The sequence below is a fragment of the Scomber japonicus genome, chromosome 18 (genome assembly GCF_027409825.1).
Source record: "Scomber japonicus isolate fScoJap1 chromosome 18, fScoJap1.pri, whole genome shotgun sequence".
In the NCBI taxonomy this organism is placed as follows: Eukaryota; Metazoa; Chordata; class Actinopteri; order Scombriformes; family Scombridae; genus Scomber; species Scomber japonicus.
The window spans coordinates 6,556,048-6,700,226 of record NC_070595.1 but is presented as its reverse complement, the minus strand read 5'-3'; the positions used below and the strand labels follow the sequence as shown (position 1 = coordinate 6,700,226).

At 39.9% G+C, this 144,179-nt stretch overlaps 6 protein-coding genes and 1 long non-coding RNA gene across 11 annotated transcripts; 3 read left to right on the top strand and 4 right to left on the bottom strand.

Moving 5' to 3' along the window:
* Nucleotides 1–13,424: 13,424 nt before the first annotated feature.
* LOC128379117 (uncharacterized) lies at nt 13,425–16,057 on the bottom strand. Its single transcript, XM_053338737.1, has 5 exons — nt 15,959–16,057; nt 15,800–15,871; nt 15,683–15,713; nt 15,309–15,553; nt 13,425–14,329 (listed from the first exon to the last, which is right to left on the bottom strand). Exons 1-5 carry the CDS (start codon nt 15,971–15,973, stop codon nt 14,027–14,029), a joined length of 666 nt encoding a protein of 221 aa, XP_053194712.1. The 5' UTR covers nt 15,974–16,057; the 3' UTR covers nt 13,425–14,026.
* Nucleotides 16,058–16,968: 911 nt separating this feature from the next.
* On the top strand, nt 16,969–20,040 carry LOC128379447 (uncharacterized). Its single transcript, XR_008323399.1, has 3 exons — nt 16,969–17,032; nt 18,290–18,372; nt 20,001–20,040. It is a non-coding gene; the product is annotated as an uncharacterized LOC128379447 (long non-coding RNA).
* A 3,051-nt stretch (nt 20,041–23,091) lies between these two features.
* On the bottom strand, nt 23,092–27,041 carry si:ch211-237i5.4 (insulin-like growth factor-binding protein complex acid labile subunit). Its single transcript, XM_053338255.1, has 6 exons — nt 27,008–27,041; nt 25,487–25,719; nt 25,046–25,191; nt 24,509–24,677; nt 24,267–24,429; nt 23,092–23,399 (listed from the first exon to the last, which is right to left on the bottom strand). Exons 1-6 carry the CDS (start codon nt 27,039–27,041, stop codon nt 23,092–23,094), a joined length of 1,053 nt encoding a protein of 350 aa, XP_053194230.1.
* Nucleotides 27,042–28,422: 1,381 nt separating this feature from the next.
* On the top strand, nt 28,423–33,416 carry pex12 (peroxisomal biogenesis factor 12). Of its 2 annotated transcripts, none has more exons than XM_053339064.1 (4): nt 28,423–28,644; nt 30,166–30,290; nt 30,435–30,970; nt 31,075–33,416. In XM_053339064.1, the coding sequence occupies exons 2-4, from the start codon at nt 30,168–30,170 to the stop codon at nt 31,499–31,501; spliced, it is 1,086 nt and encodes a 361-aa protein (XP_053195039.1). In that variant the 5' UTR covers nt 28,423–28,644; nt 30,166–30,167; the 3' UTR covers nt 31,502–33,416. The 2 variants fall into 2 exon arrangements, with proteins under 2 accessions (XP_053195039.1, XP_053195038.1); XM_053339063.1 differs by having other exon boundaries at nt 30,163–30,290.
* Nucleotides 33,417–38,208: 4,792 nt separating this feature from the next.
* Nucleotides 38,209–83,506, bottom strand: hdac5 (histone deacetylase 5). Of its 4 annotated transcripts, none has more exons than XM_053339059.1 (30): nt 83,328–83,506; nt 72,178–72,357; nt 66,126–66,308; nt 57,311–57,397; nt 55,565–55,827; nt 55,290–55,434; nt 55,078–55,183; nt 53,791–53,924; nt 52,057–52,188; nt 51,738–51,847; nt 51,046–51,162; nt 50,698–50,809; nt 50,464–50,577; nt 50,131–50,324; nt 49,926–50,044; nt 49,616–49,808; nt 45,514–45,625; nt 43,539–43,672; nt 43,020–43,140; nt 42,753–42,802; nt 42,553–42,660; nt 42,408–42,463; nt 42,224–42,311; nt 40,908–41,027; nt 40,631–40,728; nt 40,415–40,533; nt 40,104–40,237; nt 39,086–39,167; nt 38,824–38,992; nt 38,209–38,729 (listed from the first exon to the last, which is right to left on the bottom strand). In XM_053339059.1, exons 2-30 carry the CDS (start codon nt 72,197–72,199, stop codon nt 38,690–38,692), a joined length of 3,462 nt encoding a protein of 1,153 aa, XP_053195034.1. In that variant the 5' UTR covers nt 72,200–72,357; nt 83,328–83,506; the 3' UTR covers nt 38,209–38,689. The 4 variants fall into 4 exon arrangements, with proteins under 4 accessions (XP_053195034.1, XP_053195036.1, XP_053195035.1 ...); XM_053339061.1 differs by having other exon boundaries at nt 55,577–55,827; XM_053339060.1 differs by having other exon boundaries at nt 83,344–83,506.
* Nucleotides 83,507–96,932: 13,426 nt separating this feature from the next.
* On the top strand, nt 96,933–103,571 carry LOC128379446 (transmembrane ascorbate-dependent reductase CYB561). The gene is made up of 5 exons (XM_053339065.1): nt 96,933–97,137; nt 101,892–101,990; nt 102,144–102,247; nt 102,396–102,553; nt 103,379–103,571. Exons 1-5 carry the CDS (start codon nt 96,933–96,935, stop codon nt 103,569–103,571), a joined length of 759 nt encoding a protein of 252 aa, XP_053195040.1.
* Nucleotides 103,572–109,525: 5,954 nt separating this feature from the next.
* On the bottom strand, nt 109,526–143,966 carry tanc2a (tetratricopeptide repeat, ankyrin repeat and coiled-coil containing 2a). Its single transcript, XM_053339058.1, has 28 exons — nt 143,904–143,966; nt 143,503–143,607; nt 132,151–132,290; nt 131,444–131,612; nt 131,035–131,355; nt 127,824–127,949; nt 127,466–127,732; nt 124,102–124,247; nt 122,385–122,616; nt 122,125–122,297; nt 121,812–121,892; nt 121,524–121,724; nt 120,068–120,202; nt 119,724–119,920; nt 119,526–119,634; nt 119,106–119,228; nt 118,832–118,969; nt 117,892–117,990; nt 117,477–117,668; nt 117,294–117,387; nt 115,655–115,788; nt 115,430–115,553; nt 113,439–113,614; nt 112,603–112,735; nt 112,287–112,378; nt 112,054–112,188; nt 111,765–111,865; nt 109,526–111,440 (listed from the first exon to the last, which is right to left on the bottom strand). The coding sequence occupies exons 1-28, from the start codon at nt 143,962–143,964 to the stop codon at nt 109,526–109,528; spliced, it is 5,919 nt and encodes a 1,972-aa protein (XP_053195033.1). The 5' UTR covers nt 143,965–143,966.
* Nucleotides 143,967–144,179: the final 213 nt, after the last annotated feature.

Below are 144,179 nucleotides of genomic sequence, written 5' to 3'. Positions count from 1 at the left end.
GTGCTGCCAGTGCACAGTGATGTGGTTGAATGCCCCACCCTCACAAAAACACCCTCAGTGTTTCTTCTTCAGTTGTTACAATCAGGGATGTGCGTCTTTTAAAAAGCAGAGGGAAAGTTTCTCCTACAGCAGCACAGAAGTGGATGGATGATGTCTCCAGTTGGGATTTTTCTTCTTTTCTTGCTTCCATGTAATGTTTCTTTAAAATGAATCAATGAAAAACTGTATCTACATGTTCCAGTCTGCATGTATCAACCCTATTTTCAATCTCTTTTTCCACAGATCAAGCCGAAAGCGTGACGTTTCATCAGTCTGGGCCCAGGATAGCTAATGTAAAGGACAAGGTAGAAATTAAATGCAGTCAGGATGATGACAGTATGTATGTGATGCTCTGGTACCAGCAGATAGAGAACGGACAATTGACCTTAATGGGATACAACTACGATACCAACCCAGCCGACTATGAGAAGGACTTCAAGGATCAAATTAAGATTGAACGACAAATCAGACTGAACGGATCTCTGATCATTAAAAGCGTGGATCATTCAGACTCAGCAGTGTATTTCTGTGCTGCCAGTACACAGTGATGTGGTCTAATGTCACCGACTTACCAAAACCCTGTTCCGTGTTCCTGCTGTTTTCAAGTTGAACACCCTGAGGAGCAGACTGGTGATACAGCTAAAATATCTAATATTAACAACACAGAATAACTTGAGTACTTCTTTTTAAGCTTAATTGTTTTCTCAAAAAACAACAGTTCAATGTAATTATGCACAGATTCAAGACTTTTCCTGCCTCTCCCTGCATTGTATATTATTTGTCATTATCTGTCATTTTTTGGTGTGAATTTGAACTTTTTTTAAACTAAACTAAACTAAACTTGAAAAGTGACTAATAGTAGTGGAATGACTGTAGCAAAGTGCTCTTAAAATAGATTATAATATGTTACACCTGTCTCAGCTAGGTTTTATGAATGAATGAATAAAAGCTAAAAGTAAAGTATAAGATTGAGTAAACCAGGACTGAGGGCATTTTCTAATCTATGGTTATTTGCTCTGATCTTAATCAGCGGATGAGTAATTTAACTTTTGTTTTCCCCGTGGCTCGGTTTCTTTTCACACAGAATAAAATACCGGTGAATGAAAGTGCATCACTAAAAACCAAGTGAGACGATCACTCCTATCAGATGTGTCTCAAGAAAAAAATCCACTGACCAAATGCAATGTCATACTCCAGCTATAGCAGATAGCAACTGCTGATTTCATTCGTCTTCATTGCAGTATGCTACCAGCAACAACACTGCACTCTTATTTCTTTTTCTTTTCTTTTAGTTAAACACCAAATGTGTTATACAATTACTTCAACATACAGGTGCTGCTTGCAGTGGCCACTAGGAGACTGTAGTTATCCAAGGACACTGTGAGGGACTGTGGGTGGAGTGTTCAGAGACAACTATTCCCCAGTAAAGGTGCCACAAAGAGAATCAGGTCTTATTTTACATCTAACAACTGTACAGTGAACATGAAGGTCTTCTCACTGGTACTTCTCCAATTTGCTTGTAAGAACATTTCCTTTTTTCATTTGTTTTGCTTTTAGTTTTTTATATAAATTGAGTTATTTCCCATTTCTCTTCTTTATTCTCCAGGTTTCTCCTACGGTGTGAATATAGATCAGTCTCCATTTGCTCTCAGCCAAAAAGACACATCTGTGACGCTGCAGTGTAAACAAGACAATGCACAATATATGTACATGTATTGGTACAGAAACACACGAGGTAGGGAAATGGAGATGGTAACATATTCTCTTGGTCAAAATATATCGAACACTGAAGCTCCTTTCAAGAAATCGAAGTACACCATGTTACGACCTGAGGTGCTTCACTCCACTCTGCAGATACACCAAGTTGAGGCTGGAGATTCAGCTGTGTATTACTGTGCATCGCGCACAATGGTTCAAACACACTCTGTGGCTTAACAACAACCCCAACAGCAAGATAGGACAGGTGTAAATGTCTGTCAGAGAATACGGAGGTGTTTTAGAGCTACATCACTAATGTTACATGCAGGAAATGTTCTCTCTGTCACTAGCTCTTTTCTAACATGAAACCATTAAAACTTCAACTGTTTTTTGGGGTAAACAATGCTCTTTTCACACATTGTACAAAGAAACACCATGACATGTGCAACAACTTAATAAGATAATAAGGCTTATAATCCTGAATCGGCTAGTTTGTGTGTGCAAAGGCTTTCCTGTACATCTTATTTATCTTTACCATAGCCAGAGCATTTTTCATACCATCAGCCATCAGACTGTACAACACCACAGCTCCCAGTACCTCCCACTCCCATTAATAAGACTGAGGTTGTCCTCAATATTTAATCCCAGGAACATTGAACTTTACTTAGTGATCCCAGGAACATTGCACATTTGTATATAGTATCAAGTATATGTTTATTGTATGTAGTATTATCTATTTTATTTCATTTTCATCACTTTCACAATTATCTGGCTAATGTTGTGTCAGTTTTTTAATTGCTCCCTAGGGGGATCAATAAAGATACCTTACTTTATTTTACCTTAAAAGTGAAGTCTCCACCCTAAAGAGAAAGTATCACCAAAGCCTATGTTCAACGCAATAATAATAAACAAATATGTTATATATAATGAGTTTAAGACTACATAATAATCATCAGATTCATTTTGTGGAAAAATGAGAGTACAATTATAGGTCCCGAAATCTGTCAAGTCAAAAATCCCAAAAGTGCTAAAAGAGGAATATATAAATACACACATTACATTCATAAGAAGAGCATTCTGAATCCACTGGATTGTGTTTGAAACACTTAAAGCGGTATCTGGCAGAAGCATTCAAATTGCTTACCCAACAGTGGCTTTACTCGGTCTATTACCAAAAGGCGTCGAAGGTAGAGGTATCTCCTACAAATACTACTCGCAACAGCAATTAAATGCATTACAGTTAGGTGGTTAAAGCCCGACCCTCCAACATACAATACGTGGACTGAGGAAATAAAGGACATATATCAGATGGAAAAAATAATATACCCCATGAGACTCCAAAAAGACATATTCATTAAAAGGTGGAGCCCCGCCGTGGCTAGTATAAGGAGGAACCCTTGCGTACATTTTGAATTCAATCTATATTATTAGTATGCTATTTTTGATTTTATTTTATTTCACTTTATTTTATTTTATTTAATCTTTTCTGTTGTTACAGTCTTTGGTCCCTTTGTTGTGCCCTAATTGTCATCATGTCCTTATTAGTACTACTTTGTATTGAAAACTAATTTGAGAAAACAGCAGATAATATAATGAATGTGATTCTGTATGTATGATTATGTATCATACTAAAATAAAAATTTAATTAAAAAAACAGCATTGTTGAAGTTTAACTTGTGTTTTGATTTTTCATTAACTGAATTACACTGTATTTTCATTATTAACTGTTTTAACTATATGTCCCACCTCTATGTAATGACTAATGATTTAAAATGTATTATAGTATTTCCATCTTTTACTTTATTTACTATATTTTACTTATTTATTTCTTGACTCATTATGCCTATGGTGTAGATGTTCTTTATTTATTATATATTTACATATGTTTCTACTACAATCACCTGAGTAGTGTTTTTCCATTCTCTTTAATGTATCTACATGGCTGGAATAACAATAAAAATCCTTGAATCTTTGAAAAATGTGTCACAACTTGGGGCAAAAAGGTAGTAAGGACATCAAGCAATAGATCAGACACACAAACTGTATACATGAAGAGTGACAACAAATACTAATAAGTAAATAACTCCAATAAGCATGCAGAGCCTTCCACAAATGATGCCATAAATGAAAGCCATTCACCCCATGTTAATATGTGTAATTTGGATTACATGAAATTAGTTTTTGGCTGCTGAAAGATCATGATTATGACTATATTATGGTTCAAGCTCTTTCTATTTATACTAATTTAAAAGAATTTGATAAGCAACATGTTCAACATCCACAAAGTCATAAAGTACGCCATTATTCCTATTTCACTGATATTTCTGTGGAACCACAAAGCTGATCAGTTACTGTAGATAAGTACACAGGTGCTGTAACAGAGTACAGAATAGTTGCCTGTCCCACACAGTCTATCTGCTCTTCATTTTATCTACTATTTCAATTTAGCTTTTAGGCTCTTTTATTTTTCTTATACTCTTGCATTATTTTTATTGCACAAGTTGATAAAACAATGGAAGGACATAAGTTAAATAGTTGATCATAGACTGACATCTACAGGATACATTTGGCACTACATATGTTTAAAAACTCAACGTTAAAGTGAAAAGACAATAATGAAATAATGAACAATTGTAGCAACCTTTCATTCACACTTGATATGTGATAAGTCAAGTATGGGAGTGTGATATGACGATATTAGGTTGTGAGTGTTTGAAATGTCTTTACAATCTGACATAGAGGTGGTATTGAGCTACAGTGCACAATGTACAGTATCAGTTCAGCACAGCAGAGGAAACTATCTACATGGTTCAAACTATTTGGTTTTAACGCTAAATGCTACAAAGACAGTGAGCAGCGGTGCTTGTGTCAGACCCCACTGTTAGCCCGCCACATATCGTCGCACTACCAGCTAGCTGACAGATTTGCTGGTTGGTAGCGTGTTTGTGAGATATACAGCAGTTATAATGTTCTGTTAGGAAGTTTGCCTGCTGCAGTGTTCAACTGTTAGTTTGGTTTCACACTGTAATATTCATTTTAAACAATGCCAAATAGACTGTCACTACTTTTTAATTTACACCCGCTCTAATTTATACATGGAATATTTTGTGTTTTAATGTAATTTTAGGTGAGTCTTACATGGTTGTATTCTTATTATTGTGACACAGTGGGTGAGAGCACACCATTTGTCCCCATGGACTACATTTGTACCATAACTTATTAATTTAATTATACTTGTTGTTTGTTGTTTGGACCATAAGTTAGTCAGTAATCATACTTTGCAGATACTTACTATCCCGGGTTTGTTTGTGTTTTGCAGTATACAGTATTTGGTTATAAGTTACATCTCAACAGACTTTTGGTTAAAATAAAACACACACCTATATTAAGGTTAGTTAAAGTTTATTGGTTTAGTTTGAGGACATAAATTTAGTATTATCTGGCCTGTACCACAATTATATTGTCTATCTGTATATAAATACAGATAGACAAAGTTAAAAAAAAAAATCTTGAATACTGTTCAGTAACTTGCAAGATACCAATATGAAGAATTGTGATAAGATCGTGGGTCGTGCCTTATATTTTATATTTAGACATAGATAGATAGATAGCCATTATGTTATTAAGTGTGTTATATACTGTAGCTAAACTAAACTAAGATGGTGAACCTAGTAACTATTACCTGCTAAACATCTTAGGTTGGATTTACTTGCATTACTTGCGAAATATGCGCATCTTAGAATTGCTAGCTAAACATGAGCATGTTTGCATTACGTACTAAATATGAAGATGGTAGCATAACCTGCAGAGCATGTTAACATTGTCATTGTGAACATGTTAGCATACTGATGCTATCATTTATCTCAAAACTGTACTGAAGTACACTCCCACAGAGCGGATGGATGGCTCTTTTTGTGTATAAGTGCAGTATTTATGATTAAGGACTCTAAAAACCCACAAAAATGTGAGAGAAATAGGTACTGGAGCAAACGCACAATATGCAAACCCTAACCCATTATTATGGATACCACTGCTTTTCTTGACAAGGCCTGTCCTGTTCTGCCTCCAATTGGTTTACCCTGATCCTAACCCTAACCAATCATGAGGAGATTGGTTAGGGTTAGGGTCATGCACTCACTCCTCATGCTTAAAGCTAACCAACTCAACCCAGGAAGGCAAAAGGTATCAACTAATCAGAGGCAGATTAGGGCAGGTCTTGGCAAGAATAAGTGGTGGAATCTATAAAAACTGCAGGTAGGGTTCTTGTGAAAATCAGCAGTGATCATCCTCTGGGAAAAAAGATGACCCCACTAAATTTCATTGGGCATCCCCACTTTAAACAATTCAGAATCATAGTCTCATCTTTCAGTGAAGGTTACACAGTGCGTTTCATTGGTTATATATTGGTAGGATGAAGAGGTGTGACCAGGAAAGATGTCACTTCCTCTCTGCTGCTACTATATATAGAAACCTGTGTTTTTTCAGTCTTGCTTCTTTTCTTAGCTCTCACAGAAATAGCAGCACCCAGGTTCCATGAGCTTACCTCAGCCGCCAGGCAAGCCGACGTGCACAGCTGCACTCGCAAACAGACTGAGGAAGATGGAAGTTGAGATATGGATGAGCTGGGTGGGGGAGGGATAGATGTGAGAAGCAAAGAGAAATTAGGTTTTTGTGTGGTGCTTTTTCACTGTGGAGACAGGGGGGCCACGGTGATACATTCTAATAGAGCCGTCGTACAAAAACCTCTTCCATTCATTATGCATAGGGTAGAGAGCTGCAAGTTACCTGAGATACTTTAAAACATTAAAACCATCAATATTCTGAAAATACACAGGCCATATCACTACCCTGACAATGTAGAAACTGTCAGAGGGTAAAATTTGTTTGAATAAAATAGAATTATAACCCATCTGAAGAGGTTGGGTTTGATTCACTTGCGTTAAAAAATACCCAGGTAACTTGGACATTGTGGTGTCCATTGTCTGTGCTCCAAACTCCAGCAATTCCATGGATTACTAGCCCATTTCCAGCTGCCATTTGTGGGCAGTTTTGTTACTTTTTGTTAGGGAAGGCAGTCAGTGTGGCAGTGGAACCGAGGCATACTTTGGAGATGGAACTAAACTCACTGTTCTTGGTAAGTCGGATCTCTCACAACTTCAGTTCATCACGAAAAAGGTTATAAGTGTTTGACAATGAAAGATGTAATCATGGAAAATGTTTGACTTTTGGTCTATACGGATCCTACTCTGGATACTTAACCAAGCTTACCATTTTAGCTAAATATTCCCATTGACTATGGTTTTTTGGATATAAACACTTTCTCCAATCTCTCAAAATACAAAGCTAACTTGCAAAACTTGCATAAGGTCCTGAGATGATTTGGTGTGACAAGACAGAAGAAAATCTTGCTCAGTATGACTCTATGCTGTGACTATGCTAATGAAGCATACTTTGGAAATTGAACAAAGCTGACTGTTTTAAGTAGGTGCAGGTAAAAAAAAAAAAAAGAGTCTGAATTACTGTATCATTATGTTTTGATGGGCGCAAGAATTGGATTTATTCATGTATTTTTCTTAAAAGTCATCCATTCATGGGCCTTTGTAGCTCTAGTTCAGATCAGTGCTTTTTGATATCAAGCTTGTACGCTGTGTTAATAACGAAGCCTACTTCGGTCAGGGCACAAAACTGACTGTTCTTGGTAAGTAAAACATCAGATTTTCTTGAAATAATTTAACCTGGAGGCAAACTACTGTACGTGAAACTCACGTTTTTTTCAGCTGTTGTTGAGAGAGAAAAAAATATGTCTTCTAACTTTACAAACTGGCTGCAGCAGAGAGATTTTGCTTCATGCAATTAAAGAAAAATAAGCCAATCATATGCTTACAGTATTCTAGGCAGAAAGCATCAACAGCACCTTAGGCTGATTTTAGTACTGTTCAGTACCACTGTGTCAGTGGTGGTTTTCAGGCTTACTTCGGTGGAGGAACCAGATTAACAGTTTTAGGTAAGAAATCATCATTAAGTTCATTAAAATATTGTATCAGAGGATTTCAGGTATCAGATTTGATCTGCTGTAAAGGTATTTAAAAGTCTGACTGGCACTTTGGAGATGATTAATGTAGTAACTGCAAGCAAAATTACTTAAAGTATCATAGAAACGGCACAATATCGTATGTTGATTTTTATAAAGGTATCTTTAGCAGAGGGCGATTTCATTCACTGTTAACCTAGGTAGATTTCACTGAAATTTTCAACATGTCATGTCAAGTATGACAAAGTCAAATATTTAAAAAAAACTTCAAAGAGAAGCACTGACAAAGAAGCAGTAAAGAGTTTTTGTCATAGTCAAAGAGCTCTGTGCTCCTTCAATCCGGCTTACTTTGGAGCTGGAACTAAACTCACTGTCATAGGTAAGAAAATCTGCAAATCTAAATCTAATCAAGCACATTTCACAGCTTGTTTATAAGAATTGGCAATATGTTGACTGTGCTTCATATTGGTGATTTAATTTGGCGGCAGTAAATGTAGTAAAAGGTGAACTATATGTTGTGAAAGGGTGTAATGGGACATGTTAGTTTTGTTTCAGTCCTAACCTGTTCTCCAGCAAAGAGTTAGGTAATAAAAGAATTGGCTCTATGCCCAGATAATTGCTCCCGTCATGAGTTCTTAGCAACCCTGTGAACGACTGTGAGCTCTCAATCAGAGGCTTACTTTGGGACTGGAACTAAACTCACAGTTTTAGGTAAGAAAAACCAACATATAGAATTTAAAAGTCAGAAATATTATTGTTGTTATAATATCCCATAGATATAATTAAATTTGTTTGTTTTACATATTCTCTCAATTCAATCTTTTTTTTTTTAAACTGTCTTTGTAAATGTTAAGGTTTAATACAGGATAAATGTGGAGAAATTTCCAGGTATTTGTTTTGTTCTGTAAAGAATAGAAAAAATCTTACAGCTGTCAGTGCTGAAAGGTTTTTACTACAGCTGTGTGTCAATGTGAGCGGCTACAACCCGGCTTACTTTGGTAGTGGTACCAAATTGACAGTCCTAGGTAAGACACACATATATAATCAACTGGAGTACATTTTAAATTATCTGGTAGTTTTAGTCTCGTATGAAGTTTATTTATGAGGTAATAGAAACATATAGTTTTAATATCTTTCCCATGACTTGGAGTTCAGCTGTGTTGATCTGTAAATTTGTGCTTCAATGGCAGTTAAATTGTGTAAATTTGAATGGTGTATTGAAAATCTATCAAAGGAGGCGAAAGTTGAGTAAAATGCACACTAAGCAATTTAACTTAAGAAAAATGCTTTTAAGTCAGTGTCATACTAATATATTGTACTGTAAATATAAGTGACTCGTGGAGGAAAATTAAGAGAAATGTGTTAACAATAATGTTGTGGTTCATCACAAGACTGGTAGTTTTTTGTGTTGCGTTGTGGTTGAGCATTAATCCTGCTTATTTCGGAGAAGGAACCATGCTAACAGTTCTTGGTAAGACTATACAATAATGGATATAACAAAGTTGAAATAGTTCTGAGTTGTCTGAATGTGGCATTTACTAGAGTCACCAGTCATCAGTTCATGTCTAAATTGCGTTAAGATTGATACCACTGTTTAGCTACAGCCAGACTGGAAACAATGGACAACAGTTAGCCTAGTTGGCTCTGTCCACAGTTAACAAAAATGTCTAAAAACCCCACAAATGTATATGTTAAATGAATCTGTTAAATATATATGAAAAACGGCATAGTTTCTGCTGGTTGCCTGGTGGCATATGACAGCTGTAGTTTTTACGGCCACATTTTTATATTATATATACAAAAAATATAACATGGTTACTTTAGAGGTGCTGCTAGCTGTATTTTGTTGTCTTTGGACAGAGCCAGGCTAGCTGTTTCCCTCAGTCTTTATGCTAAGTTCAGCTAACCTACTGCTGTCCACATGATATAACACAAATGGTATCAATCTTCTCTTCTAACTTCTAAGAAACAACTTCCCAAAATGTGGAGCTATTCTAATGATTTCCTTCCTTTGTTCCAACAGATCCAAATATTAATGTCACCGCACCAACAGTGAAAGTGCTGCCACCTTCCAAAAAACAGGAGTGTCTAATCAGGAAAAGTGAACAAAAACTGCGAAAGACTTTGGTGTGTGTGGCGACTGGTTTCTACCCGGACCATGTGAGCGTGTCTTGGAGGATCGATGAGGACATTGTCACATATGGCGTGGCAACCGACAATGCCGTGCAGAACGGGACATATTACAGCATCACCAGCACATTGACGGTCACGATCAGAGAGTGGTTAACACGCGGGAAGCTCTTTAACTGCACTGTCAGCTTCTTTAATGGGAACAATACTGTGTATCGTTCAGATTGGGTCCACAGCGATGGAGATGGTATGTTCATTTTCAGCTGAAAGAACCTTAACATCTCTTAGATGATGTAGAATTCCAATGAAATTAAACCTGTCTCATTTTCTTTCTCTACCAGGACCACTAAGAGGTAAATACATATTTGTGTTAACCTATACAACTCAAAATATCTACAAAGCATAACTGAATCATGCCATTCATTGAAATGTTGCGCTTTTCTGCAGAGAAATATGTGAAGGTTACCCAGGCTGCCAAGCTAACCTATGCCATTTTGATCGTGAAGAGCAGCATCTACGGAGTCTTTGTGGTGTTTCTGTTGTGGTGGCTTCAGGTTCGTCCAACATTATTGCACTATGATCATTCTACACACACTTTTTCCAGTATTTAATAATCGTCATAGACTATAATAATTATTATAGACTGAGATGACGACGTTCACTACAGGTCTGAACTCATACAGTACATATACTCAATATATCATCCAACAAAAGTAGTTATAGTGTTATATTTCATTCATCACTTAAGATGTATTCTTCTCTGTCTGCTACACAGCGGTCACCTGGAAAACAGAACAACTGAGAGCTGGATTGAAAAAACGAGCTGATTCCTCTTAATACATTTAAAAAGATCTATATGTATGTTGCTGTGCATTTGCTTTCAGCACTCAGCTATCCAATCATATCAAGCAACTTGCTATAGTGTTTACAGCACAATATTAATGACTTCAACTCATGTGAATAGTTTGATATCCAGAGATATACTGTACAGATGATGTCTGTTTAAGTGCTTGTGAGCTGCTTTATGCTGATTGTTATTCTCAATAAAAGTCTTTCAGAGGTAAGTCATCGTCATTTCTTTCAAAGTTTCAAAATAAAGCTACCTGCCAGAAGTAAGAAAGATCCATTCTAATCCAACAGAACACAATACTGAACTTCCCATCTGTCAAATGTTGAACACACAGTTGTTTGTTGTATAGGCAGTTAACACCCAAATTTCTGTCATTTTCCATAAACAAATTTCCATTTATGCAGATAAGACATCACCACCCACACATCTCAGCCTACTGCACTACAGACTCAATGGAGATATTTTTAGAAACTAGCTTTCAACTGTTTTATGAGATGTTTCCATTCTCTGTACTATGTGATAATGAGTTTTTCCAATGAGCAAAACTGAAAGGACCTCTCTGATAGCATCTGAGTGCTAGACTAAGTTGAACTAAAGCAGGTGGATTTGAGACAGATCTAGTTTTTCCAGTGAATGTATGGCAGTTATGCATCACGATTAACATTGTGAGTAAAGCTGAATTCCTCTAGGTTGACGGCATTTGGTTGAAAAGTGAGTTTTCACATGTGAGTCAACCACAGCCCATAACAGGAAACGTTCTCATCTCTGTACAGAAGAAGGTCGGGGCTGTTGTTGTGTGTGGAACAAATTGGGGTTTGAAAGGCCTGTGGAGGCGTTGAGAGCGACAGCAGAGGAAAGGATGTGGTCACAGAGCAAGCTGCAGGTTGCTCTCTAAGCTGAGAAACAACGGAGGTGCAGTCTTCCACTTCACCGCAACTTTTTGCAAAGCAACACCTGCGTCTGTGCAAGAAGCGCTGCACACCTCTGCAACAAACAGCTGTTTCTGTGTCAACTGAATCTACAGTATGACCCAGCAGCTGTACATCATGATCTTAGCTGGTGCAGACTCTAACATGAGAAATGTTACAGTTTGTGTTTGAAATGTGTCTGTAAAGTAAAATAAAATCATTATTTCTACATTATCACACAGAATTATCATTGGTCCCTACATATTAAAAGTCTTGGAAGGTGTTTACACCCAATAATAGTCTCACCTATTGAGGCTGAGTTCCTCCTCCAAACAATATGTTTTTTAACTTATTAAATGAACATTGACATCTCATAATGTCTTATTAAGTTAGACTTTCGATCTAATAAATTCAAAATACATTTTAAAAAGTCATAATTATAAGATAAGTTAAATGTTTTAATGACATACTCATGGCCAAAATTAGAGTATTTTGACTTATTAAGGCAGACTTATGAGAAAGTACGTTAACATTTTACCTGTTTAAAACAAAATGATGGCAGTTCCGAATTTTAGTATTTATTTATGGGATGAGTAACAATGTCTAACTTACTGAGTCATAATTGTTATTATATATAAGTATTAAATATCTACAATATTTGACATAGTTTATCAGAATTATAAGTCAGTACATCAAAATTATGATAAATACTTGTCATGAAGAAGTCAGACTTATGGCTTGTTAAATCCATATTAAGTCATATTAAGTGAAAGTGAAAAGTGAAAAATTGTACTTTCTAATGCAAAGGTATGAGAAATGTATTCAAAATGTGCATGTGTACAGACACTACTAGCACTCCTGTTAACTTTGACCAATCTTTGAGTGAAAACAGCTTCAAACTGCAATCTCAGTCAGTAACAGTGTGTAACACTGATATTTGAGTTTAAATACAATACAAATTCTTCCTACTTTTAGAGATATAATGTCATGTTCACTTAAAGTGAGGATGACAGAGAAAAATGAGAAGTGTCTTATATAGGAACTTCTGTATATTTGAGTTTCCATGGTGGAAAACCTGAAACTTAATTTACATGTAACTAAATAACATCATGCATTAGTATGTTTACATCAGCATACAGTCACACATACAGTACAAGTGAAAGATGTGTTGAATCAAACCTGGGATTATTCTTTCACAGCTCTCACATAAGCTATGAATAAATGAAATTGACATTTTTAACTGTACATTTAAGTATCTTTATACTTATAGTTAGACAGTGTATGATAGTTATCTTCAGAGCAAGTATACAGCACATCAATTACATTTTACATCCCAAATGAAGCTTAGTGAAAGTTCAGTCAGTATATGTACATTATAGCCAATTATTTTAAATGTTTTGCGTTTGTTATGTACGCTAGGATCTATTATATGTTGATATGTTTTCCCTTTTAGTTTGTCACTATTTCTCTGTAGTTTTATTTCTCAAACTATTTCTCATTCTGATCTCTGACACATGTTCACTCACAATTTCTTTGCTGTCATTCTGCTGGGCATCAATTGAGACCAGCTATTCTTTTGGATTCATTGACTTGTCTCTCCTGGTTGAACTGTAGATGTATGAGCAGGTTAGGTGTCTCCATCTGCTGGACAGTCAGTGAACATACCACTAACTGTTATTTCTACTAGTAAGGAACTTCATGGTATGCTTCTATAGTCAGCTCTAGTGCACATTACAAAAATATAAGTGAAATTACAAGTCATTCAAAATTGTGAAAAACAAATTACATTTTATTTAACCCAAGATTTCAAAAACATGGGCACACATGAAATTATAAACTCTCTTACCTATTTTAGCTCATTCCTGTGACTACAATTTGGGTTTTCTACAAGGCTTTTTACCTTTTTACTTTAACACATTAGCTATGACAAATTTAAAGACAAGGGGCTTTTGTTGGCAATTCCTCTGCATTCTAGTACCCCAAATGCCCTCAACATTTCCTGAAAGTTGAAAGGTCCATGTAAGGAAATTACTAATTACGTCAAGACCAAACTGTCTTCTTCAAGAATAAAGCATGTTTTCGTCAAATACATCAAACTCCAAAGCAGATGAGCCTTAACATGCTGTTTACAAAGTAGGGTGTAGGTTTTATCACACTTTTGAGTGGGGACATCCAGGACAGGTACACCTTGAGACCTTCTCAATTGGAAAAATAATCTAAAAATTTAGAAAAGCTGTCAGGTCTGTGGTTTTGATGGTTTATAAAACCCTAACTCTTTTAGAGAGGTCACATTAGAATCCTTAAAAATACAGAATGAAATTAAGATTATACATATAGATTATGCTGTAGGTATCTTTCACTTTGCCGTGATTAATCTAGAAGTGGAAACCAGAGCAGCAGGGCAACAGTCATGCTGGACAAAGTAGCACTCGAGCCTGCAGAGCTGGGCGTTGTCTCGTTGGTGGGCAGTGGAAGGGAGGTGCTAGGGATGTACTCCCCTCCCAGATTGGACGCACCATTACTTGCCAACAATAAGCCAGAGAAGGTGATGGTTCTGGAGGTGGAGCTGGCCCAGGCACAACCCCCCATGCCCTGCATTACCCACACCTTGTCACCTTTTTTCAGCTCCTCCATTAAGTAACAGGTGTTGAGGGTAGTGTCACCACGAGATATCTGGGGGAGAGAAGGGTTGCACTGTTTTTAGGTACATTGTCCTGTTGCTCAGTGTAGCAGTCTATACCAAAAAGGGCTGTTTGGTTGAAATGAGTTTTCTGTAATTCAGTCTGGTTTAGCTCGTTTCAGTTTTGTTTGTTTTACGTATAATTAATTCTAATCCGTCTTGTTTTGAGTAATGTTAGATTATTTTAATATAAGGTTCACTTACTAGCTTTTTTCCAAAGCTTTCAAATACTTTCATGAGTAGTAGGAGTTTTCTCAGATGTCAGGGAGATGGCTCATTTCTTATCACAGAGATTTGAGAAGGTCTTCTTTTAGTTTAGCCAAGAGTAGTCCCGTTTAAACTAGTTGAAATTTTGTCCGATTTGGTTTATTTAGGGTTTACTGTAGCCTAGTCTTGTTTAGTCTGTTGTTTAGACCATAGGATCAGTCGTACAGTTTATCTTTGATTAGTCTATTGTTGAGTCTGGTCTGGTCTACTTTGATCTACTTCATTCATGTCTGCTGGAGCTGGTCAATGTTGAACATTGAAGGTATAATCCTTATAATTTTCATGAAATCAAAGCCAGCCATATATGCTATTTACTGTTGGAATTTTTTTCAACAATACCCATTTAATGTATTTACATTCTGCAATAACCATTCCATATAGCAGTTTTCATTGCTGGTTTTAGATCCACAAGAAATGATGCAGCATGTAATCCAGTGTTACTGTTACTGTACAGAAGTGTATGGAGTTACTACTAATGCACAATTACTGCTTCACATTCAATGTGTTCAACTAGCAAAAAAACAGGACGGCTTTGGATGTTATTTGGTAACAGGAAATCCTATTTGCTATTTTCTCAAAGTCAGGACAGAGGAATATGTATGGTTGATAAAACATTGAGATTATTTCATTAGAATTTTAAATTCTGTTAATTTTATTGTTACCAGTTTTAGTTCAGTGTGTCTGGTTAGGTTTACTGTAAAGTACCTGAGCGTGGCACAACATCTTTTCTTGCCCGTTGACTTTGAAGTACCAGTGGTTGTTGTGTTCTCCTCTGCAGAGCTGAGCAGTAAACACAAACTGGTAGATACCACCAACTGGCACAGTGAAAATACCCGTGTCATTTTTGTAGCCAGAGCCCTTGTTCACCAAAACATGGTTGAAGATGATTGGGTTGAACTGGATGTCTCTTAGCTGGCCCTGGTGGGCGACGTAAAAAAGTACACTGACACCTGGGAAACAGAGTCATAGCTCAGTGGAATGTAAAGGTTGCCTCAGCTAATTTCTGTTTCACAATATACAGTTTTCTAACAAGTACCATCGGTATCAGTAGCTTTACACGTTAGCTCCACACTACCTACCCTGTTGTCTGGCTGGTGTCTCACTGGGGATCTGTGGAGCGAGTCAGGAGGGAGATGGTTTTAAGTCAGGAAAAAGAGCTGAGATTAAGGTTGAGGGTCAATGGGCAATTCACTCACCAATTCCTCCGGCCCAGCTACAACCAAACTGGTTACACACAACAGCATCACAATATCGAAAGCTGAACATATCTGCAACAACAAAACTACCACAGATTAATATAAGACACATTAAGTAGCAGATATGACAGATACAAAGGTTGAACAGACGAAAGGTACCTTTGTGGAGCTCATCTTTCTGCTGCAAGCTGAACAACACTGACACACTATACCAGGCTTATGTTGAAGTGTCTCTCTGCCCAGCACAGGCAAAGTCCATCTGCTGCTCTTCTGTCCCAAAATTTGTTTGATTAACTCATGCCAACCATACACACTGTCTAACACACACAGACACAAACACATACACACACCTACTGTACAAACAAAAAATAAAAAGATATCAGGGCTATGATATCTATATGCTGCATATTTTACTTGCATTGCATCAAACCAAATTTGTATTACTATGTATGGTTGCTAATAGCCATTACTGTAGTTACAGTGGATCTGCATTTTGTAACTGCTGTTGTTGTCTTCTTTACTTTATTAACCCGCATGTTGTCTTCCTGTCGACCATGCAACTTTTGTCCCCTTGGGTCAAAATCAACCCTGTTGACTGTTTATAAAACATAAGGTATTAATTAATTATCACCAAAATCAGTGTAAGACCTGTAAGACCACTTCATTCCAACTTATTACCACAGGTTGTACACATATTTGAGGAAATTATGGTCTATAGACTTCATTTATGTGAAACTATATCTCATTTTTAAGTTGATGCCTGTTGTTCTCCCTGGTCAAAATTGACCTGAGGACAAGAGAAGAGTAAAAACAGTGTGACACAATGAAAGCTCTCATCCCAAACAGATAAACAAGTTGATTTTCTTCATCTACATTTCTGACAAAGTAGCTGCTCAAGGTGTGTGTGCAGTGGTCAAGTGTCATTTCAAATGAAAGTCGTTGACCTTTATTATTACAATGCACATGCATTACCACCAGTGACCACAAGTGTCACCAAATAAACAGGCTTTTAAATGTCAGTGCTTCCCATTTAGCTAATGTGGTGGGGTATATTTCCCTCAGTTCAGAGTTTGAATGCAGCCCAGGCTTGGCCCCTCCTCTGAACCTCCCCTAATCAGCGCTAGCTTATTTAAAGCACTTTTCTCCCTTTGTCCTTCCTCTTGCTGCCATGTGCCCTGGACAGAGCTTCCCTATAGGTGACACCTTCCCATGAATCATTTCCTTACTACGGTGGTAAGTGGGGGCCCAGACATCTTATTATTATTGTGTATGCAGGTGGCAAATTCATTTTATTCTTTTGTTGCAGGTTGCCACCTGCTGCTGCTTTGTTGCTTGTCCCATATAGAAAAGCCTTAAAATCTCTGTAATATCCCTGTTGTAATTTGGAGTGGGTACTCTGGTTTTATTTTGTTTAACCCTGTTTTCAGTTTTGTTTCTTTGATTTAGTGGAGCTAGGGGCAGCAATCACCCCTTCACTGCATGCTACGTTTAAGGACACGGGGACACATGTTTCACCGGTTTGTTGTGTATGATTGTTTAGTTTGCTGCACCGGTGAGTATTATGTGGTAGCACTCCTAGGCACACCCCTGTGTAGTCTGTCACCCCACCTGCTAGCCCCAGTCCACTTATGTTTGGTTTTCTTTGAGCTTGTATTATAAGGATTTTAATTATATTCTTAACTGGTTTTGTAATACAACTTTTTATATCTTAACTCACTATTGTGCTTTTTAATCATTTCCTTTTCTTGTATTTCAGCTTATTTTCTTCAGTTTTTGAATAGGTTATCAATAAAACTTTTAAATTTAGAATCACGTCTCTGTCCCTCAGTGAGTGTACCTGCCTGCCTTGTTTAGTGTTGAACTAAAGGTTATTAGTAACTGATTTCCTTATCAACATTTCCTGGAGTTTGGTTCCCAGGTGGCGTAGTTGTGACATTAATCATTTCCAAACTTAGCACTGCCACACTAACATGCATCTTTATTTCTTTTACTTTCTCATATTTCAGCTCCTGGATGGAACATTTTCACTCTCTGTAACTCTTTAACCCTGCATTCAGTCACTCTGAATTAAATCTCTAATCCTTGTTGTTCAAGTCTGTTCTGTTAAAGCTCTCACTTAAAAAAGATAGTTTAAGTGAGAGCTTGAATTCATCTTTATTTATATGATCAGTGCTTCCATTCAGCTTTCAGCTACACAGTCCCTCAATGAATGTTTGGGATTGCTACAGTTTCTGTTTCAATACATTTAAAAAAGAATGTTGAGTAATCTGATATATACATAATATATGTGACAATGGAGACACACAGCAAGGACAAGAGAATGTTATCCTGCTGTAAAGTCTGTCTGGCCTCTTTAATACCAGTCAACACACACACACGCACACACATTCTATAAATGTATTTCTATCCAGCAGTAATCATCTTGACATCTGTCCTTCTCTTTGACCTCAATAGGACTGTCTTTTTTTTCTCTCTCTTTTCATCCATCAGTCCATCAGTAATCCTCTGTGATGTCCAGAGACATATGGTGCTCATAAAGGTCTCTGTCCCCACTGCTGACGGTCCATCAGACAGTAAGAATAAAATTAAAATGTACAAGGACACACCTGACAGTTAGAGGTAGAAAAGTCCCCTCAAGAAGCTCAGAATTAAAAGCCTTTCTTGGTGGAAAAATAAATGCATACATAATCCTGTCAAGAAAAAGAAGTAAAAAAGACAAGTGAGATGGTTTTAGAATGTTTTAATATAAGTATGTAGCTTGAACATAACTATCTAACATAATATTTAGCTTGACATTAAATGAAGCACATAAATAGCCACAAAGCAAATTATGTGTTCACTTCAAACAAACCTTATAGTATGGGACTGTACAAAAATTACTAGAGGGGGAAGGTGTAATCATTTGTTTGTTTTTGACTGAAGGAAATGTAATCTTTTTTTTTCTCAGCCCAGATTTACATGTTCCTCCTTTAAAAAATAAAAAAAAGTGAAAACATCACACAGTAACTGTACAATATAAAGGTATTCAGAGGTGGTACTTTGGTCCGGATGAAACGCTCAGCTCCCGCTGATCTAATGCTTTGTAGCTACTGTACCACACAGTGGTCAAGAGACTTTCCATGGTGGCACGGTAAAGGTTTGTCAGTAGTTGTTGTGGGAGATGGGCATGCTTCAACTTCCTGAGCAAGGTACACAAAAATAGTTTGGGTTGAAAACTGATAGAGCTGCTGTAATGACTGCTATGAAGTTGTGAAGTAATTACTGTAATTAGTCTGGGAAAAACAGCATGGCATCATATAATCTTTATTGCAAAACGTATGGCTATGTCCCAAATTATCTCTATTACCTCATGTGATAATCTCACTGCACTCACCTTGTCCACTCCTAGATTTAGAACTGGGTGTGGCAGTACGGATATAGGTTCCTCTGAATCGGAATGAATTTCAGGAGACTAGAGCTTCCCATACTACTGTCTATTGGACCAATGAAAGAGCTCCTTTTAGACAAGCTACCTTATGGAAAGTTTTTGGAAAAGTTACCCCTTCGTCTCCCTATGGAAATAAAGGTTTCAGTCAGTCAATCAGACTAGTTCCTAATAGGGAATGGATACCTGACATAATCAACAGCAAGTTGGGCAGCCACCTTTGCAGGATATCGTCCCTAGCAACAGTAGCTGTCAACATCTGTCACTGGTCATTTGTAATCTCAACCCATTGTATTATTTGTATTATTGCCTTCATTTTATCAACAGCATACCCTGTTGGTTAAATGGTAATTGGTTGCAATCACTGGAGCAAGTTAATTTAGTTTTACATCCATCAAGATCCACATTCTGAGCCTGCTTAGGGATAAATTTAACACCACCTACTTAACATTTTCAAGTTACATAGATCAATGATGACAGAGTTGCTTCTCTCTTTATCTGTCAGTTTCATAACAGTTCATATGAAAACAAAGCACATTAGTAATGATTAGTAATAGATTTTTAAAAGGTGAAAAAATATAAGTACCAGGCTTGGAATTTCATCATTTTACAAGCAAGGGCATTTGGCATTTGGTGTCACAACATTTTTTTAGGGCACAAACTTCACATGCCTTTGGTTCTTGAGCAAGTTGCAGAAAATCTGGGCAGCTGATTGTTGATTGAAAATGTCAAAATGCTGTTCCGTGCTCTGAGGAACTTTTTTCTCTTATCTTTAAGGTTTCCATCCTCACGGCCAACCAGCTGAACCTCTCGGAAAGCTCCCCAGAGTCTCCTTGAAAAAAGCATCAAGTTGTGGCTTCAACATATTCCTCACCTGAAATGACCTGTAAGGCCAAGGAGTATCAAACTAAAAAAAATAAAATTCAGGGAAATTAAGAAAAATTATACTATAATCTAGGTCAGATCCCTGCAGTTGATAGAATCCCTGAGAACGGAAAAATATCAAGCTTGGTGGTGCTTCTCCAGATGTTGTTGTAGATGTGGGGAATGAATGCAGAGCAGTTAAGGTGCCAACAACAAAGTGGACACCATTAACTAAGACCAGTAGCTACATTACTAAAGGGCCAATTCCACGGCAGGAACTTCGGGGTAATTCTACGGAACTGTGACCGTTGGCACGTGTCTCCAGAGCAGGAACCACCCCTAAAGGACAATCTCCCACAACTTTTACAGGTCACGACTGACAGTTAGAGGTAGAAAAGTCCCCTCAAGAAGCTCAGAATTAAAAGCCTTTCTTGGTGGAAAAATAAATGCAAATGTTTTAATATAAGTATGTAGCTTGAACATAACTATCTAACATAAACTAAAAAAACTAAAAAAATAAAATTCAGGGAAATTAAGAAAAATATACTATAATCTAGGTCAGATCCCTGCAGTTGATGGTAGAATCCCTGAGAACAGAAAAATATTAAGCTTGGTGGTGCTTCTCCAGATGTTGTTGTAGATGTGGGGAATGAATACAGAGCAGTTAAGGTGCCAACAACAAAGTGGACACCATTAACTAAGACCAGTAGCTACATTACTAAAGGGCCAATTCCACGGCAGGAACTTCGGGGTAATTCTACGGAACGGTGACCATTGGCACGTGTCTCCATAGCAGGAACCACCCCTAAAGGACAATCTCCCAGAACTTTTACAGGTCACGACTCACGAGTCCCTGCCTTGGGGAATCTACTCCGTGCAGCCCCGAAAAAAGGTTGACTCTGTGCTGATTGGCTATACTCATTTTTAAAACTCAGCAGAAGAATGTGATGATCGAAACTGTTGCAGAATGATTACGTCACTTCTAGAGTCCGGTGGGTCGTAAGGCTGAGAGGACTGAGTGGGAGGACGTTCCTGTAAAATTCCTGCCTCCTACATTTTACACGGAACTTCCTTAATAGAAACAGGACTAAATACAGAAAATATGCTACATGAGCTACAATATTTGCCCTTTAAAAGGTTTAAAGGGATCCCTTAAAATGCTTGGCAACACATACAATCTGTTACCAAAAACTATATGTGTGTGCACAGAACTTTCAGAGAGTACACTGGCATCATCAGTTCCTTGTGAACAAGTGTCCAGTCTCACAAAACTCGCATAACTGCACTCTGTTCTATAAAAGAACCAACCAGATGTTCAAAAGCACTTTCTATCCTTAGTTCTTTCAGGCATTTTCATGCCTACAATGTAAGAATCTACATAAATGCATTGGTTAAATTAACAGTTTCAATTTATTTATTTGGCCATTCTTCTTCTTTCATTTGTACACCTGGTAATGCTGCAGGGCTTTGCTGACCCATGTATAGCATAAATTTTGGCGCAGTCTCAATGATTTTTCAAATCGTATTTTCATTGAACAGCAGGTGACCCTACATTGCATTTAGGATTTCAGAATTTTAGTTCCTGTTTTTAATAAATAAGTAGCGGGTAGGTATCCCAAACTGGCTCTTGTGGCCTCTTCAAGGTTTACTCGTTCAGGTATTTACCAATCCGTGGAGTTATATAGCTATACTGTACAATGACCTGGATGACATAAGGATGCTCAGGAGCTAATCATGTTTTAACAGATTTAGAGTAGAATAGAATACAACTTTATTGTCAACCACAGTGAAAACTGTGTTTGGCTCACCAAAACATAAAAGCAGCACAATGACATGAAACATATAAAACAGCTAACATATAGAACAGGATACTGAAACTACAGATTTAACTGATCACAAAAGCTTTCTGCCAAATGTTGTCCATCTTCATTAAACAGCCTTAACAGAATGGGATGTATGACCTGACCTTAACAAGTGTTTCTTCCAGCAGTTTCACTGGAAACCCACCCGTCATAAAATCCCGGACTCTGATGGGAAACTAACAGCTAGTTCTGCACTCTGAGCTAACCGGAATGTTACCTTTTTGCGATAATGAACATTTCCTATCCATTACTGCTGCAATTTGATAGAGTGGGTTATATAAAGCTGGATGCCCTGCAACTACTATAAAAGCTTCTCTCTGTTTTGAGCCTTTCTGCTCTCTGTTCCCTTAGTGTTAGTGTCAGTGTTATCAACAGCACACATTTGCATGTCAACCTCATCACAGTTTGAACTGAAAACATAATATTAGCAAATCCACTGATTGCAGTAGTTCAATTGAAAAGTGTGAGAAGCTGTTTTAAATACTGGTGTGATCAGGCTTTGACTGATGTATTGATATATTGGTAATTATACCATTCAGCAACCCCTACTTCACACACAAGTATAATAAAGCTGGTTAGAGCACAGGTTTTTATTTTTACAGTGTGACAATATAGCATTTTGTTTTATTGACATTTTATCAATCAATTTAGCTCCTTGTCATGCACATAAAAGCACAGTAAGTTAGACTAAATAACTCCTTTTAGCTAAATAAGACTCTGACCTGTTAGTTTCTGCAAATTTAATCTGAGCTCATTAATCACATGTGGTAATCAACAACAACCTCTGTAGCTTTTTAATTTTGGTGACTCCTGGTGGTATCAAAACAAACTGAAAGCAAAACAAGAAAAACAAAGAAATTCTACACATGGGGGCTTTAAAGGTTTGAAAAATAGTATGTAAATTGAAAACTTCTTTTGCAAAACTCAAACCACACACCTTCAGGTTTTCCAAACATATAATATATGTCTGTTAATATATATTATGTAAATTTCAAAAAGGAAATTTGAGTAATCGTCCTTGTATGGCAGCCATCTAGTACTGAATGCTACAGGCCTGTTTGTCACTACAGGACACTGGAAGTTCACTTTTCAGTTTCACAGTCTCTCCATACTGTCAGGTCTCACTGGTTTAATACAGGCTCTCAGGATGGGGGGCTCTGAGTTTGCGTATGTGACTCAGTATCCCAGTTCTTTCCTTGGTTCCTCTTCCTGGTCCTTTCCGCCATCACCAGAGCTGCCACCACAGTGACCAGCACGGTGATAGTGATGACGAGCACAGTGGCGGTCTCTGCAATGCAGAGCTGGCTGTCCACCCAGGCCAGCGAAGCCCCGACCAGCTGCGGCGGATCCTGGCACGTCACGTTGCGGTAGTCGTCAATATGGAGATGGCGAACGTGCAAGATCTTGCTAAAAACGCGATGTAGATCACAGTCACAGCTCCACGGGTTTCCTGGAAGGATAAGAATGGATCATGAAAAGGTCAAAAAGAGCTAAACAAAAAGCTAGGGTACGCTCACAAATATGCAGTGTAGTGTAGTGTCCCCTTACTCTGAAATACACTTTTTATTACAGTTAATTCTATCATTGAATGTGGTTTCCTGCACATGGATGTGCACACAACCAGCTTTCTGCCATTTGAACTACTGTACCATTCTACATTCACATTACTCTCAACTCCAGCAATGTGCAACTTTTTAAAATCATTTCAAAGCCATCACAACAACACATTTAAACATGAATATCAATGGTGATGGTAGAGGTGGAAATGCAAGTACAGTTCCTCATGTACAAACCCTAACCATTGACACAGTTTTAAGATGTACTGCATTAACATGTGTTGCATGGTATGATTTAACACAAAATGCACTATATGGATCTGATGTGGGGGAACTAAGATAAATGGGCTGAAAGCAACATATAGATCAGATCCATTTTTACCAGAATCATTTCGTTTTTTACAAAGAAAAACAAATGCCATCAGTTTTTTAAATCAAAAATGAGGTATATTTTCATTTAAATGAAGCCTATTGACCATAATTTCCAAAAATATGTGCAAAACTTGTGCTAATAAGTTGGAACGGAGTTGGCTAAAAAGGTCACAGAATTGGGTGATAATTTACACCTCATGCTTTATAAACAGTCAAACCAGACCGGGTTAATTTTGACCCAGGATGACAAAAGTAGCACAATTGATGGGAAGACAACAGAAGAGTTAAATAAGAGTGGTGTATCTTCAGATCTTGACCAACAACAAAGGTTAAAAGCCCAAAAATTCAAAAGGTGTTAAATATAAGAGTATTAGTGGAATATTAGAGACCTGACAGCTGAATGTGTGTAGCTGTTGTATGCAGGCTGATGAACGTTTTAAACTTGAGGTGATGCAGGTTATTTCCCTCCAGAGCCAGAACTGCCAGACTGTAGAGAGGAGCCAAAGCATCACTGTCTATATGAGATATGTTGTTATTACTCAGCTGGAGCACCTGCACAGACAAACAGACAGGTTTTAGACAGATATCCGGATACACACACAGAGTCATTTTAACAGTATTGTAAAAGCACCTCTAGTCCAGGCAGCATATCCAGGCTACCCTGCTGAACCACGGACAATCTGTTGTTGTGCAGGTAGAGCTGTCTGAGCCTGGAGAGACCCCTGAACACACCAGGGCCCACTGATGCCAGTTGGTTATGACTGAGGTCCAGCTTCTCCATGTTGTCCAGATATTCAAAACTGACAGCAGGAGGGGAAGACAGGGTGAGACGGAGACAGGAAGGCAGACAAGAAGCTCAGTCCACATACTGTGGTTCAACTTTTATAGCACAGTGGTCCTGATACACCCATGGCAAACAGTGTGTGGGAGGAGAGGTATGTTTTACCCAATTTAAATCTGCAATAACTGTTTTTTTCCAGTTAGGTATTATTTCAAAGACACTTGGTATCTAGAGGCCCTGGTCTACTTTGGTTAAACAAGGTTGTTGAAGTGTGATAAACATAAACTGTCTTTGAAATGCAATTCTCCATTCCATTTTCTGAGGAGGAGCTGGAAGAAGCTGATAGCATATATAGAGTGTGATGGTGGAAGACGGATGGACAGCTACCTGTATCCAGATATATGATGTAAGTTGTTGTGCTCCAGACGCAATTCTTTGAGAGCAGACAGACTTGTGGAGAAGTCAACAGGGAGAGATTTTAACTGGTTCCAGCTCAGATCTAGCTTCTCCAGGAAGGACAATGAGAAAAATGCCTGGAGAGAGAGAAAAAATAAGTTGTTTTTTTTAACATTTTCCTTCCTTCATTTCCCCATTTTCTTTAATCTTGAGCCTTCCCTCTTAACCATCAATCTTTTAGCACACATGACCTCCAATGACCTTCTGTTGTTTCATTTCAACTGATGCTTCAACTACTTTCAGAGAATATTGACACTTCAATTGTTTTTTCTTCTTCAACTGAAGGTTTCTATAAATAATGAAAGATCAATCTGTCAATTCTCTCACATTTCAATTTTGCCTTTGAGAGTTCCTCCATCCCTCTGTTCTTACCTGTGGTTGGATTTCTTGTATCTGACTGTTGGTGAGCACCAACACCCGCAGGGACCACAGTCCAGTAAAGGCTCGGGTGCCAATCTCGCTCAGATTGTTTTCTCCCAGCTCCAGAAGCCATATGCCGTGCGGGAGGCCCCTGGGAACATGCTCGAACCCACGGGCACGACAGTCCACCAGGTCGGCATTCTCGTAACAAATGCACTCATGCGGACACGACCGTGAGCACTCGACTGACGGTAAAAGGAATGGGGGGGAATAAAAGGCAAGGAGGACGAGGAGGACGGGGAAAATGACACACATGGTTCCTTGGACAGTCGGAGGAGTCGGGGTGGGTCACTCAGAGGAGCAGTTAAGCTAGTGTTGAGGAAACTGGAAATCAAAAAGAAAGAAGAGTGTAAATTTTAATTTATATAGTTGATCTGGTGGCTCTAATACATAATTAAAGCTGCATATGTTTTTGGCCACTCGGTGGCAGCAGCGCAAACTGAAAACACAGCAATTACATATTTACATGTCAAGCAGAAACAGAGCAACTTTAGCAACTATTTTTGAGCTGAGTCATCAGATGAATGTCCAATATTCATAATCCTTTTAGCTCTGTTTTGGTCTCAACCAACTCCTGAGGTAGACATCTAGCTTTTCATGTTCTAAATGCTCCAGTGTGTTCATCAGATAGTTGCTAACTGTGTCGGTGTACAGTTGTGTATTCCTGCACTAGTTTTCATGCAGAAAATATTATTATATATATTACTCTTTACTTTTAAGAAAACTTTTTTCCTTTTCTCTTCTTTTTCCCTAATTTATTTTACTTTATTTAATTTTAGATTTTTATTATTTTGTGTTTTTGTTCATTTATATATTGTCCTCAGTCTACACTTGAACCTGTATGAAAGCTGTAGGCTATATAAATAAAGTTTAATTGATTCATGTTAATTATTCTGTTATCTTAAGTTTTTTGTAGCACACCATAACAGTATTTCCAGTCTACAGATGCCTGTATCAGAGGTAAAAGTCCACATTTTTACATAACCAACTTTTCTCAGATCTTTCTCATAATTCTTACACTTGTTTTGACACAGGATTATTCCTGCCTTTCTAATCCTAATGTAATAGCATAATCACTGTCATTAAAAGCAGAGCAGAGACAGGATTAAATTCAGCCTAACGACACTGTAGTGTTTCACACACGCACACACACAGTGACAGTGTAAAAGCAATAAAGCATTTATTTCTTATTTACTGGAAAGCAGCTGAAACTTCATAACACAGTGGATGTAAATACATTAATAACTAAAAATACAAAGACATAAGAAAGCATTCTCATATATTTGTCCCTGATAATATATTTTTCAGATTCAACTAAATAGACTGTGAACGTTATTACATGTATTATATGCAATTTTTCTAAGACAAAAACTACAATTAAAATCTGAATCACAGAGAGTAAACTCTAACTGAAACTGGTCTGATTTCATCTCTGATGTCTCATCCTCTTGTTTTTCTAAACTCCTGACTCACTTACTTCGCTGATGAAGAACTCAGTCATTTCCATCCTGGATCAGGAACCTGTAAGTGTCCACTGACTTCATTGGGTAGCAGCTATGTAAAGACAGATTGGGAGTTGACGGACAGAGAGAAGGAGAGAGAGAGAGAGAGAGAGAGAGAGAGAGAGAGAGAGAGACAAACAAAGAGCGATGATGACGATGGTGATGGGAGACTCTCAGTGCGGTCAGCTGTGTCAGTAATCCTCTAATCCCTCTCCAATCACCAAATGTCTCCTTTCATCCTCTAAACTCTGGCAGCTCGTCGGATGTTTTCATCTGCTTTTAGTCCCCCCCCCCCAGCCTCTCATTTCCCGTTAATACTACCAGGGAGACTTGGTGTCCTTCCATCCGTCTGTTTCACTGACTTTAATATTATGTTACCATCTTGTTTAGCTCCTGGTTAATCTCTTGATCCTGTCTCATAGAGGAGCTCCATATCATCATTTTCTTTTAGGTCCAATTTCACTTCAATTCAACTTAACTCAGCTTTAACAACACTATTTACTTCTGTGAGGGCAATAGCATACACAATAGATAAGAAAAGAAAGGAAAACGATTAAAAAGTACAAAACTATTAAATGCTATGTGGTTAAAAACTATCAGTAACAGAGGTTTTATGGTTCCCAACCTTCTTTCCCTCTTTTCTTGATTGAATTCAACTCATTCCTTAATTCTCGTGCTCTCACAATTAATAAAAAAGTGACAGATTGTCAAATCATTAGTTTTGTTGAAGCCTCTAAGGTCATAAAGGTTGCCTATCTTTGAGTTACTGTACTGTTTGTAATTATTATTATAATTATTATCATTGCAATTATTATTATTGTTGTTGTTATTATTATTATCAGTAGCAGGATTAGTAGTAGTGGTACTAGTAGTAGTACATATAAAATACAATAATATAAAATATATCATATCAAAACTACATAAGCTACATACTAGTATGTAGCACCTACTAACCTCTATAGTAATATGATAATAATAATGATAATAATAATAATAATACAAATAGATAGATTTACAACAGAATCATTTACATACACTAGTGCTTCACACTAAAAGGGCCTATAAGGAGCATAAAGCATTGTTTAAAGATAATTTAAAGAGATAATGATGAAAGAAGAAAAATAAAAATAGAAATAAGACAAATAGTAAAAATAGTACATAGTAAAAGTTGCTCTTATAGAATAAAAACAATATATCAAATCAAGTCAAATGAGTTCAGTGATATGATATAATTATATTTATTTTCTATAGACTTCTCAGTATTCAGATGATTTAATTATATTAGTCTACATTCCGTACAGCAGGTGGCGTAGCAACACTTTTGACGTTGGTTTGCGACCCGGCAATAAACACAAAAGAAGAAAACCGGAGTGCGGAAGTGCTGGTTGTTTTGGGGCACAGTGTATACAGCAGTACATGGGGCAGACCTGTCTAATAAACAGTCTCTGTCATAATGAACACTCTCTGCTGTTTTTACATAGTTTACTTTAACATGAAAGGTTTCTCAGACAGCGCGTGATGTTACCTGAGCCTGAAGGGCGGGAACGTTAGTGACGTATTTCTACTAACTTCAGCTAGCTTCAGCTGCTACTACTAGAGGAAAGAAAGGTGAGTAGTTTAAGCATATGACTGCACAAATACCACCTTCATTTACTATCACTATAATGCTTTTAAATTAACATATCTTTACAAACAGTAGTTCACTTTATTCTTGGTTTTATCTGTAATTGAATAAAACAAACGTCTACTTCAGCTTTAATAAATATTAGCTAATATTTATTTATTTGTTTATACAATTCTTGCTTTAAACATGTTTATACATCCCATTTCTTTCTATGTCTTATTATTTATATAATTTTCATATTTTTACATGTGCAATAGACTATGCGTATGTGTGTTAATAGCTCTTGAAGTATTTTATAGTTTTTACTTTTAATATTTATATTCTGACCTTTTTATTGCACCACGGGAAGAGAATCCCGAACCAATTTCGGATATTCTATTGTATATTTTCTTATTTTTCTATACATATTTGTAGTATAATTCCGATTTTACGTCGTATTTTTCTTATTTCTCTATGCTTATATATTTATTTATTTACACAGTGTTATTTTTCTCATTTCTCTTTCATATATCTCGCTTCTAGAGTGTGTAAAATGACTTACTTTCAGTCCCAAAGATCAACAAAATATTTCTGATTTTGAAACAGAGTTTGAACTTTAACCTTTCAGAGTTTGACTGAACTTCAACCTTTACTGAGGCACCATTAAAGCCTTAATTCTACTATACATACTAGAATCAATAGTTTCGTTAAAGGACGGGTTCACAATTTTTCAAGTGTGTGGTAAACCATCAGTCAGGTGTTCATATGAGCAGTGATAGAGGTTTTCCTCTCTGTAATCATTCCTGCTGTTCATGCTGTTAAAAGATATCCTTCAAATGGGTTTTCAATGCTTATATAACGAAAAAATCTTAGTCTTATATACCACATTGATATATATACTGTACTATGTACTACTATACATATCTATATATATATACATAAATACTATTATGAAATTATTTTTACAACATATAATTGTTATTAAACACTATCAAATGTTTTAAAAAGCAAATAGAGTAAGGAAATACATTACTTAACTACAAAGCTACCCAGATTTGTCATACACTTCTATAGAAAACACAAGTTATAATTTTGACTGTAAAACTTTACAATAGTTTGTGTCTCTCATACATTAAAATAACATGATGACCATAGTGCTCAGCATACATATATATATATATATATCATAGAAAGATATCCAAAAGGGCGTTAAGCCAAAATTAATGTTTTTATGAAGGTGGAGAATACTGAAGACTCCTCCCAAAACAAGTTGACCCAAACAAATAAGGTTGCTGGAAATAACGTTTGTTCAATTTGTAGTGTGGAGTTTTTCTATCTTTGATTATTCTAAAGTTACTTTCCATTCTTATTTAATATTTTCATTCATCTGTCAGACTAACCAATGCTTCACCTTGTTACTTAAATATAATACCAATAAATGAGAGAGCTTAAACAGGGGTGACTGTTTGCTTTGTCTCCACTCGTGCTATAAAGTAACTAGTAGTTATGTTGTGATTGTGCAGCAGCCATGGCCGAAGCCGGAGCCCATCTGACCTCCACGACTGTGAACGAGCAGCCGTCGGTGTTTGAGGTTCTGGCTCAGGAGTCTCTGATGGAGGCGGTCAAACCTGCACTGAGACATGCTGTCAAGGTGAGCGCCACACCTTTATTAAATCCCTCCTCTGAACAATAATTGTTGAGTCATACCTTAGAGAGTGTGTTATCTATTTAAAGAAAGGTGCAAAACTGCATTTTACAAATTAACAGCAGTGGCTTTAATCTTTTACCCTCTCAGGTTCTGGCGGAGTCCAACCCGTCCCGCTTTGGCTTCCTGTGGCGCTGTTTCGATGAGCTCTACCTGCTGCTGGACCTCCTCCTCCAGAACCACTTCCTGTCTCACTGCAGCGCGTCCTTCTCCGAGAACTTCTACGGCCTGAAACGAGTGTCGGGAGGTCGAGGACTTCCTCTTCACCTGGGCCTGAACAGGAAGTCACACTGGCGCTCTCTTCTTCTTCTGTGCCTGTTGCCGTACCTTCGGTCCAAGCTAGAGGCCACGCTGGCCCGTCAGAGGGACGAGGAGGACTTCTCCATCCGGCTGGCGCAGAGCAGAAGCCAAAGGCTGTACAGGGCGGCCCTGGCGGCTTACCCGTATGTCAGTTCAGCCTGGCAGGCCTGGGTCTTCTGCCAGCAGTTGCTCTTCGTCTTCGGGGTCTCTAAGACCCACAGTCCTCTGCTGTGGTTGGCCAGGGTCAGACTGGCACGACTTAATGCTCAAGATATAAGAGAGATGGAACTGAAAACCAGCAGAACCAGCAACCTAGCTGGAGGAAGGTACATCTCAGTTTTTAAAAATATGAAACTCTGTTAAATGAGGCTTGATGTCATAGAAAGTCCTTATATCTTCCACCCATAATGCATTGTTCCTCTGTTTGCAGCCTGGCGCAGAGAGCGTGGTGGTTGATGTCCCAAGCAGCGAGGGGAACAGCTGTCTCCCTCTCCACCTCCCTCTCTCTGGGCGTCTTCTTCCTGCAGTTCCTGGAGTGGTGGTACTCTTCTGAAAACCAGAGCGCCGTGAAAACCCTGACCTCCGTGCCCGCGCCGCCGCCCCCCCTCCACCTGCAGCAGGAGCAGAGTTGCCGATCCCCTAATCACAGTGAAGACCAGGCCAAGCCAGGCCGCGACAGCAGCAACTGTCCGCTGTGCCGGAGACTTCGAACGAACGCCACGGTGTTGTCCACCTCCGGCTTCGTCTTCTGTTACCGCTGCATCTACACGTACGTGAAAGCCAACCGCCGCTGCCCCGTAACCGGCTACCCCACCGAACTGCAACACCTCATCAAGATCTACTCACCAGACAGCTAGACTACATGTTCAACAGTCTGAGCACATGTTCAGGTTCAGCTCCGGCATGTTTGGAGGATCTTTTTCTGAAACCAGAGGCCTTGTTTTTAAAAAGTTCTAGGGATGGAAATATCAGTCATGTGGATCATCAGTGAAAACTGTGACCTGTTGGAGGTACTACAGGACCAATCAGAGGACATGAATATCTGTATAGACCTTCAACTTCAACCAGTAGTTGTTGAGATATGAAGGTATTATTCATTTGTTCAATACTTGTGTTTACGACCAAATACCTGCAGAACTAATCAGCCTCAACTGTACTCTTATCACTAATATAATACCTGGTTACTACTTAGCTTGAAGCACCACCGTGCCTAAGTGCGGCTTCATAGAGCTGCTAGCATGGCTGGGGACATGTTCTATTGTATATAATGGACTTTATGACGGTTTTTGATCAACTGTACAGTGATAGAAGAATTCTATTTCAGCTCATATCACATTGAATATTTAAAAAATCTGTGTTGAAGTTTCCTCAGTGGTATTAGTTTTTTTAACACCCCACCATGAAGTTGGCAGGAAATAGTGCAGCACGTAGACTCTCACAAAATTATGATTTTTATAAAGTGTATAAAGTTATTTTGTAGGACTACTATCAGTATGAGTAATGGGAAATGCAACAGGTTGTCAGTGAATTGCTTTATTGAGTTTCCAGACAAGTTTAACAACAGGCCCACTTAAAAAAAACAACAAAGAAACAGATAATCAGGATCAACGTCACAACATTACAGTGAGAGTAATAAAAAAAAAAAAAAAAAAAAAGGGCTTCAATAAAATGTTCACAAACCCCTGAAATAAAACAGAGTGTGAAGAATCATCAAGAGTCACCTTCCCTTTTTAAGCTCCTGGCTGCAGCCGAACCAACACAATTCATCAACAAGAAAATCAGGACAAGAAGAAAAAACGGGGCTGAAACAAGTATCATCATCATCATCATCAATAATAGTCACAGTAATAGATTGCTCGAATAGCGTGTATTGCACATGTGTACACATATATGCACTTTATATACATGTGAGTCAGCAAGAACTAGACACATGTTGTATTGTTGCAACAGGAAAGATTGGAAAAAAGAAAAAAAAGAAAACGACAGCACGGACAGAGAAGAGTCAGGAATGTGCTTGTGATCAGTTCCAACAAAAACGGCGTTTTCGAATTTTTCAGTCACGAGCTGGACGAGAGAAGAAGGGTTAACACGGCGAATGACTCTCCTCGAAAAAAACAGGAGGAGGTAAAAGAGAGAGAGAGGAGGTGACGGTCACATTGATACTGCACCTCCTCTGTCCCACCCAAAAAGTCCAAAAATACCCAGAAAGACCCCTCCCCACCGCATCATAGCAGGACACTACATTTACACCACAGTATCAAACATATCAAGAAATATACAGTATTAAGTCATGTAGCAAAATAGTCTTGAGTGTGTGTGTGTGTGTGAGAGAGAGAGAAAGTGTGCATTCCACCTCACCGGTGTGTGTGTTTGTGTGAGTGGGAGCAACAGTAAAGCTCTGGACTGTGACGGCGAGAGGTTTTCGTCACCCTGACGACACAAACCATCAGATTCTGTCAATACTGTCAATATTGTATTAAGAGTTTTTAGTGTACAGGATATAAAGTCTGCTGGTGCCCCTTCTTTTCAGTAGGCCTCAGGACCAGGACCCGAACCCGGACGACCGTGGTGACTCCTCTGTAACGCAGAACTCCAATCTGTCTCAGGACGAACCGACCAAAAAACAGCCAGTTAAAGCTTCAGTCCACTATCTGTGCTTCTCTATGCCCTCTGGCAGCTGTGCAAAATCAAGCAGCAACCACCACCACCACATAAAGGACGACTTTGTCTTCTACAGCTTGGGTGTTATTTTTGCAGTATTGGCCATCATATATATATACACACACACACACACACACACATCTGCTATGATACCATTGAACTTGCTGAAATCTCCAAGAACGGCAGCAGCGCTACAGGCCTTTTTGACGACCTTTCCTCTTAAGGGTTCAGTGTTTTATTAGTTGAGTGAAGATTTGGAAAATTTGTCAGATGCAGCCCTGCTCCAATTACCATGTGGGAAAAGAGCAGGGGAAGGGGTTTCAACAGCTGTTTTAAACGATCCAACAAGCACTTGGGTTGAAACCTACAAACGCCTCAAGTCCAATAGGGCAAGAAACATGAGTGATCAGACAGTCAGGTTGTAAACAAGCCAATAGTTAAAACAAATTATTTAAATTGTTTTGGTTTAGATAATCCGGGTATGGCTAAGCGTGTTGCCTTCAAGTTCACATTAAGAACAGCACACCATGAGACCCAGAATCCAACCAGTGCTCCTGTAACTTGAATGCTGCCTACAGGTATTCTGTATGTCAGTTAGCTTGTGGCAATTTGACGAAACATAATTTTTATTAAGGAAAAGAGCACCATGTGAGCACACATGATAAAAGGTGTTTGAACCAGGTTTCAACTCAGACAGGGTAGTGAACCCTGTTGATGTTGTACTCAATTGGTGATCTAGGGTTCCAGAGGGGGTCACCAGATAAATCTGTGTGATAACAGTTAGAAAAGACAAAAATGAGGAATTGAAAATAACTTTTCCTGAAATCCTTGCTTTTTATTATGCAATACTGGATAATTTTAGACCTCCAAAGATGATTCAAATGAAACAATCTGAATATCAATCTTTGGTTAAATTACTTTCAACTCAGACATATTCAACCTAGAAAATGTTATAAGACTTAGACTTAGCTTTTTACAAGGGTCAAAAGCAAAAAAGGTTTCAGAGCAAATTATGTGTACACTTAATTTGTCTGGGAAGGTTCTCAAAATGTCAATTACCCCTCATTACACAGGAAAAACAGTGTACACACAGTAAACTGAAGGATGTTTACAATGGACAATGTGGGTATTCAACTCAATCAAATAAGTTGTAGGTTTGATAGTCTGACCACTTATGTTCCTTGACCTTTTTTTTTTTTTTTTTTGCATGATCTTGACATCTCAAGAATTAAATTAGGTGAGTATAGTGTTTTTATTCCCTTTGGGAATGATGGCCAACACTAAAAATACAAGGCCCAAGTTGAAATAAAACCGGAATATAGCTGTAGCTGCAGTTCCTCTAATGACCACTAGATGCTGCCCAAATGACTGAAAACATGACCAAAAACAATCTGAATTATTAAGGCATTTTTTTAAAAATGGGGGGTATTAACTGCACGACTGACAGGTTTCTCAGTTGTGGTAGCTGCCGCTTGCTGGTCCCACCACAACTGTTTGTTTTGTTCCTTCGTGCCTGCAATGAACTCCAGCTGAGCTCAGCCGTCAGCGATACCACACCACCCAACACTACCGTCTGTGATGAATCATTATTGTCTGTGTTAGACATTGTGAATTACTAATCTGTTCTTATCCCACCATTAAACCCTCCAATGTGAGTTGCTGCCACTGTGGACTATGGTTTTAATGGATAAAATGGCCTTGGAGTTTACATTAGTCCAAAAAGACCACATTGAACCACCTGCAAAACAGCTCAATAAATAAATCAATCAAAACTGTTTATCCATTCCACCTGACAGGTAATACAAACAAATAGCACTCAACCACATTTGTAAAAGTAGAGGGGCCTCTACGGACAATGTAAGCGAGTGAACTGAGGAGGTCATGACCACAGCAACGCTGAGGCTGGATGTTGTAGTCTCTCTCTGTTCCGGCCATTGCTGTCCTATCGGTGTATTGCTTTTGAACAGACGAAACCCAGAGGTAGCAGTGTCAGCTACAACCATAGCTACAACACTCGCTACACCACAGAGGGTCCTGGGAATGGGAGTTTAGTGAGGTTGAAGATCATGTTCGGCAAAGTTAGCTCGCTGACGTCACTCAATAGTGTTTCTGAGTTGAGTTTCTATAGATGTGGTCCAGTTCTGTGTCCTCTGTTTCCACTGGGCATCTTCGATGAGAGCAGACATAGCAAAAAGGCAGCTTTCAACCTCCATAAGTGTCCATTTGTGAAAAGTGTGACCGGAAAAATGAAGCACAAATCTGAAAACGTTGTGCTGTGCTTTATGGTGGCCACACTAAAAAATAATGCAAAATACTTTAAAAACAAAGAGCTGGATGTTGGGGCACTCATTGAAAACCATAAAAACAAAGCTACTTTACTGTAGTTCTGTAGTAAGCATGTTTGAGCCATGGTTCCCAGCAGTGAATGGGATATGTATGGAGGTCTGGATGTATTTTCTTTTCTTCTTCTTTTTTTTTTTTTTTAGCATGAACAAATCTTTGAACATTCATTTTAAAGCATTGACAAGTTCCGATAAAAGAGGCTGCTAACAAATGGTCTTTAAAGTTTAACTGCAGTGGTTTGTTGGACAATTGTAACATCATTTATCAGAACAGTCCTTTTTAAAGCCGTGAAGTGCTATTACAGTTTTCGATGGATTGATACTTTGCAATATAGTTGCCAACTCTGGTAGCTTTTTGTTTCAGTTTGTTTTTGGTTGGTGTAACCATGTAACCAACTGCTCAAGAATGTGTAAATGGCACTGGAGCAATAAGACCTCAAGTTCAGTTATTCAATATTCCATCTGACAGAACTATTACTCTGTCCCTGTATCACCATCTCCCAGACATTTCAGTCACTGAGTGGCTCATTAGCCCTGATCCAGGAACAGCAGACTATATAACATAATCACTGAATGGATCTTTAAATAAGTTACAGCAAGATTATGAAAATATGAACTCAAGTGGTAGACAATCTTCTTTGTAACTTTAAATGAAATGTCAAGTGAAAACTAAATGGCTAGAGCAGGAAGAAGCCTAATTTATCCTGACCAAGAAAGGTTTTGTCTATTAAAGTCAAACCATGATGGTTTTTTTCCTACCTTGTAATTCATTAAGGAAATTGCAGACTATCCAGATAATTTGTATTTTCATCATTCTTGCTATAACAAATCAGTGAACTGCACATTGACGAAAACATCAGAGCTACAGCAGATGGTGATTCAGGGCCGTGATATGCAGTACGACCGTCAGCGTAGTGAATATCGTTAACCATAGAGGAGATAGTTAACCTGTTAGACTACAAAAATACATCATAACTGGGCCAACCTGTTTACCCAGTCATGACCTTTGACCTTTATATCCTCTTATGTGTAGTTGCTGCTGTTTGCCTGTGGAGGTCAGCGCTGCATGCCTTATCCTACCAGAGGACCTGGAGCTCGCTATTCACCTCCAATAACAACAACAAGCACCATGACAACAATATCCAGCCGTCCTCAACATCTGTAAACAAACAAACAAACAAACAAGTGGCGGTCTGACATCATCAGACCATGTGCTTACTTCCTGTCAAACAGCCAAACCATTAAAACACCAAATCTCCATATAGAATATATTCATAACTCCAATCTGATTGGATAAAACACTGTTTACATATATATATGTAAACATATAAAATGCTGTATATGTGTGTTTGTGTGTGTGTGTGTGTGTATATATATATATATGCACATATAAATATATACACACACACAAACACAGACGCACACAATAGGGTCCAAATGGCTTGAGACTCTGAGTCTGAGGCTTTTGGACCCCACTGTATATATGTATAGAGAATATTATTTTTCTTTTTTATACAAAAAGAGAAAGTATTTTGTGTTTTATACATATATGTATGTACAGATATAGAAAAGAGACCACACCTAGTCTGCTGTGACATAACCGTGGGCAACAGGACAGGAGACAGTATTTACATCAAACAGGAAATAGTACAATAAAAAAAAAGAAAGAAAAAAAGGAGGGATGTGGTGGTCGTTGTGGTGTTAAAATAAAAAAGTCCCACAGTCGCCTTTAGAGAAGAAGGGACGGGGGGCTCAGGTCACATGACTCAACCCAAATGAGCGACAGAGAGAAGTGATGCAGTTTTCATTGACTACGTATTTGAAAAGAACGAATACTGCGTAAAACCGACCTGTAATCCTGAGACGCTTTCACCAGATTCCATAAAAGTCGGATTGAATATTATTATTCATTTTACAGTTAATATTCAATGGAGATTTTTACTGGAGATTTCTAGTGTGTGACGATGGCTTTTAGAGGCTTTTTCTTCCCCCTCAGAAACAATTAAAAGTCTGTCGGGGGAAACCAGGGAATAGCTGGCATGAACATTGTCAGATTTGAAAGAAAATACAATTCTTTGCCACTTTAATACATTTATGAACATATATATATATATATATATATATATATGTATATATATATTTATATAATATCTCTCATGATTCTCTCTGTCTTTCTCGTGGTTGCTAAATAGTGAGATAAGGACAAATTAAGGCATCCAGATGAAGAGACAAAGAATGAACTGACCGACTAAAACAATAGCTGTATGTGTGTTAGTGTGTGTGTGAGAGTGTGTTTCTTCAGTCCTGATTGGCTGGTTGCTTTGCTGAGGTGCTGCGGTGGTGGTGTTTTGTGGTTTGTGATTGGATGGTTGGTTTTTGCGGACCAAAAAAAAAGGCACCTAGTTCCTCCTCCTCCGCTCATTCGAAATTGTTTATTCCTCCTCCGCTCCGCCACATCTCGTCTCTCTGACCGGACCGACGGGCGAGGAGACAAGTTGTCTGCTCGGTTCTGTTCTCCAAATTCGGGTTCGAGACCGCCACCCCTAACCCTCAGTGGGGGGGAGGGGGGCAGAGGAGTGGAGATAAAATGAAATGACAGAAGGATGACGGGCAGGGGGGTGGACGGAAACAATTCAGTGGTGCTGTGTGCGAGAGAGGAAAAGAGAGGACGGGCTCGAGCCACAGTTATAGTTTCACTTGAGGTGTATCCATGCTGATCCCCCCCCACCACCACCACCACCACCACCTGCTCCTCTGGTTGCCACGGAGATGCTAACAAGTCGTCTGCTCCTCCTCGAGGCCGATGAACCGGTAGAAAAAGAAACGCCGTCATGGGCCCCCCCGCCTTCTCCTGCCTCTAGAATGTTCTCCTCAGCCAATCGGAGTCCTCGCTTCCACCCTGTGTGAACGTGAGTGTGTGTGCGAGCGTGGCGTGTGTGTCCCGACGCACACTCCGCGGAGGAAGAGGAAAAGGAAGAGGAAGAGGAGGTGCCAGAAGGAGGTGAATGTGGAGTTCTTGTGTGCTTCTTGTTTGAGCTCCTCCTACAGTATAGGCTCTTCTTCCATTGGCTCCTCTGTGGACCTGCGGTTAACAAAATAAAGCATGTGTCAGAATAAAATAAATAAAAAAATATTTATATGAAGCTGACAGGAAGTCAGCATTTTGCTCTGCTGACCTGCTGGTTTCCGTGTTGTCAGGGACAGAGCCAGGCTGATCGACGTCAACGCTCAGGGACGCCATGGCGCTGACCGTTTCTGCCTCGTCCTTCTCTGATTGGCCCTGAGCACCCAGGGGGCTGTCCAATAGCGAGTGGCCGCTCGTCTGGAGACACGACCAGTGTTTACCTGCAGGGAGAGAGAGAGAGAGAGTGGGACATGTTGTAGCTTCTCATCGTGTGTGTGTGCTTATGTGTGTGTGTTTCTGTGTGTGTGTCTTACTCTGGATCTCTATGACTCTCTCCAGTGAGGAGCAGGCTTTGGGACAGGGCTTCTCCTGAGGCCACTGAAACATAGAGTCACACTGACAAAGACAGAAAGAGTGTGTCAAATCAGTTGTTTTCGGAAGTTCAAAAACATCCAGCCAATAAAAAAGCTTATCAGTGAAGAACTGAACACCTATATAATTATAACTTATTCTCTGTATTTTGGAGGGAATCTTATATCAGTGTTATGTGTGGAACTGGAGTGAGGACATGGTTAGCCTAGCTTAGTACAAGGACTGAAAGCAAAGGGGGAAAAAAGCTCCTCTGACTCATTCTAGAATATAAGAATAAGCCTACTGACACATCTAAAGGACTAATTCACACAATGAATCTTGTTTATTTAACCTGTCCATTAACACAACATGTAATGGAGGTGGCTCCACATCTGCTGCTTGTGTGGATGAAGTCACTCTTTATCATTCGTTCTGGAGAGCCTTTCTGTCATTATTAGGCTGACGGTTAGTGTTGATTCAGTGGAAATTTACCAAACCAACATCGTACAGTAAGTGGGTGGAAAGGTTTACGGCACATATTCCACTTGGGGATCAGTACAGTACTTTCCTCTTTTATTTTGAATTCAATTTTATATCCAAACACTAAGCACTAAGTCTGGGTTCCTTGAAACCTCTATCCACCAACCCCAGAGTGTCTGGCCCTTTTCTTTTCTTTGAATGTATGTGGGTTGTGGTATTCCGTAATTGTATGGGTTTATATGTCTATATGTGTCTATATGTATATCAAAAAAGGTTCAATAAAAATCTACAATAGCTACAATAAACCCTAACTCTAACCCTAACCCACTCAATTTTACATCTAAACCAGTGAGCTTGAGTAATGTCCTGTCCTACATCCTGTCTTCATCTCCACACTTCACGCACATATATGAAAGTTGGATCTCTCTCTCTCTCTCTCTCTCTCTCTCTCTCTCTCTCTCACTCTCTCTCACTCTCTCTCTCTCACTCTCTCTCTCTCACCGGGTCTCCTAGTAGCGCCGAGACGCAGGCCTCCGATGCGTCACAGATGGCGGTGAGATCGTGACCGCCCTCCAGCGCCATAACCACCCGCCCACCTGCCAGACCCATCAGCAGCTGCGTCAGCTGACCGAAACCTGTAAAACACACACACACACACACACACACACACAAGTCACAAATAAGACACATTATAACTAACCTTTCCCCACATTGCATCAGTGAGACATCAATCAAAATCATGCAGCTCTTCACTGTGAAGAATACTGGTGGTCAGCCGGTCACCGTGGTAACCGGAGCAGAGCGGTACTCACACTTGGCGGAGACGTTGTAACCTCCCAGAGGAGACTGATGACCTTCTACTGCGTCGAAGCCTGCGGACACTAGAACAACGTCTGGACTGAACTGCTGCGCGATGGGCATCACCACGCTCCTACACACATACACACACACGGTAGAGGTTAAGTCTCATAACAATTGCATTTTTACCAGCATTTACACATATAATCATGTAACTGAATAATGTTTACCTAAAGGCAGTGAGGTACTCAACATCACCCATAGGGGGCTCCACTCCTCCAGTCCACGCTATGTTAACATTAAAACCAACACCTGCACCCGATCCCACCTGAGGAAGGAGAGAGAGAGACATCGATATGTGTAGATTTAGGATAAGATAAAGGATTTTAGTTGTACTGCTCCTTTAAAAAGGTACCATGTGCACATAGAGAAAGAAGAGGAAACACAGAAGGAGGAGGCAGTGTGTGTGTGTGTGTGTGTGTGTGTGTGTATAAACATGTACAGTACCTCCTCGGGTGCTCCGCTGCCAGGAAAGAAGTTCCCGTCGTCGTAGCGATGGAGGGAGATGTAGAGGACGTTGGGGTCGCTGTAGAAGGCCTGCTGGGTGCCGTTGCCATGGTGAATGTCCTGCAGTGACAGGTCAGTGGCATCGGAAAGAAGGTCAATGGGTTGTTATGATTTTTTTTTAAACACACACACACACACACACACACACACACACACACACACACACACACACACACACACACACACACAGGGTTGTGTCAGCATTTTAGTGAGATTCGCTCTCCTCGCCTACATAAAAGCCTTGCGTGGGGGGAAATGACAGAGTGATGACGCAGTGATTGCTCAGTCGGCTATTTGTTCTCCTCTCTGTGTGTGTGTGTGTGTGAGTGTGTGTAGATTTCTGTGTTGTGTAATAATAACACACACAAAAAAAGGGAGAAATCTGGTCACAACAAGACTGATGTTGCAAACTAGCTGCCGGCTCGCTCGCCTTTTAATGTCTTCAGTCCAGCTTGAATCCCTCCAGAGGATCAGTCATTACAAACTGAAGCTGTGTCACTAAACGCTGTTCAAACACACACACACACACACACACACACACACACGGCTTTCATTTCAACTCTCGTGCACATCCCAGAGACATAAATGTGTCAGGCTGAACTTTGAAGAGATGATAGAGATGTTAAACTGGGACAAATAGGCTGCTTACTGTCGACTGTGAGCCAACAGGCCCCTTATGGCATGAAGATGGGAATAAAACAGCTGAATCAGGCCTTTAAATGACACTTATTGTAGTATTTTATCATATTTCTAATCTGCAGTTTTACCTGTCTATTTAAATAGATCAGTGTATAAGCTACTGGATCAGCACTTTACTGCCTCTTACTTTAGCTGCCTCTTTTTATGTTGTTTTTTTAAAGGTGTTAAATGTATTTTTTTTTGTGTGAAAAAAGCATTTAGCTCCCCTGTATGCTGAGTGTGTTTTATAGCTCATCTGTCATATGGACAATGAATCAGCCTCAGATGTGAATGTAAGTGTAGGATGAGAAGAATCACCTGCTTTGAAGGTAAGGCAGTTAATCTGGACTGTGAGCTGGTGTTTACTGCAGGTTTAGTTGTGTAACAGTTTGGCAGACTCCTGTATACTGTTATCACTATTTTAAGTGAGATGTTTGGAAGCTGTCACTCACAGTTAAGTTTGATATAAATGAATCTTGGATTATGATGCAACAGTTGATGCCTGAATTCCATAACAGTGTTATGGAAAGATAATAAAAGAATGTTTTTATTGCGTGCGCGCGCGTGTCTTAACTCACCCAATCCACAATGAGGATCTTGCCCACTCCCAGTTTCTGCTGCAGAAGTTTAGCAGTGATGGCGACTGAGTTGAAGAAACAAAACCCCCTGTACACACACATAAAAAGAAGTAAAAGTTGTTAGTCTTCACCAACATGTGACAGAGTGTAATATGTTGAGGTGTGATAATAATCTTGTACTTACATAGCGGTGGATTCCTCAGCATGGTGACCTGGTGGACGCACCACTGCAAAGCCGTTCTGTTACAGAGACGGTGAACGACGGGTCAGACAGATGTTTATTTTCAATGAAGTGTGTGTGTGTGTGTGTGTTTGTGTATTTCTGTTACCTTCAGCTCCCCCGCTGCCACTCTGAAGGCTAGCTCAATCACCGAGCCGACCGCCATGCGCACTGCCGCTGACGAGTGCATCTCGTTCCACACGGTGTCACTGTCCACCTGCAGGGGGCAGCACAGCACAGAGATCAAACCAGGGGCCTTTAATAACTTGAATATTTCTACTGTGTAGAGAGTTAGACAGACAGTCTCACCCCTATTCCTCCACAGGGAAGAACAGCATACATCTTCTGGCTGATTGGACCTGAAACGGCCAATCAGAATGGAGGTTATAGGTATTGTAGTGATGCATACAGTTCAATATAAGCTGACGTATATTTAAAATGAAGTGAAGGCAACAGGTCAAACACATAGGTAAGATAGACAGACAGTAAGAGAGACAGTAAGAAAGATAGAAAGTAAAAGGCAGACAGACAGACAGACAGACAGACAGACAGACAGACAGACAGACAGGTAGGTACCCAGCAGCTTCTTGTGGTCCAGTTTGTGTCTGTTGAGTGGACTGGTTCCATAGAGCAGAGTGTGGAACTCTGAATGGACAGACTGGATCTCATCCAGAGACGCTTTACGCCCACGAATTCTCTGCTCACACACAGACAGAGAGGGAGACTGGGACTGAGCTTTTTTTTTTCACAAGAAAAAAAATCATCATATAATAGATGTTTGGCAGCTGGTGGAGATAAATAAGTATTGTATGAAGAAAGCTTTTCTACATGAGATTTACACTTTGCTGTATATAAGCAGACAGGATGTTGTTTACAGCAAGGCAGAACATACTGCGTGTGTGTTAACCGCCCCACTCCTTTTATTGGCAGGTGAATATGAGTAGTGTGTTGCAGTGCATGCTGGGAAAGTCTACAGTGTGTGCACCAACCATGACAATACAGCATAGTGGGTGTAGCTCTGTGTTGCTGTGAGTACAAAGGTCCTGTTTGTTAACTTTTCAATGTGTGTGTGTGTGTGTGTGTGTGTGTGTTTACCTCACAGCGGCCCAGCAGGCCCGTCTCCTGCAGTCTGGACCAGATGCTCTGCACTCTCCCAGCATGCTCTGGGTGGATGTGAGCATTGCCACACACACACTGATGCTTCAACATCAGACTGTCATACACGAGCCCTGCAGAGAGAGAGAGAGAGAGAGGATGAGTTCACCATATATTCTCAAATACAAACAAATGCTACAATAACAGAAAAAAAGAAAGAAAGAATAATACAGGACTGAAGAAAAACCTCATGATAAATTATCATACGTTCTACAACAGTATAACAAATGGGATTATTTTTTGTAGTAACACATAAACACCACTAGATGTCAGCAGCTACCAGTGAAATATATGAGACATGCAGGCCACAAACTTCACTTTATACTATTTATAGCCAGACTTTCAGTAAGCTCTACAGTATATATGGCCTTGAAGATATACATCTGATTTGAATATGAAGGAGATTTCTGCTTTTGCTTTAACTTATCATTATGAAGTTAAAGTTGATTGCACAGTGTAATGGCTACAGAATAATAACTCCATTAGTGTTTAGATTGGTTTCCTATAAGCTTCACTTTCACTATGCAGTTCTGTTTGCAACCAGGTATGAGCTCAATGCAACATGAAGGCTCAGTTCAAGGCACAAAGGAAGTGTGTCAACCATTGAGCATAATATTTTGGTATGTATCCAAACTGTGTGTGCTATGTTTTAGTTGCACTGAGTATACAACCGGAATCAACTTTCGAGAAAGCTCTCTAGAAATCAATTAGTTAAGCTAGCAGCTCTACAGCCATAGATACCGGATCAGTATGGCTGGATATGGTTTAAAAATTAGGATACCAGTACCAATCCAAGTATCCTTAAAGTGATACTGATACCAATTGAGTACTTCATTTGATACCCATTATACATTTAGTGCTCTGTCTTTTATCTGGTGTAACAGGTGTGTAGTGCAGACACACTCTAGAGCGTTTAGGTGGCATCTTGGCTGCTGAACTGCTTAGTGCGCTAACTCTAATTCAACACAAATTCACCACCACAGACGGGTTGTAGCTGCTGTGGCAGTGGGCCAATCACACATTGCATTAAATTGAAGAACGCTTGCGTTGATTGGCTGTGAGGAAGTCCATACTAATAGTCATACTAGATCTGGGTGGAAAACGGATTGATTGCAGGTATAGAGACGTTTTGATGCTGCTTGTTATCAATTAATTTGGGTTTATAGCCTAAAAGGTATCGAGTACTGATACTCAGCCCTATGGATCAGTATCCAGTCAAGCTGATCTACTCGTTCATATGAAAATGAACAGACAGAAAATATTTCCATTGCAAATTTCTTTCATTCTAAAACATTCTTTTTCTGTCTGTTCATTCATTATAGACTGAATGAATGAACGAACCCATGCTCTTTCTTCTAATGTTCTTGTAACGTTACTCCATCCCGACACCAACCCCTGATGTAGTTACTGTATGTAGTAGTGCATTACTGTAGTAATGCTACATGTTATGAATTTCAAGACAAATTGATTTCTTGGGTGGCTGAATAATGATTATCTCTGACTTGTAGTTTGACACTTTTTTCTGATGGAGGCATCAAATTCCCCCAAAACTGCTTAAAAACACAAAGTTAAATGATGTAAATTATAATAAATGATGAAGCTCGTGTTAATAAAAGTGAATCAATATACAAAATGTTATTTGTACTGACAGCAAGCAGAACAGTAGCTTCATACTTCAACATGAACCTCTGAGCTTATAAAACAAGAAGTACGATCAACCAAATAGTACATGAAGGTATTTCAGTGAGTTCATCACAACCGTCAGCCAACGGAGTCAGCTCCTTGTTGCTAAGCAACTGACATGGTGGCGTACGTTAGACGGACACTGCTGACGTAAAACCTCTCATCCAATCGCAAACGAGATGCACGCACGCAAAAAAAACTAAACTAAACTAAAAAAAAAAGAAAAACTGACCGGTGGTGAAGAGGTGTTTGATGGGATTGACGGTGGCTGCAGGGGAGGACTGCGCTCTTCCCAGAGGTCTGTGGGGCAACGACGACTGTAACACACCCAGCTGCTGCAAGGCCTGATGGGAAGGAGGGGAGGGGAAGAGAGACGGAGGAGTGAAGAAAGAGAGACAAAGTTATGATTCATAGCAAAAAAGGATGAATCAGAGATCAGTTCATTCACTGCAATGATTGTGTGTGTGTGTGTGTGTGTGTGTGTGTGTGTGTGTGTGTGTGTGTGGTGAGTGTATTTATCAACTGAAATTACTATAATTCACAGTGATGTATGATTTTTTTAAATCAACATTGCATCAAAATGTATGAAAACATGCTGTATAAATTATGATTGATTGATTGATTGATAAAAAAAGGTAATACTACACTTTTTATGATGATGTCATGAACCATTACAGTCTGAAGTTTAGTTTTCTTGAAACTTAAACTGTCATGAAATTTCACTGATCACCAGCCTCCACAGTGTGTGTGTGTGTGTGTGTGTGTGTGTGTGTGTGTGTGTGTGTGTGTGTGTCTATATATAGGGAGTGTTGCTGCGCTCCCTGCTGGGAACTGGGTGACTCATCATCTGTGGGTGGACACTAAAACACACACTTGACATATACAAAAATATGGGAATACACACACACACACACACACACACACACACACACACACACACACACACACACACACACACACACACACACACGCAGTGAGTCCAGTGGTTGAGTCATCGGCTGGTGATGTCACTGCAGTGTCAACATATATACATTATATATATATATATATATATATATATATATATATATACGTGTCAGAAAATGACAAAATGTCACAAAAAATGACATATTGTGCAATTTTATATTCCGATCCCACCCTTTCTGTTTCTGTTAAATGTCAAAGCTTTCTTCTGATGACTCATCCTGTACTTGTGCGCCTCTAAAAAAAAAATTAAATGTGATCAGACATTTTAGACTGATCCATTCAACCCTCCGCTGGAATAAAAGGTGCTTCATCCTCCAGCACAAACACCACCCACAATGAACACGGGGTCAGAGGTGGGGTGCGTTTGGGTGTCATGGAGCAGGAGGAACAAGATCATTGAGGGAAAAAAGGCAGTGAAGATGTTTATCAGTCCTGACACGCTGAGACAACCTCAACCCAACCAAGGAATGTCCCATTACAGAAAATGATGTTACACTGTACTGATGTTTAAAGCAGTATTGATCCATTGATTGATTGATTGGTTTGATGGTTGATTTACTTTAGTTTCTGTTCATTTAGTTTAGTGTTTTCATTTTGTTTACTTTTGTTTAGTTACGTTTACTTCAGTTTATGTTGGTTTTGTTTAGTTTTTGATTCATTTACTTTCATTAAGTGTACTTTCATTTAGTGTGGTTTACTTTACTTAAGTTTACGTTCATTTAGTTTACTTTAGTTTGGCTTAGTGTGGTTTTCTTTAGTGTCTTTCACTTTTTTACTTTAGTTTAGTGTCATTTAATGTCATTTGCTTTCTTCAGCATCATTTAGTTTAGTTTAAGTCTTTTGCTGCTCAGTGTTCCACTGTGCTGTTTGGAGCTCAGCACATAGGTGAATAGGTTTGTAAGACTTCAGTGAGACAGAATCAAAACTGTTAAGTTGCAGGCTGTAAAACTAAAACAATGAGCTGAAAGATGCTAAAAGGCTCCATAGAGCTGAATGGAACTGCAGAGTTGGGTGTGAACGACCTCTTTGACATTACAGACACAGTCATTTCATCCACTGATAATATGAAAATAGTCATTAGTGCAGCTTTCAAGTCCAACTTAAGTCAAGTTGAATTTTTTTTTCTGCTACGGCACACATATCTGCTCTGTAAATCACAGAAAAACATCTGTCTTCAGTTCTCTGTCAGTGTAGTGGAAGGAATTCTTTCCACACAGCCAATTAAATCATTTAAATCAAATAAAGTGGTGAAATCACCGATCTGTGATTGGCCGATGGTGATGCTGACTACCAGCCAGACAACAGTCTGAGACACAACATAACAAGAGCAGCAGACTTTTCACAACAATTTCATACAGTATGCTTTCTAGATAACATCTCTTAACAACCATCAGTGTGAAATCACCTGATTAAAATATCAGAGTGACACTGGAGTTAATATGTAGGGGTTTATGTGGAGTTAATCACACAGTTTGTCATTGGCAAAAGAACATTACCTCATCTTTAAAAAGGTTATATGGTAGCACAATTAAAAGTAAGCTTTTACTCACGTTTCAAGTAAAAAGGTTTGAAAATAATTTGTCAGAACTCAAATTAAAGATGCACATTAAGTAAAAGTTTGACTGAATCACATTGTACATCTCATTTATCTTACTTACATACTAGAGATTGATTTTGAGCTAAAAAAACAACAGCTAATGTAACCTAATGAGATAAACTCCTGTCACAGACATAACAGAAAAATATTAGATCATGGATGACAGCACTGTTCAAACTGCATACACACTGCAAACTCTTCAAAGACAATATGACAGCATGTGACCCAGTTATTCAAGGACACTGGGAAAAAAATATGTTTTGTCAAATTTTGGTAAATTCAATTAAACACATGTACTTTTCAGCAAGGACGGATAATAGGAATGTTATGTCATGAGCTCACAAAAGCACAATGTGCAGCTTCTCTGAAAGAGAAAAACCTAAAATAGTCATGAGTGATACACAAACTGCATTGCAGCTCAGGGTTTCTTACGTGTGAAAACAATGGTGGGAGGGTGAAAAACACCTGAGGTCATCTTAGGTTTGGACTGAGGCAACGGGCCGGCCGTTAGCAACGATGAGTCAGATAACTAACGCAACATCTGCAGCAGACCAAACACAATGAGACAGAAAACAGCAGGAGGCTCGTTGATGATGCGTTTGTATGACTCATTCCTCTGTGTGATGATGCTGTGTAGTCTGACACTGACCTGAGAGCTTCCTGTCTGATGTTCCCCTACATCCCTGTCAGATGAGCTCAAAAACATCTCAATCTACACCCCCCCCCCCAATCATGCTGCTAATGCATTCATTTCAATTCATTTATTGTGGATTAGTTAAGTAGCACTACAAAGAGAGTGGATGCTGTTACAATAGGTTTTTTACACAATTGCAGTGTCAAAGTAGATTTGCTTGCAGTTGTGCTGCTACCACTTGGAGTGACAGAAGCTCACCTTTTTAACCATTTACCTACTACTTATTTGAACTATTCCTCCGCTACTTTAACTATATTTTTTAGCTATTTTAACTATTCCTCCATTACTTTTAGCTACTTCAACTATATTCTTTAGCTATTTTAACTATTCCTGTTACTTTTAGCTATTCAACTGTTCATGCATTTATCCAAATAATTAACTATTCCTCTGTTACTTTTAGCTATCTAAACTGTTTGTGTGTTTTTTAGCTAACTATTTAACTATTCCTTTGTTACATTTAGCTATTTCATGTTTTTAGCTAACTCTTTGAAATATTTCTCTTTAACTTTTAGCTATTTCAACTGTTTTCAGCTAACTATTTTATCTATTCCTCTGTTACTTTTAGCTATTTCAACTATTCATGCATTTTTTAGCTAACTCTCTTAACTATTCTTCTGCTACTTTTAGCTAACTTTTTTGGCCACTACTTTAGCTAACTTTTTCAAACATTAAAAACATTACTTTTATTTAACTATTTAAATCATTTATACATTACTTTTAATTAACTACTTCAACTTTTCTGCTAGTTTGCTAACTAGTTTTTCTCACACTTTCAAACGAAACCTTGATTTGATGTTTTACAACTGATTCAGTTGGTGGGAGGCGTGAACTGTGGTGTTCGCCTATTATAGCTAGTAGCTTACTGGTTGTAGCTTACTGGTTATTGTGACAATAGATCTACTAGAGATTTGCATTGAGCTCATTTGTTAGTTTGGGAATCACTGTATTAGAGTAAGAGTGGAGTGTGTAAGGTTGGGAATCACTGTGCTAGAGTATAAGTGGAGTGTGTGGGATTTTTTTTAAAGTGAAAACACCAATTAGTCTCAGTGGAAAGAAGCGTTGCATTCACACACAAACCTGCGTGTAGCTCCCCCTCTCGTCATCATCCTCCCTCAGTTGGATGACATCATCGTCCTCTTCCTCTTCGTCCAGCTCGCTCTCAGTACTCTCCCCTTTCACTTGCATGGCCCCGCGTTCCTCGTCACCCTTCATGTGCACACCGAGTCGTTCAGAGGAGGGCGTGCTGTCGTCAGACCCCTCCTTCTGAAGCCTGATTGGTCAAAAAAACAGCGTCGACTTAAAAAACAACATTCAGATGTTTATAATTACATATATAGAAACAAAGGTCAACTAGTAATTAATTCCGGCTGACTTTGAAATGTCACACCTGTGAATTCCCGCCCCTTCGTCGTCCTCCTGCATGTCATTGGTCTCTGTTAGCTCCTCCTCTGTCTCCTCTGGGTGAGTGGGTGGCGGCCTGGGGAGGTCTGTTCCCTTTGATAGCATCTACACACAGAGTAATTATAGTGCGTGATAAAGTGCACTTGTAAACATGTGTATTTGCATGAGAGTGTGTGTGCGAACATGTGTACCTTGTAGTGTTTCTCCAGGAAGTGCTGGTGTTGCTGCTGAACCACCAGCTGCTGCAGGGCCTGCGGGGACTGGGGCAAAGGTGCACTCTGGGTTCGAGCCAGTGGTCGATGGCGAGGCAGCTTGTTGACGGCCCGCATGCCACCGGACACGCCTCGCTCTGCCGTAACCAGCGGCGACTGGCTGTACATGGGGACTGTGTGGGTGGAGGGTCACAGCAGAAAAAGACGATGACACTAAGCATGGACACAATCCTATATGTTAACATTTACTTTACTAGTGTGTTTAGGTGTGTGTGTGTGTGTGTGTGTGTGTGTGTGTGTGTGTGTGTGTACCAGCTAGCATAGCAGTCTGTTGTCTGGCCTGCTCCAGCAGTAGTACGTGCTGCAATAACGAGGAATGGGCGGAGTGAGAGCTGGGAGGCGGGGTTTCCACATCATGCCCCACACCTGCAAAGATAAGCACATAATTAAAAAAACATTATACATAAATGACATTGTGTCACATGTAAATTTAAATATTTATATACAATACTAATATATTATTATGTTAAGTATTGTAAAGCTTACCTGCAGGTAATGAGGATGTGGAGAGAAACTTCCCTGTTAAAGCCCCACCTCCTCGCAGTGATTGGATGGCTTGTCGCTCGGCCTCTTGCTGGTTGGACAGCTTCTGGGTGGGCTGTAAAGGGGAGACATTACCATAGTTACCACATATAGATAGCCACCACAAAATAACCCAATTTTTGTATAGGCCAAAATGGTAATTGCTGGTCATGTGACATAAAAAAAAAGAAAAAGAAACTAAAAAGAAACTTTCTTTCCAAAACAAAAGCAGTGTCATTGTTGTGTATGGAAGCCAGTGTTGGATAGAGTATGTATGTATGTGTAAGTGAATGTCTGTTGAGTTTGACCTACTGTGATGTGTGTGTTGGCAGGGAGGCCCAGGGAGATATTTGGCAAGGACGGCGAAGTGTAGAGACTCAACGGACTCAATGTCCCATCAGCCCCCAGTGTCTGATGGAGAGATCGGAGCTGCACACACACACACAAACTGGTTAGTTTCAGTGTCTCGCTCTGTGGAATTTTAGCAGTTTTGGTAGGGAGGGTGGTCGGACGGTTATACACAGCAGATTGATCCAGGTTGCTATGGTAACTGTTGTTTTTTAACATCTACTGTTAGCACTAAATAACAACATCTTTCTCACATCGAGTCATTTCACTGGAACCTCTTTCTTTAATTACATTCTTTGGGCTCAGCTGCTTAGACGCAATAACTATCAAACATCCCTTTTAAACACATCTGCTGAAATTATCCAGCTGTTTGGTCTACACTTCTAGTGAGGCAGCATTTACAAGCTTCATTATCCATGTATCCATCAAAAACAGGAAGAAAATGTACATTAAACAGGAATTTAGAGCAGAATAGTGTTTTAAACTCATCTGTAAATCCTTTTGATTTTTTAAACATGCTCTTCAAATAAGCCGAATTGACTTTGCTTGCTTACATTGAACTGTAGGTGGCGAACTCGAGCTGCCTGTCCAGTATGAAGACATGGATGGTTGACTTATTTTAAAAAAAGCCTCTGTGTGTGCGCGCGTGTGTATACCTCTGTCTGTATGTTGGGGACTGATCCCGTGTTGCCGTTGGCAATGGCCGAATTGGAGCTGTTGGGACTGCTGGGACCTGAACCTGGAGCGCTATTACAGAGAGAGGAGACTGGTCGAGAGACACAGACACACAGAATGAGAGGGGGGGGGGTAGAGAGAGAGAGAGAGAGAGAGAGAGAGAGAGAGAGAGAGAGAGAGAGAGAGAGAGAGAGAGAGAGAGGGGAGATAACAATGAGTTTCAACTTTGTACTTCTTTCAGTATGAAAAACACAGTCATTAAGTTTGTGTGTTTGTGTGTGTTTGTGTGTGTGTGTTCACCTGATATCTCTATGGCTCTCTTCTTAAAGGTGCTGATGACGGTGCCATCCTTCCTTCGGAGGAGTGGAGAGCTCCGCCTCTCTGCCACCTTCTGCTTCAACCGTGAACGCACTTTCAGATTGGGCTCAGAGACTAGAGGAAAGACCCAGATTTTTTTTTTTTAAAAAGCCAGAAACTGAATGACCAGTAGCATTAAGATAAGGAGAAAGAGGCTGCTTGCGTGTTTAGTTGCCTATGCCTTTTTTTATGTTTAATCTGTTGTTATTTTTATCTCACTTATCTCACTGTCATGTCATTTGCATTTTCATCTGTTTAGTTTCATTGCAAAGCAATCTGTTAAGTGCAGATTTTTGTTGGGTGGAGTATTTCGTTGGGGTACTTAAAGGATCCTGGTGATTTGCCAGAACAGACACAGGAATACAGGCTGGTCTGCTAATCCTACATTACATTTTGGTTGGTTAGGTTGCTTTGCAGGATGAGCAGTTTGGTAGATTTTCAGGTAGCTTCTGTAAAGGTGAAGAGCAAGAACTCACTGCACTACTGTTTTACTACAAATACTTTAAATATCAATGGTCAAAACCAACATGCCAGGACACACTGGCGGATATTTACTGTTTGCCACAATTACCATCAGAAGGCAACATTTTGGAGGGAATTTTGTAGTAAAAACATAGTAACGTCGAAAGTAACTCAAACTGCTTAAGCCTCATGTTAATTTCAGATAAACTTCAGAACACATAACACAATACGCAAAACAAGCACAAAACAAGCACTTTGGATTTTGTTCCCCATTACAAACAATTACTAGTATGGTAAGCCAGAGTTTCAAACTAGCAGCTGGCTAGAAATGAGAAGCTGCTTTCTTCTACCTCGGTCTGAGATCAAGGACCCACTTTTTCAAATATGACTATGAATTTCATACATAGTCATTAGAACCAGGAGCACCTTTTACACAGCCTGATCAAGCTGGAAATGTAGTGCCATTATTCCACCTCACCGTTTTGTATGAAAGGTCCATTGTTGTTCCTCCAATAAGCTAGCAGTGGAGGTAGTCACATGACCAGATTGACGTCTGTGTGAAAGGGATAGTTGTGACTTTACGATAACGTGTAATGTCTGTGACCCGCCACCGGAGGGCTTAAAAATCTCTGAAGAAGCTGCTAGCAGCTAACGTACAGCAACCGAGATGCTAACGTGACAGTAGAAAAGGGCTCAGAATGTGGTGAGAATGTCCGTGGCTCAACACTTGGTCCACTCGCTATTAATGTTTCAAAAAGGAATGTTGCTTTGACACGTATGTCGTACGTAACACTAGATGTTGAGGCTGTTGGGTCACACCCCTAATTCGGGAACGCCAATTGACAATTGAATTAAATTGACACATGGGGGCGCCATTATGCCAGCTTTGTTTGGTCTGGTGTGAAAAAAGCAAAGCCGGCATAATGAAGAGTCTTCTTTAGGGCAATATTGCAGGATTTCTGTGTAAAAGGGGCTGTTATCTCTATGTTTGGGCTACCTATTCTCTGATGAGTCAGACTGAGTCATCAAAGCGCATACACACACACACACACATACACACACATAAAAACACACCAAACTCCACCTCCGCATAGTCCTTCGTCAAACCTCTTTTACATAGCAAGTGACAAATCTCTCTCTCACACACATACATACACACACACGCACACACACACATTCTCTGCCTCTCTCTCTGTCCGTGTCTGTCTCTCCTACCCGTCTTGCGGAGCGGGAAGTCGTCTTTGCCTTCGTAGTTCCCCAGCAGCGGGGGCAGTTTGTAGGAGGGAGGTGTTCCTGGGGTGTTACTCTGCGGAGGAGAGCTCTGATCTGCTGAGGTGTGCTGGGCTCCCCTGCACACACACACACACACACACACACACACACACACACACACACACACACACAAAACAAGGACAAACCAAGTTTAGCTGGCTGATGAAACAGTTTCACAATATTAAATGATGTACTGTTACAGCAGTTGTGGTTTTTCTGGCAACCTGCTGCTTCGTGTATTTCTGTATTCATTTAGTCATTTCCTACATTTCCTAGAATGCCTTTCCTGTTATTCCCCGTTATTGTGAGTATGGAAACATGTTCTCTGTGCCTCTTCTTCGATTGTTTCCCCCCCGTATTATTACCGAATGTTGGCACCAAATGAATTTAGGAAACAGCTTCTCAAGGACCGACACTGAAACCTGACGTTTTCTTTTTGATGTCTTAAGATGGGTAAAACATTTCCAGTCATGTTTGTCGCTGCTGAAATGAACTGGACATGACGTCATGTCATCTACAGGAATATGTTACATTCATCTATCTGCTAGAGTGATGGCTTTTTGTTACTGTGTGTTATGGCCTTATTTGAACTTGACTTGAGCTTTTTTTTTTTGCTCTGCTTTGCGATGTAGACTGATTTGACATGAGAGGAATCTCTTTAACAACTTAACACGTTCACAGTGTTTCCCCTCACTCCACCCAGAAAGAGAGAAATCAACTGTCATGCTTTTTTTTTTTTTTCATGTGTGAAGCGAGCCATGTTGAAACTAAAACGGGGGGTTTAGTTACTCTTTAAGAAGGTGTAACAGGACAGCACTCAAGTCAGACAGGTCACATTGAGAGAAGTTTTATCTTATTGATTCTTTCTTTTGTCTTTTTAATCTCAGTCTGGGCCCGCCTCCTTCCACCATCACATTTTATGAAGCGTGGTGCATGTTAACCTCACAGTTTAAACTTGGGTAAGAATACTGTTCAAGCTGGACCGATTGTGCCTAAATACACAGCAGGGAATGAGGAGGAATAACACTGGACATGTCCCCATTTATACAGTACAGTTTACTGTGACTGCAATTCACTAAATGAGTGTTACTACAGAAGAGTCAGCTTACATTTACATTTAAAAAGAAACATACACCATTGCAAGGATAATGCAGAGGAATTAAGTTTGAGACTGTTACAATGATGTGACTGATCTGTTGGAGGACAGGTTGTGCTCTCTATAATCCTCACCAGCACTTTGGGGAGAAGGAATGGTTCAGTCCGCAGGTACCCGGCTCTTTCTTACTGAGAAGGAACTCCTGCAGCTTCAGCTTCACCTCTGTACTGGCAATGGCACCTTCAAAATCACAAAGAAGCACACAAACACAGTGGGGAATAGAGTGAAGGCAGCCCTCAGGACACTGTCTTGTAAGTTATAGTACGAGTACAGAAGTAGAACCTACTCTCTTTGCCTTTCTCCTTGTTCCTTAGCAGCAGCAGCTGTTGCTCCAGTCGCTGTTTCTCCTGTTCTTCGTGCCTTTGTTGCTCCAGTTTCCTCTTCTGTTCGAGCTCCTGCTGCCGCTTTGCTGCCAGCAGCTCCTGTTGTTGCTTAAACACACACATGCACACACACCCACGTTTTAAAGAATGACAAATAAACCGGCTGACAAGATGAATCAGGCTCTTAGCCAACAAACTGTAGAGTAGGTAAGAGCCGGTATAGATCTGCTGTGAATACCTGACTCAATACCTTCAGGTGCTCCTGAAGCTGGACTTCATGTTGTCGTGTTAGTACTTCGTGTTTTTTCTGGAACTCTGCGAAAAGAAGCTGTTTCTGGAGTTCCTGCTGCTGTTTCAGGAGCACAAGTTCCTGCTGGAGCTGCTGCTCTCTCAGGGCCGTGTCCACCCCTGACGCACCCCCAGAAAGAGACCCCACCCTGGACTCTGTCCGGAGGTCCACTGGGCCTCCTCCTCCTCCAGGGCCTTCTCCTGGACCCCCACCTAGGAAAGCAGCGAGGATATTTTCTCATCCTGACTAACTCTACTTTGTGTCTTTGTAAGCTCTAGACATTTCTTGAAATCATTTCTTTTCGTTATTCTCTACAATTCATTATCATGTTCTAATTTCTACTTTTCTTTTCTACCAGCAAGAAAAACAGCTTGAGTAAAGCACTCCAAACAATGGTTGGTTACCCACTTAAAAGGCTTCTGGGGTAAACCGACACAGTGGCTGCCTACAATTTGGAAGCTAACCTTACTGGAACCATTGTGAAACCATGTCTAAAGATCAATTCAACCATTCAAAGACAATTGGAAGTTGCTCCAATGACCCAAACAAACAAAGAGAATTTCATGAAGGGCAATTGTTGGATAGGTGGGACACTGAAAGAGATCTTCCTAGGTTGAAGAATTCCATCACCTTAGTGTTCTCAAAGACTCCTGGTGCACCTTCAGTTTTCCATTTACTCAAAACAACTTATAGCACCTTAAGATACTAAAAACCTGAATCAATAACCTTTCTAAACCTGTAGTAGCTGCAGCGTTTTAGCCACCTTCTCAAAAATCAATCCACCGATTAGGTATAACACGCCTACATGTCCCTGATGTCGGTGGAGCTTGTTGAGGGTAAAGAGGACCACGTGTACAAAGTCGAAGATGGACTCAGTAGCTTTCTCATTGTTAGAAACATATCTAGTAAAGCCATCTTCACTATGAATCCTCTTCTCACCTAAACATAACGACTGCACGACAGTAATCTCCCGTTCATGATATTTTTTCAAAGTCGTGAATATGACCAACCCCTACTTTGCCTCTGATTGGATCTGATATTCTTACCCTGAGAGTCTTTGTGAGTAGTTTTAGTGTGTTTCTTACCTGCAAATCTATCAATCATTATGCACTGTACATATTTAAAGACTAAGGCAGCAATCAACAGGAGTGTGAGAAGTCTTTTTCTACTGCAAATAATTTTTCTCCTGTTTTTCAGTTAGGAGTAGAGCTTTGTCTTTTTGTTTCAACATCGTCTTTCTCAGGGAAGTTTAGGGTTGGGATTAGTGGATTCTTTTTGTTTGTTGTATTGGGTATTGCTCAACCCTGAAGCTTTTGAAACTAAACTGCTACATTGTGTACTTGGAATTGCTGTTCGGCTGACCAGTATTGGAATCGGGACGCATGTTGTGTCCAGGTTTCACTTAGACCAGGAACACAATAATACAAAAACATCGCTCTGGTACTGCTAGGGTCCTAACTAGGGTTTAAACTGACAGTGAACTATGACTCAAAACCTGCACTCTAGTAATCTGTGGTGGGGGGTTCAGTTAACCTCTTGATTGGTTTCATGAATTCTTAAACCCATCCAAAGACACTTAGAATCCCCTAAAACCTCTTAAACAGTCCACTGATCCACTTTTAGAAAGCCTTCAACCCACTAAATCTAACTTAGAACCCCCCCCCCTCAAGGACTCTTAGAGGACTCCCTACTCACCACCTTCTCCACCTCCTCCTCTTTGCTCACTTGCTGTTCCTACTGGGCTCTGCATGCCTGATGGGAGGCTGCTCTTCACCTCCACTACTGCAGGAGAAAGAGAGAGAGAGAGAAAGAGAAAGAGTGATTGAACAATGTTGAGAGGGACACAGCAGACTATTACATCATTCACCGCAAACACACACACAGACACACAAACACTGATAGACAGTTCCCATTTCATTCAGATGAGCTATGATAGTGTTGTAAGAAGTGAGGAACACAGCGTCCTGCCGCCTAAAAATAGCCACAAGCCTAGCGTTAGCCTAGCATTGGATAGCACTGACTTAGAATTACCCCAGTGTTACCTTGGCATTAGTGTAGCCTATATTCAGCGTGGCTAGGCTAAAGGACACTGCAGAATATGTTAACGTGTGCCATACATATTAATAGAGACAAATTATGGGAGAAGCCTGCTGTTATTTATAGCAGCGTGGTGGAAATGAAGAGGAAAAAAACAAAAGGAAGCACAAAGACAAGCCAAGGCACCTATGCATTACAAAAAAATTGGGCAATAAGAAATGGGTAAAAGTGTAAACATGGCAATCAGTGGCAAATCACTGCCTTGTACCGATCTGGATTTGTAGCAGCATCTTTGGCTAATTAGTATGACAGATTCACATTGATTTCATGCTTCAGGCAACACAGTGGTGTTAGCTGACATTTCAGACTTGTGAAATGAAAGATATGGGAACTGTCAAGAGGATATGAGCTTCAACCTGTCAAGTGTAGTGAGGTCAGGGGGGTATATTTGCCCGATGGTGACCTAGCAGTGTTGGACAGTAACATGTTGCAGTAATGTGATTAGTTTTTCAGTATTGAGTAGTGTGAAGGATTAGTATGAGAAATTAAGTACATTACAGTTACTAATCCGAGTAACGCTCCTTATTTCAACAGTTTGGGGGTCAAATTGTTTGACATCTTAATGGGGCGGCCAGAGTTTGGGGGCTGGAGGTGTTGGGACGCTGTTAGCCGCCACCAAAAGAAGAAAAAAATGCAACTTCGTGCAACTTTAAAGTTGTCTTATTCACATGTTGTGACTTCTTAGCTGGCTTGCTAACGTTAGCCACTAGTAAGTTTACATTCACGTATTAGCTGGTTTTGAACTGTTCAAGAAACAAACTTCATGTATGACGGCATTCATTCTGACAAACAGAACTAATGAACTATATACAGTGTATATATATATATATATATATTTTTTGTATCTTTTTCATGCTTTGTTTTTGTTTTATTCCTGCAATAAAAACCAATAAATATATCAATCAAGCAAACCAAAAAATTAGCTTATTTAGTTGAGTTGGATGGGACAGGATTCATGCGGTCACCAAGGCTAATGCTAAGCTATCAGTTGATGGTTAATACAGTCAACCACTGATTATTATGTATGTATATTTTGAGAATGAATGTACTTCTTATCAGCAGTGCAGGATTCACAGTACAGATGTCTTCCTTTTGATAAATGACTCAATACACATTTGGTGTGTATGTATGTGTGTGTGTGAGGGCCACTTATGGGGACAAAAAGCAAGTCCCCTTAATGTAAATCATTCATTTGAGCGTGAATATTTAGCTTAAAGTTAAGGTTAGTTAAGGGTTATGTTATGATTAGGCTTAGGCATGTCTAAGGTTAGGATTAGTCTCCAGGAAATGGATCTAAGTGAACGTAATGTCCTGTGTGTGTGTGTGTGTGTGTGTGTCTGTGGTAATTTATGTTTTTTTGGTATTCATGTACAAGCTACAATGCTGAGACCCAACAGCTTCAGATCGGAAGCTTCCTATCAGCTTAACGGCTCCGATCAGCTTACAGTGATCACTGGATTTGCGCACGAGAGTGAGTAAGTGAGTTTGCATGACGTCATTTGGACTATTTTCTTCGGTTGGCTTTTAGTAGTGCAGAGAGCAGGTCAAGAGACAGCAGGTTAACATACTGTCTCTCGCTGTCTCTGTCATAGAGTGATATAGAGAGAGACAGGGAGGTCTCAGCACCTCTTCACCATCAGAGCTTATCGATGTGGCCTTAGCAGGGCAGTGACCCTGACCTGACACATGCCTGTGGTGGCTATGGTCTACTGGCCTTCGCTGACCCCAGCTATCGGATCAGGCTACTTCCTGGAAGGTGCCACACTGCAACGTGTTGGTACGTCATGATTTTTCCTGTCTGGCAGCCTGGGAGGAAATTTAATTAGGACCTACCTACTGTGTGATCTGACCTTTGACCTTGCTCAATATAAAGGAGGTGCTGCTTCTTTGCTGCAAGGTTCCTGCTTTGTTTAGTTTTATCCCAGCTGGGATTGGTAAATTCAACCAACTGCTGCCAAGCTGCTAAAGCTTCTGATTGGTCATCTCCCACTTTTTGGCACACCCTTTCAACCAATCGGCTTTTGTGTCCCACGTGGGTTCTAAGCTAATCAAACAACATACACAGAATGTCTAAGCTAATTAGCCCTGTCCTGGAGGATTGCAACTAGCTAGAGGAGGAAAGTTTCATCATTTCAAATCTTTTCTGTCTTTGACCTCAGACCTTGACGCACAGAAAGAGAAACATGTACTGTATATATAGTTAGAATTAGGGTTGCAAAACTCACTGCTCACTACTTCCTGTAGCCTGGTGCAAGCTCAGATTTTATTCCTGACAAAATCCTGTGGAATGAACATAGCCTCTTCCTCTTGCCCTTTACACACGCACACACACACACACACACACACACACACACACACAGAACCAGTCCAGTTTCAGGTCTGTCACAGTTTAGTTAGCTCAGTCACAGTGGCTACTGCATGAAAAAGTAGGTAAAAAGAAAAAGTCCAAAAAGTGTGAGTTGGTAGATAAATAAGGCTTGTGTGTGTGTGTGTGTGTGTGTGTGTCCGTGCATGTGTGCAGCCGCTCACATCGAAATTACCTAAACAAATATTCTGGCATTTCACTGTGACGCACGTGTCTCCCCTTCCACTACAACACACACACTGTCCCCCGTGTGTGTGTATGTGAGAGACTGGTCTGTGAGTGTGTGTACAACAGTCCGTTTGGCAAGAGAGCAGCATTCCACAGCAGCCAGCGTCTGACGTCAAACCCAAGACATTTATAGTCTGGTAAACACACACACACGCACATGCACGCATGCACACACACACACAAGCACGCACACACATACACACTAATGTACAGTCTGACAAAGAGGCGGGGTTGAGGCCACATTTCAGTCAATCATATCAGTCTCTTACTGACTACAGCTTACTGCAGTTACACATGTTAATTCATACACCGGGAAGGATGCAGTAAAAAAAAAAAAAAAAAGTGTAAAAGACAGACTGTGCATCCAGTTTGTCCAGTCAGTGAATCCTGCTGGAAACCAACACAGACTGGTGATTATACCTCAGTGCTAATATGACTCTGTACGAATCCAGCAAATGCAGCACAGAGGACTTAAAACAACAAAGATTGGCTTTTTCACATAGTTTGAAACCGATTATGCCAAACATTATGAATGAAGCATGTAAATGAACTCCTAATGGTGCTCTTTAAAGCATTCCTCTTTAAGCTGGTACAAAAAAAAACACATTCTTAAAGAGCTGGGATTTTCATTCCCAGTTAACCTGCCAATAATAATTGTCTGGATTAGTTGATTAAAAATGTCCATCTGTTGATTATAAGACAAAGAAAAGTAGCATATACCACAAACATACCAGCTGGAAATGGAACAAAGACTCACTAGACACAATAGCAGCTTTGAGAGGATGTATTCACAGTTCACAACGTTAGCATGCTTATATGCTAACTTTGACAATGCTAACAAGCCCACAATCTTAATTTAGTATGGTACAGTAGCACACTAGCAATTCAGGTTGAAAATAATTTTTAGTTTTTCATAACTTATGTCTGAAGAATTGTATAAATATAAATTCTGACTTGAATTTGGAGCTAAATGAAAAGTCAGTAAGTTGCTAACGTTACTGCAATTCATCCTGAAGGGACATGGATTTCTGCACCATGTTTTGCCAATCCATCAGGTAGCTGTTAAGATATTTTTGATTAAAAGTGAAAAGTGTGACCTGCTGGTGGCAGAGAGTACACCAAATTCATTAAGATTCATCCTCTGAGGAACATGAATGTGGGAACCAGATTTCATAGCAATCCATCCAATAGTTATTCAGATATTTCAGTCTGGAACAAGGTTGAACAAATAATTATTTTTAAAAAAGCAGATTTATTTTTAACTAGTCGTTTCTGATACCTCACAGTGAAGAATATAATCATATATTTTCAACACAAGCCTTTTTTTCCTATTTAACAAAACAAGACAGACTTCTCAAACATACCAGTACTTACTTTTGTCTTAACAGCAGCAGAACAACATCAAAAAATATCTAATCAAAGAATACATAACCAAGATTGAGAATCTGACAAAGCATTTGATGCCAACATTTGTTTGCATGAAAGTTGTCTGCACTGAAAGACATTTCAGTCAGTACCTAGAAACTACTGAGATCAAGAAAATAAACTGGCAACAATCTTAAGCAACTCTTCAAGCAAAAAATCACTAGTTTAAGCATCTAAACTAAATATTTGTTGATTTTCTTTATCATTTGATAAGTAATGAATATCTATGAGTTTGGACTGTTGGCCTGAGAAACAAGTGCTATAAATGTGTCGACTCTGGGTCTGAGAAAAGATTTTTTCAATATCTTCTGATAATCGATAGCTCAAACGTTCCATCCATTCATCACAAAGAAGTACAGTAATAATGAAAATTGTTAGCTGCGCTATTGGCCCAAGCCAGGGAGATGTCCAAAACCATTAGAAAAGGCTATTGAAAAGGCTTTTACCCATGCCTGGTTATGATGCTATATAAAGCAGCTCATATAGGCAGATATAAACATCACTCATCACGGTTGAAATGTTGTCTACAGTCCTAGCTCTTCTTAAAATACTCAAAACCATATCTGAACCAGCTCAACTATAAACTGGCTCGTGAAGATAAGACTTTAACATAATCTTCCACTCACAAGGTAAGATTTTCTTTCCTGGGACCACTGGAATGCACCAGTTCTGTACTATAATCCACCCAACTGGGAATTTCCAAACGTCTGCCTTTGACACAGGAATGCTACGTGAGCCTGTGTTAAAGCAACTGTGATCCAGCCTATATACAGACAATGAAAAGCTTGCTGTCTTACAGTAAGTCTCTTTCCTGTCTCAAAGGAAGTGCTTTATGTGCCCACTTAGTTAAGAATAAGAACAAAAAGAAGAAGTGAGCAGTTAGCATGAAGAGACAACGGGCAAGCAGTCTAACTTCATCAACACAAACTCTGGAAGACATCACTGTCCCACTGAGACATTTATTTGTTTGACAGATGATGCAGAAACATTCTAGCGATGAACTCTTACTGCGTTCCATTTACCTTGGAACTTGGAAGTTAGTGCTGGGAAGTGACATCCCACCCAAGTTTGAAGTGTTCTAGTTCAAGAAGTCAGAAAACCTGTTCTAGCCATGTCCTTCATTGATAGCAATACCAGTGAATGGTAGACACTGAACGTCCACTGTGTGTCCAAAGATAGAAGTTGGACAGTGCTGTGTGTACAACTGATTTAATAAGACAGACGTGCTAATAAACAAGATATTGCTACAACTTTCACACTGCTGATGCACGGGGCATCTTGGAGGTCTGGTTCTTCCAACCATCGGATTTGGAAATCCGACTTCAGGGGTCATTCTAGTTGAGATTTCAGACTGGGAACACTCTGACTTCCGAGTACAAATGGAACGCACTATAAGCAACAAAGACCATAAGACCATAAGACCAAGTAAAACTGATCTTATGGTCGAGCAGATGTTATCTGTTTTTGCGCATGGTAAAAGCGTTATCTGTGTTGAGTGATTACATTCATCATCTACAGTCATCATCCTATGTTGTTGGCTGATGAAAAACGATGCTCCACTATGTGCTGACAAACAGAACTTGCTGCTAATATTTTTAAAAAGACATCATTCCAACAGACACAAAGGGGGAACACAGATGTGTTGTAGTTTGGAGTCCAGTTTGGATGATGACCTTTCACTCTATGTCTCCCTCATTCTCCTTTTCTGTTCCTACTTCACATTGTTGCTGCTGCTGCTGTGGAGAGGTATTTATGGAGACCAATATTCGTCTTCTTCTCTCTCTCTCTCACTCTCTCTCCCTGTCTTGTTCATTCTGCGTTGCTGAAAGAAAATAGGCACTATGATGTCAGCCCTGCAAAACACTCTAAAAAAAGCCAGCGGAGAGAGAGACAGCGAGGGAGAAAGAAAAGACAGAGCAAGGCAGAGAGTGAGGTAAAAATAGTATAATGGCTGTGTGTACTTTAGACAAATTAGAAGCTTAGGGGGAGAGAGAGAGAGAGAGAGAGAGAGAGAGAGAGAGAGAGAGAGAGAGAGAGAGAGAGAAGTCACATGTGTAGTGTTGCCATAGAGACTGATGGGTGGGTCAGAAGTATTATGGGCTGGCAGACTGTAGGTCATCCACAGCGGATGCTGTCTGTTGTGTTGCACCAGGCTTAAAGCCTTTGAAAACATCTGGTTGAATCAATTACACAGTAAGTATTCATATGTTTAAAGCTACATGAATCTATATTTTTATATAAACAATGGGTCTAGTCGCTTTGTGTGGTATGAAAGAAGTTGCTCATAGTGACACACCAACCAAACATTATGAAAACATGTGTAGTTTTCCTGTGCTGTAGAGTGTTTTGGCATCTTTTAGCTCATTGTTTTGTTTTGGGTTTTACTGCCTGTAGTTTTACAGTTGTTTCTCTTGGCTCTCATCAGCCTTATGTACAGCAGCAAAACACTGTATGAGCTGCCTGACTTCCATTAGGCAGGAGGCCAGACACTAAAAACTCATTTATCAGGTCAAAAGCTTGTTGCAGCAATTCAATTAATCATTACTACTTTAAAGAATAGAAATAGCATCATTTTTCTTTACATTGGGTGATGAGGTGTCCTCCATATAGATGTGGGAATTACAAATCACTCACTTGAACTGTTTCATTCAGCGCATTTGAAAGATTTGTAGTCCGGCAATGTGCTTAATTCAGCTTATTTTACGCCGAGTGGTTGCATTAATATGCAAACACGCATCAGCCTCACATAAAATACTAAACGCTGTGACATTGCAGCACTGCTTGTTTTCAAGTTGAGTAGTAGGTTCATTTTATGCTGGATCTTACACATTCTAAATTCTTTCATTTCTAGTCTATTCAGCAAACGGTAGAAACCAGGTCAATGGTCACACAAGTGGAAAAATAAGCCTGGTTCTCTCTAAATGCCTTATTACTCAAAAACTATCCCTTTCCCTCATGACTGTAAGTCTCTGTGGGCCTGTTAAGTCTGAACACACACACACACACACACACACACACACACACACACACACACAGAGAGACCTGGCTTTGCCAGTGAGCCAATACTGTAATTGCAGCCAAACATAAGATTAGAGTGATTGGACGTCTTTCTTGTACCAACTAACAACCTGTTGGCATCAACAAGTGGCATTAATCCACACTCAAAGCCAGCTCTCCTGACTGCCACCTTTGCTTCAGGTCATCCTCTCGTCTCTCCTCATGTTTCCTGTCAGCATCACCAGTGTCAATACCATAAAAAGGCAAAACAAATCAAAATAAAAGTTCTTCCAAACCCTGAAACATTCTCAAAGGTTAGCAGTAGCTCCTAAAATGATTAATAAGCAGTCTACTGCATTTATTCTGAACTTTGCTGAAAATCACAAGACATTTGAATTTGTAAAAACAGTGTTTCTCTTGAAAAAGTGACGAGGAGTGCCTTGTCTTTTCCAGACACTATACTTCATAGATCCACTTTGAGGAATTCCTTTAATATTCCTTTGTGTTCCGCAGTAGTGCTGAAATATTTAGTCTTAACCAATTAATGAGCCAACTGAAAAACAATCAACAACTATGATCACTGCTTCATCATTTATGAATGAACAATGTCAAATTATTGCAGCTTCTTCATCTGTTTCTTTTCATATATAATGGTAAATTGAATTTTTTTAGAATATTGATTTGAGAACAGCGTGTTACAGCATGGGATATTATGATTTATTATTATCTATTATTTATAATCTTAACAATTAACCAATTAACCAATTCAAGTCGGAACTATTTTATTTATGGAGCCCAATTTCACATTAGGAGGAATCGCAATCTAAACAACAGTTCCAACATTCTCTATCCTTTAAATAAACTAGATAAACTAACTTGAATAAGTAAAAATTCTACATACACACAAAAAAAGAACTAAGAGGTAACAAAGGAGACACTTGAGACAGATACAGTAGACAGAAGTAGAATAAGTCAAATTATAATGTGGGGAAGTAGAATGACAATAATAGGTAAATATAGTATGAACATGTACTAATAAAAACGTATTGAGCACAATAATAGGTTAAAGAGTTTGCTTTATTTTGAAAAAATACTTGACAGATCCATTGATAATGAAAATGTTCAGTTGCATGTTTAGTGAATGTGTAGTGTGATGTGTGTGCTGCAAAGTGCTGCAAAACAACCCATTCACCTGCACTTAGCATGATCCACTAACACATGATGACATCATTTAAAAAGCTTCGAAAACCCCTAATTACAAAAAAAAAAAAAAAAAAAGTTCTTAACAGGAGATAAATAACACTTAAATGTGTTATATTTTGATCCAAACCTTTTAGCGTGCTCCCTTCCCCGTCCCCCTCCCCTCCCTACCTCTCCTTGTTCCCAGAGATGACTCACCGGCGGTGGGCATGGCGCTGCCGGAGCTCCTGTTGCCGCTGCTCAGGAGCTCCAGAGGCTGGTGGCTGTCTGTGCTGGCGGAAGAAAAACAGGACTCAGTCTCATAGATGGTCTGCAACATGGCGCACAATCCTGACACGGTGGGATGCAACAGCATGCCAAGACGAGAGGCAGCGCTCGGTTCTGTCACGAAAAAAACACTGGTCGGTCAGTTCCTCTTGGAGAACGCCGGCATGGCTCTTTTTTGATTGGATTCAAGAAAAAGATGGAATCGCTGGTTTACTCATTCAGAGGTGAAATGAATGAAATTGAAAACTTCCAAACTTCTGTGCGAGCTTTAAAGTGACTGAAAAATGAGCTCCATATATTAAAAAAATCCCACTGTGCTTTATGAGTGTAATCCAGCAAAGATAGTCTGGCTTGCAGGTGGCTTCCGCTGCGGTGTGATGACCAGTCACTGACACTTTGAACAAAATCCTCCTTTATTTTTCTTCTGATTCTGTTTCTCACCTGCAGGTTCCAGAAACCCCCCGTTCCTCCCTCCACACCCTCTGCCTGTGCCTGTGCCAGAGGACGATTTCAGGAGTCAGATTTAGGAAACGCTGTCTGTCTTCATCACCTGGAGTCCCGATCCGTTCAGAGGACCCTTGCTGAAAATAGTGACAGCGGCTGGTCTGTTTTTGGGATGTCGCTGCTCGCAGATGGAAGAACGAAGGGGAGAAAAAAAAAAAGTTTGTTTCCTCTGGTGCGCCGAACCCCTCTCTGTGAGTCTTTACCAACCGGATCGAACGAGACTGAAAAGCAAGGGGGGCTGAATTTAATCCCGTCGCTTTGCACGGACGGGAAAACTGTGCGTCTCCATAAGCCTGAGAAGTGATGGAAAGGGATCGGTTCCCTCTCTGCTGCCGACTCTTCGCTGCTTAACAACACAACACAAACACGGAGACGAGGAGAAGCAGAATTCCCCCTGCTCGGTGCATCAAAGGATCCTCATGCTGTTCTCCTCCTGGCCGACGAGAGGGAGAGGAGGAGGAGGAGGAGGAGGAGGAGGAGGAGGAGGAGGAGGAGGAAGACGAGGAGAGGCGAGGACGTAAATAGCTTTGGGAGAGCGCTCCCCGAGGTTCCATGCTTCCAAAATTAGAACGAAGCGCTGAGAGAATGACAGAGAGAGGGAAATGGAAGGAAGGAGGGAGGGAGGGAGGGAGGGAGGGAGGGAGTGAGAGAGAGAGCAGTATGATAATAAAAAAAAAATTAAAAAAAGAGGAAATGTGAGGAGAGGAAGGCTGGAGAAGACAAGTTAGAATCCTCCCAGAGAAAAAAAAAAGAACAGCCAGGGGATCACACGTTGTCCTCTTATCCCTCGCTCTTTAAAAAGAAAAAAAAAAAAAAAAAAAAAAGAGAACGCAAGGGAAACGACAGGCTGCGGCGGAGTGGAGCTCTGTGCAGCGACCAGAACCAGCTGCTGGTCAGACGGCTAATATTCACTGTCTGACAGTCATAGGCGTGTGTGTGTATATGTGTGTGTAACGCTCTTTGAGCTGCTGAATGAATCGGGAGAGAGAGAAAGAGAGAGAGAGGGAGAGAGGAGGGAGGGAGAAAGTAGATCACTGGGTGGAAAGGAAGTTAGACGGATGAACAGAAAAGTCAACCGTTTCAATTTAGCGTGTCTCACCTCCATTCATTCCTCTCTTTCACTCTGTGCTTCTGCTGTTTAAGTGATTTTTCTTTTTTTAAAGGGAAGAAAAAGAGGAGAGAGAGAGAGAAATAAGGAGAAGAGAAAGAGAAGAGAGAAGCATTTACTAACACAGGAGATGGGGGGTTGATGGAGGGACTATAGCTGAAAATAGCCTGCCAGGGAGGAGGAGGAGCCGGGGATAAAAATAGATGGGGAGAGAGAGAAAGAGAGAGAGAGAGCAGTAAGCCTACAGCTCTAGGGTGGGGGTGGAGGAGGTGGAGGAGGGGTGGGGTGGTGTTGGTGTTGGGTGGTGGAGGGGTGGGGGGGGAGTGAGACGCACAGCGCTGTCATGTTTCTGCACCGCACTTCCCAGAGATCACCTGTCAATCAAGCGGGGCGCGGGGGCGGGACTGTGACTCCTTGCTACTCTGATTTGGTGTGGATGCAGTACGGCTGCATGTAGCCACTGTAATAGCTCTTTGCACTTGATCAGCAGTGTTTTTTTTTCCTTTTTTTTTTCCAGAAATACCCACCCCCCCCCTTTCTTTTTCTTTTTTTTTGCAGACATATATAAATAATGACTTAAATGGAAGAGTATCAAAGAATATTAAAGATGAGTACTAACACAAGCATCCACATACATAGCAGGTGCTTAAGTTCAGTACCTGGCTCTATATATTATAATATAGCACATTTATAGATAAAATAACCAAAATCCTGTGAATCCAATATTGCCATTAAGCAGTTACTACTCACTAATTAGCAACACTTGCCTGCTATGGTGCAAAACAAGCAGAGATACAGACACTTAGATACAGCAACATCTAGTCTGGTTGTGTCCAAAGGCAACATAATCTACCCTCCAGCACATCTTAAACTCACTAATTAACTTCATATATTGCTTTTTTAGATTTTATTTGCCAATTAGTAGTCGATTGTGTCATTTGTACACTTCTGAATCCTTCAGTTCCACCCTTATGTTTGTTTTTACACATGTGAAATGTGGCGGAGAATCAGGGAAAAGGAACGCTTTATAACCATAAGCTGCTCTGCTCACTTTGCTGTCAGTGTGGATATTATTAATTGAAACTGCCGGGCTTCTATTTATAGTATTTTTGTTTGTTCCATTCAGCAGTTCGGTCCTAAGTGAAGCTGTGCTCCGAGGAGAAGCTTCCAGTGTTTTAACAGGGTGTAATGGGATGTCTCTGTCTGCTGGCAAACCCGGAGTGCATGGAATATTTAAACACACACACACACACACACACACATACACACACTAAGGATCAGACTTTATATGGTGGCTGCTGATACATTACAAAACACTCCAGAGTTGTGACTCTTCTGTATTTGACAGTTTCCTCTCTCCTTTCTTTACAGGACTGATAATATTTCATTTCATCATCACCTTCATCCCACCTCCTCTTTCGTCACCTTCATCACCCTCATCATCGTCACCTCCTGTGTAAACAGCTCTGTGTCCTCCAGCAGATTTAGGTATGCCTCAGTATGACTCATAGGCAGAGAGACTAAATACAAAGAAAGGAGAGAAAATGCAGAAAAAACACACATTTTTCTAATAGTCCTGTGTCTCCTCACATTGAGTTGAGCTGCTGCTTTGCTTTTTTTCTGTTATCCAGCATTACGATCATTTATTAAAGACGTGTTCCGTTATCTCTCATTGTGCTTTCAAATCACTTTGGCAGCAGGAGAGATGAGGAGAGAGATGCGACTGACCAGGCAACATGTCTGACATCTCAATGGTCTCACATACTGAACACATCTGCTGAAGGTTTGTGTGTGTGTGTGTGTGTGTGTGTGTGCGCGTGTGTGTGTGTGTACTGCAGTAGCTCAGTGGATGACTCATCTCTGCGTTTCTATTTGAGGCGCATCAACCCCTGGAGTCACATTGCTGTCTGTGTGTGTGTGTGTGTGTGTGTGTGTGTGTGTGTGTGTGTGTGTGTGTGTATGTGTGTGCGCGCATTATGTACTATATCTGTATCCATGACAACCAAATTACAGTCAAGTCAGTCAGTCAACCAATTGCTCGGTCCGAGACAGAAACTGTTCAAAAATACCTGAGTAGACCTTTTACAGGCGTCTTGGTGAATGAACTCATCTTGGCCGTGCATTGACTGTCAACACACATAAGAATATAGTACAATGCATTTTATATAGAGTTTATCCATTTTAAATGTATCCTGCAACACTCACACACTGCAGGTCTCAAACCTTGGCAGCTCAATGGAACCCTCTTAAATAATCTGATGATTTTTCCATGAGTTGGCGCTTTTTATTTGAAATTTGAGCATTTGTCCGAACATGGGTTGAAAAGTTCATATTGGAGCTGTAATGAGCTGTCAGAAATGTAGGCTGCAGTAGTAGTTTTGCTCGTGATCCAGCAGAGGGCGCTCTAACACGTCACTAGCTTGACCTGTTGCATACCCTAATGAGCTATCAGTAAATTAAGTTTAATGTGCTAATTTGTTCAAATGGAGGACAATAGTGCGTGGAGATGACTTTGTAAAAGGGAGTTGTCTTTAACAACAACAAATCTGCGGGCTCACCTACTAGCTTATGGAACAGCGCCAAATATACAACCTTGTTTGACCGCATATTATTCAGCACGTTTAACTAGGCATGCACAGATAACCGCAAGTAAAAGAAATAGTAATAAAAGTGATCAAAACCACAAGCATATGCATTAGTTTTTAAATCCCATTTAGCTCCTTAAAACGAGGCTAAAGCTAAATGATAACACAATAAATAAAAATTAAATTAAACGAATTAAATAAAAAATGCTGCATCCAAAATGTTACTATTAAGTATGTTTAATTGTATTTGCTCTATAAAGTGGTGTGGCAAATACACTAGTTTATGCAAACGATACCTCAATCACACTTTATAGAAGCAAAAATTCCATTTGTGCAAAACTACACATATCCGCGGTTACGCAAAACAATGATTATAAATGCTGAAATCTAAACTACAGCTCAAAGCAATACAAATAAACACTAAAAGCAAATGACTGAGTTTGCGAGGATGCACCTTCCACAGAAGAATGGACCAGCAGAGTAAAGGACGTATACGCCATAAGTGAAATTTACATAAACATTTGTTAACAGTGGCACTCACTTTCTACCAATCATTGCAAAGCAAAATTAATAAATGAATGTTTATGTTGTGTATCATTTTCCACATAAACACTCATCAAGCACTTTATTAGGAAAACCTGCACTATCTAATGCAATCCAATACGACATCAGAGAAGTGTTCCTAATATTTTATCCAGGCCATTTACATACATTAGGGTGACATAATATTAGGAACACTTTTTATATTATGCACTGTTGTTGTATTGGATTGCATTAGATGCAGGTTTTCTTAATAACACTCCAATACACCACCAACACCGTCACTACAACCTCAGTAATAAACATTAAGTTGAGTTATTAACTTTCAAATGATGTGAACAAAAACTCAACATGTACAAGCTTCATAAACATAGAATTCATGGCAGAGCTGTTGGATTGGATTAGATTGCACAGGTGTTTCTAATGAAGTGCATAAGAGAAAGAATATACAGTACATTAACAGTACATTACATTTACAATATATACATAACAGGATTCAGCGCTCTTCACATGATGCTGTTTTGTTGCTACAGCAGTAAGTGACTGCTTGTCACTTAAAGGCAGCAGAAAGTAGCAACATATAATCTAATGATATGATTGATTCTGTTATTGACCATGCATCAAGCTGGAAAGTGCTGCTAGACAGCTTCAAATACTTCAGTCCTCCTCACACTGCTAACCTCCCGCTCAGTAAACTGAGCTTCTGGCTCAATAAGGTTTCCTTTATAAATCGACTGAGCTGACAAGTGCAGCAATAAACCACACAACACAGTAATGTAACCCCGAGAAAAAGAGAAAAAAACAGGCTTAAGCTTGCATTGCTCATACGGATTTAACTCATGGAAAAATAGTAGCAACGTACAATCACAAGCTGGTGTCTGACATCTTAGCTACTACTACCACTACTATTGTAAACACCAGCCAACCAGTCTCACACTCATGGCCAGATCTACCATACAAGAAATTACTGAAGTGCCCAGAGGCCCCCTGAGCAGAAAAGGGCCCCTGAATGATATTCAGGCTCCACAGGAATACAACACAAGGCTTGGCCCATTCTCTTGATCACTGTCGGAAACCTAGTAAGGAGTTACAAGGGTTCCACCTGACAGCAGTGCTATCCAATCAGTTGTTTGGGGGACATGAGCTTCAGTGCCCAGAGGCCCCTGGGGTTACTAATGCAGCCTTTTTCACACTGTCTTATTAGTTACACTATTAACCGCAGTAGCTGAGATTCATAAAGACTTACCTGAGCTGTGTGATGAATTCATGAAGGTTGAACCTGGACGTCCCTCTCCAAGCCTTCCTTCTTTATGTGGGTGTGTGTGCGTTAGTGTTAAAGTGGGTCCTCAGAGTCAGCCATGTGTTGGTGGACAGATGATAGACAGGCAGGCAGATGAATCACACTGTCTATTCAATGTTAGCTTTTCTGTAAAGAAAAAGAAAGAAAATTGAGATGTAATTTACCCACAGAGCTCCTAGCTGCTTGATCTTATATACACTATAAAGCCTTTATAAAAATGTACTGACAGTAACAATGAGATCATAATGCCAACTAGCTTTCAGCCTATAGAAGTGATATAATTCAGTGTTGCTTCCAAGGCCACGGAGCATTGAATTCTTTGTGAAATTACAAGTGGTGTTTTTAAAAAGTCCCGCTCATGACAGCTGCTCCTGGTGGAGCTGAGGATAATGTTATAGAGCAGCTCTGTCCTTCTCTTTATTGGATTTGGGGACATTTGCACTCCTGCGACACCAGCCAAACTCATTATCTGAGCTAGCTTTTAGTTTACCAGGCACGTTAGGACAGTTGTCATCCAGAGAACCGTCTCTGTTGTAGCACTTCTGACACTAACTGCACTGCAATACAACAACTATCTGTTTCTTTATTTCTGTGTCTTCTACATGGATCATCAGTTGGTGAGGATGCTGACTATTTGAACTGAGACATGTAGTATCAGGATAAGTCATCCATCAACCGCCAAGTGCATATTTAAGATCTTTTAACAGGGTTCTTGATTCGAAACAAGTCAGCTAGAACCTATTATTGAAGGACTCACGTGGAGTTAACGTTAGCTTAATTACTTAACATGCTACAGTTGATAAAACATCTAGAACATCTGTCGAATCAACAGTGGTGGGCTAGAAATGAGAAGCTGCTTGTGCCATTGTTTGAAAAGGTAATTTTTAATGATTTTTCGTGTCAATTTCAATCCCACATGGAAATATTAGGACGAGGTTTGTAAAGCTGACGGCGGTACTGCTGTGTGTTCACGTTACGAATCCCACAACTTCCTGTGGAGTCGACAAAGGCTTAAAAGTAAAGGTTGCTCATCCATACTAATTGATCATTTACTCCCCCTGCTTAACATTTATTCTATTACACATACCTACTTTCTCAAGGCTGTATCTCTATTGTGTAATTGCTACAGCTGCTAAAGTGTAATGTTATATCACTAATTGCTAATTCAGACAATTTTCTCTGTCTCATAAATTCAACTGTAGCTATTTGTTTAATAATTGCAATAATCTCCACTACAATTATCTGGCAATTTAACCTCATTTTCCTGTATATGTATATTTGTTATATTCTAATCATTCTTAATGTGTTTAATTACCTTGTAGTCTGTCTCTTGTGTCACTGTAACATGTACTGTGTGTATATTTGAGTCTGATGTGATTGTATCTAATGTTTTGTTAGTTTTTGTAACATTTTATTAAATAAATGAGCTGGATTTGTTTGATAACTTAGACATTATAACTGTAACTTATAAGCTTGTCTTCATTTCTGAGTGATCCCTCCCTGTGTTGTATCCTGTACAAACATACAGGAATTACATCACATGAAGGAAACAAGCTGCTCTTTCTGCAGCTCCCTGATCCTCTGGCGCCACCTTATGGTCTTATCTTGACACAGTCTACTGTATGTATGTGTGTGTGTGTGTGTGTGTGTGTGTGTGTGTGTGTGTATGAGAGAGGAAGAAGAGAGGAACAGGATGCGCAGAGAAACGTCACACACGCACAGTCCGACATCCTGAATAATTGTCTGGAGTGAATCTCAGAGGACTGTTGGGTGTGCGGACGTGTGTGTGTGTGTGTGTGTGTGTGTGTGTGTGTGTTTGTGTGTTTGTATGTCAGAGATGAGGCTCAGGCTACTTAGTTGTAATGTGATTTAAAGGAATGTGTTTAGCACCACGTTTACAGGTAACTGGTTAACTTGTATGCTGAACTGGTTGCAAGTACAGTAAACTGGTCTGTGGTTTCTTTGCATAGTAAACTGGTCTACAGTCCAATACAACAGCCTGTAATAAATCCTATAATTACTGCATACTGTGATACAATGACCTCCTCACGCTTCCTGGTCAGACACTTCCTGTGAACATTCTGAACTCAAACTAACAAACATTACAAAAATCAACAGGATCTAATTATTTAAAAAAACTAACAAACAAAAAACAAATTTAATTTACAATTTTACTGTTTTGATTGACTCTTGCAGCTCTCACTGCATGTTTTTTTTAAGTAGGCAGCTGTTTTCATTTTACTTTTGAAAAACTTTTTTCCTTATTTTTTAATTTTCTCTTATTTTACTTTATTTCTTATTTTATGTTTTTATTATAAATCCTAAATCTTTTTTTTAACATTTTTATTATCATTTTATATCATTTTTATTTTATATTTTTATTATAAATCCTAAAAAAAGGTTTATTTTACATTTTTATCACTTATTTTCTCTTATTTATTTTATTTTACATTTTTATTATAAATCCTGAATCTTTTTTACATTTCTATCAGCTTGTCAATCAGCTGTGAAGCACTGTGAACTGCATGAACCTGTATGAAAACTGCTATATTAATAAAGTTTGATTGATTGATGTATGTTAACAGTAACAGTATCATCCAGTTTAAACAGACTGCAGGTGCATTTAGTTCAATAAAAATACACTGCAGGACAGTGCGGTTGGTTGTGAAGGGTTAGGGTTAGCCTAGAACTGTAAATGCAAATGCACACTGTATACTTATCAAGCTAATTCTACACATTTATAACTAGAACTAGCCTGCATCCCACAGGAGCATCTATTTTACTGGCTCTGCTCCAGCTGAACTTATGTTGCCTTTACAGTATTTGGCTCCTCTCCAACTATGCTAAGTCCTGAGACAAGTCACAGGAAGTCAGTGTCACTACAGCAAACCAGCTGGGTGCCGTGGTAACAGTGTCAGGGCACAGATAATGGGATGAAACGCTATGTGTGTGCGTGTGTGTCTCTCTGCATGCAGACAGTACTTAAGTTATACAGCTAGCTAGCAGCCACAGACTAACCTGCTGACCAGCTTCTCGTTAACCTAATGACATCCATACACATGCAAGAGAGAGAGAAAGAAAGCACGAAAGAAAAAGAAAAATGCTATAATCAAAAAATAGAATAGAACAACACTTGAGTCATGTGTCTCTGTGCTTTTCTCTGGAACAAGTTCACAATGTTGCCAAAGCATCAAAAAATATAAATCTCTCTCTCTCCCTCCCTGTGCCGCCTCCTCCTCCTCCACTTCACACCATCATTTCCTAAAATACCTGGCCCCTCCCATTCTGGAGAGGAGCAGGAAGTGCTGCCTGGCAACCAGGGAGCTGGCTGCCGTGGTAACGATTCACCTGAGCACCTCTTCCCTAAACAAACAGCAAGTGTGAGCGAGGGACAGAGAGACAGAGAGAGAGAGAGAGAGAGAGGGAACGGGATGTGGAGTCAAAGTCATAGCCTCTTCCAGTATTTGTCTCCTTTTCTCGCTTGTTTTCCATTACACACACACACACACACACACACACACACACACACACACACACACACACACACACACACACACACACACACACACACAGATAAACAAACACACACAGTCTGTTAACCCTGAGATGAGGGAAACTCTGGGTTTTGTGGTCCCAGAAAGAGAGCTAACCTAAACTTGGGTTCAGTTACCATGGCAACTGACTCTGTGAAGCTTCAACAAAGCCTGAGTTTCTCCCTCTTACAGAGCCAGATGCTGTTTCATTTCCCCGCTCATTCGTATCCAAGTGCCTCTAGAAGCACACTGATTGGCTACAGTTTACTGTTAAATCTAAATCCTGGTTGGATATTAGTTTGTTAGTCATTTCTTTGAACAGCATTTGCTCATACAAGACAGCTATCAGCTCGTCAGAGCAGTTCATTGCACATAATGTGTCATCTCAGTTTAAATGTAAGGAAATCAGTACTAAGCTTTGACGTAAAGGATCAATGACACTAATGGAGCATCATTCATATAATACTGGAGATGATGTGTTAATATTTATGAGTATGCAGGATCACTGGACGCTGTTGAGCCAACATACAAACAGATGTGCAATACATTTTAAATCTACAGTATTTTAATCTCCACACCTTTTCAAGTGCAAATCAGTCAACACACGATTACTGGATCGGACTGAGAGCTTACACTCATCTCTCTGTGTCTTTGATCTATATATTTATAACTCTTCTTTAACTAGATTTTTCATCTTCAGCTGCTGCCTCCTGTGATCTGTCCTCATCAGACTAAAGCTGAACAAATATATGTCAAATAATAAAAATATAGCCTGATTCTACTTTATCATCCATGAAAGAACAGCAAGTCTGCACCGTACACATACTGATGCACTAACATCTCTATGTACACTGGAATAAAATGGAGGCTCTGCCTTTTATTTACCTGTTGCCATGGCGATGATGGCTTCTTTTTTTTTCATTCACCGTGCGTGCTGTTACCTCACAGTGAACACGCGCAAGAGGTTGAACTGACTGATCAGCTGTTGTGGAAGTTCAGGGTTACACCACCTGGCTCTCTCTCTCTCCCTCCCTCCTGTTCTCTTGTCCAGCTGATTCAAGGGGAAAGGAGACAAATGCGCATATTGCAGCAAACACACACACGCAAATGCGTGCACACACACACACACACACTGTCCTAACAGAAGTGACATCAGGATCGCATTTTAAAGATCATGTTTATATGCAGGGCTGCAATGACTAGTCAGTTTATCATCAGAAAATGAATCAACAACTATTATCAATTCATCATTTTTCATAGGAAAAAAAATTGGATTTGGTTCCAGCTTCTCTAATGTGACTATGTGCTGCTTTTACCCGTCTTCATTTTATCACAAATTGAATATAAAAATAAATGTATTAAGAACCTGAAGTTAAATTCAACATCTTTAGGTTTTAGATTGTTACTGGAACAAAACTAGACATGTGACGATGTATTCTAGGGAGGAAAACCGAAGGACTACTACAATACTCACATATGTTTAGTATGTTTTAAGACTTACTGGTCTTTGTAATCATTCCTCCTCTCCATACACTGGCTGTGAAGTCGCCCCATTCCTAGAAATGGGTGACAAAATCCCTCATCTTTTACAAATGAATTCAAGTTCATCCAAAGCTTAATGAGGCTTCAGCACTCTGAGCCAAATGAGGCGGCTATCTCCTTCATGGTAGTGTCGTAGAAGTTTATTGCTATAGGATTATTGTCAACCTATATCTGAGTATCACTAAGCATTCCTCTGCTGCGCTCAGCAGGGAAATGCTATCCAGGAAAATGCTATCTAGTAATGAAAAGACTGGGCTAAAGTCTAGACTAGGCTATTTCACTATTTGTCCCATTATTAAAAGAAGACTTTGACTTTGTCAAGCTATTTCCAAGATAATGAACTCTGACATTTAAAATAGAAGTCGGCCATGGTAAAAAAAATCTGGACACTGGAGAGTCAGTGGCCTAGCCCTTAAAGCTCTTATGTAACTAATGGAGCAACCTTTGATCTGAAGTCTGACCTCTGGGCTTTAGCAAAAACCTCAGTCCATGATAGAGTCGCAAATCCCTCTCCTCAGTCCTTCAGACCAGACTATCAGCAGCTGGAATGATGTGAGGGTCGAGCGCTGCAGGGAGGAGGTATTAAACTGGAAAGGCGCCCCGTTCATTCCTAAGACAGTGGATTACTGGCACGTGTGCTTCAAAATGTTTGTCAAGAGTCCACATTTTTTTGGGGGGGGGCCCGCTGACTCCTTGTAAAGTTATAGGTAGTGTACCAACCGCCAGAATGGTGCAGCTCGCCGCAACCTTTTGTCCTATAGTGGTTGTAACGGCTCAAACTGTGATATAACAAAGAGTCATTTGAGAGACAAAAGCTCTACAACATATAGAAGAACATATCTATCTATCTATCTATCTATCTACCTACCTACCTATCTATCTATATACCTACCTATCAATCTATATACCTACCTACCTATCTATCTACCTACATACCTACCTACCTACCTATCTACCTATCTACCTACCTATCTATCTATCTACATACCTACCTCCCCACCTATCTATCTACCTACCTATTTAATCTAATCACCTGGGTATATAAAGGTTTGGTACAAAAAAATTCAAATCAAATCAAAAAAGTCAAAAGTTAGCAGATTGACTTGCTATGAATCATTGCAACTTTTCAATGAATTTGTAATTGAACATTTGCTGACCTTATATCTACACCTACCTTGTTATCTTCCACAGCAGCAGTGCACATTTTAAAGCTTGCTATCATTCGTTTTTTGACACAGCGTGCTGTATGTTTAGTTCTCTGCTGTCAGATAATTGTTAGAATATAAAATAGATGTGTGTGCCCAGGAATTACAGTAGCCTGGAGTTTATGTGACAATAGAAATACATGATGTACTGTATGTCAACAGTGACTAAGACAAAGCAGGAATATTCAGATTTTATTTCAGTGTGATTTTTTATGTATTGTTATTATTAACTAATCTGTCAATTATTTACTAGAAATATTAATTTTTTCATGTGTGAAATGTTCAAAATGTACAATTCTTTAGAGTCTACAGTACGATGATGCCTTCCATTGGCTTGTTTTGTCCAAACTACAGTCATAAACCCAGCTAATTCTCACATTTAAGAGGCTTGAATAATGACCGAAAAAATGAATTATCAAAATTGTTGCCAGTTAATTTTCTGTCATTGATTAATCAACTTATTGTTGCAGCTCTATTTTTAAGTAAGGAGCTGAAATTAAAGCCAACAGAAAAAAGTTAAACTACGTCCACACTAATACACAGAAATACCTCAAAATGTACTGTGCAGTAAATCTCTGTGTGACTTCACAGAGTAGAGATTTTTTACACTGAATCAATAATCAATCAGTCACAGTTGACACATATTCTACATACTGAACTGTGCTTTTGTTTCTCTTTGATATGTGTGCTGCATCTCCAGAGCAACAAGTCGCGGCGTGTATGATATGTATACCTCTCGTGTGTAGTGCCATTGAGGCGGGCCTGGTGGATGAGTACTGAACAGTAAAGTAACACTGTGGAAATCCCCGACCAGGCTGTCATCTGTTAGCTCCCCGTGTTAGCTAGCCATCCCGAAGCCTTTCTTTACCAGCTTCTACACGGGCGGCCCACAGGAACCCCGGAGGTGTGAGGTGTTGTGTGTCAGACACAGAGGCAGAAAACATCCACCCACTACACTACACTGAGAACCATCAACTGCAAAGTTACTGTCTTATTAAATTCACCCTAATACCCAAAAAATTGGTTCCTCCTATGCTTGTGTTTTAGTTACCAGGCAAGCTATGCTGAAAATGATCAGCTGATTAGTAGATCATCCAAAAAATTAACTGGCAACTTGGTGGTGGTGGACATTTTTCACCATTTTCTACATGATTGGATAATTCAAGTCTTCATTAGTTGCAGCCCTATACTGACCCCTTAAGGATATACATTCCAACAATTAACATTAGGCTAAAGCTCTTTTTACTAATACAGGATGGATTTAGGCTTTGTTTTCATTGGTCAAACTGTGATTGTAGGTGTTTCTAAAGGTGTACTATGCAGCAGGATATGTGGGTTGGTGTATTCAAAGTTGGTCCCTCCTCTCCAGCCCAATGAGCAATCGAGAGAGGGAGGGAGCAGCACTAGTGAGAACAAAGCCTTGAATCAGAGTAATAAAACAGACCTGCTGCTCTTTAAACATCCATGACACACAGACAGAGAGCAGAACGGAGCAGAGGAGAGAAGACGGAGACGGCGATGTAACCTGGTCGCTATGATACCAGTCCAGACCACACATCCTGCGTGCTGTTATTGGCTGGCGGCTACACGCCCACTGCCCAATGGGTGACACCCAGAAACGTCCCAAACACACCAAAATAATAAGAAAATACAAGCAGAGAGCAGGATCTATGTAGATAAACACACCACCACACACTTCTGGTGAGTCATAAGTGATGATTGAGAAGGATTCTTTTTGTATGAATCTATATGTTGTTTTTTAGGAAAATCCTGCATAGTGTGCATTTAAAGCAGCCTCACAGCAGTGGATAACCAAGCTGACCACAAAACGTGACTTCTCCTCCTCAACCAAGCTGTGTACATGCAGTGAAACATAAATTCCATTTTTAAAGTATTGCTATGCTCAGCTTTTCATACGTTTTTTCAGTCTGAAACAGCTATGTGGTTTGGGGCCCGAAACTTTTTCTCACCCAGATTAGCATAGCCTGCTATTGTTTAATAAAACAGTGACATTTTTAGCACTTTTTTTTTTGTTTGTTAGTGGATGAGTTTCAAATATTGCAACGGAGGAATGGTAAAAGACAAAGCCACAGTAAACCAGTCAAACCACAAAACCTCACACAAAATATGAAGAAACGAGGGACATGGATGACTGGTACAATTTCAAAGCAGGATTAGTCAAAGTGATCAAAATCACAGGGACTTGCTAAGTGATACTTGTGTTGTCTGTGGACATTGTGTAAAAATGTCTTACATACATTCATGGTTTTTCCTGCCTATCTAACCCAAAGGCTGGCCTCCTTTGTATCATATGATGCCGCCTTTACTGAAAATTCCAACAGGTGATTATGACAGATCGAAAAAGGTGGAACTAAACTATGAGGACAGTCTACAGCGCACACAGGCTAGAGTTATCTTGGGCTGTGTCTGAAATCACTCCATATTTAATTGCCCAAACTTACCCTCCACCATTTAATTTGAATGTCTGAATGCTGAGTGTGTAAATATCTCCACTATATACAGCCCTCAAATATTTCACTATGGAATGGAAAAAAGTGGTGTCCATGTCATGTACACTTCTTTCTGCTAACAATCCCACAATGCAATGCTCCACATTTTAAAGATGTGCAAACAACTCTACAGCTGATGGTGGTGATACAAAATGATGAAGAAAAGTGTCCGAAATCTTGATTTGCTGCTCACTATTAAGTGAACTATTTAGTGTTTATTACATATGGAGTAGTGAATGAGTGAATAATGGAGTGATACCAGACATTGCCATGGAGTTCTTCCTCTAATGACGAAATAAAGACAAACATTACTGTGAACTTTCTTCTTCTTCTTCGTTAGCGAAGCAGAGCAGCAAACTCCAGCAATAACAAACGAGACCGGCTCTGAGGTAAAGAAAATAATTCTGTGATCACCTCAAAAAACCCTGTGCCCACTCAGTGTGTTAGACAGTGTCTTTACCCGCAGAGAGGCTGCTCTACACTGCTGGAGTCGTGACGTTAATACTAACACAGCGGAGCACCCTGCCTTCCCCCTCAGTTGATTCTCATACAGAAAGGAGACTAAGATACTTTCGGATTAATTCATTCATTAAAGCAGTTAACTTCTACATGAAAAAGACAGTGGGGAATTTCTCTTACCTGCCAGTTCTGCTTCATATTGTACTTCAGTAGAATAAGGGCAGTAGTGTACTGAAGCATGAGACTGAAAATGGTGCCACCTTTTCTATTCATTCAAATCAGTTTTTGATCAAGAATTGGCACTGAAGTATCGTGATAGTATTGAATTGGATGTTAAGCCTAAAAAGATCAATACCGTCATTTGTCACAACCTTCATTTGTCATCTTTTTGTTCCATCTTGGTATAAAAATTAAATCCCAATAGACACTTTTTTTCATCGAATCATTTTTTTTTTTTTCACTTGAGCACACAACACTCTAAAAGGTGGGCAACTTTGTCTCGAAAACCCTGCTTACACATTTGACTTTATTACACTTTTCTCTCAATAACCTGGGCGGTTGTTTGGTTGGTTGGTTAAACGTTACATGGCAACTTCCATTACATGCTTTTTTTTTTCTTTATGTGAATAGATGTTGACAGATGCTGATTGTTGGGTGTTTGCCATTCAAGTGGGAGTAACAGTTGCAAATACGTGTATGTCATCATCCTGTGCACCCTCTTTACAAAAAAAAAATTGGGCTTGTTTGTCTAGAGTGCCAACTGTAACAAAAGACATGCTCGATTTGCAGCAGGGGATTGGGGTTTTTTTTTTACCATCATCTACCTCTTTGGCATCCTCTCTGTCTAGTTTATCCTACATAAAACATAATCACCATAACCGCCACATATTTGTGGTATTTTTGGGAGGGAGGCAATTAAAAACATGACAAAGTCGCTTTTTGGGGCTTTTTTAGTGTGCCTCATTCTAGTTATAACCCAGGTAGGTGGCATACATGTGCCAGACAACATCCCAGTCCAACGCAGCTTGACAGCAAAACTTTCACAACAGAACAGGAATATTTTTAAGCTGGCTGACCACATAGAGAACAATATAGAGGCAATGCCATAAAGGTAAGAGCTTGCCATAATTCATGCTGGGTGTTAAAACCTCCATCATTTGTCCTCACTGACATTGCAATTCCAAGAAGAGTCCTGAAAATGCTGGACAGTTTCAGAATTTGCAACGTACCTTTATGCCAGGACCTTCATCCATAACTGTGTATGTATATTGGAATATGTTACATAATAATGATGTCTTACTTCTATTGTAATACACTGGTTTGATGCCACTTTTGAAGCTTAGAAGGTGGGAGTTGCAGGCGCTGGTGTTTTGCTGCTGGTAGGTCATTTACTTTCATATTAGGTCATTTGGTTGGATGTTCTTTACTGGTAACCACTGGGGAGTAAATGCTGTCTAACCATCAGTACATTGCTGTCTGTTCTCTGTTAGCTTTAAGCTTGTACTACAGAAGGTAGCTGGTTAACTTTTGGCTGCTAAACTAAGTTATTTGTTGTACCTTAGTTAAGTTAGCAGCTAGCTATTAACTTAACTTCTAGTACACAAGTGGCTGTGTGTGAAGTGTTACCTGTTCAGTGGCTAGTTAGCTGTTTTATCTCTCAGCTTTACGTCCTTTAGCTAGCTATACTCACTCTGCAGCCGTTGACTGTCTGTCGGTAGATATACCCTTCTTGCACGGTGACACACACACGCACACACACACACGCACGCATACACATACACATATACACACACACACACACACACACACACACACACACACATACACATACACTCACACTCACTCACGTAAACCTCACGGTACCGTGGATGTCGGCGGCTCCTCCTGGAACGAGTATTAGCCGCAGAGGTCGCTTCCCCCCCCGGCTTTGGTTTCCGCTGAGGCTCGGTGTGCGCCCCGTAGAGCTTCTCTGCGCCTTTACTTCACATGAAAACTGGTGTTTTAACAAGAAGGACGCGTCTCGCCTCCTACCGTTTCACCTCCTCCATATTTACAGTCTCAGTCTCTCTCTCTCTCTCTCTCTCTCTCTCTCTCACTCTCTCCCTCCCTCACCACCAACAACAACATTATTGACGTCCTCCTCCTGCCACGTGACCAGTCTACTGGGGCTAAAAATAGACTCAATAGAAACCAATGGAAGCAGACAGACAAGGCAGAGATAGACAGACAGGAGATACGGTTTAGTTAGTCTTGCGTGTTAAACTTCACCTCACTTTATAATATTTCCTACTTACTATTCGGTTGACTTAGTCCAACTGCTCAATGTCCACCCTGGACATTGGAAGACTTTCAAGAATATTCCCCAGTCATTTACACAAGTAGTCGATTAATCAACTGGTAATACAAGCAGTTTTAATAAAGTTTTTTGTGTGCATAATTTTGGCCCAACATCAAGCTTTTCAGCCCTTAAATGTGACAAATTTCTTCCTGTCTATTACCAATAGGCACATACTCCATTTCTTTACCTCTCATTTATTCCCATTAGGCTTCATTCATTCCCCACAGATAAGCATGAAAAATACAGCTACAAAGAGGGATGTTCAACAACATCCTCATTCCAAACTCCTCAAAGAGATTTATTATCGTCTAGATTAAAAGATATTCCATTTCACACACAATAAAAAAGCCGTTTTCCAAGTTGCAACACTAATTCTTAATCCATATAGACAATTTCTTGGTAAAACACCAGCATTAGAATCAATGCTTTGTTTAATATGAACAATAAATCAAAACTACATAAATGTACAGTATAGGCATACCAGCACAACTGATAATAAAACACATAGGCTAAAGGAGCATTAAAGCACAAGATGTTATATTTTCGCTACCATCTTTGTTTGGATTAGGACCAAGAGACACAACTTGAGTTAAAAAATCCTGCAAAAGGTGGACTATTGTTAACCCAGATGCTTCGAGTCTGTGAGGTTTCTAGAAACACCTTCAGAACAGCTGTAACTATTCAAGAGACCTTCTGGGTTTTTCAGACCTCAATAAATCTTTGAGGTCTGAAGGCAGACAAAGCAAAACTGGACTGAACCGAGTGGAGTATCCAAAGAGTGCTGAGCAGAAAACCAGGGCTAAAATACGAAGTGAACTAATGAGGGGATGGGAACAGGTGATTAGAAAGAGAACAGGAAGGGAGGTGATTGGCTAGGGAATACACTGGGTGCGGGGAAGGACTAACGAGGCAGATACAGGGCAGGTGTAAAGGGAAAACTAGGATGGAAGGAGCACATGAACGCAGCAAACTGAAAACCAAAAAATCCCAGCAAACACAATAAAAACTATTCAGAAGATAATCTCTCATTCTCGCACAAAAGTATTTTCTTATGTACAACTGATGTATTACAGTTTTTCTCAATTGCTTTGGTACATTTCTCAAACCATCCTTAACATTTGTAAAGCAGTGAGTGCATTTCTTGAAACAAACAGCACTGCACAATGGATTACCCGCAAAAGCCAAAAACTTTCTCAGAATGCTTAGTTTATCTCTCCAAAGTCAATACTTATGTCAATAAACATGTCAGAGCCAACAGAATAAATCTTTGTGTCATTGTTCACAAACAAGACAGTCAAAATGCTTGTAATATAAAGCATAATAGTAAGCATACAGTAGCAGTATTACAGTACAGTCCACGCTGTTCGACTACATACCTGTTCTGTCTACGAAACCTTTGAACAATTGAAGACACGCCTGTTCTCCCAACATTGGCCTGTACCCGACCAGTCTGGGCCACCGTGAGGCCACGATTGAAAAACACGGTTTACATATTTCATTGGGGCCGCGTCTGTGTCCTTGGCCTCTTCTACCTCTTCCTCTGTTTTTCCTCCCTGCCCTTCTCCACGCAGCCTTATTCCTCTTCTTCCCAGCTGTTGACCCTGTTCATTTCCTTGTTGTTCTTCCGTTGCCAGAAATTGTAACACTGTGTTGGGTTCTGTTTATGAGCTATTTTAGACAACTAGTTGATCATTACTTAATCTAACACTTCATACATTCCACTTGTCCACAAGTCAAGGACAATTCAGGACAGATTTTCATAGAGTCCATTAGAAATATATAGAAAATATGCTTGACTGATTATGACTGGTTCTTGAGGGTACGATTATTCAACAGAGTACCAGTATAACACATTTTGATCAACATGACATAAGCACAAGTAACTGCATGATGTTGAGGTTGAAGAGGTAGTTTTGAGAATTTCCGTTCCAAAGCAACTGACAAAAACTATAAAACACCAACGAAAAAAAGGCAAAATAGTCTCTTAATCGTTTGTTTGTGGGGATCAGTAACTCAGAGGGCAGGTATTTAAAAGAAAACATGATTGTCATCACAAGACTGGGGTTTCTGAACCGGGAGTCTCTTAAATTCAAAGAGACAGAGAGGGAGAAATGGGGTGAGGAAGCACAGGTGAGGGGAATGAGGTGACGTCTTGGAGAGAAGACTGAGGGCATTTGGTGACCTGGTGGAGAACAGCAGGTTTGGAAAGTAGAAAAAAGGACCATGAGAGAGGGACTGCAGAGCAGATTGTGAAACCAGTAGTGATTTTTTCGAAAAATTGAATTCTTATATCGTTGACTTAAAGTCGTGGTACGAGCCCCTGGGCCCCACACACCCCAGTTGCTACAAAAGCCCCATGTTTAATATGTGACAAATGTTTTTTAGTGTTCTGATAAATTGTAACTGTTTGGGAATATGGAGGCATAATAAGGGCCTTAAGGTGGGGCCTGCTTACTTGATCTTTAGGCACAGTCCTTAAGAAGGTCACCATATCGAAATCCAATTTTAGGACCTTCATTACCATCTTCCCAAATAAATGTGTTTATGTAAATGTACCCTATAGCAAATGTAGAGCCAGGTAATAGCTAAGTACTACCTGTAGACATTACACAGAGAGTGGGAGGAAGGAGGGTTGAGTAATAGGGCCCCAGCGGGTCATTTTTAGCTCGGACCCCCTTTGCAGGTTAATCCAGTCACAGCTTTTAATTGTTGCATAACCAAAAATCGAATATTTGCAACTTTGGAAGAGTTTTTTAACCAAGCGAGCAACTTAAAGACAAAATAAATGATTCATCTGAAAAAAAAGAAAAGAAAATCAACACACTGTCAGCAATGAAAGCAAGGTGCAAATCCCAGGGAGCCTGCATCCAGGTAGAAACCTACACTATGCATTCAAAGGTCACGTCGACTTGACTGCCGGGCTGCCTGTTGAGATCAGAAAATGTTGTGCACATTCACAACGGCAAACAAAGAGGCTAGGAGGGAGAGAAAGAGCCTGTTTGATACTGTATGTACGCTCACAATGGAACGATGACATAACATATTATTCACGACACCAACAGTAAACACACTGCTGACAACCAATGTGTCTAAATATGCTGTAGATATATGACAGAAAACCCATTGGAATATTATATTGGAATATTGGTGTTTCTGGTGTCGCTGTAATGTGATTACCATTGGATTAACCTTTTAGGAGGATTCTATTGACCCATGCCCCACACCCCTACCACTACTGTCTATGCCATATAGGATTTCAAAGTAAGAGAAGGTCCTCCCCAGGGGGGCTCTAAACTGTTTCAGGGGAAGCTCAGTGAACAGAACTCAAAAAATATCATATCAGTTAGGAGATTGTGTAGAATAGCTTAAATTTTGCTTAAAGACATAATTTTGGAGAATTTCCCTGTTTTTCTGAGTGTCAGAAACTACTAAATGCCTTAGACAGACTTTCTCATGTATTTGATATAGTCTAAAGTCATGTCAAACAGCAATATCAAGCAATCTTGCCCAATTGTTGAGTGTCTATGGGATTGATTAACATAATTATGATGTTTTAGGCAACAAGGAATTGAACGAAACTAAGGGGAGTTGTGTGGGCGCCTTTTTCCAAGCTTTGTCTGAGAGAAGACCCATAGTCTAGTATCCCATAGTCCCGTAGTCCTACCTTGTAAACCCTGTTTCTATGCAACTGTGCAATTACATGTACTAAACACAGGAATATGAAACACATTAGCACAAACTGACTGTTTAAGGCTCTCATCATGTTAGTTGAGATCCAGATTTTGTTCTGTTGTAGTATACACTTATATTTAGAAAGAACTGAAGGGTCATATCGGATGCCAGATTTCCATTATTTACAATGGTACCCACTTTTCTAATCTACAGTTTCACTCGGAGGAACATTTGAATCTTTCCCGGCAGTATCGTCATGAGCAACTGTGTCGAAAATAATTCTGGTCACTGAGAAAAAGTCAAAGGGTACAAACTGTGCACCAAACAAGCCTTTGCTAAGAAATAAAAATAGGCTACATCATGGAACAGAGCCTACTGAAACAGTAGTGCGGTGGGACTTCAGCTCCATTTGGGAATGATCCCATGGGGTTTGGCGAAACTGATTTAAAAATATCTTTAATTGTGATGCACGCAGGTAAAATAAAAGAACTGTCAGGCAATGGCAAGATTCGAGGTGGAAAAAAAGCACTTTGAATAGAATTCTTGTTTACAATGTAGGGAGAGGAGAAGAGGAGAGGAGGAATCATAGTTGACGCTATAAATATTTTCACTCCTAGCACAGATACAAAGAGAGGAGGAGGTGGAGGGAGTAGAAAAAGACTAGGATAGGGAAAAAGGAGGGAGGAACGAAAGGAGAAGGCAAGAGAGAGAGAGAGAGAGAGAGAGAGGAAAAAGGTGGGAGAATGCGACAGAAGCAGGGACCTTGGAGAAGAGATGAGGGGGGAGGAAAGGGAGTTAGGGGGTGGAAGGATGGGGGAAAAACAGGAAGATAGAGGAAAGATGCAGGGAAGGAAAGGAGAAGAGAGGAGAAATATTCTGCATGAACAGAGGATAGGAAGAAGAGCGGTGGAGGTGGAATGAAAGGACAGAGAGAGAGAGAGAGAGAGAGCGACAGAAATAGAGAGAATGAGAGAAAGAAAAGGCTATTCTGGTAATGATGTTGTTGCCATGGAGACGCTGTCCTCAGTCAGACTACTCCACAGGTGCCTCGTGGGTATTTTTAAAGGACTTCGCTGATTGGCGGAGGTCTTTGGAACAGAAGGCTATTGATTGGTTGACAGAGGTGAAAGTCAAAGTTCATCTCATTGTATCCCATTACCCTCCAAATGCTTTCTCATCTCTTCCTGCTTCCCATGGCAGTTAAACAGTACAATGTGTTGTGTTTAAAGCAAAACCTCCTGACTCACCTGCTGTTTATCCAGTGAAAACAGACAGAGATGCCTTAAAGGGTAACTGCACTCAAATTCTGCTTTAAAAAATGCAATAGAGGAGTGCAGGGGAACGAGTGTAGAAGACCCGTGGCTACATAGTGGTTGATGTGGGGGGTGCAGGGACACTGACTGACCATTGCTCAGTGTAGCATTAATAGCAATATAGAGCTGGTAGTAAAGCTAAATGAGGAGCCAATGTCAGACTCTCCACTCTCTCAAATCCAAGCAGACTAATACAGTATAAGATAAATGAATGAGAAAATGCAGTTTTTACATTGTTACCAAAATGCTTGAACCCTGAGCCTCACAATAACACACCTTTTAGTCTGCTCTGCTGTTCACTAAAGGCTAACTGGTGCAAGGTGATATAGGGTGGACACATTTAAACCAATTCTGCAGTTCCCCTCATCTCTATGGAGCGCTTTAGTGTCTTTGAGGTCATTTTGTTCCTCTTTTGAGTCAGCCGCTTTAATGCAACTGTAATGTCTCTCACTGTTCTCATCAGTATTGTTTTGCATTCAATGAAAAAGCTCCGAAAGCTCACTGTAACCTACCTGACCTGGCATCAAACAGCAGACTTGTAGAACACGTAGCAGATAAAGAACCAGAGCTAAAACAAGAGTGAATACTGGACTTATATTTACTAGAACATGACTGCCCTCTAAATAGGCAAATGTTATGCATGTAATTGGTCTATACTTATACAGAGCTTTTCTAGTCTTCCGAACACTCAAAGTGCTTTTATACTACAAGTCACATTTACTCATTCAAACACACACACAGCAAGGGCTGCCACATACGTTGCCAACCTGCTCATCAGGAGCAATTTGGGGTTCGGTATCTTGCCCAAAGACACTTAGACATGCGGATTGCAGGAGCCAGGAATCAAACCACCAGACATCCGATTAGTGGACGACCCGCTCTGCCTCCTGAGCCTCAGCCTCCCCATGTTGGCCATATCAACTTTAAAGGTAGGTGATAAACACTGTTGTTTCCGATTATCTTAAATGGCCAAAAATACACATTTTTTGTGCATTTTTCTACAATTAAAAATGAATGCTTTCAAAATGAACTGAAAGATAACACCTTGAAATTACAATACTAATGCTAAAAAATTAAATTGATGTTATTAACCTGCTTTTGTTCATTCATTGATGTTTTTGGTCACTTTTTAGTGTTGTAGAAATACTTAAAAAGCATATTTCCCAAAGGTTCCTGGCTCTGTTTTAACCCTGACTCTCACAACAATGCACCTTTCAACCTTGGCTTCAAACCATGGTGACTGCTGCCAGCTGATACAGGTTTGAACAAATGAAAATGTTCTAAATTACACATCAATTCTGCTCAAATCAGTGTGTTCTTTAATCAGGACCTCACGCTGCACCAGTGGGTGGACATCAAATCTCAGATAATACTAACTGTCACAGGTTCAAACCCACACAGGTACAAATGTGTCCAGTCATACTGAAGCAGGACCAAAGACTACATCGATACTGGAAATTAGGTGGGGGACAAAATGGGCCCACAGGTGCCATTAAAAGTTACAAGACAATAAAAGACAGAGAGAGAGAGAGAGAGACTGAGGAGACAATGAAGACGAATGAACAACATATCAATATGTAGCACGCACACGCGCACACACACACACACACACACACACACACACACACACACACACACACACACACACACACACACACAAACACACACACACACACACTACCAGCAAAAGAAGCAGTGGTGAGTCACCCTCTGTGAGTCACAGGAGAAATCAGAAATGTCAGACAGAAAAGGAGTGCATGCACACGGCAAACACATACACACAGGCATGCACGTACACACACACACACACACACACACACACACACACAAATACACACGCGCATACACACACACACACACACACACACACACACACCTATAACCACCAGTTTCTGACATTAATGAAGATAGCCTAGACAACTGCTCTTTTTCCACCTTCTGAGTTAAAGTGAGTGGAAGGCATACTGGATTGCATTCAATTGCACAGGTGTTCCTAATAAAGTGCCTGTTGTTCCTCTCTAGAATAACATAATAAACAGAAGAATGAGTAAATATACATTGCATGACATTACATATTCAATAAACCTCTAACACAAATCCATTATCTAAACATGCCTCCTCCTATTTAAGATCTATGGTAGCAGCAAATGTACCCTACATGGACTTGAAACAAACCTCTGATTGCAGAAGGAAGCTCCTCCATATAATCTTCTATCAGTGAGACCCTCAAGCTCACCCCCACACTTCCAAGTGTGTCCCAGGACCTTGGTCTGAACATCAGAGATCCTGCTGCTGCATTAAATGCTGCACTTCAGCCTGATCATCGACTGAGTTATTCAGGACTGGAGCGCCCTCAAGAGGAGAGGAAGGGAGGGTGCATGTCATTGCTGACACCTCAACCGTCCTTACACTCATTTCTTGACATACATGAAATGCACTTAGTCATTGTGTGTAATGTGTTTATTGTGGTGCTTGTAGTGTTATAAAGTGTTGCAACTTTTACATCACTAGAAAGGAGGTGAGAAACAACAAAATGACACCGTCACTTTTAGGGGAAATGTTTCAGTTTGTTGTCTGATCATACAAAACCACCACTGTGACACTTTAAAGTATCTTGTGAAAAATGGAGCAGTTGAAGACAAGCTCATTATAATGCTGCTCATATGTTGATACATTAGCAATTATAACACAATAATATGTTCCATGCTACATTATGAGTACTTTTGATATCTTTGACTAGTCCTGTCATGATAACTACTTTGTTGGACGATACATTGTCTCAGAAATAATCGTGATAAACAATATTATTGTCATTTGAAGATCATTTTATACCACTGATAGAATGATAATATGTCCATGTATCATACGATTAGTCCATATATGGACATGATGATGTTGATAATTACGTTATTGTACAATAAGTCAGGCCTACCGTTTTAAACTGCTGATAACACTGTCATTTTTAATGTAGTGTTTTTTACTCAAGAGGCAGAGCGGTCATCCACCAATTGGAAGATTGATGGTTTGATTCTGGGCTTCACCAGTCCACATGTCAATGTGTCCTTGGGCAAGAAACTTAACCCCAAATTGCTCCCGTTGCTGCGCCAATGGTGTATGAATGTGTATGAATGGTTAGTTTCCACCCTGTGTGGTAGCTACTGCCATCAGTGTATGAATGTGGGTGAATGAGACATGCAATCTAAAAGCACTTTGAGTGGTCATGACAACTAGAAAAGCACTATACAGTATAAGTAGTTCATTCCATTTACTATTGACTTAGCAGTAAGTAAGCGAAAGAACCTGTGTAGGAGGTGCATAGGAGAAAAGTGCAATCCAAAAATGAAAGTACACACTGTCTCACTCACTGTCATCAGGCACATCATGGGCAGCATCACAACACTTCCATTTATATAGACAAGAGCTGCCTCAATTATCCCATGGGAGGACTGGAGAGATCAGTGTGACTAATTAATGAGCACCTTGGGTTAATGGAAACGGTGTGTGTCACCTGTCAGACAATAACATGTAAGAATTAGAGACAATATAAGGATTAGAAACGTATCAATGAGGTACATTTTTAACATCCATATAACCCCACAGTTTAAGTATCACAAGATTAAAAAAAAACAGGTAACCACAACAATGTCTACCTCCAAATGACATGAGATGATCAGAGGTTTTAGCAGTAAGTGAAAGCTCTGCATACTTCTTCTGGAAATGTTGACAACTTTGAAAGTAAACTGAAACCCTGCCTGTTTTTATTAGATTTTTTTCTATTAATTTTGATGTTTTACATTTTTTACATTACTTTATTTTACGCTATTTTACAGTTGAGAAGTTTGATCTTATTAATTTTATCCATGTTTATTTCTTTTAATCTGTTTTTAACCTAGTTTTTAGTCTATAGCGTTTATTACATTTTATATATTTTATTTCATTCTATTTTGTCTTTTTGATTTATCTGAAACTAGTTTTGTTACTCTAACTTTTAATAAACATTTTCTTTTATTGCCTCTTATATTATTTATCTTCTCTTATTTATTTGACTTTATTTACATTTTCGAAAAACATTTTTTATCATCCTTATTTTCTCTTGTGTGCATTGGTCTCAGTTTTTTTGTTTTAATTTGTTCTTTGTTTTTGTTCTATTGTCTTTTTTTAATTTATTTTCTTTATGCTGTCACTTACATCTTATTATCAGCTTGTCAATCAACTGTGAAACACTTTGAACTACATGAACTTGTATGATAGCTGCTGTGTCAATAAAGCTTGATAGATTGATTTCACCATTCATAGTTATAACATACAGTGGGACTGCTGGACTGTAATGTGAATGTATAATCAGTACTATCAGTAGTAACAGTAGGAAGAGTAATAGAGGTAGGTGGGGTATCTCAACAGTAGCAGAGATAATCAGACATCACAGTAGTGGTAGCTGTATTAATCCAGCTCCACCTCTAATAAGCGGCTATGATTCACAGCCAGACCCCACCTAACCCTCCTCCTCCTCCTCCTCCATCTCCCAGATCCCCCCCACCACCACCTCCCCTTTACAGCGTTGTCAAGGCAACAAACCCTGACACCGGAGCTGTTAGTCATCAATCCACCCCTCCACCCCTCTCCGTTGGTGTTATGTTGACGTTTTTCATTCAGTCAAATTCAGCACCTCCTTCATTCTTAAATTGCCCCCCCCCCTCCCCCACTCAGTTTTATTATTTATTATTATAATATCTTTGTTTTACTGCAAGGAAAATGAACATGTAGTAACTAATGTGATCATTAAGGTGGCAGTCTGATCATGCATTTGACTATTTCCTCCTTTACAGTCTTGTTGGCACATGGGTTGGGCTTATTTAGGAGGGAATGCAAAACACACACACACACACACACACACACACACACACACACACACACACAAAGGGAAAGAGAGAGAGAGAGGGAGAGAGAGAGAGGGAGAGAGAGAGGGAGAGAGAGAGAGGGAGAGAGAGAGAGAGAGAGAGAGAGAGAGAGAGAGAGAGAGAGAGAGGCGGATCTGTAAATCCAGACTCCAGGACTTCCTCAGCAGAGCAGAGCTGAGCCAACAGCGCAGTAAGTATCAGCTGTTTATTATTCCTTTTTCATTTTTACCCCAAATAACTACTAACTACCTTTTTATTTTGAAATGCCACTATCATCATCATCATCATCATCCCGGTGTAATTGAAATAGCCTATTAATAACAATAGAGTGAGATATATTGTGTAGTCATGTTGGCTCCTGCTGTATTAATGCTGCAGGTAACAGGTGACAGTCGGAGTTAAATCATTAGTGTACAATAGCGTGATCATGTACTCTGTTATAATATAATAATGATACAAAGATGCGATGATAAAACAAGCAGCAGTGTTGTTTGGACTCTTTTGTGACCGTGTCCTCATTTAACTCACATCAGCCCTGTGCGACACTTCCTGCTGTGTGTTCTTAACGTTGTGTTTGTATTGCATGAGTCTCTGCTGATAGAGAGCATGATAAAAAGCTGCATGTCTGCTGTTTTATCTCCATTAAGCACAGTTTTACTGCTGCCTGCTTTCCCTTTAATAATCTGTTTAATCACGGACCCAAGGAGTTTATTGTGACTTTTAAGTGTAGTATAGTTATAGTATAGTTGTCAGTAGTGCGATACATATAATATACATGTATATTTATTTCATTTAATCTGTGCAATAAGAGTATCAACTCTGATATATTATCACCCAATACCAATTTTACTCTTGTAAATAATTTAAATAATGTCACGATTATTTTTATTATATAATTACACTATTATTGTTCTTATTGTTTTTCTATTTAACTGTCCACTTGCTGCTGAAGTAATGCAATATATTTTATCTCATAGCCTACTTTTTTGTAACATTTTCATTTTGTCAGACTTCATTAGTATATTTTCATTTTAAAGGTAGCCTATAGCCTCCATTTAAGTATGTTTTTATTTTAAACATTTTGATTCTATTTTATACTCACATTTCCACACTTTAACCCCACTATGTTTATCTGACAGCAGTCACTTTTCAGGTTAACTTTTTACATTGATTATCTGATCAAATATGATGCATACTTATAGATTTAATCACACACAGTAGCCTATGTATGAACTGTTACAAAAGCCCCACCTTGACCAACTACTGCTTAAACGACAGGTTCACAATTGTTTTAGGTGTGTCTTAAAGCAACAGTCAGGTGTCCATATGAACAGTGGAAGAGGTTTTCTCCACTGTAATCATTCATACTGACTATTAAAAGATCTCCTTCAAATGTGCTTTCAATGGAAGTGATGAAGGACACACAAGTCCACACAGTCATTTAAATGTAGATGTGAAGCTTCTATTCAGCTTCAGCAGTCTGAGTTAGTCATATTAAGTAGATATCTGACACATTTAAAGTCTTTTTAGCACCAAATTCCCTCTTAGTGTTTCCCTGTTGAGCTGTGGTGGAAGCATAGTAACAGTATAGTAAGTGGTTAATATAAACAGGAGGAATGATTGTGGCAAGAAAAACCTATTTCAAAGTTCATATGTGCACCTGACTGTTGTTTTAAGAAACCTGTCCTATTAGTTAGGCTACCTCCTTTTCTATCCGTTTGTCTGTCTGTCTCTTCATCTGTCTGTCTGTCTGTCTGTCTGTCTGCCAGTATATATGTAAGGCCACACAATATACAATTGCCAATTATGTGTTGATACATACATGATACCCTCCCCCTACTTATTTACCATCCAAGATCAATGTTAACAACACCTTGTGTATACTATGTAAATATTTACTTTCTGTTTGATTATTTACCTTACTTCTTCCTTATGTTGTTCGACTCTGTACTTCTGTAAATAAAAAAAAAGTTGTCCCCCAAAAGCCAAAAAAAAAAGAAGAAACCGAAACCCGTCCTTTAAAATGTTCATGCATAATTAACAATAATAATATAATGATGTTACACTGAAATGGGCCACTCTGAAAAACTTTTCATCACATTAAGTACATTTTGTTAATTGTGTACCTTTATTTAAATATCATTTAGAAAGCGGGAGTTTCACTTGTAATGAATAGGTATTGCTGCCTTTTCTGCCTTATCTGATTACTTCTTCCACATTTAAAGGTACAAGTAGGGTAATACTGGTGCTAAAGTGCTGGTGCTTTTTTATTATGTTACAAATGAAACCAAAAATGTACAAAGAGATAGATATTGTTACTGTTGTTGAAAAAGGTACAGGTATATCTGTGTTATTATATCACAAATATTACAAGCACAGTGATGTAAAGGCATAGACATGGACAGTTAAAAAAAGAAACAGCTATTTGTATGAGCTGTATGAAGGGAGGATCAGTGGTACTCCTTGGTGCCGAGGTGTTCATCCAGAACTTGCCCAGATTGCCCGTATGGTAGATCCAGCTGTGCTGTCACCTCCACTGGAGTCAAGTTCCACTGGCAACCTGATGAGCTTGTTCCTCATGTGGGTTTACTGCCTTTACAGCACATTCCAGTCAGTAATCTGATTTTAACACTCATCCATGTAATTGCAGCTGATACCGTGGGACCATGGTAGCTGGATTTATCTTTAAATCTTGGTCATGGTCACTGTTTTTCTTCTTTTTTCTATTGTTTTCTTGGTGTATGAAGGCCCTGACATGGGTTCACTTGGTGACCAGCATGAGCAGCCCGTGCGACATTGACTGTATTGTTGTGGAAGCTGGTGGTGATATAAGCAAACTTGCTTTTTGGCCCCCATTAACCCGGCCTTTGACATAGGGCCTCTCCACAAGATAGGCCCTAAAGACTAGGACCAACCTCAATTAGTATTGTACTCAACAGGTGCAAATTCTCCATCTTGAGTCATTACATTTCATTATTTTAGTTCCACTCCAGAGCTGTACTTGGTTAAACTAATCTGCAATAGTACATGAGGTTAAAAGATTCAAAATGATCTGGTTATAACATCTAGATTTCTACAAAAGAAACAGGATTACTTTGTCGTGTGACAGTCTGTGTTTGTCTTTCTGTAGCTCAGCTTCTTAATTTGATTCACTCTAATTTGGTTCAGTAAATGGTACAGCCTGAAGCATCAGTCGCACTTAGTAATCTTTCTCTTTTTCTTCTGCAGATCATGGAAGATTCTGCTCCACGTGCGCGTCGCTCCATGTTCGCGTGCCTGGTGGGAGCGTCACAGCTACTGGGTCTGGCGTCGGTGGTGTTGACCGGTGTGTGGATGGGTCACTACCGCGGAGGTTTTGCCTGGGATGGCTCAGCACGGGAGTTCAACCTGCATCCTTTGTGCATGGTGTTGGGGTTGGTCTTCCTTCAGGGCGATGGTGAGTTCACACTGATCAGTCATTCTAGGAGCAAACCTCAAACTGGACTGATTCCAGTGATAGGTCTATGTTGATCTAGAAGTCACCAGGTTCATCGAAGAATGCTGCATATGTGTGGTACTTTAATTCCTATTTCATTTCTCATTCCCTGTTTTCCTTGAACATCCTCCACTTCAGAGGACAAAAAGTAGTTAGACTAGTAGTATAAAGGTTCCAGGTTGAAATCATGCGGTCACATAATGAGTGCTTTCATTGCTAACACTATTGAAAAAGTAATAGTAAAACACAGTTAATATATACAGTATGTATTATAAGTAATGGCCATATTTTTCTCGACATTATCCCAAAGTTAATCAGATATTTTATCTACAAAATTACCACCATACATATTTGGTTAAGCCTAACATTTAGTTAGCATGTTAACTCGCAAATACTTGCATCCATAACTCATAAATGAATGTCCTAACATGTTCTAACATGTTCTGCGGTAATTAGTTGTACAGCAGAGAACATTAAATGCACAGGAGATAAACAAAAGCAACAATAATCTAAGATCATCTATATTGTAGATAATAGATTGTATAGTAGCCATCATTTCATCACAGTCCAGGCAGACATTTAAAATGCATGTGTAACTGTATACCAACAGTTGTAATAAAACAATTGTAAATAAATAGTGAATACGCACATCCGCTGTGTATCCATGTATATTACCTTTCATATATCCATCAGTCCATGTATTCCACATGGAATGCATGTTACTACATTAGCATTGATTTTAGCATTAATCTCAATGCATTGCTGTGGCAGAGTGGAACTCCCCTATTCATTTTCAACGAGTTGTGAGTGACAACACAGCAAAAAGCTGACAAAGATAAAGTGATTAAGTGTATCGGGAGGTTTAGTCTTAACCCAATTGAGGATGGAGAAAAACTTTATTACACGTGTCTGGAATCCATCTTTTGCACTCTGTGTCTACTGGTGATTAAACATACAAACAAAAATTGTGTGATGCTTTGCACAAAGTCAGATTAATTGTTGGAGTATATTGTAGGTTGCTTCATGTTTTTTTAATGAGTGAGCTCATGTCTTACTATTAGATTTTCTTTACTGTTTACATTTTTGGCTTGTCAGTTGTGTGTAAAACACATTAAGTTGCACTTATGTGTATGAAAAGTGCTATACAAATACAGTTTGATTCATTGATTGATTGACTGATTGATAAACCTAAGTACATGCAAAGTCATGGGATTATTAAAGTCATTAGAATTGATCTCCTCTAGGGACCTTGCATATCTGCTGCAAATTTCATAGCAATCCATCCAGCAGTTGTCAAGATATTTCACTCAAAACTAAAACTCTCAAACTCATGGTAGCACTAGATAAAATATAAGGGGATCACTAAAGTAAGTAGGGTTTATTCTTTGGAGACCACAAATGTCCATACCAAATTTCATGGCAACCCATACCCAATACTTGTTGAGATATTTAAGTCTGGACCAAAGTGGTGGACTGACCAGCACTGCCGTCCCTAGAGCCACGTCACTAGCATGGCAAGAAATATTACAATACATTGAAAAAATGACTGACTGAACCTGGCTGGTCTCCCATCACGTTCTTCCAGTAGTCATGGTTACGATGCGTCATTTTGGGATTAATAAAATTGAGTGAAACAGGAAGCAGATGAACAGGACAAGGATGATATATTTTCGTCAGTCTATTAGTATATGAGTGTGGTTGTGAGTGTACGCATGTGCATAGCCTCAAGCACTGTGACGCTGACCTGCTGTATTAAACTAACATTAACCAGACACCCCTCAAACCTGGCTCTCTGACCCAGCAAGTCTGATTTATGCTTAGGGAGAAATAGTTTACGTGTGTGTGTGTGTGTGTGTGTGTGTTTGTGTGTTTGTGACATACCCAGTGAAGCTTTGACAGAGTGGCTCAGCAGGGAAGCACCAGTCAGCAAAATGCAGATTCATTCCTTCTGGCTTTTTATAAATTAAATTCACCCTTGATGAAATGAGGCACTTTTTTGTCCATGTAACACTGCTGTTTTATCCCTTCAGGTTCATAATTTTAAACATATTGAAACTTTTAGCTTTAATTGGCATGTTCTGTGAATTAGAAAAATCTCTCTACCATCACAACCTTTGAAGACCGTTTAGACATGTGTGGGATGGGATAGCACAATGGGATCACCTCAATTGAGGCACTTGTCTGATTGTTGAACAGCTTTTGAACACACATTTTCCCAACGTTGGTATTGTTAGTGGGCTTTTACAATGTTTACAACTTTCAAAACTCATAATGTAGGCAAGATTTCTATGTGCCTCCAAACTTTGACCCATGAATGTGTGCCATCAACCCAAGCGGCAACTGTGTCTCAAGACCGAAACCAGCACGAAAATACCCTAAAGTGCAATGTCCATGATGGCCACTAGATGTGCTCTTCAATTGAATCTTTTTCAAAACTGTCAACTTCTCTCTAGAAAGTCATTTTTTTCAACTAGTTATTGTGGTCTAAATTGCTAAATTCTGGCCCTGTGAAACCAGCACGGTGGGCATTTTGGAAATGATTCCCCTGAAAGTAAGATGTGAAGACTTATAGTAGTTTTGATGTTGCACATATAGGCATTGGTTGACAACTGGTTTGTCCAGGACTTGCGCTGAGTCAGACTATTGTTGCAATATTTCACTAAGTTTAATTACTTGATAATGATATATGTCCTGTTAGCACAGTATAGCTTTAGTAACTAACGTTAGCCCAGGTCCGGATGTCACCAAGTTTGTAAAACCACCATATTTTTGAAGACACCCCAATGAATTTGCTGCATCACTTCTTGGTATGACCAGGCCCTATGCAGTGATGGAAAGTAACTGTACTAATCTACAGTTTCGAGGTACTGCTATATACACACTGATGCTTCAGTATTAATATTCTACCAATGCCCGACTGCTGAACAACTTAGCTTGGAAGTTTTAATTTATCTTAATTAAAATCTCCAATGCTGACACTTATGATCGTCAAGATAGAAAACTTTTAAAAGAGGGTAAACTTGCTACTTTTTGGGGTGAGCTGCTGTCTGAATTGTTACTGTCCAGATTTTCTATGACGTATTCATGTTGACTGTTCACGCTGCAGCCAATCTTGGTGACGTCTTTAGTCCCTGAAATGATGACAAAGTGAGATGTCTGTATTTTTCTCCTGTTTAGCGGCACTCCTGCAGCCCTGTGTACTTCTACTAATGAGAGTAATCACATTATTTCAACTGGTACAACAGGACAGCTGTCTGTTACAGAGCCAGATTGCATTAGAGCGATAAAAGCAAAGGTCAGCTGGACATTAGCAAGCCTCAGGGGGACCCTCACACACAGACACAAAAAGACACACACACCTCATAGCTTATTTGTTGCCCTAAGCCATGGCCACACCAATGTGGGTTACATGTGACAACACATCTTTTTTCTCTTTCATTTGTGCCCACCTTTCATCTGCATTTTTGGCCACTTTGAATATATAAATTTAATACCTGGGTGGTGTAGAGTTGATATAAAGAACAGTACTCATATGATTTTGTGACAAATTTGAGGAATCTGGCACACTTGGGTCTTTGTGCTTGCTCTTTAAACACTAACTGGCACCTAGCACTGAAGCTGCTTAGTGGAAATGGTACAATGCTGCTGGCTTAGGTAGCCAAAAGAAAGGATTTGAAATGAACACAAGTAGCAATTGTGTGAAATTCAACCTTTTACTCCAATAAAGGAAAATACATGTATGCTCTCATATTTACACCTTCTACAGTGTATGTGCTGTAATTATCACATTTCCTGTGTCTCTCATATGTTTATCATGTTTCACACATTGTCAGTCAATCAATCAATCATTCAATCAATCAGACTTTATTTGTATAGTGCTTTTCATACATAGTAATGTAACACAGAGTGCTTTACATAGTAAAAAAAAACTAAACCAAAACAAAAATAAATAAATAAATAATGGCTCAATTAAATGCATTATTCAATTAAATGAACAGCATCCGAATGTTTGGAAAAATGATTAGCTTAAATTTGCATACAAAATGATTTATGGAGCTTTAAAGATTTTTGCCAATAGGTGTTCATAGACACTTTGAAATCAACTTTTCCATTGCTTACACAACCTCCTCACAAATAAGCTATGTGATCTAATGCTTTTGAACAATGTTTTAAGAACAAAACTGAGTCTACAGCTGTGCTAGCATCTCAGTATGATGATCACTATGTTCTCCACTTTAGTTTAACATGCTAGCATGCTAACATTGGCCAATTAGCACTAAACACAAAGTATAGCTGAGGCTGATATGAATGTCAGTTTTGCAGGTATTAAACCAAAGTAGTGTCATAAAAGTCATTACAAATCATCCTCATAGAGACATGGACATCTCTACTACGTTCCACTGACATAGCCAACTGGCTAAGCTGCTAACAAGGCTAAAAATCCTGAGATATGGCCAAATGTAATTTTGACTTCCTGTTGTTTAAACCATAGGGGTTTTTTTCCGTCTGGATTTTATATTTTAGGTTGGTCTTCAAAAACAGTTTAAACCCAAGCACACCTATGAGAATACCTGAACACAGAAAATGGAGCGACATAGTAGTCTACATAGTTTTGTTAAATAAACATGTAGAGATAGATATATGATTTTTTTTTTTTTAAATGGACATCTCTCTCACCTCTATCTAACTATAACCCCTCCTCACTCTCTCTCCAGCCATCCTGGTCTACAGAGTATTTCGTAATGAGGCGAAGAGGAATGTGAAGATGCTTCACGGCATCATTCATCTGCTCGCCCTCATCATCAGTATCATAGGTAAGACAGAGACATATCTGTGTGGAAGCTTATACCTGTGTATGTGTGTGTGTGTGTTGTTTTGTGTGTGTGCATGTGAGAGAGCCTGGATTTGTACTGTTGAACTCTTAAAGCTGTGTGTGTGTGTGTGTGTGTGTGTGTGTGTGTATGTAGGTGTTGTAGCTGTGTTTGACTTCCACAGAGCAGCTAAGATTCCAGACATGTACTCTCTACACAGCTGGTGTGGCATCATTACCCTAGTCCTTTTTTGCATACAGGTACACACACACACACACACACACACACACACACACACACACACACACACACACACACACACACACACACACACACACAATATAAATCTCAAATGTGGATTAAAACAGTGACACTTTAATCTTGTTCTTTGTTGGTCTCTCACACCAGTGGGTTATGGGTTTATCATTCTTCCTGTTTCCTGCTGCATCGTCATGGTTACGAGCCTCATACCTCCCCATCCATGTGTTCTGTGGTCTGGCTCTGCTGGTTCTGGCCATAGGAACCAGCCTGCTCGGCATCACAGAGAAACTCCTCTTCAGCATCATGTATGTCTTTATGTCTGTATCTGCCTGTGTCTCTGTTTCCATTATAGAAGCACATATCTTCACATTTACCGCTAATGGTATCTAATAATCAGGATTGTTATCATTTTATTTTGCACAATATTTAGAGATACATATATCATATATCAAGTTTAAATCCTGTAGGCATGAATAGGCAATCAGTTTAGACAAAGCTGAACTATCTGGTGAGGAGTTCGAGCTGAAAGCAGTTGAGCTGTCATTTGAAGAGTTGGAGGCTTTTCTGGAAATCCCAGAAATCTCTGCTTCCTATGCAAGTGCATTACATTTACCCAATGTGTTTGAATGCTGAGTGTGTAAATGTATCCACCATATAGTGCCCTGAAAAAGTCCAAAATTGAATGAAAAAAGTAGTTTCCAAGGCACGTACACTAATTTCTGTTTCAATCCCACAATGCAATGATTGGTGAGTCTCTGAAAATTTCGAGCAATCACCTGGAAACTGCTTTGAGTCAATAAATACTAGTAACTCCCTGTTAAACAGCAAACTGACATTGTTACACTTAGATTTGTACAGATTAATAATATAAGTTATTATGTATGTGAGTTTTAGAGGTTCTGTTATATTTGGGCAGAGAAAGTCAAGCTGTATCCTTATTTACAGTGTGTATGCTAAACTAAGCTAAGCGACTGCTGGCCAAAATGTTAAGCTGTTCCTTAACAATCGATCAGTTTATAGTGATTATTGATTTTGGCCCAGTGTCTACAAATCTATCTCCCTTTCTGTCACCCTATGACTCATTGATGTTCCTCTATCTTCTGAATCTTTAACACCCTCTCTGTGCCCAGGCCAACCTACTCTGCATTCGCCCCAGAAGGAGTTCTGGCCAACGTCTTGGGCATCCTGCTGGTGTGTTTCGGGGTGCTACTGGGGTACTTGATCACCAGGGAGGAATACAGACGCCCACCCAACCCAGAAGAGGAGTCTCTGTCTGTCCACTTCAAGACCCTGACAGAAGGGGGGTCACCAACAACGCCCTGACCTCAGTCTGACGTCCCAACAGATTAGCTGTGCTACCAGTCTATGTTAATACTAGTCAGCATTACAAAGTTTCATCTTAATTGATCATGAGTGTGGTCAGTGGCAGAAGAGACTGAGAGGCGAATTCACAATGAATCGATTGCGGCCGTTGATAGCACCATGAATTGTGCATCTGTGAACTTCTCCATCCCAAGGTCCAATTCACAAAAGATATTGTGCTAATCACATTACAGGACAAAAATGCCCAGACAGTTTTACCCTTGTTTTGCGTCTTATCCATGTGGCAAAGTATAAATGTTGCCTTTGTGCCAAGAACACAGTAGGCAGAGAGAAAATAGAACATAGAACAAAACATTTTCAGACCGCAAGCTACATGTCCTGACCAACGGGGTACAGAGACATTCCTCGATACTCCCCTCAAGGAATTTAAACGTGTATGTAACACCCCTTATTAATGTGCTTCAGTTACCAACTGTCTAAGGACACTAATAATTTCACTCAAACTGCATGTCGTTATTACCGTCTGTCTTTGTGAATTGGACTGTTTTTTAAACAAATTGCATAGATAAGGGCCAACTTTGCGCCTTTATTACATAAATGAAATACACACAAATAGCAAATTAGCACTGAGATGCTCTTTGCTTGCTTTGTTTCTTTTTGTCTTGGTTGTGCAGGTTTAGTGGCCGCAAGAGCTGCACAGTCTTTTTGTGAATTCGCCCCTTAGTTCTCAAACGTTTTGGTTCAGTGAAGTCATTATATCATGGATAGGAAGCTTTAATCATTGTTACGCTCTCCTTTTATCTCACCAACCTTTCATATGATTTCATAGATTACTGAACAAATCATTCACCTTTTACGCAGTTATTTACAATGAATTTTGTAATAATTCATTCATAATAATCAATAGAAGAAGCCTAGCAAAGTACAAAGATTATAGTAAAAGGAAAATTGCATCACACCAAATCAGATTCAATATATAAATCGGTTTATATTTTTTGGAGAGATATAACAAGATGTCCTGATTTTTAATGGCTTCAAGTCCTGTAGGTGCTAAATGTATTTAGAATTTGCATAAATTCACTCTTTTTCTCTATTTTTGATTCGCGCAAGGGGTTAACTTAAGCTCAGCCATAGATGCCCATGGCGTAGGTTTTGATTTAGTTCAGAGTACGATTTCAAAGAAGATTATTGACTCTTCCTTGACCGTATCTTCATTATTGACAATGTTCACCAGCATCAGGAACTTGTTGGAGTTTGTGTTATACAAACAGTAAATCTCAGTTCTTGCCGTCTCTACATCCTCTGAACCTTTGCATGTATCTGCTACAGGCACTACATAACCCTTTATCGCAGTAACACAGTATTAAGTATAAAGTTTAAAAGTGTATTCATTTCCAGATGGGCTCTAGCAGTATTGTATCTATGGCCTCAGTCCGAAAACCCAACCCGAACCCATACCTGACCTGTCTGATACTGCCAAATGTGAGACCCAAACCCGATTTATTTCACTTATTACTGACAGTCATTTTTCTCTTTCCACACAATTGCATTTGAAAATAACAAAACCCAAACGTAGACTAAGACCTAGATTAGTGTTTCAGAAAGGCTCCACCCAACCCGATACTCTACCTCCCAGTACTCAGGCAACACAGTCCTGCATACCGGTCAGATGTTGCCACTATTGTACAGTTTGGCTCTGTTACACACCAATAGTGAAACTGATGGCAAACATTGCACTGACATTTGACCATCTCCTTGATCTACGTATATAATATAGGACCACCCATGTCTGACGTCTTGATTTTTGAGAGAGATGTTTTGCATTTATCCCAGTGCAAAATTCAAAATTAACACATTTTAGAAGGACATAAAAAGGTCTGCAGTTAATTGCAAACTTTTTAAGGTTTTTTGTTCTCAGTGGAAACCATCATTAGCATCTCAATTGATGATTGATTTAAACATCAGAAGGAAAGTTTAGCTTTTTGTGAAAATGATTTGAATCACACTACTGTTAGAAGTTAGAGCCCCACATTATTATTTGCACTAAAATTGTTTTATCCGATGTCCAACAGTGTCTGTCTGATCGATGGCCAGTTGTGGGAAGCAGTTTGCCCTCAAAACATAAAGCATAAGTAAAATGTATTTGTGCTCTTGTAAGTTATTTGTGAGTAAGTAGACTGTCTGCTCTGTGTGTATTCAGATGTACATTATTAGACTTTGTTTACTTGATGCACTTTTATCAATGTTAAATCATATCTTTGAATGTGTTGAATCAAATCTCAAACATGCAGCTTTATTTTTTGATTTTCTGTTTTGACTTGTGGACTCGTGCCTAATCGAAGCTTTTGCAGACAAGTTGCCTTTGAACTAGCTGTAGCCTGTGTATTTTATATTATTGGATGTTTATATGTATGTAATTATTCAAAATAAAATCTTAATCTCATTGGAACACTGCATTGTGACCTTTTCTCATCATTGTGATTGGCACCGAGATTTAAACTTCTTTACTGTAGATGTTAAAGCATCATTTAATAAGAATCATTAGTCAAGTTAGCAGCTCGATGAGGCTGTCGTCAGGCACAGTGGTGCTTAGTGATAAATGCTAACACTAGCATGGCAGCATGCCTAAAATGACAATTGTAAAATGCTTACCAGGTATATTTACCATTTTCACTATCTTACTTTAGTGCTTGAGTATGCTGATATTTGCTAATGGTACTGTCATTAGTTTAGAATATTTAGTCTTTAACCAGCTGGACAAATTGAAATTTAATGTTTAAAAATTAAAAAACAAATATTTGGACAAAGCCACAGAAGCTGCAACCTTAAAGGACAGATTTACACATTTTCAAGTCCGTCTTAAAACAATAGTCAGGTGTCCATATGAACGGTGGAAGAGGTTTTCCTCACTGTATCATTCTTCTTGTTCATACTAACTATTAAAAGATCTCTTTCATATGTGCTTTTAATGGAAGTGGAGAAAATCTAATGGAGTTGGAAAATCCACAGTGTGTCCACACAGTCATTTAAAAGTAGAAGCTTAGAGGCTTCAGCAGTCTGAGTTAGTCATATCAAGTAGATATCTGACACATTTACAGTCTTTTTAGCAACAAATTCAACCATTTTGGAACCTGACCATTGTTTCAAGACGGACTTGAAAAATTGTCAAACCTATTCTTTAAAAATCTTAAAATAGCCAGAAAGAGATACAAAGAGATGCACATTTGTCTTTCATTCACCTTTATTCCTGTTTGTAATGTTAATCCAGCATTCAGTAATTTCACATGAGCTGATCAAAAACACATTCAAGTTGTTAAAATGTTTAATAATGACGTTCTTCTTATTGTTGTAACTGTCCTGGATTTGAAATATTAACTTATCATACACACGGTGAAAAAGCTCACTTATAGGGAACACACAGACCCTGCTCTGCTCCAACAAGCAGTTTTTTTTTTAAACTTGGGGATTGGGACCCCTACGTAGGGGCTAAAATCCTACCATTTTTACATGTACAGCACAACACACAGTTTTATTTATCTGTTGTTTAGCTCTGCAAAGATGTAAATCAACACTGATGCACTATGATCATTTTCATCCAGTCTTGCACATCCAATCAACTTGCTCATAATGTATTTCATGACCATAACTGTCCAGACTTGCCACTATTCCAGCAGGCAGACTGTGAAAATGGCTTGCTAACCAGCGTGATTAAGTTTTTATCACAAATTTCTCACAGCTGGAGACTCCTGAGCTGTCAGAAAAAAAGGGCAGTGGTGAGAGAGACCGTACCGTGACAGAGAGGTCAGAGGTCATAGGTTTCTTTAGCATCAGCAACTCTGAAATCAAGCTGCTGATTTATTAGAAACATAAAAAGAAATGTACAAAAACAGGCATTCGTGTGCATAAAATACTTTTTTTTTTTTTAAAATGAAAGCTTAGTTCCACTGTCTGAATATTGTCTGTTAGTCACACCCCATCTCCAAAACTAGCCCCTGTACTGTTTGCTAAGCCCCACACTCCTTTGTTACTATGGCTATGACTGTCAAGCTTTTACTACTCAGCAGTTATAGTAGTTTTTGAAAAAATGGGTCCTTAATTTCAGAGGTAGACAAAAGCAGGCTTTTTATGTCATGCAGTCAACCATTGCATTTTCTGTCTGAAATAACTTACTAGCAGATTTTATCCGCTGTAGCTAATCAAGCTAACGTTAACTCAAGGAGTTGGCTAAAAAAATTGCCACTTCCGCCTGAATTTCATTAAAACATCAACTGTACTGTACTTGATTACTTAAAGTTAGTCAAAGATCTCATCATTTGTCTTTGAAGTAATGTTACTACTAGCTTACCAAGCTACTGTAGGTTAGTAAGCTAGTAGTAATAGCATTAAGTAGCATTAAACGGTTTATCCCATTCCTTAAACTTTTACTCTGGTGTTTTTTTGGTTTTGGAAAGGCTACACAATAACAGACCATCTTTCTAAGTCTTTAGATGTTGAGTATCAAGCTTATTACAGCCACACTCACAGAAATACAAAGCTTGACCGGCCTGCTCTGTGTGGCTACAGTTGCTAAAGCTATAACTGGACAATGTTTGTCTTGGGTAGGGGTTTAGCAAACATCATATGGCTACTACAGATAGTAGTAGCCAATCATCAGTTCATGGGACATGTAAGCACTATGTTTCCATGGCAATGAGTGTAAGGGGCTCTGGTATATCAGTTAAGATCCTTGTGGTTTGCATAAATTAGGACAATTAGGACCAAAAGGTCTTCATAGAAAAAAGAAAAATAACTACATGAAGCAAAACAAAATCTTAAAAGGCATTTTTACAAGATGTTCATTGCAGATTGATGCCATCATACACAAGCAGGAACAATAACTCTTTTTTTGTCTCTTTGAAAAGAGGGTTCAGAGTTAGAAACCCTCAAAATAAACATGTAAAGGCAAATCCAAAAGGAATATACAGTTTGAAGAGAAACAATATTTATACAGTTTAATACAGACATAACTTAAAAAAGATAAATATCACTTATTTTTGTTATATATACAGCAAGTCAGTGCTTATTCAATGACAGCATCATCCTAGTTTCTCAAACTATGGCTTGGGACTAGGTCACTGACCAGCGTCTGACTGGCACAAGTTTTGGAGCCTGGATCCTGTGGTGACTGTCTCCAGGTTTCCTGTCATTGTATCATTTAAGCGCTTTCAAACTTAAAAAAAGAATATTTATTAAAGGCGTACAGAGCAGACAGAGGTGAGAGTGGTGCTTTTGTGTCTGTCCTGTCTGACTGGATGTCGCTGTCTAGAGTTGCAGACATGAACTTGGCAAAAAACTCTAGAGCAGTGCCTTAATAAAAGGTAAGGTACATAGATGATGGGATGAAATCTTTTCTTTTTAGCACTTTCTCCTTATCTTCCTTGTCTTCCTTGTGCTTTGTAATGGCAGGAACACTTGCCCTTCCCTCATTCCTTTCGTTGTTGCTTCTTTCATTTGTCTCTGGCTAAGTAACTGACCGATCTGACCTTTAACATGCATTTCAAACTTAAATGTTTAATTTCTTCTGCTGTTCTCTTCTGAGCAATAAAGGAGTCAATATGTTTCAAATGAAGTGCTAATCTTTTCAAAAATGACAATCCGACAAGCCCGTCCGCTTCATGCAACGATTGGCCAGGTGTGCGTAGGGTAAAACGTAAGCAAAATTCGAACTTCTTTCTTCAGCTCTCATTGACTTAAAGTGTCTACCGTTATCCCCATTTTAACGATTATTGCGTCTTGTTCCTCTGTATGCATTGTTCTACAAACTACACGTTGTACAAACTAGTTAGTTTCAAGCATAGTCTGACCTAATAATTCCATAGGCCTGGTGGATTTTGGAATATACAAGTGCGTTGACTTCTTAAACACTCTTCAATAACACTTCTTCCTTGTGTCTGACTTTACATTTAAACTTTTCTTTATACATTGGACTCTACAAAGGGTCTTTTTGGTTTGACAGGAGAGGTAGGGCCTTTCTGTCTGTCAGTTGGTCTGTCTGAGCAGTTATGGATCACCGGCAGCGTTCGAGCCAGCTTCACGTCAAGGTAGGAGGGATTCTGACCGGCAACCTGCACCGAGCCTTCACCCTGAGGACAGTTGCCCGGCAGCATCCCATAGTAGTCGAGCTGGTTGTCATGAAGGAGGTGACCGTTGTGGGCGTTGTTGTTGCTGCGGTTGTGGTAGGCGATGGAGAAAGGCTGTGTTTGATTGAAGTCTCCTTGATTGGCGGGAGTTTTGCTAGGCGAGGTGACGACCGTGTCCACTGATGATACAGCCCAGGAGCGAGAGGGGCTGAGACAGGATGCAGAACTAGCAGGACCTTGTTGCGGATACTGCTGGTGGACCCTCACCGTCTTGTCGATAACGCCCATAAAAGGAGTGTTCCTAGACGAACGGCCTGCCTCCCCAGGGTAAGTCCCACCTCCTACCACGCATATTTCTGTTTGGGGAGAGGAGATCAGAAAGAGATCATCATGGAAACCAGTAACCCCTCCCACAGAGGCCAGATCAGAAGGTACATCCATGTGCTGGGCAGAGGCTGAGGTCCTGAAGCCTGGGCCTAAATTAGTTGGTTGGCCTCCGGTGAGGCTTCCACTGCTTGTGGAAAAACGAACACTGACATTCTGGGGGTGGATGAGAGGCCTGGGGGGAGGAGCAGGCGAAGAGGCTGGGTGGGCACTGAGTGGGCGTCGTAGTCCGCCATGGTGCTGGTATTGATAATCATGTGATGGTGGGAGGGTCTCAGGAGGACCCAATGTTGCCTCAGTAACTTCCATGGGGTAGTATGCTGCTTTGGATTGGTTGCGGCTGAATTGATGGGCCTGGCCAAATCTATTAATCCCCACCCTCTCCCCTCCTGCCCCTCTCCCATAGCCAGATGCAGATCTTGCCTGGCAAACGAGGTCAGCATCCACATCTTCTAGTGGATATGAAGCTCCAGAACTCAGACCCGCCTGGACCTGCAGGTTAGGCCTGATATCTAAGGAGCTCAGGCACATGCCTTCCCCCAACTCAGCAAGTTCTTGGGGCAGCTGGCCAAACTGGGAGTAGGCAGAGCTTCCCAAAGCCATGCTGGAATGGGTTGAGGAACTTGGCTGACTGGTTCTAACAACTTGGGCTTTAGTTGGTTGATGCCACTGGTTGTGGACAGGGTTCTCCTTCTGAAAATATCTCTGACTGGCTTGATGGTGGTGCTGCTGAGCTCCCTGGTTCTGGTCTGAGTGGTGGAGAGCTGAGACAGATTGTGGATGGTGGTGTAGACCTCCAGATCCTGACAATGCAGGCATACTTTCTGACATTGGGCTGCCTCGCTGCTGATGTTGCCCTGGGGAGGTAGGAGGGCTGAAACGATAGGATGAAGGAGGAGGAGGCGCAGCGTGAAAGGGAGAAGAGGAGGAAGGGGAGTGGGTGGGACTGGGGACGTGACGATACAGGTGAGTGGGGGAAAGGGAGGGAGGTGATTGCACCCCTGGGTGGCAGTAACTGTCAAGGCTTTGAACCGCTGGTGGAGGGTGGAAGGAGGATGAGGGTGGATGAGCATCTCCTTCCTCCTTACCCTCCTCGCCTTCCTCCTCCTCCTCCTCCTCCTCTTCCTCGGTAAGCCCCTCTCTGTCCTGCAACTGCTGACAACCTGAATCTCTGCTCCTGGCCTCGCTGATGGACTTGGTCACATTTTGCTGATAAACATGATGTGATGAATGTGGCTGGGGGTCTTGTTGTTGTGCAGCCTGCCGACACTCTTCTTTAACCCGGGACAGCAGGCGCTGGATCTCCCGGTTGGATGGGCAGAGGCGGCTGGCCTCAATCAGGTCCTCAAGGGCTGCATGGAACTGTCTGATAGGGTAAAGATCGATTAGGACAATAAAGTGGCGCTGAATCTGTGCAGCTCTTCCTCACTTTAATCAACAATTTCTCACATTGGTCACCTACAAACTCGCTACTGTCCAAGAAAATCCATTTGACACACACCATCTACGAACCAGCAAGAGGCAACGAAACTCCCAAACTCCCCAAAAAAGGCACAGTCTCTATACTCATTGACTTTCAGCTGGACATCAATACACAGACTCTCTTATCAGATAACCACAGAATGGCTCATGATTTGGTTAGGGTTATTTTGTTCTGTTCAATCACATGACGCTATGTTGCTATGGTTACCTGCGGCTGCGTTTGGCGCGAGCTCTGGCGTAAAAGGCCTCATAAGATTTGGCTTTTAGCTCCAGTGCCCTGGTAGCAAACTCCTCAGCAAGGGCAAAATCCTGCATGGAAAAAAAATCAATATATGATGGTAAATAAAGAGATAAAGTGAAAAACAAAACATTCTTGACATCAAAGCAAAGCACATCATGGGTTGGAATTAAATTAGGAGTCATCTTAAAAAATGGACTGTATGTGAGTGTGTGTGTGTGTGTGAGAGAGAGAGAGAGAGAGAGAGAGAGAGACTCACACTCATCTTGCGGCGGCAGCGTGACAGGTTGAGGAGCACACACACTCTCAGCTGTCTAAACGTCTTCAGCTCGTCTCCTGGAAATTTCTGGAGAGCCGACTGGTAGGAGTGAGCAGCTTCCCTCACTTTACCTTGCTACAAATAGACACACACACACACAGACAAAAAAAATGCTGACAATATCAAATAAATGTGTGCGCGTCTGGTTAAATGTGTGTATCTGCGTGTGTTACCTTGTACAGTCTGTCTCCTTCTTGGATTAGTTTACTGAGAAGAACCATTAAGATGTCTGGTTTAGAGGTCGCCATGGCCCAGGTGGCTGGTCCTAGACACACACACACACACACACACACACACACACACACACACACACACACACACACACACACACACACACACAGTAGTACTACTTGTAAATCCTAATAAAGTCACTGTCATGGTGTCAAATCCATCTTAAGTCTTAAATCTATGAAGATATAAGTTTGCCACACTGGCTCTGTCCTGGTGTAGATATGCTAATATGGTAACAAAATTTATATATTTTTTTACCTATCTTGGCTCCCTTTTTGAGCAGAGCGATAACTGCTGAAGTGTTTCTGCAGCCGACCGCTCGGTCCAGAGGACGCATCCCGCTAGAATCCACATGCTCCACAGATGCACCGTGATCCACCAGGTGCTGCACCTAAAACAGAGAAGGACACGAACAAGGGCGACTTTTAGCATGTTTTATTGATTTACATTTACATTTTGTCATTCATCCAAAGCTGCTTAGAAGCACGGCAACACAATCAATTGTGGGGGGGGGGGGGGGGGGGGGCGTGCCTCAAAAGAGCTGTGGTACAAATTCTCAAGTAGCTGAGTACAAGTGCAATGAGAAAGATTGTTAACAGAGGTTTTTGTTTTTTTAAAGTAAGAAACAACTGGATGTAGATAAATGGATAATAAATACCCACAAACAACAAGAAAGTAGTGCAATAATCAACAACATGCAAAAAGCTTAAAAGGGCTCAAGTGTTGAGGTGTTTCTTGAATTCACTAATGAGTCAGCAGACCTTGTGGGTGGGTAGTTCATTCTACTATCGTGGAACCAAGAAGAACAAGAGGGTGCAATTTCATTGGTCAACTTGTAGGTTAGCATCAAAGCTGTGAACTTGATGCGGGCTGCAATCTGGAGCTCGTGGAGGTTGATGAATAGAGGTGTGACATGAGCTTGTGTAGGTTAGTTCAAACCAGAAGCACAGCTGCATTCTGAATCATCAGAGGTTTAGCAGTGCATGCTGGTACTCCAACCAGATTTAAGTAACATTACTTTTTTTGTTGCAGAATCTCTTTATTATTAAGAATTCTTGGCCAAATACAATGACGGCTTAGTCTGTTTTACGCACCACTTCTGGGTCACCACAGAAGGCAGCCAGATCCAGAGGTGTCCGTCCACTGCGGTCAGCGTGTGTCGTGACCGCACCCCTCTCCACCAGCTCTGTGACCAATGGGAGCTGGCCTTTCAGACAAGCCCAGCTCAGTGCCGTTAACCCTTCTCTGTCGATCTGGTCAAGTGAGGCTCCTGGAAACAGGAAGACAGAGACAGAGAGATTCTCATTGTCCATTCAGGTTAGAGATGCTCTTGGGGTCAGAGTTCTGTATCGGAACTAGAGTAGGGCTTAAACTGTGTGAATGAATCAGCAAAATTCTGTCCTATATACTATAAATTCTTAAGTAAAAGGTATTCAAATCCTGCCCAAATTTCTTCTACTTGCTGCTACTGATAATGAATTTCAGAACTTCATAATGTTTCAAATTAAAAGCCTTTTCTCACTCTGAGAACACACACAGTGGGGTAAAGACCAGTTGAGTCCATTAAAATGAAAATACAACTTATCTAGTCTTGTCCAGTCCACCATGATTTAATCCCCAATCGTCTCAGATATCTAATCTTCTTCATGGTGCTGTCTGAGTCTGTTTCTGCTTTCCTTAATATACAGTTCATTAAACTGTCATGTGACTGATGAATCACCATAGATACCATGTATATCGGGAATGTCCAAACTGTTCCATAAAGGTTCATGTGGCTTTAGGTTTTCATTCGAACCAAGCAGGAGCATACCAGGCTTGACTCATTTAATCAGCTGATCTCAGTCTTCAGACAGCTGAATGTATACAAGTACTGGATCAAAGTCTAGTTCCTTGTTTGAATCTCTCAATTATAAGTGCCCAATTTGGAAATCCAGTCTTACTCTCAAGGAGCAGTTTCTGTAAATACTTAGATTTTAAAGGGAAGAGACTGGGTGATTAATTTCCATAAAATATGCTGCTGCATTGAAAGTGTACAAGAACAGAGGGGATTCTGTGCATGGAAAGGCTTTTACTGGGAAGGCAAAAGTGCTTAATTGACGTTATCCTTACAACAATAAACTAGAAATACCACCTCGTAGTTGTATGTGTCCACCAACCAGTCAAGTTTGAGTTTATATCCAGACGTCTGTCCAGACTCATATAATATTTGTAGAGGAGAATTTGAGGGAATTTAATAAAAAGGTATTCAGTGTATTTTTTGGTTAAATAGAAGTAGAATATCCAGTGAGAAACATGCTGTCGTCAGAGACTATTTTTACAGAGGAGCACAGAGGAGTGATAGAGAGCTTCATCACATGGTGCAACCATAATCACCTGAAGCTGAATACCAGCAAAACCAGTGAGCTTGTGGTGGACCACCAGAGGAACAGGAGGCCCCCTGTTCTGGTTGTTCATCCAGGGAGAGGAAGAGAAGAGGGTGGACTCATACAAGTACTTCAGGAAAGCAAAATGGAAAAAGCTACGAATTCTAAAACGTGGATGCCTCACAAACATCTTCCACCCAGCAGCACAGGAGATCTACACAATTACCACAGTTTAAAGGTGGACACCCAAGATTAATGTCACCAATTGAGTATCTGACCAAATGTGAAATATGGTCACAACCTCTCCTTCTGTTTCCTGAGTTATGGCATTGGATAATGGCCAGAAAAGCACTTTTGTAAAACATAATGGTGTCAACAGTGAAGCTGACCATTGACCTTTTGGATATAAAATCTGATATCACTTCATAATTTTACCCTGTTAGGGATTTGTGTGAAACTTAACCTCCAGATGTGAGATGGTGTTCAAACTGAGTAGAATTTAAAAATGTGCAAAGTAGAAGCAATTGGGAATAAGTTATAAATGAAAAGTGTATTTTTGTCAGAGCAGCAGAGTGTTAAGTGTTAAAATAGCATGGACTGCAAATTAAAACAGGCACAGATAAAAAACAGGGAGGCTTCTTGCTAAAAACGAGAGAATTATGGCCTGTTTCAAATTCAGATCTGTTCTTTTGTTGCTACTGAATTGTGAGGTGGTTGCTTACCATGATCCAGCAGCAGCTGGGCGGTGGTCATATGACCCTCTGAGGCTGCCGTCATCAGCGCTGTTCGACCCTGCTGGTCGACCGTGTTCACCTCAGCACCGTGATTCAACAACAACTCCACCACCTGAGCCAGAGACACGCAGGGAGAGCGAGACTTCACATGTCTGGAGCAGGAATCAAACTAAAAGGTGGATGTGGTGGTGGTGTTTGTGTGTTGTAGCGTACCTGCCAGTGGCCCCGTCTCACTGCACTGAAGAGTGGTGCAATACCTCGCCTGTTGCCTTGCTCAACAGCACCTCCCTGATCCAACAGGAGCCTGCAGACTGACAGCCTGCCACTGCCTGCTGCTGCTGTCAGAGCTGAAAGAGAGACAGATTTAACTTTAATGCCAATAACGCTTTTGAATTAAGTTGAACTGAATTGATAGAAAGAGAAACAGAGTGACAGAAAGACAAACAGGTGAAACAGGTTCCTAACAGCTACAATTGGCAATGAGGTAAAAATTAAACAGCCATGTCACTGTTTGTTTTGTTAAAAAGGTTTAAATCAAACAAATGATGCCATTTCATTAAACATTCACATGGTCACAAATATACAGTACACAGAATGATATGATATATCAATTTTGCTCTACTTGTTCTGGAAGGTTTCCCTCTTTGTATTGTATCTTGTTGTATATACAATTATGTCACATTAATATCAAAAGGAGAAGCTGTGGAAACCTGTTTGTCTATACTGTGTCACAGCATGGAGAGTACAGATAGATTGAAGAGAAATAAAAGATTAGGTTGCTGCTCTTTCCAGTTGAAGTTCTCATTGACTATGATTGTGAGGAATTTAGTGGCTGAGACATTTCATCATTCTAAAGTGAGATCTTTGATTAATTTTTGCAATATTCATTACAAAAAAATAGCTTCAAACCATTGAATATCAAACCATCTTTAATTTATGACAACACAGTACTTAAGTATTTGTAGAAGCATTAGCTGTATTTTGTTATGAAACTGGTGAACTGAGGTCATTGTTCCTTAGGTAATTTGCACTGTACTGCACTTTTCTCCACTAGAGGTCAGTGATGTACAGCTCAGAAGCCACTGACTGAATACAGTCATTCTTCCATACTATTTGGTAGTTTTGAATGCAGCACAAATGACGAATGTGAGCCAGTCAACCAGAAGATTGAAAGTGATGTGTTAGCTGTCACATTAGATACACACCATAACAGAACATCAAACTTGTAAAATATACCACAGACATAATGTGTTTTCACCCTCTATTAGCTCCAGTTTACTGCTTTCCTTTAGTTGTCTTTGAATGTAACACACATACATAATGACTATTAACATACACAATGATTAAAGTTCTGTTGTTGTGCAGGATTGTAGGTGTACTAGTTGCAGTGTTTTGATAATAACAAATACTAACATTGAACAGAAAGTCTAGCAGTATCCTGAATTCAGTTTTTAATCAAACGTCACTTTAAAAGTATGACTTGCTGTGTTGCCTTCAAGTGTTCACTATAGCTTACAGTAAACAGGACCGCTCTGCAGTGAGCACAGCACAGAAATATGCTTCCAATTAGAAGAAGAGAAGGGAAAACATGAATGAGCAACAGAATAAGCCTCTGAACTGGTGTGGATTACCGTATGATTTTAACATGAGTTGTGGGTCTGAGTCTGCTTTGTTTCCAGACTAATACATGCTGAAGTTGTTTGTGTGTTTATGTGTATCTGATAAACTCTGTACTATTAGTACAGTATTAGCAATAGTCCTGAAGTATTCAAATACCTGCAGTAGTAACATGTTAGAAGTAATGAGTAGTAAAGTAGGAGTTATGCAGTATGAGTATTAGTTGTTGCAGTACCTGTCTCTCCCCACAGGCTGTCAGGTGTGTTGATTTCAGGTCTCTCTTCTTCATCTGTATCTTCCTCTGGAAGATCCAGTAGGTACGACACAATCTACACAAACACACAATATGAAATGTTACACATATGATTCAGTAACACAAAAAATCCTAAACCTGTGTGTGCATGTGAGATTAGATCACCTCTGCGTGTCCTGCGCTGGCGGCTGCGATCAGAGACTGCTGCACTGCTTGGCTTCTGTTCACCCCCTTTTGGCCGCAGCAAGAAGTGCAGCTCCAGTCCTGACTTTTCAGCAGGTAGCACAGCACCTTGAGGTGGCCTCGCTGAGCGGCGTGCACCAACACACACCGACCTGAGCTGTCTACATGACCCACCTGAGCACAGAGATTTAGAAGCAGGGTTAGGGCCACCACAACTTTAGCTTCATCTCAAAACACACACACACATACTCACAGAACAGACAACCTATAAATCAAAACCATTGTGACAGAGACACGTTGATAACTGTTACACTTCTACCACGTGATGGCGCCAAAGTACATGATTTACAAATCCTGAAAGGCAGACAGTCTAGCAGGCAGACAGGTGGGCAGCTACCTTGGCTCTGTGCTGACTCAGCATGGCAATGACGTCCATGTGTCCAGCCGCAGCCGCGAATCCCAGCGCAGTCATACCGTCATGTGACTGAGCGTCCACCTGGAGAAACAACACAGAAGCCTCAAGCGTGAGTCACAGCACAAAAGATTTAATTAGAATAACGACTCACGGATTCTGTCAGATGGATATTGATACTTTTATTATTTATTTTCTTCCAATGTGAATCAGTGCAGGAATTCTGACTTTCATTTCAATCTCAGGATCTATTGCTGCACCCTTTCAAATGTAATGCCAATTAAGGCTGGAGTATATATGAAGGAGACTAACTTGGATTTTGTGGTTAACACTCTTATTTTGTTGAGTAAATACTGTATTAATAGATGTAAATATTTAAAAATTAAGCCCAGGATCAACAGATGGGAGAATGAACACAAGCTATTTGTAAAATCGAAGGACAGAAACTTAAAAAAAAAAAATTTAATTGGACTTATCCTGCAGGACACTCACTCTTATTTCAAAGTTCTGTATGTAGAAATCAGAAATTCAAGGCACTTGGGAGTGCACAAGAATAAAGAATATCCCATCCTTTGAATTTTCATGTAAAATCTGGCCCGGACCTTCTGATTTCTAAATCAGACCACAGGCTGTTACAAGCAACTAAGAAAGTCAGGGAAGGTCTAATTTATTAAGTTATATAGGCAGCCTTTCAATCATTGGCAATAAAAAAAGATTAATACATGTAAACTGCTTCACAGGTCTACATATAGAATTTAGTACCGTTTCAACACACATGTACTTGTTTTGTAATAGAATATTGTTTAATAAATCAACAAAGTCGTGACCTAAAAGATTAGAAATGTTCTGCTTATTTAGTTCTATGACAACATGAATCTCCTGAATAACCTCAGAAACGGTAGGAAAAAAAAGAAGCTTTTTTAACCTGAGCTCCGTGGTCGAGCAGCAGCGCCACAGCGTCACTGTGACCCAGGTGAGCGTGGACGCACAGCAGGGGGGCGTTGTTGAGGACATCACTCCGATAATCCACGTCGGCCCCGCCCAGAATCAGCAACCTGCTCACCTGCACAGGTAGAGAGTCAAATTACAATCCACCTGTTATAGGCACGCCGCATCTATGCGCCGCTTCTTTTGCTGGTAGTGTGTGTGTGTGTGTGTGTGTGTGTGTGTGTGTGTGCGCAGTGTGCGCAGTGTGTTACCTTGATGTTGGGAGTGTAGAGGTTGCGCAGCGATGACAGAGCAGGACTCACGCTCTGTGTGCTGTAGGACAACCACAGCCCCTGCAGGACTGAGGAGGAAACCCCGAGCTTCTTACTTAGGCCCTGAAGAAGAGAAAAGACAGCACAACGACAAACAGTTAAACACACGGACAGCAGGGGCCAAAAAAGGTCAACGCCACAAAGGTATGAAAGTTTGTATTAAGTCATTTGAAGTAGGAAGAGGGTAAGCAAGTTGCTAAATTACTTTTAGTGTCCACACTTTGATAGACATTTGTGGGGTCTAGATAGCTAATAAGCAAATAGCAAGTATTCTCAAGATGACGTTGCTAAGAAACCTGTCTATAGGCTCCTGAGCTGCTTCAAGACTGGGTGTGTGTGTGTTGGTGTGTGTGAGCTCACCTTGTAGATGTGAGCCTTCAAGATGTGATGTCCCAGCTCCAGCGTCTGCTGTCGGTTCAGCTTTCCCTCCTGTCTGCAGAGCCAGAAGGCCAGCAGAGTGTGACCGCTCCTGGAGACAAACAGACAGAAGAGCAGACCCCTCAGTGATAACATTACTCTCTCTCTTTCTTTTCCTCTTCTCCCTGCCTGTCAGCGTACCTGGGGTCGCAGAGGAACCTGTCATCCTGCCCCTCTTCCCTCCACACCAGCCACTCCCGGAAGGAGGCATGCTTTAGCATCCTGCTGCCATCGCTCCGCCGCAGCAGGAACGGGGAGAGCTGCTCCAGCCTCTGCCCGAACTCCGCCCACGGCAGCGCTCCTCCGCTCACAGCGCCCGCGTTCACCACCTCAAACAGCTGAGAGAGGAGGAGGGGAAAGTTATATACAAAACTTTCATGAAATCAAAAAAGCTCAGTTTAGGGGTTTGGAACCAGGACATTTGCATACTTCTATGTAAAAACATTCACATTCACATACACACATAGACACAGTATGGTGTGTACCTGCTGGTCGGTCAGTGGGTGCAGTGATGCTACAGTCACGTTGAGCAGTGGTAGAACTCTTTGAAAAGATGACTGGGTGGGAAACCGCATGTTGAGCTGCAGCAGGTAGACCTCAGCTAGACTCACAGGAACCACCTGTACACACACACACACACACACACACACACACACACACTTAAATTACTACTGTATATCCAACTGAATATAATTAAGTATAATTTTGAGGTATTTTCTTGAGTATTTTCACGTGATGCTACTTTCTACGTTTCAGAGGGAACTATTGTACTTTCTACTCCATTTATTTAACAGCTTTGGTTACTTTCATCGTTAAAGATGAAACCAGTGGTTTCCAACCTTTTTGTCTTTTGGCATCTTACAAAAAGTAGTGTGTAGTCGGCTCACATTTCAGATGTCTATGAGTTGTTAGCAGCTCCACCAAATAGTGATTTTTCCCTCTAAACTTCTCACATGCTTTCATTTCAATAAATGTTCAAATGATCCAATATTTCAGCAAAAGGATTAGAGAAAAGTCAAAAAATTGAAAACACATCTGTATACCAGAACTTCATCTGCTGACTCTTTGGAGGGGCCCGACACCAAGGTTGGGAACCACTGGACTAAACTAGCTAACTGTATATAAAGTAGTATAAACTAGCTAACTGTATATAAAGTAGTATAAACTAGCTAACTGTATATAAAGTAGTATAAACTAGCTCCACCTCCAGCAGCTACAACAGTAACATGCTGCTCTAACACTGATGCTTCACTATTAATAATCTAATGATGCCATATATAATAATATATCACTACTTTTACTGTAATACTGCATACTACATCACTCATAATACTGCAGTACTTTTACTGTAATACTACATACTACATCACTCATAATACTGCAGTACTTTTACTGTAATACTGCATACTACATCTCTCATAATACTGCAGTACATTTACTGTAATACTGTATACTACATCACTCATAATACTGCAGTACTTTTACTGTAATACTGCATACCACATCACTCATAATACTGCAGTACTTTTACTACAGTAGGATTTTTCATGTAGGACATTTACTTGTAATGGAGTATTTTTACAAACTGACACTTCAATTATTAACACTGCACACACACAAAGTACATCTACACCTACAGAGCTCCAACCTCAACTGGTATTGAAATTTCAACAGCTTTTATTGTTTACCATTCAACTGACATTTCAGTGCTTACTCCTCAAATAACATTAATCTAATTTCAGCTATGTTTATCTCCTACTTATCAGCTGGCAGTTCAACTGCTTTTAGCTCTTATAATTCAAATGACACCAACCTATTTTAATACACTTCAACTGATAACTCAAATGATTTAAATGTTTTACCTGCAACTACAATTTTCTACCTGCTTGTCCAATAATGTGGAATGAACTTCACTCTGTTCTTTCTTCACTTCTTCCTCACCTTGAAGCTAGAGCTCTTTAGGACCAGGAATCCTCCCTCTATCAAGTCCAGGGTCAGTTTCAGGTAGAGGTACGAGCCTCTGCTCAGGCTCTTCAGGTGGCTGATCAGCTTGGCCAATGCTGCGTTGTCAAGCCGACCATTGCTCAGCGACACGTTGCTCTGGATCTCAGCGCTGCTGTGGATACGCTGCATCAGGTAACCCTGAGAAAGAAAAAAAACCCAGATTGAAATGCAGATAGCTAGATAAACAGACACATACTGAAAACAGGCAGCCTGTGTGAATGTTACCTGCAGGTCCTGGTCTATGGCGTTGTTCTCCTCCATCCTGTCTAGAGAGATGTGGTGAAAAGGTAGAGAACGAGTGATGTCCTGATAGAGAAAAAAGACAGAGAAACAGACTTTAGATGAATTTGCTTCACACAGACACACTTTCTGTGTTCTAACATGAAAAATGTTTTTTGCTCACAAAAAAGTCAGTCACAAACTGTCACATTTCTGAAAGGAGTTTGGTGAACATGGATTTGGCTGGTTTAAACATAAAAGTATAGATTTGTTAAGTCCTGTTATTGCTTTGTGTGCGTGTATGTGGGCGTGTGAATACCTGCTGACCAGTCCTGACAGTGGTAATGACCTTCAACCAGGAAGGAAATTTCTGGATGTTTCGGGACAGGAAGGAAGTCAGTGTGTCACCGTAATCCGGCCGGTGGAACTCTGCCTCGTTTAGCCCGTCAATCAGGACAATAAGACCCGTCCCCTCCACGTGCAACTTCCTCTCTGGAAAAAAAGCAACAAAAAAACAGCATAGATTATGAACTGTTCCTCGCCATTATTGAACAGAAGCTAACGGAACACAGTATGCACCTCTGTAGAGAGCGTCCAGTGGTTCTAGTATTCCTCTCTGGAGGGCAGAGCCTGGATCCTGGATGCAGGAGCGCAGACTAAGTGTGGTCTGTAACTGTGGCGACCGGTGAAGAAGCTCCCGATAGGCTGACAGCTGAGGGGCGTCGCTTAGCATCGCCGCCATGTTGTGGACGAACTCCGGAACCAGACAGGTGTGACAGTTATCGGCCTGACAGAAATGATATGAGACGACCTGCAAAGACAGACAGAAAGAAATACATGCGTCATTTTTAGATTTCACTAAGACCTTGAGTCTGGTATTGTGGATTTCTTTATCAGACCTTCCACTTCAAGTTTCTGTAGAAAAACATCCATATCAATCACCAAAAGGCTGTACCTAGCATCCCCCGCTAACACTCTCTAGGCTAACCATACACAATGACTGGAAAGAGCGGGAAACAGCTAGCTTGGCTCTGTACAAAGCTAACAAATCATTTACCAGCACTTGTGAAGCTAACGTGTTCTAGGTTAACCATACACAAATATTGGAAAGAGCGGGAAACAGCTAGCTTAGCTCTGTACAAAGGTAACAAGTCATTTACCAGCACCTGTGAAGCTAACGTGTTCTAGGCTAACCATACACAAATATTGGAAAGAGCGGGAAACAGCTAGCTTAGCTCTGTACAAAGGTAACAAGTCATTTACCAGCACCTGTGAAGCTAACGTGTTCTAGGCTAACCATACACAAATATTGGAAAGAGCTGGAAACAGCTAGCTTGGCTTTGTACAAAGCTAACAAATCATTTACCAGCGCCTGTGAAGCTCACTAATTAACACATTCTATCTTGTTTATTTCATCCATACAAAAAACAAAGAGTAAAAACAACATATTGTGGTTTTACAGGAGCTTATGAACCAGACTATTTCTTGGCTGGGTACAATGACTAGTCTGCTAGCTGCTTTGCAACCACAACGTGAAGCGAAAACTTGTCAGAGATATTACCTATTACTTAATCAGCTTTAAGTGAATTTGGATACCTCTGACAGAGCCAAGCTAACTGTTTCCTGTATTTACCATTCAGATATGAGAGTGCTATTTATCTTCTTATCTAAATCTTGACAATAAAATAAGTAGCCTATACTTCCTAAAACGTCAAACACTTGATTCAACATTAAGCTCTCGAGGACCAGTCTGACAGATTGATAAATATATTTGTTAGCCATTGAGCTAGAATCAGTCAGAAGAGAAGATTGATGTCAATTTAATCTCAGATTTGAGTACAACAGTAAATCTTTGAACAATTCAAAAGCTATAAATATAAGTTTATTTGGTTGTAATAGCAGTTAGGGCTATTTTGTCACAGAATAGTAAAATGTTTTAGTAGTGATGAAAGTATTCAGATTCTACTTATATGAAAGTAGCAAAACCGCAATATAGAATACAATGTCTTTCATTCAATACTTCACTTAAATAAAGTATTATCAGCTAAATGTTCTCAAAGTATCAAAAGTAAAAGTACTAGTACTGCATTATTATTACATAATATACAGCATCATAAACAACAGCAGTTTTTTCTCATGTTACAATTGAATATACATATAGCCTATATTCTAGTTTTTGGTCTTTTAATCTAAAAAAACCCCATCATATTTTATAAACTCATTATACAGTATGTTCTGTTTTTAAAATCGTAATATTAGTGATGTATTGTGTGTTACAATAGAGCCAGGATGCTACCTGTCCTGCAAGCCTCCTTAGCGCCTCCTCCTGTCTCCTCTTCATCTCTGGAGTCCCTGGACAGCTTCCTCCACCTCCTCCCTCATCTCCTCCTCCTCCTCCTCCTCTCCCCAGGGAATCGTGGGAGAAAGAAACAGTTTCTACATCTGGAGTGAGGAAAAATATCAGATTTTTTCATTCTCTGCAAAGATGTAAACACACAAAACAAGCCTCTTTGTCTCTGTGACTCTAAACTGCATTTCTATTGCTCTGGTGAATTTTTTCCCCCCACAGCATGATTTAATGGATTTTTCTGGTGGTTGGATCAGCTATGTGTCTAGTTGCTGGTTGTGAGTCTGGCTGATTTTTATTGGGTTCAGCCTGATGACTCAGCTGTCTCTTACAGAATGAATAAGGTTGTCTTCATGGCTGGAATAACTCACTGGGGGTCCTTTGGCAAGCATGTGATACATGCTCTTGCCAACAAGCTATTCTTTCCTCTAAAAGCTCTTACAAGATGCAGGATATAATGTATCAATAATACATGTGTAATAATAATCCCCCTAGTTTTTATTAATGATCTGTGACCAGGCCTGGAATTGAATTTAATGTGCATGGGTGCATATTCTTACAGATTAACCTACATGTTAATTTTTTTCCCAGCCTTAACTGTACAAATAAACGAGAAAGAACAGTCACCATGAATTAGGGGTGTAATTCAAAGCTATAATCTGTATCTATATTTGTTTAAACCAGACAAATATATGTATTTGGATTTATACCACAAGTGGGCAGGGCTTACCCCACACATTACTGCTAATCATGCAGACTGTTTCATTTTCCATGTGCTTTTTACTGCCATTTATCCTAGTCTAGCTGTCCAAACCAAAGTCAAAAAACATCATATTTGGACCCTGTATTGATGGATCAATTAAAAATGTGATCCCACTTTTAAAAAAGACAAACATTAGTTTTCAAACAGGGTCTAAATAGAAACAAAATGCATTTGTAACACTGCAAATCAATCTGGGGTGATGTGGGAAGAGTGCTGGGAAAATGTGAAGTTTGTTTGAAGTGTGGTACAAAGTGAAAAATGAGAAAGCTACTGACAAAAATCTGAAAAGCTTTCTTGGCCATTTTGCATGCAATTTTCAGAGAGTCCCTTACTGGGTGCCTTATCTACTATGTATTGGCTATCAAGTAAAGATAACACCAGTGCAACATCAGTAGGCCTGTCACAATAATTACTTTATCCACTTATTGTATATAATGTAATTCTCAAAAGCATCATGTCTATATATGGACTTATCATATGATACATGGACATGACCTTGATCATTTTTTGACCTCAGTATTGCCTCACTTCACATTAGCAGCTAAGAGGTTATTCATGTCACATTGGCTCAGCAAGTAGTGTCCTCCATTCCTCACTGTGTACGTCCTGAGTGGAGACTGTAGAAGAATTAAAAGTAAATAACTCTGTCCCCAACCATAATGGCAGTCTGTGTTTTTACACAAGTGCAGTGCCAACTCTAAAATCCCACCTGCTAATTATATTATCATTATATCGGTGGAATTAAATGATCTTCAAATGACAATAATATCGTTTATCGTGATTATTTCTGAGACAATATATCATCCAACAAAAGTAGTTATCATGACAAGACTAAACATCAGTCAATCTTTATCCTGCACTGCCTGCTTAAATATGGTCAAACGAAGTAATTTAGGGATAACACATCAATGTAAACTCCCTTTTTAACATATTCAGTAGTCAATTTGTTTAGATTTGGGCAAATACATACAGCTTTGACTACTGGTACTTCCTGTTCACAATCAATCACCTGGATTACAGTTGATACTGAAGAAAAAGTTTGAATCAGATGGTTATGGCTATGGTTTTAAAGAGTGCATTTTTTTATTATATCTAAACTGATTTATGGACATTCATCCAAAAATTGACACATTTGTGGAGAGTAGTTTCTGCATATTGTTGAAAGGTGTGTGTTTTCATTTGACTGTGACTGTAAACTGTGAGTGTAAACATTTGAATACTGTTTGTATCTGTGAGGAGCATATTGTCAGTTCATTTCTGAATGATGTATTCATGTTTGTTTACACTCCTACCTTGAATCCACAATGAATTCTAACAGGCTGCATAGCTGCGATTCATGGAGCGGATCCAGGCTTGTGGGCGTTTTACTGTGTTGTTTTTACTCATTTCTAACTTTGAGAATGCACACAAAGCAAGGTGCAAATCAATATGACCTGTAGATGCAAAACTTAAACGTGTTGCACAACTCTTCTCTGATACACCATGCTTTATCCACCAAGCCTTCTTGCCTTTATCAGCGTGATGTTTGAGCTTGTTTCCAGCTTCCTTATATACTGTATAATCCATCCAAACACTCATACAACTGTGAACAAGTGAGTAGGGTGATGTCATGTGACACAGAGGGTGTCATTTATCTGTTAACATGTCTATTAAGAAAATGTATAGATAAGCAAAAACATCAAAAGAACTCAAGTGAAGAAAAGCAGAACATGAAAGTGCTATTCTGTGTCATCTATCCTGTTGCATCACATTTCACAGAAATATATAATCAGTCCCATCCCTGAAAATGTACAGGAACTGAGAAGTAGGCCTGCCATGATGACTACTTTTGTTGGATGATATATTGTCTCAGAAATAATTGTGATAAATGATATTGTCATTTGAACATCATTTTATACCACTGATATAATGATAATCTAACAACATAATAATGTAAGGGGGGGGGGTTGTGGGATTGGAGAGTGAGTGTGATGCTTCTGTAAAAACACAGACTGCCATTATGGGCCAAGACAGAGTTATTTACCTTTAATTCCATGATGTTGATAATTACATTATTGTTGATGATGTAATTATTGTGACAGGGACCTTTCTGTCAAAGAAAGGGGGAAATCTAGAGAATATGAGTAAAGAGGGAGGCATTATGGTTTACCAAATTAGGCAACAAGACTTGACAATTTTGTAGGGCCTACTGGATTCTATTCATTCTCCAAGAGCAGTATTTTTTGGTGGGAAATTTCAACTGTAGATTGATATTGCAATTTGTTAGATTTATCCAAAAGGTGTTAATAGATGCAACAGACTAGAGTAGAAGAATGAGTTTGATAGATAACAGAATTTGCTGTTTAGTGCTGAAAAACGAAGATAATTGAAGGTTGTTTATATGCATCTTGTAAATCTGTGTCCAGAAGTAGTTTATATATTTTTTTTGTATACTTTGTAAATATCATGATAAGTCACATGAATAATCTCTGCGACTTCCAAAGCTAAGGCAAAGCAGTCATTAGATGAATAAAACATGGTGTGAAGAAGAGTTGTTGTCTCTCTTCTTACGTTTGGGCAATGTCTGGTTGCCAGCAGTAGTCGGACACATGCGGTTTCCATGACAACTGAGCGCCACCAGACGGGCGATGATGGCTGTTTTGCCGAAGCCCATGTTGCCGATGATCACCACACCCCGAACGGTTGATGGGTCATCACTACGGAGACAGGCGTCTACTTCTTGGAAGAGCCACTCTCTGCCAGTGAACAGCCAATCAGATGAGAGCCCGGGAACCTCAAAGTGGAGGGGCTTCAGGTTGAGAGATGGAGTGAAACGAACTGTAGGAGGAGAGGAGAGGAGTATAGTAATACTGCTAATGAGAAATTTTCGACTGGTACTGTACATATGTATGTGTTTGTATGTGTTTACCTTTATGATCCTGCTGACTACGACTCCCAGAATTCTGTCTGGGCATTCTGAGGGACGTCCTGGAGGGGATGTGTCTTTGCTGATCATCCAGGTAGACCAGATCTTCAAGATGGGCAGAACTAGTGGCTAAAGAGAGAGAGGGAATGAAAGAGAAAGTTAATTTTCTACACAGACAAGGTTGTGTAACTTCTTTCAATCATCAGTGCAATAAATGAACAGCTGCATCAGAAAACATCTGGTCATTTGATAAAATGTCAAAGGTACAAGACTGTGTGCATAAAAAATGAAAGAAGAGAAGTTATAACTTACTGCCTGTCACAATAATTATGTATTATCATTCTATCAGTGGTATAAAATGATCTTCAAATGACAATAATATCGTTTATCACGATTATTTCTTAGATAATATATTGTCCAACAAAAGTAGTTATTGTGACAGACCTTATTAAGTACAGATGTCTGCCAGGTGTGTCTTGCTGCCTGTATAGTCTCAGTTTTATTTAACATGCATAGAATAGTGTAATTGTAGTCACTGGGGCCTGGGTTCACCTAATTGTATAAACTAAATAACAGGGCAATAACTCCAAATGTCTCAATTTAAACACTTATTTATAGCGAACAATTTGTTGTAACATGCCACACAAAATAAACCTCTTCCCTACTTCCCGCTCTTTCCCAAACAAAGAAGACTCTCACTCAATTGTCCATCTCAGCTCCCTTACAGTCAAGATGGCGACGAAGTTAACAATCCGTACAGGAATCGAAATGTAAAAAAAACACATCAAGTTTGTGGATATGCAGTGGACAATCCCGGAGCACAGTGATTTCCTGGATCCTCCGATAGTTGCCCGGCAACCTCATGGTGACAACAGGACTCTTTGAAACTTTTGTCTAAATGGTTTATGAGTGTGCCACTTGTGAATTCAAGAGGCACTGTATGAACACATGAGATGAGCTCATATCTGAATACAACCACAAACAAAAAGCCACAGTTTGAAAACACTGAAAGGTCTCTTCCAGATAGTGGTCTATGTCCAAGCAAGTCATGCACATAAGTGGTTGAAAGTACATTTTTAAAGAGAAACAAAAGTTGTCTTCCTTTTCTTTCTTTCGTTAGTGAGGTGAAGAACATTAGAAGAACGTTAACTGAAGAGCAGAGTATCTGACTTCCACTTCAGATGTCATGAAGCTGATTTGAAAGCTGACAAAGAACCTGACAAATGTTAGAAAGTGACAAAAACTCACCCACAGTTTGATCCAATTAATCTAGTTACAGTCCTCTAACACCACAGTGAATGCCAGCATTGGCTGTGCCTTGTAGCCTCTGTGTGTGAGTGTTTGTGTGTGCGTGTTATGAGATACGTCATACATGTCACTTCCTTCCTCTCCCAAAGCTCTTATGGTTCACAGTTTTTATGGGACAGAGAGAGAGAGCAAAGAGGAAGGGGAGGATGACATGTGAACTTGTCGCTTGGGCGTGCTCTCTGTTGTTAGGTCGTTTTGTATCTATACATAACAGACTTCAGACATCTGGATGGATCTAGCAGTTTCAGTATCACCTGGAGTATTTATCACACATCTGTTTGGGCTTACAACCACTGGTGATCCTGATACCTGATACCCAGAATCATCAAACCATTTATAAACTGGCTCAGTCAAACATACTAGAACTATATCTTGACAGGATCCAGGATTTATCCATCCGTTAAGAGCTTCTGTGCAGTGTCCTAATACTGTTGGTGAGTACAGGTTTGGAAATTTGGACAAAGCCCATCCAGCTGTTTTATCCCTGCTTCCAGTTTTTATGCTACAACTGAATACAGGTTTGTACTTTAAGCACAGACATGAGCGTTGTATCAATTTTAATCATCTGTCTCTCTCAAACTATGTCTAAGCGCTTAAAAATTACATAATTTTGACTGGCTCTGCTGCAAAAATGACTGCATAATAAGGTCTAGAGAGAGATAAACGGGTAAAGGAGCTAATTAAAAGCTGCATTGTTTTTAATATTTTTTTTTAAATTTTTGGCAACAAACACAACATTGACATATAATGGATCTCCCTCCTGGAAGCTCTGAAACTTGCAGTATTTTACTATCTTTTAAATCACTTTTCTAAACGTTTTTCAATTATGCTAGCGCACTGTGTTTATTTCATGTTGTATCTGTTTATTATTATTATTGATTTTTTATAGTTTTTAATCTTATATTATTGTTGGGAATTGTAGGCTATTTAATTGTTTTACCTGGTTCAACCATGTAAAGCGCTTCATATTTGTTTTATTCGTATTTTGTACATGATAATTGTATTAGCACCTCATATAGCTGAGCTAGCGTGTTAGCAAAACCTATTTACTATTTACATCCAGCAGACACACAGAGCAACATTAGAATTCATTTGAAATTGTGTTTTTGTCCATCTAATGAATATAAGTCCAATATTCACTCTTCTTTTAGCTCTGTTTTGTGTCTCACCAACTCTTTAAAAACACATCTGGCTCTTTAGCTTTAGCGTTTGCCATGTGGTGCTGAGCAAAAATGCAAAAAGTTTTAACTCTTTCACTGAAAACTACTGTCTGCTATGGTTGCCAAACCAAGCGAGACTGAACCAAGACAATACTGTACATTTGGGGAGCGTGAAACCAAAACAATTCACAAAAATGGGCTAAAATGCTACATAGTGCTGAAGGGAAGTGTATCAGTTGCTAATTATTTGAAGGTTTGTCATGAGTAACCCCTTTCATATTATACAAATTTAGTTATTTGATCCCATGTTAGCATAAAAATGTTGATTAATGCAGCTTTAACAGATATGTTTGGCTAACATGGCTACAAGGCTAAAAAAGCTACAATGGACATACTTTTCAAATCTCACTGAGACTACAAAGATTTAATACTAAAAAAAACACACATATTACCTTGAGTTTTAAACTATGTTTGTTAGTTAAAAGCCACCTATGTACCTCTAACATAATTATTATTAATATCAATCTTTAAAAATGTTTCTATTGCTCTATATTTATTTTTTTAAACCTGCAATGATGCTGATGTCATGAAATTAGAGCAAGCACAAAAGCTTCACTATCTCTGGTGAGTTCACTATAGTTGAATGAGAGGGAGTGATACGTTTCCTTCCTCACAGGAAAAGAGTGTGTGGGAGCACACTGGACGCCTGCTAACACACACTCATATCCACACGTCATCCATCTTACCAGCAACTGAATTGGGTCGAGGCATGAGGTAGAGAGGGATGGAGTGGGTGGAGCCAGATGAGCGGGCGGAGTCTGGTCCTCGGTCTGGGTGGAGCTTGTTGAGGCTGTAAGTGGATGCGGCCATGCTGTCCTCCACCCTGTATAGGAAGCTGTCATTCACGCGTCCTGCCGCTTCCATACAGGAAGAGGAGGTGGAGGCCACCACCGACCGGCCCCCTTGTCGCCAAAGGTTGGGGCTGCTGCCATGGTAACTGTCGCTGGGGTGCTTTACGCCGTCGTCCCGCTCGGCCGCTGACTCAGCAGAATAGCTGGTCAATGTGGCTGAAAGAAAGAGCGGGAACAAGACAGAGACAGTTAATAATGTAGCAGTGTAAGGGCTGCTTATTAAAGAGACTGTACATTATCTGACCTATAATACCGCTGTCTCTGCTCTCTAGGGTAGAGGTGGGAGAGGTGACGGAGTGGTGGTTGGAGGAGGCAAGTTTGTTGTTGCTGTTGCCCTCCCCACCAGCAGGAGGCTGCAGTGTGGAGCAGGGAGATGTGCTGCTACTGGCCAGACTGGAGGAAGGAGACATCCTCTGTTGGAAAGAAAACAGACATAAACATTTACAGATTTGATCCTCACCTGTGTATATACATGTTTGTACATGCATGCATCCACAGTATATTCTATGATTTTAAGAATTAAAGAAAATGGGTGAAGTACAGAGCAGAAACCTAAGCATATCCAATATTATTTTTGTCATACACTACATTAAAATATACATCAGTATATATAATAGGCATTACATCTTACACGTTAATGAAAATAATAACAGTCCAATAATATAATACATAATATTCTGCTTTTATTATTTTAAGAGAATTCACAGTAATATTGTAATTTTTACTCGAGTAAAATTCTTCCACCACTGCAAATTGTTAGAATATTGATGATGTAAACTGATCATAATTGCAGAATTGTATCAACTGTGTGATCAAAGTTACAATTATATAAGAACAGCACTATTTTTAATGTGAGGAAAGTAAAAACGCCACTATTACAATATAGTTCAATTCACTTTACAATAAACCTTTTCTGTTTTAACAATGTATTGCATGTGAGGCAGTGATTACCTGTCCATCATCCTGAGCGTGGTAAGGGGACCCCGGCTCTCCACTGACGATCTTTTCCCCCAGCAGGAAGCCCAGCCTGGTCATCAGAGCGTCAGCCGCCTCGTCTACTGTGGGGGGCGGTCCTAGCTCCTCCTCCTCACCTGGAGAGTCAGAGAAAAGAGAGGAAGTGAAAGACGTTCGAATGCTCATCGGGTACCGTCTCTGTTTTCCAGCCTAGATGTTCCGTAGCAACTTGACACATTAGCAGTATAGCTTTTAATGTAGCAGTGCAGTGTGATTCCAGTTTAGGCTATTTGTCAGTGAGTAAATGCTAAAACTCTTCAAGGCCCGAGCCAAGTTCTTGCGTCTTGCCTGCCACCTGCTGATTAGAGTAAAGACAGGTTAGCCCCAAATTTAGTAAGAAAAGTTAGCCTGTTGTGGAGGAGCATAAATGAGCTACACCTGGTGCCCAATGGAAATTAGACACGGTTCACTTAAGGTGGACTGACCTTTAAGGTGGTCCAACTATTTTCATTTTAGAGATGATTTCAGCTGCTTCTAAACAGAAAATGTGGAAATGTCTGGCTGTTGAGTCTCTCCTGCATTTTGATATATATAACCCAGAAAAGAAGATATTGCAATGCCATTTTTTCCCACTATCATGCAATCCTAATTTACAGTTAAAAAAAAACTCCTTATTTAACTCATACGGACCCTTTATGCAGCCCCTCAGTTCAGCTTCTGTTTAAAACAGGTCATTTTTGCTCCTGTCTCTTTAAGCTCCCCCCACTCTGTTCTGATTGGCCAGTTCTCGACATACATGCCCAGTGACTGACTATCATTGGAATAAATACAGTGCGATTATATCCAGTTACCTTGATACATCCACTTACTCCAAGATTTTCCATCGAATGAACTCCCCTAAAGGTGAGAAGGCTCAATACTGCCCCCTGCTGTTTTAAAGGTGATACACACATCATCAAGGAAAAATGTTAAGACATCCAAAACTTTGATTTCTCCCTTGACAACCTCTGTTTCTCCCTCCATCCTCAGTAGATGCAAACCCCCGCCCATCTATACTCTGTTACCCTGGGGCCACGCCTCCTTACATTATGAGATTGAATCCATCCAATCAAGATGGAAATGGCTGTAAATCTGTTCAATCGGGGGTGGTTATGAAAACAGAATGGATCGTAAGAGAACCTAAAACATCCATTAAAAAAATATGAACTCAGTAACCAGAGCCCACCGGGATGACCGCGTGAGAGTGTGTGAGCATGTGCAAAAGAGTGATTGATCTCCACGTTAATATATTCACTATCATGACCCAAATATGCCAAGCACAGACACACACATGCACACGCGAATATATATATACACACACACACAAGAATGTAAGCCACAGCATGAAAGCTCATACTCTCTGTCTCTCTCTCTCTGACAGTCTATAATTACAGCTATAAATTGCTGACTGGTGGACTAAATACTAGAAAAGCATTGCGAGTGTGTGTGTGTGCGCGCGTGTGCGTGAATGCACGTGCATACATGCAAGTGCGTGTGGTCAGTCAATGACAGGGTGTGTGTGTCATTTTTAGAAGAAGAAAAATAAAATGGAAAGATCAGATAGAGGGAGAGCAGACTTTTCCATTTCTGTCTACTGGAGCTTCTGATTCCTTTTATCAATCCTTCTTTCCTTTCCTACATCCCACCTCTCTCACCTTGTTCCATCTATGCTTTCTACCTTCATAATGCGATGTTAACACTTGCTTTGTTTGTCATTTTGGTAAGTAAAACAAAGGTTACAGATAGCACCATAGATAGCACCACGAACAGTGTGTTTTCAAACCTGCTTATTAACCAGCTGAGCTGTCAGCGACACCGAATAATTAAAACTCAGTGTGACATGTTTCAGAGTCTAAACACAAAATCTATGCACTTTTCTCCTTCATTAAAAGCTTGTATGCTTCAACCAAAGAACATTCATACCATCGTCTTATGAGAAAGAAAGCAGGATTTCCTTCATTCAACTACCTTCAAGTCTGGCCATTCCGAAATACAAACTCTTTGGCTTTCGGACGTTGTCAGACAACATGGAGTCCAACCTTTCTTTTGTTTCAAGCTTACCCTTTATTTCTGGCTGTTTTCAGTTCAGGTAGTCGAGCAGAGAAGAGGGGCACTAAGTAACAACATGGAGACACAGGATCAAACCATGACCTTTGTGACAGATGTGTGTGGTTTCATACGAAAGCAACATGTGTGGTTGCAACTGAAAACTTTCAAAACAAACTCTAGAAAGGCAAAAAATAGAATAAAAACCTAAACATTCACACACACTCACACATGAAAAACCCCCTCTGAATTTGCCACATTCAGTGAATTCGCTCACTGGTTTGTTCATCAAACCTTCATGATCAGCTGTTCTAACCATGGAGAGAACAGAGAACACGTGTCCTAGCATTTGCTTACAGTATTTCACTGTTTTTCATTGGTTGTTTTTAGTCTGCTGACAGTAAGTCTTGGTGAATGTTATATTGTTTCCACACAAATGAAATGATTCAGTCTGTTTTAACCTGTATTTACACTGGCCTGGCAACACGGAATCAACAGAGTTTCCAAGTGGGAAGTGTTTTTCCCCCCATTCTGTATTCCCATTTCAAATATTTATTTAAAGGCACATTATGCAGGATTTTCCTAAAAAACAATGTATCAACTGGGACAAAAATAATCCCTCTGAAACATCACTTATGACTTAGGGTGTGGCGGTAAAATCCTGTACACTATACCTTTAAACAATCTCTTTAATATTACAGAAGATAGAAACTCAGGACTCTTACTGATAATGTAATGATCCTGTATGTGTTCATGTTATGACCACCAGCTTCAATTGTTTCAACTTCTTTTCTGAGAAATTAAATTTTTTCCCCCATGACTTTGGCATGGTCGACTGCTTATAAAACTACAGTACCCATGAGCCTCGGCTGCTGTTGCTACAGAGAAGAAGCAATGGAGGTGAATCAGAGCGTAATGAGATCAAAATGCTTCACCACTGAAGTTATAACCAATAATTATAGTTTTAAAAGTAAACAGATTCACTCCGTAGCTTGCAAAATCAGGTTTCAGAGGTACCTGAAATAGCTCCTCCCACTTCACAACTCTACTGTATGTCTCCATGCTAAAAGGTTTCATAGGAAATGTAGGACATTTGACATTTCAACCAATTCATCCTTGTACTCTTCAAAATGACAATTTCAATGTTTACCAAATACTTCAGACTTTATGACGACTGGTTCAACCATCAAAATAATTAACAAATCAATAATGAATGGTTTTCCATGGAAGGCTGCACTTCCTCACAGCTGTCAGATATGAATTTGGTATTTCAGACAAGGACAATGCCCCCCCTGTTACCTGCTACATCTCATTTTCATGTACACAGGGTTATAACTCAGCCTTGATGAAGTGTTTGATTTTTTGTTATGGCGGTGAGCTGATGGATAAATACATAAAATAATGATTGTTTTTTTCAAGGACGCCAATGTCAGCTGGGAAAGACAGGCCTTTTTTTTCATCCACGGTTCTAGAAACATGGAGTTTGCCTCAATCACCCTCAACCAACATTAAGAAACCTGACACTATGAAAAGGTAGGATATATTTTCTACATAAACATTTTGTTAATACTGATGATAGTTGGCCCCTGATGTTAAACTAATATTAACTGAAATATGAACACACATAGAGAATGTGTATACACTATGTAATATTTACCTATATGACTACTTTCACACTGCAGTTTAATATGGTTGTCAGTATTCATGTCAATGCTTAATCCACCTCAGGTCACTTATTCTGGTTATAAAAGAGACACACACTTAACATGGTATGTAGCAACTACTGTATGGGTTAAATTAATTCTGCGTGTGTGAAGCAGATGGTACAGCAAATACCATCAACATCACAGAATTGACAGTTGCTATGTTCTACTCACTTGTGTTGTTTATCTGAGTGGGTTGCTGTTTAGCCTCTAATGGAGAGTGGAAGATTCAGGAATAAAAATGAATTCTGGGTTTCCTGCAGTGCTGCGGATCTCTTTTATGTGTTGTGGCCTCCAGGGGAGATGCCATTACTGTAGCTGCAATCAAACTGAAGTGAAAGCATTGATATATAGTTTGATAAGAGTCAGAAAAACAAGTTAGCTCATATACTGTAAATGTAGAAGTTCTTCAGTCTCAAAGCACTTAATGTGAAATAAAGTATTTCCACAGGCCGGATGTGGTACCCTACTGACTATGTTGAAATCCATCTTTTCTTGAATTTTAATCAAATGATACATCATTTAATAAAAAATCTGAAACACAAGAAATGTGAATGTGTGAATGAGTTAACAAGTGGAATTTCAGTCAGGAAACATTGTAACCAGTCCTGAGATCAATGGCACACTGTCGGCAGATCGGTCATAGATTGGTCTGTTGTTGACATGCCACTCTGAACAAAAACATGAGGGTTTAAAGGACGACTCCACCTGTGTTCCTTTCCAGGTTTTTCAAATGGAAACACCCGCTCAGTAGTTAGCAAAAAGGGAGGAACAGACAGCTGCAGAGTGTCGGGTGCTCTGAGAGACAGCTTCAGGACAAACAACACCTGGGAGTCACACCTGATTCTGCTCTGATCTGGAGCTGTTCACAGGTGGAAACTTTGAGCAGTGGCAACAGTGTGTGCTGCGTCTCAGTGCGTCTATTAACATGTTTAGCAGAGCAGCAGCGGTGAGTGCTCTGTCTGTGCGTCTGTTAGCATGTTCAGCAGAGCAGCAGTGAGTGCTCGGTCTATGTGGCTAGGCAGGATAGGGGGTTTATATCAGTTTACATGTAGCAACATCATGCAGAAACCTATGTCAGGCCATGGGAAGAAGTATTTAGAAGGCCTAGAGAATATAACATTTTGATTCAAATATATATGTGTGCTTTGACCAAAATTTGAATTTTCACATTTGAAAAACATACAGAACACCTCTAGGAAGTTACAGAACAATATAACAACCTCAAATATTCAAAAAGTTATGTCCTTTAATGGAGATTAATTCAAGTGAAATTCATTTCAGCTAGCAGAAACTAATGGGTTATATATAACAACACAGTTAATGTGGTTAGGGGATTTAGGGATGAAAATATATCTTGTTGTCTAGTTGAACAGGACAAAATTTTGTGATGACATCAACAGGTTTATCTAAACTTGAGAATGCGTTTTCACATTTTTTTTTACTATATGCCTTACAAACTTGAGCTATGAAGTGTGAACAGAGCGGGTAGTTAAGAGGCAAGGAAGGTGTAATGAAAAATACTATCCATTGTGTGGCATTGTGGGAAATGTAGTATCTAGTGTTTTTTTGTGTTTGACCTGTACACTAGAGATGTAATTTGGGCTCTGCTGCACCAATTTTGACCATTTTTAAAAATCTGTCACTTATGACTCTTCTAACTTTTGGAACGTGATTTAATATATAATATCAATAAAACATATTAGAAGTGTAGAAGATACCCAGTTAGCGTAAATAATGCACAGAAAACCAGGACAACTTGTTTCAGTTATCAGGAAAGACACAACTTATGAATTCCCACTTGTTAATATGGGAGTCCATTAGGCCCTAACACTGACACTAATATTGACCCAAGTAGAGACCTTTCTACACCACTTCACTCTCACCTTCCTCCTCTCTTCTTCCACTTCCTTCTATCTCCTCTCCATCGTTTGGATGATCCACCCAATCCCGACACAGATCCGAACTTTCCTCATGGTTCAGACAGCAGCAGACGTAAAACAGCAATCCCCGCAGGAGTGAGGAGGCATGGCTGACCACACCCACCGCCATGACATGTCCGCCGCAACCGCAGCCGTAGCCGTTCCCTGATCTCCATGTTCGACGGACGGAGGTGCGCTCGTGGCGACACCATTTGGCTCTTGAACGGGCACATGCTTTCAAAATTGCCGCCGTGCAGTCCATAGCTAGCTGGAAGCCAGGTTCTGATTGGTTTAGAGTGTTCCCATGTAGAGGGTGGAGTCAACACATCAAAGGGCTGCTACTGCCACAGGAAGCAACTTACTACTATAGGTAGGTGAGAGCAAGCCTCTTTAACTTATCTTAGTGTAGTTGCCGTTGTGCTGTTTGTCCTCTCCATTAAGATTTCTTGGTGACAGCCAAAAACATTAAGATGTACATGATGACATCACTTTTCAGTGCTCTTCTCTTTGGTCCTGAGCTCCTCCTTCTCCAGAGTACACAAAGGAGAGAAAGAGAGAAAGATGAAGGAGGTAGGAGTGAAGAGATAAGAGTAAGAAGAGCCTCTCCAAGAAAAAAAAACACTTGCAGTTCTCTAGTTTGAACTCCTCTGAAGCAGTGAAGTTAACAAAAAGGAGAGTAAAACTTACGAATGCTCTGGTAATATCCACATATGTTTGTTACTTTCATATGTGAAACCAGAATCCACATAGGCAAGAATATAGCTTTTAAACTAGACTGCAACTCACAGTAGATCTGGATGATGTGGTCCACTGGTTTTTGTCCTCTTACCCCCAAAATGCACTCCTTTTCATTCACAGGTAAAGCCTCCTCAAAACTAAGCAAAGAGCAAAAACAACAGCTCAAGTATGAGGTGGAAAGAGTGAATTATCTCCTAAATGATGTCCTCTTTAGTCAAAAGCACAACAGGTAAAAGTTTCCAAGCATTCAAGGGTTTTTCTTTCAACAGCGGAGCCTCCATATCTGGTCTGAAAGTCGACCTCCCTCGTCTGACTGCACCGCAAATCAAAACTCCCCTCCTCCAACCCAAAAAAACACACATACACACACACACAGGAGAGAGAGAGAGAGAGAGAGAGAGAGAGAGAGAGAGAGAGAGAGAGAGGGAAGGACTGCAGGAGGAGCTGAGCGGAGAGAGTAATCTGTTACATGTCGAGCTGCGCTAGCAAAGTTCAGAAAGACAGTTGAGACTTTTCTCCCTCTAACAGAACAAAAAACACAGCCGGAGAGATAGAGAAAGGCTGAAAGAAGACTTGGATGAGGTCGGCTGAGCAAAGAAATGCTGCAATTAAAGTGAAACTCCTTTTCCAAGAACAGAAAAGCGTCTGACCACAAATCACAGTGAAGATGGAAGGTCCTTTTTAGTCCAGAAAATGTGAAAAATGTAGCAAGAAAAGCACCAAACAAAGAGTAAGACTGAATGAAACCCTGCTTAAATGATGTTTAGAGGTTTAGCTGATGTTTAAATTGAAGTCAGGAGAAGATAATCATCCACTGGATGTTTCTGTGCATGATTAAATGTCATCCATCTTTCTGGGAAATTCTTTCTAAATTCTGAGTTATTTTAAACCGTTTTTAATGACAGGAGGGAAAAGGCGAAAGAAAGAAAGAGCAGCAACTGCAACAACAAAGGCAGAGAGCAGTAAGTGAAGCAGTGAAGTTGAGAAAAAAGGGTTTAAAGTTTTCAGGCTGGCTGGCAAACTAACATAGACTTAGAACACCTTCATTATGTGCTTTTTTTAGGCTGATTATTTCATCCTCCAAAACTCTAATGCCATAGAGCCAACATAATATCTAAAAATGGAGATAATGCACACCGTTGCAGTGCCTTTACGTAATCGTCACAGAATGGAAATAAAAACACACACAGCTATCAACAAAGTGTTCCTTCAGCTTTCTTCACCATTTAAACAAGATTAAGAGAAAAAAACCCTCCTTTTGAATAGTTTCAGTCTATAGCTTATGAAATGTAGCTCTGTTTTGCTAGGTGTCTGACTACTAAGCTTCTAAAATCAATATAATACAATAATTACCAGTATAATACATTTAAATATAACTTAAAGAAGTTGCTAGTTAGCATTAGCATAAGTTTAGCTAGTGTTTCAACTTGATAACTAGATTAAGCTTCTGCATTATTTAGTTATGTAGAGCAAAAAACTGAATTACAAAGAAGTGAGTTCATTAAAGTACATATATGCTTCAATTAATGATAACAGCAAATTTAGTTTAAAAAAATTTAAAACACATGAATTTAGCTTTAGTTTTAGCAAAAGTTAGCTGTGACAATCTTACCAGCTATCCAGTTACTATAGTTTGTTTTATTTTTTAGCTGGTGTTTTGATTTCATGATGTAGCTTCTCCATCACTCAGTTATGCAGAGCAAAAAACTGAATTCCAGAAGAGGAAAAAGCTGACAGCTACCAAGAAATGCAAAGCTAGTTAACGTTAGCAGGAGATTAGCCATTAACTTCATGATTAGATTTAGCTTCTGCATGATTTAGTTATGTAGAGCAAAATACTGAATTAAAGATGCTTAATTTCACCTAATCGCATGAATTCCACCCAGGCGGGGAGTTCCGGTCCTCTGAAATGAGGCCAACGCGGAAGTAACTTAGAACTGCATTCTAGCAAAAGGCCACCAGGGGGCGACCGTTTTGGTGTCAAAAGGACTTCCGTCTCAATACAAGTCAATGGAGAATTCACCAACTTCTCACTTGATTTCTAACCCCAGTAAACGTTTTCAAAATGTGTTTATGGTCTCAATCGCTAGTTTAAAGCCTTCTTCAATGCAGTATGATGTTCATTTGTGAAATTTTGGCCTCCCTGATTTTATATTTGACGATAAAGCAGGATATGCATTAGGACGTGGTTGATTGACCAATGTCCTTGAGATCCAGCCCTCGCAACCAATCGCAACCTTCCCGCTCCGCCCATGGCTCCGCCCATGGCCCCCCCTCATGCCCATATAAGTAGAATCCGTGTTTTTATTTTTTTTATCTGAAATTTTCAAGATGGCACTGCCCAGATTCGAAACTATTGGCTTCCGAGCAGCAGTCCACAAACCAATGGATGACGTCACGGATGTTACGTCCATTTGTTTTATACAGTCTATGATTCCACCAGATGAAAAAGCTGAGATGGAACCTACTGAGAGACCTGCAAAGCTAGTTAGCGTTAGCAGGAGCTGGTGTCACTTCATGACTAGATTTAGCTTCAGCATCATTTTGTCATGTAGAGCAAAAAACTTAAAGAAGCCTAACTTCAGCAAACTGCATGAATTCCGCCAGAGTCAAAAGCTGAGATGGAAGCTACTGAGAACTGCAAAGCTAGCATTAGCAGGAGTTTAGGTGTCAACTTCATGATGAGGTTTAGATTCTGTATCATTTAATAATGTAGAGCAAAAACTGAGCTAAAGAAGCTTAACTTCACCAAACTGCATGAATTCTGCTAGTCAAAAGCTGAGATGGCAGCTGTTAAGACCTGCAAAGCTAGTTAGCATTAGCAGGGGTTTAGCTGGAGTTGTTACGTCATGACTTATGCATGTTATGTAGTTAGTTATGTAGAGCAAAAAACTGAATAACTAAGAAGTGAGTTCATTAAAGTACACTCTCCCATTATAGAACAGCACATGTAGTTAAAATTATTATAGTATTAAACAAGTTAATTTAGCTTTAGTTTTAGCAAAAGTTGGCCATAACTAGCTAGTTGACAGTACTGTAATAGCTCTGTTAACTAATTGTTGCAGATTTGAAAGGCTGTTTTCACAATATTTGTTTCCATTTTTCCTTTGTGGAGCAGAAATGACAGTGGGGAGGGGAAAGACATGGAAGAAAATGAGGAAGAACAGAGAAGAAAGAACAGAGGCCAAAAACACAGAGAAGAGGTTAAGGAGTGAAGAGAAATAAACTGAAATCAGAGCTTTAGTGTGTTTGTGTATGTGGGCATGGTGTACTGACTTTAAGAAGCTGCCTTGGCTCATGATAATGTTTCTGTTTTGACAGAGAGTGAACAGTAGAGAGACACAGAGAGAGAGAGTTAGAGAGAGACTCCACATGGTAATGTTTAGGACAAGTGTGTCAAATCAACCCTGAGGAGGAGGAAGAGGAGGAGCAGCAGGAGAGGACAGGAGAGGACAGGAAAGGACAGGAAAGGAGGAGAGAAGAGAGGAAAGGAGGAGCAGCAGGAGAGGTCAAGAGAGGAGAAGGTAGGAGCAGAGGACAGGAAAGGAGAGGAGAGGAGAAGAGAGGAGGAGCAGCAGGAGAGGAGAGGAGAGGAAAGAAGAGGAGGGGAGAGGAAGAGCAGCGGGAGAGGAGAGGAAAGAGGGGACCGGAGAGGAGAGCGGAGGAGGAGGAGCAGCAGGAGAGGAGAGGGGAGAGAACGTTGGCAGGGGACTGGGTTACATTTCTGTGTTTTCTCTCTCGCTAAGGCACATAGGGACGATCAAATGAAGGGTCAAAGGTCAACACCCCCTCTGCTGCCAGACACAGTTTAACAGGTCACAGCTGCGTGTGTTAAAGAGACGTAGAGTGAGAAAAAAAAAACAACCTAGTGATGGTTATGATTTCACCTTGATTCTCTCATCCCTTTCAGCCTCTTCACATTTACTGCTTAGACTGCAGCTGTGTTGAAAGTGTTCACATGTGACCTAGCTGCAACTGTCACAGAACTGGCGCCACCTTCAGGTCAACTTTTAAATTTGTCAAATACTTTGCTTTATGACCAACCTGCAAAACGAATTACATTTCCATAAGTCTCAGCTGTACTAATTAGCAAATGTTCAATGTATTACCCACTGTATATTTTTCTTGGATGTTATTATTATATATTTTCCAAAATCTTTTGTTTGAGTCTGTCTTTAATTTACATGTGCTGTGTATGCTCACACGCTGGAGTTATGTAATGTATGGTGTTTGTATATGTTCTTTGACCCCAACTGTTGTCAATAAAGTATTAATGTTCCTAGAGTCTGTCTACATACAGTCATGATCCAGGAAGCCCAGTTTGAGTAACAGATCCATGCACAGATGTTAATAATACTGTGAAACAGCAGTTTCCAACTCTTGAGTTAGTACATTGACAATACGTTTATCCTACATGCAGACAAACACAACAGAAGTTCAGCTCAATTTACATAATCTAACGCAATCTATGAGGAATGTGCGCTTTCATGGACTTCATTGTGTTGAGGCAAAAAGTTAACCAGATGCAACTCTGCTGCACAACACTACTGTTTTCTTTTCCCAGAGTCTTCTGTCAAAAGCTGACACTGCAACAAATGTTCAGGTTCTGCTTGTGACGTCTGTGGTCGGACTATAGTCAGAGAATATGGTGCAGCACTGGCACGCTGCCATGTTTGTTTTGTGAATGTGAGCCTCGTTGCCACCCACAGTCCGACTGGAGACTGCCATCTGTTTCTCCCTCAGTGTGATGCATTTGTGTTGTCTTGTGTTGTGTTGTGTGAATGTGTACTCCTGTATCTGACTTCTGACAGATTGCTATGATTCAGCATGAGAGTACAGCACTGTGATTGGCTTCTGATGTAAGATCGGTGGATATACGATGCTCAGTCGGTCAGTCCTACCTGTTGTCCTTTTGGCCAGGCGAAGGTTGAGAAGGGGAGAGGAGGGGAGTGAACGAGTGAATCCCTCCATATATCTCACATCTGACCCATCTGACTCAATGCCACCTGTTGAAAGAGAGAAAGGTAGTCTGTAGCATCTGTAACCATTGCCACCAGGTAGACATCTAGACATGTCTGCACTGTGTGTGTCTACAATATAAAACCATTACAGCTAAAAATGATCATATTTCTGAAAAGCTATTCAACACTTTATGACCCTGCTTGATAATGAAAAGACATATAATATATGTACATGGAGCTTCAGACTTGATTGTACTTGTACAATCAGATAAGTAGTATAACTTTTGAACACAACACAAGATGATAGGGTACAAAAGGTTATGACACATAGTAGCACTGACCACTGTTCTTGTTCTTCCGGCCTTTGCTTCCCAACAGCATCTTCAAGCTATTTCGGAACATGATTGCTCACGACGACAGGTCACACACACGCACACACTTCCTGTCAACACCCCCTGGAGAGAAGAAAAGAGAAAACAAGAGAGAGCCAGCTATAAGAAAATATAATTTCCTGCATGTTGTTTAGCTCATCAGACTGCATTGTTCTTTCTGTACTATAGGGGCACTGTGATTCATGTGATCCATGTGGAGAAAGTATTAGGTGTGACATGTGAGTG

Coding starts and splice junctions, on each gene's coding strand:
- tanc2a (XM_053339058.1), bottom strand. CDS start 143,964: ATGTTCCGAAATAGCTTGAAGATGCTGTTGGGAAGCAAAGGCCGGAAG. Junction 117,669..117,891: donor TGAGTCAGCACAGAGCCAAG/GTAGCTGCCCAC, acceptor CTCTGTGCTCAG/GTGGGTCATGTAGACAGCTC. Junction 115,789..117,293: donor CAGCCTGTGGGGAGAGACAG/GTACTGCAACAA, acceptor TCTCTCTTTCAG/CTCTGACAGCAGCAGCAGGC.
- si:ch211-237i5.4 (XM_053338255.1), bottom strand. CDS start 27,041: ATGGAAATGACTGAGTTCTTCATCAGCGAAGTAA. Junction 25,720..27,007: donor GTTCTTCATCAGCGAAGTAA/GTGAGTCAGGAG, acceptor TTTTACCGTCAG/TCGAGTGCTCACGGTCGTGT. Junction 23,400..24,266: donor TACACACATTCAGCTGTCAG/GTCTCTAATATT, acceptor TTATCCTTCCAG/GAAACCCGTGGAGCTGTGAC.
- pex12 (XM_053339064.1), top strand. CDS start 30,168: ATGGCCGAAGCCGGAGCCCATCTGACCTCCACGACTGTGAACGAGCAG. Junction 30,291..30,434: donor CACTGAGACATGCTGTCAAG/GTGAGCGCCACA, acceptor TTACCCTCTCAG/GTTCTGGCGGAGTCCAACCC. Junction 30,971..31,074: donor AGCAACCTAGCTGGAGGAAG/GTACATCTCAGT, acceptor CTCTGTTTGCAG/CCTGGCGCAGAGAGCGTGGT.
- LOC128379446 (XM_053339065.1), top strand. CDS start 96,933: ATGGAAGATTCTGCTCCACGTGCGCGTCGCTCCATGTTCGCGTGCCTG. Junction 97,138..101,891: donor GGTCTTCCTTCAGGGCGATG/GTGAGTTCACAC, acceptor CTCTCTCTCCAG/CCATCCTGGTCTACAGAGTA. Junction 102,248..102,395: donor TAGTCCTTTTTTGCATACAG/GTACACACACAC, acceptor CTCTCACACCAG/TGGGTTATGGGTTTATCATT.
- hdac5 (XM_053339059.1), bottom strand. CDS start 72,199: ATGAATTCATCACACAGCTCAG. Junction 55,828..57,310: donor AGGAGGAGGTGGAGAAGGTG/GTGAGTAGGGAG, acceptor CTGCTTTCCTAG/GTGGGGGTCCAGGAGAAGGC. Junction 38,730..38,823: donor GACAACACGGAAACCAGCAG/GTCAGCAGAGCA, acceptor TGTTAACCGCAG/GTCCACAGAGGAGCCAATGG.
- LOC128379117 (XM_053338737.1), bottom strand. Junction 15,714..15,799: donor TAGCTGGGCCGGAGGAATTG/GTGAGTGAATTG, acceptor CTCGCTCCACAG/ATCCCCAGTGAGACACCAGC. Junction 15,554..15,682: donor GACACCAGCCAGACAACAGG/GTAGGTAGTGTG, acceptor TCTGTTTCCCAG/GTGTCAGTGTACTTTTTTAC.